This window comes from Balaenoptera borealis (assembly GCF_965194805.1).
Source record: "Balaenoptera borealis genome assembly, chromosome: 9".
NCBI classification, from domain to species: Eukaryota; Metazoa; Chordata; class Mammalia; order Artiodactyla; family Balaenopteridae; genus Balaenoptera; species Balaenoptera borealis.
In genome coordinates, this window is record NC_138873.1 from 109562287 (window position 1) to 109706465 (window position 144179).

Consider the following 144179-nt stretch of genomic DNA (forward strand, 5'->3'; position numbering starts at 1 on the left):
TGGTGTCACTGAGCACAGGCTGTGTGATGGGCAGCTGGGGGCGGGAGGAGGGAAGGTGGGCTGGGCCAGACCACCAGGTGCCTCCAAGGAGGTGGAGGGTTTGTTCTGTAGATGGTTTGGACTTGCTGGGGTCGTGTCCTACATCCAACTAAATACCACCTTCTGAGTAGAATCAACAGACCGACGCGTGAATCCAACCTGTTTTCTCCAATTCCAAGACCCTGTCTGATTTCTGGCTCTATTCTTGGGGGCTGTTGGCCAAATCCCAAATTTATAAGAATAAGAACATCTCCGTATCCAATTCTTACCTTTAAATGAATGATCTTTTCCCTTTCTTATGGGAAACAAGATTTGGCAAAAGGTGGTGGTATCAGGATCCTTGTGCAAACTTCCCCGAAGATGATCTATCGATCTATATCTATAATTTAATGAAATTAAATATATATTAAATTCATAGATAAATGAATATATAAATATATCCATTACACATGTACATAATGAAATATGAATTTTCATTAAATTTTCACTAAGGTTCTGTGAGAAAGCTTCCTGTGCAGAAGCTTTGCTTGCTTGTTTTGGCTGCTACAGAATGCAGAGGTGTTTCCATGTTGGTCCAGCCTCAAGTAATAGGATGAGTAACCCATCATCTCTGCCCTGAAGGATGAGATGAAGAGAGACAGAGCACCTGTCACTGGGCCTGGATGGGGGTGGGAAGCAAAGTCCTCTGGTCTTGCCTGTTCTGGAGGCAGGTGCCACATCCCCTCAGTGGACCCTGGGCCATTGAAGTCCCCCACGTTGGCAGAAAAACTCAAAAGCAGGCTGCTAGGGTCCACTCTTGCCCTGCGTAGAAAATAAACGGAGCTGCAGGACAATCCTTTATCTGGTTTCATAATGTCCCTTGGGGTTTGCAAATTTGTCTTATTATTTATGACACAGAATCACACTAGGCCTGTCTTAGAAAAGGGGACATCCCTAATTTGGGGAAGGTTGTATTTTATTTTATTTTATTTACATTTTTAATTGAAGTATAGTTGATTTACAATGTTGGGTTAGTTTCAGGTGTACAGCAAAGTGATTCAGTTATACACATATATATAATCTATTCTTTTTCAGATTCTTTTCCATTATAGGTTATCACAAAATACTGAGTAGAGTTCCCTGTGCTATACAGTAGGTCCTTGTTGCTTATCTATTTTATATACAGTAGTGTGTATACGTTGATCCCAAACTCCTGATTTATCCCTCTCCCCCTTTCCCTTTGGTAACTGTGAGTTTGTTTTTTAAGTCTGTGAGTCTGTTTCTGTTTCATAGATAAGTTCATTTTTTTTAGATTCCACATGTAAGTGATATCATGTGATATTTGTCTTTCTCTGTCTGACTTACTTCACTTAGTGTGACTATCTCTAGGTCCAAAACAGGCTCTCACTAAGCGTCCCAGGTGATTGTGCCGGCAGAGTCCCTGAGGATCTCCCGCCGTCTGTCTTTCTTCTGTTTATGTTGCATCCTTCTCTCCAATTTTGCTGTTAAGAAGGCGCATCTCCCACCTCTCTGTTGCAGCACTCCTGTACTTCCTGTTGCCTATGGGATAGAGTCAGACCTCGCTTGGTGTGGCACACCCCGCACCTCCAGCCTAATCCCCCATCTTCACCCAACAACATGTAAAGTGTCTAAAGAACCTAGTGGCCAGACGGGAATAAAGACACAGACCTACTAGAGAATGGTCTTGAGGGTACGGGGCGGGGGAAGGGTAAGCTGTGACAAAGTGAGAGAGTGGCATGGACATATATACACTACCAAACGTAAACTAGATAGCTAGTGGGAAGCAGCCGCATAGCACAGGGAGATCAGCTCCGTGCTTTGTGACCACCTAGAGGGGTGGGATGGGGAGGGTGGGAGGGAGGGAGACGCAAGAGGGAAGAGATATGGGGACATATGTATATGTATAACTGATTCACTTTGTTATAAAGCAGAAACTAACACACCACTGTAAAGCAATTATACTCCAATAAAGATGTTAAAAAATAAATAAATAAAAAAGTGTCTAGGAATGACCCCCAAATATGTGGGAGCTGTGTAATTTGTGTCTCTTTACAGATTCTTGACACAGTTAAGAACTGTTATGCCCAACAATCCACAAGGGAACCTGTGGATTGATTTCTGAAGGTCCTTGAATCTCCTGAAAGAGTAAGACATACCTCAGAGCATTTTTCAGAGGGATAAGTTCCACCCCTCCTGTAAGATTGTCAAGTGGCTCCTGACACCCCAAGAGGTTCAGAACCACCATAAAGCTGTTGAGAGCTTGGGCATTGGTTAATCAAATTTGATAGACCAGTATACAAAATAAGAATAGATGATAGTGTTTTAGTCAGATCATCAAGTACAGAACCTCGTTATCAGATGTAAAAACTGAGGCCCTGGGAGTGATAATGACTTGCTTGGGGTCACTTACGCACTAAGCAACACAATTTAGATTTAATCATGCCTTGTCTTCTCTGTTGTTTGCTGTTTCGCATGTTAATTTTACCTTTTTCAGCTAGAATAGAGTGGAAGCAGCTTGAAAGCAGGGACCTTGCTTTGAAATGATGATGACGATAAAGATAATTTTGGAGGGAACTGATTAAGTGACATAACTAAAGCAAATTGTTAGTGGGTATAAGACCAAGATACAGGAAATAGACAGTTACACAGTGCTGCTTCTAACCTATTGAGAGCACTCAGGCTACCTCTTAAAAATCCTGGATAACGAGAATTTACTGATTTCAATCAGTACATTTAATAGATCAGGCGATTTCCAAATAAATGTGAGATTTTTAAAGGAAGTACTCTTGAAATGATGGACTCGTGAATTTGCAGATCTGAGAACACTTGTTTTTCATGTTATCCAGTTTATTTACGGATGGATTAAAGAAAGAAATCACTATTTATCTGAGTTATCTTTTATCAGGCTACGTGAAGCAGAGGAACTTGCTTCAGGTTTTTGTTTAACCTTTACCAGATATCAATAGTTCAAATCTCCCCATTGTCTATTTTCCTGATTTATACAAGGTTTTAGGAATGGTTTTATTTTGTTAGAGAACTAAAGTGCCCTCTACTGTTTCTTTTCCGTCTTTACAGCCAAATATCTATTAAGACTTGATTTAATAGAAAAGTTGTTCTTAAAGAAATAAAAGCAAAAAATTAATTTCTGATAAAGCTAAATTGAAACTGTTATATTTACAAAAAAGGAAATTATCCTTGACTAAGCATTTTTGAAGTATTTACACCTTTTATAACTTGATTAGTAAATAAATTCCCAATTATTTGCCTTCATCATATTTTTGTCACTTGTATTTTATCTTAAAGATGCAAATTCTACTTTATAAAGAGCACTTTCAACTTTTGATATTGGCTTCAATTCATTTTATGCAGCCTAAATGTTTTTGCTAGGTTGACTAATGTCTCTTTAAAAAGATGAATCCAGTAGATATATTTCCAATTTAAATATTCAGAAGCATAAAATAATTAAGGGCTAATCATGATCATATTAATGTAATTAATTAAGCTTGCTACTGAGAAAAAAAATCTCCTTCTTGTTAAGATGTCACGTGATTAACATTCTGAATAACTTAAAAATAGAATGATCTTAGAAGTTTACATTTTTGCTTGTTGCAGACTTAAATCTTGACTAATAATTATGCATATCCCTTCACAAAAATTTTCAAGTTAAGTCATATTCCGTTCAACCACTATTACTAATAGCATCGTTAAAAAATAAATGTCTCCAAGTCTTAGTATTTCAGTTATCTACATGCTTAGAGGCTTAGGATCTGTAGAGAACATTCTTTTATAAGTTCATAAATCGAAACATTTAAGAATGTTTCTCTCTTTCTCACTGTCTTTTTCGTAGGACTATTCCATCACTGCCAAGGTTTTAAAAATTTTCTAGCTGTTGGTAGCTATTCAGTTCCTGCACAAAGACACAGATCCTGGCTGCCAGCATTTTGGCATCTGCTAACATTTTCATAGACCTCAGCTGAACTTTCAGTTTGTTCGTGGAACTTCAGAGGCTGACAAAGAACCAGCTTCTATTTGTCTTTTTCACCCTTCACTTTTAATCCTTTGCATAAGCCACTTGAAAGGACTGTATGAGGCAGTTCAGGGATAAAAAGGGAAAAGAAGAAAATCTATGTTTCCTTTGCAAAGAAGAAAATCTATGTTTCCTCCCTTTTCTTTTCATCCAGAGAAAAGCAAATTAAACAAACCTCAAAACTGAGGACAATAGGGTGCCTGGAACTGAGATTAGCATTGGATGAGCCTCACACTTAAAATACAGCCATTTGAGCTCCCTTGCGTGCCAGAATTAATCAGCAAAAGCAGCCGTGAGAACACATGCAGAAAAGGAAAAGTGGGGCAGAAGCAAGAGGGGCCCGCCCAGGAGTAGTGAGCTCACACTTAGCAAAACCACAGCCCCCGAGTTTGCCGTAAGACACAGGTCCTTCTGGGGCCAGTCAGTTAGACCCTCTGGCCTTTCCTGAAGCCCGGGAAGAATCACCAACTCTTCTCCAAGGAACGAGACATGGCCTGTCTGGGTGGTGACGGCTCTTACCTGCTTCCCCAAGTCAGGGCAACCGGATCCGAGCACAGATCACCTCCGGTAGGTGGAAGGCCGGTCTTGGGGACCGCAGTTTGGGTAAGAGGGCGTCCTGTGCCTCCCTGGGTCTCCCTCTGATGGGCTGCCCTGCGTCCTAGGACACGAAGTCTCGGCTGCGGACAGAGCTGTGTCACCAATCCAATCTACTGGTGGTAAGTGTGCTGGGCGGGTACCTGAGACATGATAAAGGGCTGCTTTATGATGATGCGATTAGTCTCTGATGTACCTTCCCCCAGGCTCTCACAGCTGTGTTGTCAGCCGGTGGGCCTGTGGGTACATCCTCAGTCAACAAGTTTTGAGCACTGCAAACCCTCTCAGCCAATGAGGTGTTTCTTTTTTCCCCTTAAAAAAAAAAAAAAATCCATACTCTACTGAATGCCTTCTGCAATCTAATGTGTTTAACTTGCTGTGGCCGATCTTTCCAACCCTTGTATTCTGGTGAGACTTTTAGACCCATCATGTCAGACAAATCGTGTGGGCATAGAGATGTGGGATCAGGGGCAAATAAGGGAAGCTTACCATGATGCCAATTAACATCCAAGTTTGATACAACCTTTAAAGAAATGTTTGCAGGAACACAGAATAAAAATCAGCGACAATTTGGGATTGGCGCAAGTTCTTTAAGGTCCTGAGGATTGTTATAAACTTCATGGCAGTCCAAGAAGGTGGACCGAAAATTCTATCAATGGTAGATGGAAGAAATCGTAGGATTTGGAGAACAGAGGAGCACAAGTGTGGGTGTCCCAGGCAGGCTCTCCCCTTAGGAGCCAGGCCTGGAGTCAGTGATTTCTCCTGGGAGCCTTAGCTCCTTTGAGTGGGGACCAAGGTCTGGGTGCTAGGTTTGTTACTCTGGTCTTTGCTCTTTGTCTCTTTTCATTAAAGAGAGATAAGAAATCTAAATCTAAATCAAAATCTATCTATCTATCATCTATCTGTACATATACCTGCATACCAGTATCCTCACATACATATGCATGTCAGTGCATGTAAATATACGTGTACATAGGTATATATGAAGTCTTGAGTTCATACCAATACCCCCAGTTCTAACCTGCTCCCAAAGGGTTCTCTTCTGCATCCCAGCATCCCATATTTGTATGTCCTTCTTTCCGTAGTGAAAACTCTAGCTTCAACATCAACGCACTTACTCCTTTGTTCAACGCTTCCAGAATTGCTTTGCACATGCCATTACTATAAACAACCTACTCAGAAGAATTTGGGATTTGTTTGACGTTCTCTCTCCCCCTCTACCCCAAGACTGAGGGTACACAGTGGAATGTTGTGTTTATAAATTATTAGATTCTCTGTTCCTCCTCTCTCTCCTCCCCGCATGGCACTCCATTGTGTGTAGGTACCATGGTTTATTCAATCGGCTTCCTACGCTTAGACAGTGACGAACAACATTCTCTGAGTAACTTTGTGTGGGCAGTACATGTTTTCATATTGTTGGGGATACGTATTCAGGATAAATTCATGGAGGGAATTCTGTGTTGAGGTTTGGCTACATATAGTTGAGTAGACAATCTCAAATTCTCCTCCCTAGAGGTTGGACCACTCTTCTTTTTTTTTTAAACTGAGGGAGATTATTTATTTTTTCCTTCCAGTTTTATTGAGATATAATTGACACACAGCACTGTATGAGATTAAGGTGCACTGCATAATGATCTGACTTACACGCATCATGAAATCATGAACACGCTAAATTTAGTGGGCACCCATCATCCCATACAGATACAACGTTAAATAAAAAGAAAAAATTTTCCCTTGTGAGGAGAACTCTTAGGAGTTAATCTCATAATCACTTTCATACGTAACACACAGCAGTGTTCATTATATGTATCATGTTGTACATGACATCCCTAGTACTTATTTATCTTATAACTGGAAGTTTGCACCTTTTCACCCCCTTCATCCAATTTTCCATCTCCCCATACCCCGCCTCCGGTGACCACAAACTTAATGTCGTTTCCTTAGAGTTTGTATGTTTGTTTGTTTTTGTTTGTTTCTGAAGTATAATTGACCTACAACCCTGTGTTAGTTTTTAATAAAACTAAACATTTCATCAACACAAAGGTGGCTTTCACTATATCATCATTAATAAGTCATACTAATCTTGGATTGTGGGAACTGCTTTTGCAAACAAGGGAGAGTAATAACCATTTTATTCCTGACTGTGAAAAATACTTCACCTATTTAATGTCTATAGGAGTTGAGTATAGAAGAAAATGATTTCAGTGTAATACCTCCTTGAAAAAGTTTATTTTATTGCCTTATTCCTAATATTTCCTCATTCCTCCAACTCTTCATCTCTCACCAATCCCTCACCCTACCCAGGGAAAGGAAAACCAGGCCACCACTGTGTTCTGCTTCATAGATGTGGAATTTGCAATTGAAAACAACCTTTTAGCTCAACACTCTTTGGATTAATAGAACCCTCAATTGTATATCTATGGCCCTAAAATAAACTCAAGACAATTGTAGTCCACTGCTTCTGCCTTGGGTTTGGATCTATACTGAAGAGCCCCAGAGAAGGCCAAAGACTAACCAACCTTGATTTCATCATGGTAATTCACATTAATTTACATTACAATAAGCTAAACTAAGGTCAATTTCACCTGCTTCACATCTATGATTCAGAAGATCATAACTGCTGACCTCAGTGGTCCATGAGGGTCCATTAGGTCTTAAAATTCTGGATCCTATAAATCTTATGTTCATCATCATAGTACAGTTTCTTTTGTTTCTGGCATAAATTAACATTAAAAATTATATTCCCAATAGGATTTCCTAAAAGGCAGCCATTCTTTCCATTAATTCTGGAAAAAGTTTTGTAATCTCAAGGCCAATCACATATAATTGTTGATTAATAGAATTTTATACTCCACTGACATAGTCCAAAGCTTTAAAAAATGTATCTCAAGAGACATATCATATCACTTCACTCAATTTCCTGTGGCTATGATAAGCCAACAGACCATCTCATGAAGGCTTAACTTTTCAGTCAGAAGAGATTACCCTCAATGATAGAGCACTTTCGTTTTAGAAACTTTCGTGATAATTTTTGCTGTTGAAACTTTTCAGCATTTTACCAGTCATTTTTATGTCCTCTTTTGTCAACTATCCTTTGATATATTTTCCTGTTTTTCTATTAAAATGTTTCACGTATTATGACTATTTATACCCTCACTGTCATGAGTTTTGTGGATGTTTCATCCAATTATTATTTTTCATATTTTTGGCACATTTTTATATGTAAGGTCTTAATTATCTTTATATTGGTCTTTTATCTTGTGGATTTTTAAAAATGACTTAATTCTTGGAAGGTTTCCTCTCACCTTCAGATCATATAAATATTCACCTATTTGGCTTTTAAAAAATATTCAACTCTCTAATCCAGCTAGAATTTATTTTGCTATACAATATGAGCTACCTTTTTTTTTTCTGTTAACCAATTGTTCTAGTACTATTTATTAGGTAATTTATTCTTTCTCTATTGCTTTATAATGATCTTTATCATACACACAATTTTGTATGCAGGCTTTCTTTTCTATTTCATTATTATATTTGTCTATTTTTGAGATAGTACTATTGCATTTTAATTATCATAGCTTTAAAAAAATTTCAATATCTGGGTAAGGCAAGTCTCCCACAGTATACTTCTTTCTAAATCTTCTCGACTATTCTTACCTATGCTTTATAATAGATTAACTTTAGTGTAATTTAATAAAATTTTTTGTCCCAAACTAACCACATTTGTTCATTTCATTTCATGTTCCTCAGCAGACTTTGTCATTTTCTTCATGCTGGTCTGCATATAATATTTGCATGTTTCTGTAGGTCAGACCTTTGGTTGGCTTGGCTTGTCCTCTGCCCTGGTTTCTCAAGGTTGACATCAAGATGACACCAAGTCTGCATTCTTTTTTGGAGGCTCTGTGCATGAAATGGCTTCCAAGACCATCCATTCTGTTTATAGGACTTAGTTGCAGGTGGTCGCAGGACTGAGCTCCTCACCTCCTTGCTGGCCGTAGGCTGGTGGTGGTTCTCTGCTGCTAAGATCTCTCTCTGTTCCTTCTCCAGTAACCCCCTTCTCCATCCTCAAGACAGCGATGGCAGCAAAGCCATTGTCATGCTTTGAATCTCTCAGCCCTCCCCTTCCATCTCAGCTCTCCTCTGCTCCCTCTTCCCCTGCATCTCTCTGACCCTGTTGTGTTTATTTTGCGTATGAAATTTAAGACCAGTGTATCTAGGTTTATAAAAAAGCCTGTTGGAATTGTTATTGGAATCAGATTATATTCTTAAATTAACTTAGGGAGACCCGACATCTTGATGATGCTGAGACACGCTAATAAAGAATAAGAAATGTCTTTCCATTTTTTTGTGTGTGTCTTACAGAAGTGTTTTAAAGTGTTTTACAGTTTTCTTCATATAAGTTCTGAGCATTTCTTATGAAGTTTGATCCTAAAATTTTATCTTTTTTGTTACCTTGTGAATGGTTTTGTTCATTAATTATATCTTCTAGCTGGTTATTATTTGTGTATATGAATGCTACTGATTTTTACATATTAATTTTATATCCTACTACCTTACTAATTCCTTTATTGTTTGAGTTCATTTTATCACTCATTCTACAGGATTTTCCATGCATACTATCATGTCATCTGCAAATAGAGATAGATTTCTTTTTATTCTAAAGAAAGTTTATTTTATTTAAAAAATTTTTTATTGAAATATAGTTTATTTACAATGTTCTGATAGTTTCAGGTATAAATTCAAAGTGATTCATATATCTATCTATCTATCTATCTATCTATCTATCTATCTATCTATATGTTCTTTTTTGGATTATTTTTCACTATAGGTTATTACAAGCTATTGAGTATAGTTCCTGTGCTATATAGTAGTTCCTTGTTGATTATCTGTTTTATATATAAGAGTGAGTATATTTTAATCCCAAACCCCTAATTTATCCCTCTCCCCCTTTCCCCTTTGGTAACCATAAGCTTTTTTTCTATGTCTGTGGGTCTGTTTCTGTTTTGTAAATAAATTCATTTGTATCATATTTTTAGATTTCACATATAAGTGATAGCATATGATATTCGTCTTTCTCTGTCTGGCTTACTTCACTTAGTATGATAGTCTCTAGGTCCATCCATGTTGCTGCAAATGGCATTTTTTCATTTTTTTATGGCTGAGTAGTATTCCGTTTTATAAATGTACCACATCTTCTTTATCCATTCATCTGTTGATGGATATTTAGGTTGCTTCCATGTTCTGGCTATTGTAAATAGTGCTGCAATGAACATTGGGGTGCAAGTATCTTTTTGAGTTATAGTTCTGTCTCTGTATATGCCCAGGAGTGGGATTGCTGGGTCATATGGTAGTTCTATTTTTAGTTTTTTAAGGAACCTCCATACTGTTCTCCATGATGGCTGCTCCAATTTACATTCCCACCAACAGTGTAGGAGGGTTCCCTTTTCTCCACACCCTCTGCAGCATCTACTGTTTGTAGATTTTTTTGATGATGGCCATTCTGACCAGTGTGAGGTGATACCTCATTATAGTTTTGATTTGCATTTCTCTAATAATTAGCAATGTTGAGCATCATTTCATTTGCTTGTTGGCCATCTGTATGTCTTCTCTGGAGAAATGTCTCTTTAGATCTTCTGCCCATTTTTTGATTGGGCTGTTTTTTTTTTGTTTGTTTGTTTTGTTTTTTTTGATATTGAGCTATATGAGCTTTTTGTATATTTTGGAAATTAATCCCTTATCGGTTGCATCATTCGCAAGTATTTTCTCCCATTCTGTAGTTTGTCTTTTCATTTTGTTTGTGGTTTCCTTTGCTATGCAGAAGCTTTTAAGTTTAATTAGGTCCCATTTGTTTATTTTTGTTTTTATTTCCATTTCTCTAGGAGGTGGGTCAAAAAGGATCTCGCTGTGATTTATGTCATAGAGTGTTCTGCCTATGTTTTCCTCTACGAGTTTTATAGTGTCTGTAAATCCATTTAGGATTTATGCCTAAATGCCTTACATTTAGGTCTGTAATCCATTTTGAGTTTATATTTGTGTATGGTGTTAGGGAGTGTTCTAAAATTTCATTCTTTTACATTTAGCTGTCCAGTTTTCCCAGCACCACTTATTGAAGAGGTTGTCTTTTCTCCATTGTATATTCTTGCCTCCTTTGTCAAAAATAAGGTGACCATATGTGCGTGGGTTTATCCCTGGGCTTTCTATCCTGTTCCATTGATCTATATTTCTGTTTTTGTGTCAGTACCATACTGTCTTGATTACTGTAGCTTTGTAGTATAGTCTGCAGTCAGGGAGCCTGATTCCTCCAGCTCTGTTCTTTCTCAAGATTGCTTTGGCTATTCGGGGTCTTTTGTGTTTCCATACAAATTTTAAACATTTTTTATTCTAGTTCTGAGAAAAATGCCATTTGTAATTTGATAGGGATTGCATTAAATCTGTAGATTGCCTTGGGTAGTACGGTCATTTTAACAATATTGATTCTTCCTATCTGAGAACATGGTATATCTTTTCATCTGTTTGTGTTGACTTCAGTTTATTTAATCAGTGTCTTATAGTTTTCAGAGTACAGTTCTTTTACCTCCTCAGGTAGGTTTATTCCTAGGTATTTTATTCTTTTTGTTGTGATGGCAAGTGGGATTGTTTCCCTAATTTCTCTTTCTGCTAGTTTGTTGTTAGTGAGATTTATTTCTTACTACTCCTGTTCCTCTGGTTGTCTAATTCCATTGACTATCACCACTAAAAATGCTGGATACCAGTGGAGATAGTGGGCTTCCTAAACTTGTTACTGACGTGAGTTGGAATGCCTCTAGTGTTTCTCCATTAAGTAAGGAAATATCCATTCATTACTATTTTCCTAGAAGTTTTTACTAGGAATGAGTATTGAATTTTGCCAAAGTCAATTTTCAACACCTCTAAAGAAATTCATACCATTTTCTTCATAGTTTTTAAAATATAAATATAAAAACTATACTAATTTGTTTCCTAATATTGACCACCTTTGCACTCCCAGTATAAACCTTATTTGGTTATGGTGTCTTAATACTTAATGTATTGTCTGAGTCAGTTCACTACTATTTTGTTTAAAATTTTTAATATAAATCTCCACAAATGATACTGGTCTATAATTTTTTTGTGCTATCTTTATCAGGTTTAGATATCGATGTTATACTTGCTTCACACAAAAAAAGTTGAAAGTTATTCTTGATTTCTTATCATCTGAGACAATTTATATAGCATTGGGATTGTCTGGTCTCTAAAGGTTTGGTAGAATTCTCTTGTGTGCTCAGCTGTGCCTGATGCTATCATATGGGGTCGCTGGAAATATTTTTCTATTTCTATAAAATTTGGTGTAAGTTTTCTATCTCTACTGGGGTCAGTTTTGGTACACTGTATTTGCCTAAGAAATTATCCATTTCCTCTAGGTTTTCATATTTATTTGCATAAGGATATGCAAAAGTAATTGTTAATGCCTTAAAAAATTTTTTTTGATCATAATTATTCCCAACTTGTAATTTCGTTTTTTTATTTTTTACATCTTCATTGGAGTATAATTGCTTTACAGTGTTGTGTTAGTTTCTGTTGTACAACAAAGTGAATCACCTATATGTATACAAATATCCCCGTATCCCCTCCCTCTTGCGTCTCCCTCCCACCCTCCTTATCTCACCCCTCTGGTCATCACAAAGCATTGAGCTGATCTCCCTGTGCTATGCAGCTGCTTCCCACTAGCTATCTATTTTACATTTGGTAGTGTATATATGTCCATGCTACTCTCTCACTTTGTCCCAGCTTCCCCTTCCCCCTCTCGTGTCCTCAAGCCCGTTCTCTATGTCTGTGTCTTTATTCCTGCCCTGCCACTAGGTTCATCATTAGCATGTTTTTAGATTCCATATATATGCGTTAGCATATGGTATTTGTTTTTCTCTTTCTGACTTCACTCTGTGTGACAGACTCTAGGTCCATCCACCTCACTACAAATAACTCAATTTCATTCCTTTTATGGCTGAGTAATATTCCATTGTATATATGTGCCACATCTTCTTTATCCATTCATCTGTTGATGGACATTTAGGTTGCTTCCACATCCTGGCTATTGTAAATAGTGCTGCAATGAATATTGTGGTACATGTATCTTTTTGAATTATGGTTTTCTCAAGGTATATGCCCAGTAGTGGGATTGCTGGGTCATATGGTAGTTCTATTTTTAGTTTTTTAAGGAATCTTCATACTGTTCTCCATAGTGGCTCTATCAATTTATATCCCCACCAACAGTGAAGGAGGAATCCCTTTTCTCAACACCCTCTCCAGCACTTATTGTTTGTAGATTTTTTAATGATGGCCATTCTAACTGGTGTGAGGTGATACCTCATTGTGGTTTTGATTGCATTTCTCTAATGATTAGTGATGTTGAACACTTTTTCATGTGTTTGTTGGCAATCTGTCTTCTTTGGATAAATGTCTATTTAGCTCTTCTGCCCATTTTTGGATTGGGTTGTTTGTTTTTTTGATATTGAGCTGCATGAGCTGCTTGTATATTTTGTAGATTAATCCTTTTTCAGTTGCTTCGTTTGCAAATATTTTCTCCCATTCTGAGGGTTGTCGTTTCGTCTTGTTTATGGTTTTCTTTGCTGTGCAAAAGCTTTTAAGTTTCATTAGGTCCTGTTTGTTTATTTTTGTTTTTATTTCCATTACTCTAGGAGATGGGTCAAAAAGGATCTTGCTGTGATTTATGTCATAGAGTGTTCTGCCTATGTTTTCTTCCAAGAGTTTTATAGTGTCTGGCCTTACATTTAGGTCTTTAATCCGTTTTGAGTTTATTTTTGCGTATGGTGTTAGGAAGCGTTCTAATTTCATTCTTTTACATGTAGCTGTCCAGTTTCCCCAGCATCACTTATTGAAGAGGCTGTCTCCAACCTGTAATTTCTTATTTTGTATACTTTGTGATTTCACCCAATTTTCTAGTGGTTTGTTTATTTTTGTTTATTTTTCCAAGGAACAAGGACTTTAATATGACCTACTGTTTTTGTGTTCTCTACTCATTAATTTCTTTTTTTACTTTATTATTTAAAATTTTCTCCTTTCAGTTTTATTGAGATATAATTGACATGCAGCATTGTATAAGTTTAAGATGTACAACATAATGATTTGACTTACATAATCATGAAATGATTCCCACAATAAGTTTAGTGAACATCCATCATCTCACATAGACAGAAAGAAAAAGAAAAAATATTTTCCTTGCGATGAGAACTCCTAGGATTTACTGTCTTAACAACTTTCACGTATAACATAGAGCAGTGTTAATTATATTAATCATGTTGTACATTACGTCCCTAGTGCTTATTTGTCTTATAACTGGAAGTTTGTACCTTTTGACCACCTTCATCCAACTCCCCCTCTGCCCATCCCCCACCCCTGGTAACCACACATCTGATCTCTTTTTCTATGAGTTTGTTTTGGTTTATTTGTTTGTTTTTGAAGTATAATTGACCTACAGCATTATGTTAGTTCCTGGTGCACAACACAGTGATCTGATATTTCTATGCACTACAAAATGATCACCACGATAAGTTTATTTACCATCTGTCACCATACAAAGATATTACATAATTATTGACTATATTCCCACACTGTCTGTTTCATCCCAGTGACTCATCTATTGTAACAGGAAGTTTGTTGCTCTTAATCTCCCTCACCTATTTCTCTTCTTCTCTCGCCCACCTCCCCACTGGCAAACACCTGTTTGTTCTCTGTATCTATGACTCTGTTTCTGTTTTGTTTATTTGTTTCTTTTGTTTTTTAGTTTCCAAATATGAGTGATATCATATAGTATTTGTCTTTATATGTTTGACTTATTCCACCTAGCATAATGGCCTCAAGGTTCATCCATGTTGTCATAAATGGCAAGCTTTCATTCTTTTTATGGCTGAGAAATATTCCATTATATATATGTTACATCTTCTTTATCCATTCATCTATCGATGGGCAATTAGGTTGTTTCCATATCTTGGCTATTGTTAAGTAATGCTACAATAAACATAAGGGTACATATACCTTTTTGAATTAGTGTTTTTGTTTTCTTCAGATAAACTCAGGAGTGGAATTGCTGGATTGTATGGTAGTTCTCTTTTTAATTTTTTGAGGATCCTCCATACTGTTTTCCATAGTAGCGGTACCAATTTACTGTCTCACCAACAATGCATGAGGGTTCCCTTTTCTCCACATCCTCATCAACACTTGTTATCTGTTCTTTTTTGGATAATAGCCATTCGAATAGTTGTGAGGTGATATCTCATTCTGGTTTTGATTTGCATTTCCCTGATGATTAGTGATGTTGAGCAGATTTCATGTACCTGTTGACCATCTGTATGTCTTCTTTGGAAAAATGTCTATTCAGGCCCTCTGCCCATTTTTTAATTGGGTTCTTTGTTGTTCTTCTATTGAGTTGTATGTGTTCTTTGTATATTTTTTGTATTAACCTTTTATCAGGTATATCATTTGCAAATATCTTCTCCCATTCAGTAGGTGGCCTTTTCGTTTGGGTGATAGTTTCTTTTCCTTTGAAAAAGCTTTTTAGTTTGATGTAGTCCCAGTTGTTTTTGCTTTCTTTCCCCTTGCCTGAGGAGACATATCCAAAAAAATTATGCTAAGACCCGTGTCAAATGATGTACTGCCTATGTTTTCTTCTAGGAGTTTTATGGATTAATATAAGTTGTTAATCCATTTTGAGTTTATTTTTTTATATGGTGTGAGAAAGTAGTCCAGTATGATTCTTTTGCCTTAGCTGTCCAGTTTTCCCAACACCATTTACTGAAGAGGCTGTCTTTTTCCCCATTGTGTAGTCTTGCATTCTTTGTCATAGATTAATTGCCCATATAAGTGTGGGTTCATTTCTGGGCTCTCTCTTCTGATCCATTGATATATGTGTCTTTTTTTGTGCAAGCACCATACTGTTTTCATTACTGCAGCTTTGTAGTATAGTTTGAAATCAGGGAGCACGATACCTCCAGCTTTGTTCTTTCTTAAGATAGGTTGGACTGTTTGTTTCCATACAAATCTTAGAATTATTTGTTCTTATTCTATGAAAACTGCCTTTGGTATTTTGATAGGGATTGCACTGAATCTGTAGATTGTCTTGGGTAATATGGCCATTTTAACAATGTTAATTCTCCCAGTCCATGAGCATAAAATATCTTTACATTTATTTGTGTCTTCTCTATCTTTCCTCAATGTCGTATGGTTTTCAGTGTACAGATCTTTTACTTTCTTGTTTAAATTAATTCCTAGGTATTTTATTCTTTTTGATGTGATTGTAAATGGTATTGTTTTCTGGAATAAGTTTTTTAAAATAAAACATTTTATTTTGAGATAATTGGAGATTCACATGAAGTCATAAGAAATAATACAGAGAGATCCCATGTACTCTTTCTGCAGTTTCTCCAAATGGTAGATCTTGCAAATCTATAAGCATAATAATAATAATGTTGATGCAATCAATGAATCTTATTCAACAAGATCTTTAATTTTCTCCTTTTCTTTCATTCTTTCTTTCCTTCCTCCACTTCATGCCTAAGGAATACAACCTCTTCTTCCTCTCTTTAATCCTCTCCTAGAAGTACTGCCTGTCTGAGGTGGCCACTTCAGGCCCTACACACTTTTAAGCCCCTTCCCTGTAGCCAGGGCTGTGAACTGCCAAATCCCAACCTGTGTTCACCATTTTTGTGTTTTACTTCCTCCTACTGGCTCCCTGGTCCTGACTGCCCGTACCCACAGGCTCACTGGAAGGGCTGCAGGTATTGGAAGCTTTGTTAGAATTTGTTTCTTTTTTTCTCTCATAAGTGACTTGAAGGTTGCAGTGTTCTCTATCTCCTAACAATGCTTAAATCATGGGTCCTGTCTAGTTTAATTGTACTTGTTGATCTTACGGTTACTTTGGGAACGTGATGGGGAGATTTGGAATCAAGCTGCTGCTATTGTTCTTCAACCTCATTTAATGTCTCTAACAGCTTTATAAGTTATTGTCAACCCTCAGTCCTTTGAATAGGAGGAAACTGAGGCCCAGAGAAGTTAAGTGATACCAAGAAGCTGGTAAGTGGTGTGCCAGGAATTGCTGATACACGTTTAATAAAATTTGGGGATTGAAGTGAGGAGAACATTTCCGTTCCTTGGATCACTGCTATGACACAGAGCCACAGTGGCTACTGACACTTCCGTTTGAATATCTCCAGTAATAAGGGACTCGTTGCCTCCAATGAGCCTGCTCCATCTTTGGATTCTCTAATGTGGCTAAAAGTTCTTTCCTATGCTATGTTGAACTCTGCTTCTGTATATCTTTGGCTCTGGTACAAGTTGTGTCAATTTCGTGCAAGTAAAGCTCAAGTGTAAACCCTGCTCCTTGTTCTAGTTCTTTATCGTTGGAAGTCAGAAACACATCCTAGTCTTGCATCTCCTTTACCAAGAAATGGCTGTGTTGTTATAGACACGTCCTAGTTTACTTACACCTCTGCAGAAAGGAACACCGTCTTGGAAAAATCTGGCCAACATAAGAGTACGACAATAATGTGCTGTCCTAGTCTGAACATTAGACCATATACCATGTAAATTGCATTGTGGGTTTTTTTTTTCTTTGGACTGTCATGTTGCTCTTTGGGCCACAGAAGCAACGGTTAGGAAAAGCCTAAGTCTTCTCCGCATGTGCTGGTGACAAGTCATATGCCCTGTGTAGTCCTTGCTCAGTTAGCTGTCTGATTCCAGAGGCTGAACTTCTATCCATTCAATTCAATTGTATCCAACCTGGTGCATCTTTTTGGCTTACTCAGATTTCACCTGGACTTTGATTCATCTACTGTAACACTCTTGCTCCCTTTAAAAAAATTAGTCACGACTCCAACAATGCCTTTATCTTAGTGAACATAAAAATGCAGTCAGTCAGGACTGAAAACAGTCCTGTGGCCACTCAAATTTTCCCTGTAAATTGGTGATTCTTAAAGCAATACTTTTTAAGATGTGTGACAAATTATGGGTAGAATACAACATGAAATTGAGAGCCATTAAATGGCTCTTCTTTAGCCATTTAATATTTTTTAATGTGTAGCCACCTGAAAATGTAGCCAAATATTTGAAAATGTTGTAAAACAAAATTTTTAGTTTTGATTTCCAATAAATGGGTCAAATAATCTCCACTTTCAATAGGCCAAGTCTTCATTCTTCCCCATCTTTCTACCCCCATCCTAGCCCATTTCTCAAAGAATAAAATTCATACACGTTCTTTTTAATAGATACCATTGTTTCATTGATTTTGAGTATCACCGGTATAGGTAATGCCACATGCTCTCATGAGCTCTTTCTCAGCATGTATGGACATTTTGATTTTACCTCAGTGGTGTTTTTTTCTCCTTCTCAGGCAGGATGATAGTCCCTCGGCCAGTTGGCTGCATATATGTTCCTAACAAGAGACTGTGACCTAATCACAGTTTATTCACTGAACTTGGGGGATTATCACATATGGTGGGAATAAAAAGATTGTTTCTAACCTAGATAGCAATGAATATGTTTTATAGGAATTTATCTTCTGTAAAATTCCCCCACATAATACACATCCATGTAAGCTTAATACAGTGAATGCCCATGTTGTTCTAAATGGAAGATCAAGTTTTTTTAACGAAAGTTAAAAAATCCCCACTCCCATAACTAAACAACCCAAAGGCTCACAATAAGTAAAGAGGTCTTAGATCAGACCCAGGCCTATTAGAAGAGCCAATACAGCATGTAAGTTTTACCTAAACTTTATTTGCTAGTTGCTATTACCAACAGAAAATGCTGATGCTGTTTGAGTCATCAAGGAAGTCTTCATCCTCTAAAATATATAAAACATTTAATATGTATGTAGGTTATAGAAGAATGATCAAAAATGGTATTCCCAGACAAATCTGCATACTAATCATCATTGTTGAATACGAATAATAATCTTGGTGTATTTGAGATCTGTCAGATTTCTAATGGTTTAAGTAACAGGAGAAATAACTTAAAAAGCTTTTTATGTTAAAAAAAATACTTTATAGAATGTCTTTGAAATGACAGAATTATAAGGATGAACAGGTTAGTGGTTGCCAGGAGTTATAAGGATGGCAGAGGGAGGGGAGGTGGGTGTGATCACAAAGAGAGAAATGTTTGTGATGATGGGATAGTCTGTGTATTAATAGCATTGGTGGTTACATGAATCTATGTACGTGTAATAAAATGGTAGAGAACTAAACACATGCATTGTACCAATGTCAGTTTTCTAGTTTTGATAGGGCACTATAATTTTTAAGATGTAACTATTAGGGGAAACTGGGTGAAAGGTTATAGGATCACCCCATACTATTTTCACAACTTCTTAAAAATCTACAATTATTTCAAAATAAGAAATGAACAAACAAACTATACATTCTATTCATTGTATAGATCATTCTGCAAGTTAGATATTTGCCAAGGTTAAACATATACACAATAATTTCTCTAACCATTTATGGAATGAGGCAGGATTATAAACAAATAAAATAGTTTAAAAGAGCTATTGAATGAAGGTTTAGGAATTTTGTGATTAAATAACTTTACAGGGTTAAAGTAACCAAACAGAATCAATTTTTGCAAATAAGAGAAAGAGAAAACCCCAAGCCTCTAAAAAGTCAACCCCGTTAATTTAGAGGGTGATGCTTCTTCTTTGTCTTTTCCACCTTACATGAACACCTGTTGCCCGTAGTCATTCAGGATCTCAAGTAATGCCTGGGTCCCTGGGGTCTTCCGTTCACTTGGGCTTCAGAGGAAGGAGCTCGAGAGGGAGGTTCAGAACCTCAGGCTGTTCTCGCTTGTTGGTTGTCATGGTGATCGGTGCTACTCAGCTGTGTAGTGTACTCCGCTGGTGGATTTGGAAGTCCCCAAACTCTGAATTTAAACATGAGAACCTGGATAAATTTGGGGATTGCATATAGAGAGAAAGCAATACATGCATGGGTGACGGTGTTACTTTACAGAGTCATAGTGCTCGAGTGACTATTAACATAAAGAAGGGTGAAGTCACGTACCAGCTCGCACCATTGAAACTACAAGTTCAAGTGAGAAACATGAGTAACACTCAGGACAGATGTGCATTCTTTAGCTAACATTGTTGCTGACAGTTTGTTGCCAGAACTTGAATCTCAGAATTAAGAAAGGCAGAAACATTTCTCAAGAGTCTGGCAGGTCACAGCATTAAGCTCCAGACCAAACACATGGGCCAGAGAATGCGAGAATTTTCTTCCACGTGCTCGTAATCTTGGACTAACCACAGACAACAGACTGCACTTTAAAATCACTTTCATTTCTATAATAAAACTAGAAGGCAAGCGACAGAACTAAGTTCAGGTTCCTACAGACCTACAATACCAAAGGAGAGCTCATGAATGAAAAAAATCATGAACTGCTGGGTCAGAGAGACCTGGATTCGAGACATAAATCTGGCATCCACAAGCTATGGGAGGGCTTCCCTGGTGGCGCAGTGGTTGAGAATCTGCCTGCCAATGCAGGGGACACGGGTTCGAACCCTGGTCTGGGAAGATCCCACATGCCGCGGAGCAACTAGGCCCGTGAGCCACAACTACTGAGCCTGCGAGTCTGGAGCCTGTGCTCCGCAACAAGAGAGGCCACGATAGTGAGAGGCCCGCGCACCGCGATGAAGAGTGGCCCCCACTTGCCGCAACTAGAGAAAGCCCTCGCACCGAAACGAAGACCCAACACAGCCATAAATAAATAAATAAATAAATAATTCCCATTTAAAAAAAAAACAAGCTATGGGAGTTGGGGCGAGTTATTTAAGCAAATTATTAAATTTAGGCCAGATTGTGTTATGGCTGGAAACAGTCTCTCCATCCTCAACCCAAATCTCAGGAGTTTACCGGAACAAAAATTCCCTTTGTCTGAGTGTCCGTACTGGTCAGCAGAGCGGTGCTGTCCGATAGTCGCTCAAGGATCTGGGGGGGACAAAGGCTGCACTTTGACGAGTGTTTCACCAACACAGGGGAGAGGAACGTGGTGAATTGTCTGAAGGCTCTCGATGCTTCCCTGGCACTTCCGTCCACGTTTCACGGACCGAAGCTGGTCCCAGAGCCACACCCCACCTTTGAGGACGTGGAGAAGTGCTACTTTCCTGTGCACAGAAGGGAAGGAGATCTGGACCACCTGTAAACACCCCAGTGACCACCGCATTTTCTTAACTCTTTCCATTTCAGCTTCCTCCCCTGGAAAAACTGGGACAATAATACTCGACTCAGAGGGTCTTGTGCTCGTGGCTGAATGGTTAGGGGTGATCTCTGGCACCACCCTGCCTGGACCCTGAATAGTCCCTGGCACATAGCAAGGACGCTGGGTATTTGCTGTTGGCCCCAAACGTGGCTTCTGGAACAGAGGCTCGTCAGTGAGGGTTGGTGGTCCTCAGGATGCTGATGATACCAGAACGGAGGCCATGCTTGCCGTTGTCCAGCACTGACGTCGTGAATGCTTGCGAAGAAAACGTCAGTCACATCTAACCAGATCCCACCTGGTAGCTGCAGTGGATTATGTGGAAAGTGGAGAGGTTCACGGAAGCACACGTTTAGCGGTAAGTGCAGCAGGAACGGTGCCCCCAGACGAGCAGCTTCCCGAAGGGGTGTCATCTCTGTGTCTGTCCCGCTGCCCAGTGGTATCGCTGCGCTGGCGTGTTCTGTAGACACGGGGGTTGGCGGGGGGCGGCGTTGTGTAGCACGAGGGCGCGGGAGGGCCCAGCATCACTGCCCTGACTGCGGGTAACCAGCACCGTCTAATCCGAGCTCCCAGGAGGAAAGCTGGGTCCCTCCAGCACCCTCACACGACCAGGCCAGCAATAGTAATAAAAAGTCAAAGGTGGTGGTAAAGACATATTGTTTTAGGAATGTTTTAGCCTAGGCGTTGAAAGCTTTTCAGTACATCTAGGAATTCACAGTTTTCCAGAGACTGAACCACACCTGAAGTCCTGGATATTGTCTGATCATCGAGGGATGGGCATCACCAAACTGCAGAAATGACTTTTAGCCTATGAAGCTTGGAGGTTAAAATAGGGTGTATTTTTCTCTATGGGTCAAAAAGGTAGCGCTTCAAGGCCATAATTGACTTTTTGGTGCCAAAGCAGGTGATGAACTCAACATTACAGAATGTTTGGCTGCCACTCCAAGATCACAGAGTATTTTTCTAGTTGGTCTGGAGGCAAATTTTCTTCTTTAATTATGATTATTTTTAGGATCATCCAAATCACATATTTATCTGTTTTAGCCCTGCAGGATCCCAGGGAGAACACTGCAGAGGTGTGTTAAACTGAAGACGCTAAGCTGTGTAGAGTTCAAATTTTCCTAAAAGTAAATCCTCTTTAACACTATGTCAGTTTATCTTCGGGAGAACTACAGTTATTTTGACCAAAATTATTGTGTGTGTGTGTGTGTGTGTGTGTGTGTGTGTGTGAGAGAGAGAGAGAGAGAGAGAGAGAGAGACTCTCCCAAGCCCCGTAAGAATGGCATTTCCCAGTTATTGTGACAACAAGAAATGCGGGCACACGTTTCCAAACCCCCTGGTGAGGCTGTCCTGCTCCCAGATGAGAAGCATTACACCGAGCTAGTTAGCACACGTGACTTGATATATGAAGGAGTCGAGATTTTTCTAGTTTGGGCTGAATATAAAAGCTCCCTCAAGCTGGTGTTTGAACTTGAAAACTTTTTTTTTTCCTTAAAAAATAAATTTTAAAAGACAGTTTTAACAACCACAAAACGTTCCTTCATTCAAAGAAAAGACAAAAATTCAATTACAATAACCGTTCTAAAGATGAAAATAAAAACGCCAAATTTACAGTCTATTTGTATTCTTGACCATGAGTGGTAGAGGGTTTCCATTTTTCTAGCTCAGTCCTGGGAACTACTTTGAGGTATCAGGGTCCAGCTAGCAGCACCTCCTTCCGTTCTTGTGTGGCGACAGATGCCTGTGGGACCCTGGGTGAGCCAATTAATATTTTGATGCCTTGACTGCTTCCCTGAAACACGCATAGTAGCTGAAGCCATGTGGCAACATGGCCATAGATGGAAGCCTTTCATCATCAGCTGTTTCACCCTGATCTTTCAGGACGTTGGAAAGTGGGGATTGAATTAGTCCAGTGAGCTTTTGAGAGGAGTGGCGTTCTGTGAAATAGAACAGAATCTCTAAGAAAAGAGGATGTTTGCTTAAAAGTCAACTTGCCACGTGAACTTCTGGATGGTGGAAGTTTGTGCCAGTTTCAGAGAATGTTCCTCAAGATGTGTGCTGTCTCTGTGTGTTGAAAGATGCTCTGAGAGAAAGAATTTCTCCTATGACTGCTTGACCAAGAGCTCTACCTGCCCAATTTAAGATCAGGTGATACAGCTTTAATTTTTAAATGTTTAACTCTTTAAAACTTTTCACTGAAGTATAACACACAATCGGAAAAATGAAAAAATAAATTTTGGCTTGGAGACTTTTCATGCTATCACACCTGTGTCACCAGTCCTTAGACAAGAATGGACAGGCCACGCCCATTCCCAGGCATTGGTCCCCATGCCCTAAGGTAACCACATCCTGACTGTTATCACCATAGATGTAGAGGTGCCTGTGCTTGAAATTGGTATAAATAGAAGCATATAGCATGCCCTCTTCTGTGTCCTGCTTATTTCATTCAATTTTATGCTTGTGAGATTTACTGATAATTTCAGGTGAAGTCGTAGATCATTCATTCTCACTGCTGAGTGGTATTCTGTTGTAAGTATGCACCACAATTTATAAATCCTACTGTTAATGGGCATTTTGGGTAGTTCCCAACTTGGGGCTGTTACGAATTGTGCTGCAGTGAACATTCTTACTCATATCTTTTGAGGGATGTTCTACACGTTTCTGTGGGACAGCCAAGAGCTGGGACGTAGGGCGTGGACGCATGAAGTTCAAGTGGATGCCCCAAACAGCTTTCTAAAGTGGGTGTCCAAACTAATGCAGCTATTTGCAGTTTTTCCACATCCTTGCCAACGTTAGATTTTTTTTTCTTTTTAGTTTTACTGAATCTAGTAAGTGTGCCTTGACATCGAGCTGCGATTTCAATTTGCATTTACTTGCTAACTGATGGGGCTAAGCAACTCTTTTTGCTAATGGGTCATTTGCATATCCTCTTTTTGTTCAAGTCAGCTCATTTTTCTACTGGGTTGTCTGTCATTAATTTGTAGGAAATTTTTAATATACTCTGGGTGCAAGTTGTTTGTTATATTTGCTGCAAATATCTTCTACCCTATACATTGTCTTTTCATTTTATTAATGAAGTCTTTGGATGGACAGAGATTCTTGATATTATTATTTTCCAAATTGTCACGTTTTCCCCTTCTGGTTAGTGTTGTCTTGGAACCTTTTAAAGGAAATTTTGCCCACTCCAAGGTCATAAAGATGTTCTATGTTTTTTCTGAGAAGCTTTATTGTTTTATCTTTCATATTTAGATCTACAGTCCATCTGGAATTGGCTTTTATGCATGGTGTGAGTGGGAGACCAAAAAGTCATTGTTTTCAATAAGAGTATTAAATTAACCCAGCACTGCTTATTGAAAAGAGCATCCCTTCTCCAATGCGCTCGGTGTCACCTTTATCACAAAGTTGTCTTTATTCCACTTGTATGTCTATTGTCTATCTGTTTGTTGCTACACAAATACCATACTATGACTTTATAATAGGTCTTGATTTGGTAGGGTAATTTATCCATCTCTTCTTCAAGATTGCCTTTGTCATTGAAATTATACATTTTAAAATTAGCTTATCAGTTTACACACACACACACACACCCACACACACTCTCTCTCTCTCTCTCCTGCTCTGATTTTGTTGGGGACTACATTGCATCTACTTCACCCACCTGGGGAGAATTAGCCACTTAACAATCCTGAATCCTGTTCTCCATGGCCACGGTATATCTCTCCATCTTATTCAAGTCTTTAATTTCGCTCAACAATATTTAATTTGCAGTGTAGAGGGCTTATAAAACTTCTGTCAGATATATCTTAGGGGTATTTGATAGTTTTTGTTGCTATTTAAAATTTCATTTTAGTTTGTTGCTGACATACAGAAATATCACTGATTTTTGGATATTATTCACATAGCTTTGCAATGACAGAGTTAACCAAAATAACACCCAAAAGCCACTGTCGTGGATTGATAACTTGCTCTCTGCACTTTTAAAATGAAGAGGTGAGGAGAACTATATTTAAATCCAGAGAAATCTAAGCCTGAGTTTTATAGAAATAGATCACCACTAGGCATAAACATTTATATTATAAAGACTTACTAATTTAAACAAATAGGGACAAGGAGACCATGCATTCATAAACAAATAATAGACATATTAGACTTTTATTTCTGTTGAGTTTTTATGACACAATTAAGCTTTCAAAGAATGATCAGTTAAAGCTTATTTTTTTTCAAATATAAATGGATGTTTACCTTTAAAAATAATTTTTAAAAAGGTATTTATAACATTTGCTTATCAAACAATAAACATACAAATGTAATATAAAGATAAATCATCCTTATCAGTACCTGGAGAACTGTAGACTTGCAAAGAGTGAAGTTCAAATTAATAAAATTTACTTGTACTATATACAACGATAATTTGAATATATATAAGATACTTAATAAATACACATACAAACATGCATATAAACACAGATACCTTTAGCCTTTTAGTTATATAACTGCTTGGCAATATCTTCTCAGTAAAGATATATACATATATAACATGACCTCTCAAGCATGTTTATTAATACTACTTATTCATGTCACAAAACAGACCAGGAACAATGAGAATATACATGGAAGAATAATGCAAAAGCGAACAATATTATGTAGATTTATATCTAGATGTTTTTCATAGACAGTGAAATAAATGTTCCAGGATATTTAAATTCATTTAGTTTTGAAAGACCGAAAAAGGCAATGAATGATACCATTGAATAAAATTAGATACTTTAGACACACAGAACAAACCTGACACATTATACATATTTATTTGTGGGTTCATGTGATAAGATTTTGTTTCTGTTCACTGATTTATCCTCAGTGTCTGGAGCTGGCACAGAGTAGGTGCTCAATAAACACTTCTTGGATGATGGAATGAGTATCAGCACGTATTTCAATAAGCTTTGGAACAGCTACATTCATGACTGAAAGTCAAAAATCAAGCGACATCCTGAATATTTACGCAGAATAACTAAAAAGCTATGGAAAAGCACATAGGTCATTCTCTTCCTGCTTTGAGCTGGTTTTGCACTTACTCATGTGATCTGCACCTCCTGGCAGAAAGCACAATTTCAAACCTTCACAATAACTATTTCTTTGAGAAGACTGGAGAACACTGTCTCAGAGGGCTTCCTGGGGCCTGGAGGCAAGGCCTGAAAAGGTTGATGACTCGCCCGGGCTGGAGCTGTGCTGCCAGCACTTCAGCTGTGCCGTCCACTGCTGCAAGGCCAGCTCATGCAGACACTTCCTTGAAATCACATGCTAAAGCAATCGTATTCATATACCATTGTTTTGGTTACACTTACATGAAACAATTGTTCCTATTGTCTTAGAGTCTGCACTCAGCAAGAAGGTGGAATTAAAAAGTCCTCTAATACCTTTAAAGCAGTAGAGTATCTTTTAGCTTAAACAACTGGCATTGTTGACACACCAAGACAATATATGCAAGTAACTGTGTCTAGATTTGTGTAATAGCAAAGCAGGCATTAAGTTAATTATTTTACCCTTTTAGGGGCTTGCTCTATTAGAATATACCTTCTTATTTAAATACGCTCCTTACAAAGAAAACTCATCTAATATTGATAAAAGAGGGACACAAAGTTGGGTTAAGTCAAACTCTAGACTAGCTGTTCAATCAATCTTTGATTTAAACTATTTACAGACAACAAGGAATATAAGAGTTATGGGTTTTCTGGTGAAGGCTGAACCTAGGAGTCGGTTCTGTAGATTTCTCTTAAAATTCTCTTTTGGCATCCCACCTGCCTCTCCCAAAATCCAGTCTTTGCTCAGAATGTGTAACTATATTCCGGCCTTAAGTAGCAGGCCCTATTTCATACTGTTCATCATTATCACTCTTTAAGCCAAACTGGGGCTCCGAACTGCATCTGATCCTTGACAAAATAGCAAGTCCCAGGACTCCAGAACTTCTGCTTCAATAAAAGCTAAACTCAGTGTAGAAATGCTGTTCTGGTTCAGTGTGCAGTCATGTAATGTTTTGTTGCTTTTTCCGACCAGGCGACAGCAACTGACATAATGTGGCCTCAGTCACCTAAGCAAGTTAGCAGAACCTTCACTTCTCGCGTTTATGGTAATCTTGTTTTTTTCTTTCCCCCAAATGATGTCAAAGATAAATCTTACAAATTATTTTATATTTGTTAGCATGATTCAGTCAATTTACTTCTTTCTTTTTAGGGGTGACCTCATAAATAAAGAGTGGGTAGGATCAATTACAAGACGCATATAAGGATACTCCCAGTCCGCTTCTCTCTAGTTGATCTCCAAGGCAGAGAGAGTAAACAGCCTTCTCCCAGCTTTCTCACTATCCACAGCTGAGAGTGTAGGGTGTTTACAGTATCTGTCCCTCAGTGCTCTCTGGGGCGGGGCTGGTGGGCAGCAATGCAAGCCTTGGGAAACCCAGCATCATTTCAACATACCAGAAAGAAGTGTCACGGGAAAGGACCAGAAAACATTCTTGGGACTAAATTATGGTTCTCTTAGGACTGGTGTCCTCTTCCTGCTCTGCACATCCTAGGATTCTCCTGAGGTGTGCAGCTTTGGCCTTTGTACACTCGTGGATTCTGTAAACATGGGATTTTCAATATGCTAGGATTTTCCAAAATGGTCTCACTCACCCCTTAAATGGCGAACGTTTCCTTTCTGGGTGTAGAATACAGCAGCTCACTCTCTGAGCCGTGCAACTTTGTTTCCACACACTCCCCCGTATAACTGAGAACAAGGGACTTGCAGACAGAAGACCACCTGTCAGTTTCATTACTGAAAGTTAGTTACTTTACACAGCCATAAGTTCAGTCAAATGAGCAAAAAGTAAATATGATTGGATGCAAGTTATATGCATAAAGATGGTGTATGGGAAATTGCTAACATAATGCTGAAACTTAAAAAATCTAATATTTGGAAGGAAGCAAATCTGTAATTAGAGGCATATACATGAATGGAGTTACTTGATACCTAAAGTTCTTTCCGAGGAAAGATTTATCCAAATGGTTCTTGGACTTCATTTGCTAGATTGATCTATGGTGCACAAAATGCTTGTGTGAAAGTCATCAATACTATACATTACAAAACAACCCTCCGTGATAGAAGAACACCACACTGTAAACCAAAGTGGCATCGGATATCAAACTCGTACTGGACACTTCATTCATTCATTCAACAAACACGTGTGAGTGCCTACCATAAATCAGCAATGTTTTAAATTCTGAGTGGTGAGAAATGAATGGGGTCATCCCTGCCCTCGAGAAAGACACAGCCTGGTCTTCAGGACAGACGCGTAAACTTCATTGTCGTTAAGTGTGACAGGTGCCGCGGTCGGTCAAAAGACACTTCCCAGTTGGCTGACACCTGGGCTGAGTCTTAAAGATGGAACAAATGTAGCCAAGTGGAGATGGTGCCAATGGGGGTTTGGACGGGGTGGGCAGGGAAGGAGATGGGGGGCTGCAAGTGTACCAGAAGAACAGCCACACAACGGGGACCTTCAAGAATCCAGCAGAGTGGGAGCCCAATGTGGATGAGGGTGAAGGGAGGTGAGGCGACGGGGTGGGGCAGAAGGGGGATGCCGCGGGACCCCACACGCCCTGCGAAGACGTTCGGGCATCATCTCCAAACTAGGGAGGCACGTGGCACGGCCACGCCTGCCCTTGGGAGGGGACTCCAGCGGCGAGGCGAAGGCAGAGATGCCTGCAACCGGGTGGAGGAGCGCTTGGGAGCCGAACTCAGGGTAGCAGCAGTGAGGACACGTAGGCAGCAGATCTGAGAGCTGAGAAAGAGCGAGAGAGCGGAGCTCCCGGAGGGGCTGGCCGAGCGGAGGCGGGAGTCGTGGGCGATTCCCGAGCCCGGCCCGGGGTGGGGGGGGGGACAAGGCTTCTCCTCCGGGAGAGGAGGAACACGAAGCAGGTGAAGCGAGGCGGTGAAGCAAAGGGCTGGGAAGCTTTCCAACCAGCGCCTTCGTGGATCTGGGCTGGGAGGTTAGCGAGCCACGTCCAAGGCCTGTTTAATTCCGTCCTGACCGAAGGGATGGAGGCATTTTGAAAGGTCTAACCCAGACAGGCTGTTCTTTATTCTGCTGGTTCTGCACTTTGCCAACAGACCCTCTAGCTGGCGAGGGTCCGTGCCCTCTGCAGCCTCCGGGTCACGGCCACCCCGAAGGGCTGCCCCGGCGCCCCCAGCCTGGGGAGCAACGTCCGCTCCCCTCCAAGCACCCGGGGACCCTACATACGCCTCTACCACAGAGCTTACACTTTATCGCAAGTACTGTAGTTGCTTACTTGTCTGTCTCTGGATTAAACACTATGTTTCATGTCACTTCATTAAAAAATTTCAAAACCATGTAGCCAGAGTTTGGCACGATGGGAGGTTCCCAGTAAATGTTTGGTGAATGAAGCAATGCGTGAATGTATAATGCCATGTGCCATCTGGCAATTCGTTAATACTTTGGGGATAATTATTTAGGTTTTAAGTATTTAAATAAGTATCTACCAGTTCCTGAAATTTTGTTTTGAAACTCCCAAATGGTCCCCCAGGGATTGGTTCCAGGACCGCCTCAATTACCAAAATCTACGGATGCTCAAGTCCCTTATAAAAATGGTGAAGTACAGGCTGCCCTCTGTCTCGGTGGGTTCCACATCTGGGGATTCGACCAACAGCGGTTTGAAATCCGCGCATGGGGAACCCGCGGATACCGAGGGCCGACTGTAATTCAAGGTTAGGCTGTTTTACTTTTCCAAAGAACTCATGGCTAAGAACAGAATTTACTGCATCACAAGCAATCTTTCCTTAAATGACAGTGAAATATTTTGGAAAGTTAACTATTCAGGAGGAATGCGTGATTTACTTATTTTTTTGTGATGGATTCCAAATGAAGGAAAATCAGGGTACAAAATAAGTGCAGAGCAGAAGTGCATGTAAACAGTTTATAAATGGACAAGTAAGAAAGGAAATGGCCCTAATAGTTGAGTCTGGCTATTGGATAATCACTTAGGAGTTTAAAATGTTCTAACTGGAAAGAACAACACCCCAACTAAATACAGTGATTAAAGTAATTTTAGTTACATAAAATGATGATTTTTTAGTTACATAAAATGATGATTTTAACCATTCAAAGACAAGTCCAAGACGTTCCTGTTATAACATGAAATCTACTTCTTTTGTTCAAGTAGGGTTTCTGATTTAATATGCATTTTAGTTACATAAAACCAATCTCTGATAACGTAGTAATTTGCTAAAAGTGACCAAAAGTAAATATTTATATGTTTATTAAAAATATATATAAGAATATATTTATTTCAAGTGTATATTAGATCTGATCATATTTGGCACATTTTGTATTAAAAATATTTTAATCTATTATCTGATTAAAAAAGTAAATTCTGCAATAGTACATCTTTTAGGATACACAGTAGCTTTCTCCAAGTCTCATTTTTAAGTTAAAATATAGCAGCTTTATAGTAGCCACGACTGACTGACTGGAGAAAAACCACCGGTACCACTTTGGAAGCTTCACGTGTCTCCTGTAGGCAGGCTTTTCTTGCCCCATCATGGGTGTTACTACTGTTTAGTCAGGCTCCAGATCTCCTGCCATTGCTGCATTGTAGAGCTGCTACAGATTCCCTGGTGAGCGTGCCAGCTTGCATCTTATTCTACAGGCATGTCTCCATAAACTGCTCGCCACCCACTGCCTTCTCTTTCCTGGGCCACACATTTGCCATGTAACCAGCCATTCACTCGCTTTCATTTTGCCCATTGTGTGAGATGAACATTTAACAGGCAACTGTCACACCCTTCCCCCTCAGTTGAAAACAAAATCCAAACCTCCCACGGTCTGACAAACATACTCTCAACAAATAACGAGCTATATGGAAATTTCCAGAGAAGGACTCTGCAAAAATCACAATGCAAATGTGACAATACGCGCTCCTTCATTTATAGGAGTAACTTGAAAGGTTCTTACCTTAGTTTGTATTTACCCCAGATCCTAAAGGAAAACTGTAAGCATAGAATGTCTCATTACAGGGTTACAATACATGGATAATCAACAACAATGTGACTTTGAAATAGATCTAAGTACAGAATATGTTCACAAAATTCATGGAGATTTATCCAACTCAGAAATTCCACATTTTCAAATCATTTGTTCTGAGAAGTCCACTGGATGTTTAATTAACATTCTTATGTTTATCCTGTGGAAAAAGCTCTCCTCCCTGACCCCAAAGCGCTGTACTTCGAATCTGGGTGATTCTGTCTCAAGTTCTCACTGTAGCTCGAATCACCTGTTTAAACCTAAAATCTAGTAAATTCTATAGTGTGAGGGAATAGCCAGAAGTTCATGTCATCTTTGCGTAGAATACTGTGACTAAACTCAGAGAGTTAGGAGCTTGGTCAGCGTGATGTAACCTACTCAGTCAGGCTTGCCTGACAAATTCTTTGGGCTCTTGACTCCTCTAATTTTTTTTTTTTCATTTACACTTACTATTTCATTTAAGTTATTGTGCCTGGAAGGGGAAAAAAGAGAATGTGGATGGATTAATATTTTTACTGCCTATCATTCTAATTAGTTTCTTTTTAATCATTCAAATTTCAAGGTTTTTTTAAATTAAAAAAATTATCAAATTTAAAAAAAACCTTTAAAAAAGTATACATGTAGATTTCAATGAGAGTGGTAAAAAAGCTGGATTCAAACAAAAAAAATTAAAGACAATTATGGGAGTCCTCTCTCCATATATTACGTGAGCAAGGGTACAAATGACAGATCATTCTGGCGATCTTAGCCTCAATAAACAATCATGGGTTCACTTAAATAACACAGAAATAAAAGTTTGTTCATTTTGGGTCCAGCCATGGTGGTGGGAGCATCACACTGACACCGCATTCGGGCAGTGTCGCCACACTGGGACATTCGTTAGGAGATTCGATGGTGCTCCAGCCAATATTCTAGTTAAATCTTGACTATTTACTAGAGACATCTGAAATAACTTCAGAAATAACTATCAGTGCTATAGAGGTTCAACTTATTATAATAATACTTAGTGGCACAAATTCATATTTTGATGAGGCTAGTCCCTTCACTTTGGCCAAATACTCTCTTTTATGTACCAAACACACAAGAAAGTAACTGCCTATCTCTATATTAAATATAAAGTGTGTGTATGTGTGTGTTTGTGTGTGTGTGCGTGTGTGTGTGATGGTTCTGGAAAGCTACACACCAAACTGAGAGCGGTAGTTATCTCTGGGGAAAGAAGGAGGGGACTTGGGCTGGGTAGCAAAGACTTCAACCTTATTGGAAATAATTTAATTTCTTTTTTTTTTCTTTTTTTTAAATTCCAATTCTGGTAATTTGAGTTTGACTCAAGTTTACCTCTTTTTTTTTTTTTTTTTTTTTAATAGCTACTTTATTTATTGATTTATTTATCTTTGGCTGTGTTGGGTCTTCGTTTCGTGCGAGGGCTTTCTCTATTTGCAGCAAGCGGGGGCCACTGTTCATTGCGGTGCGGGGGCCGCTCTTCATCGCAGTGCGCCGGCCTTTCACTATCGCGGCCCCTCCCGTTGCGGGGCACAGGCTCCAGACGCACAGGCTCAGTAGTTGTGGCTCACGGGCCCAGTTGCTCCGTGGCATGTGGGATCTTCCCAGACCAGGGCTCGAACCCGCGTCCCCTGCATTAGCAGGCAGATTCTCAACCACTGCACCACCAGGGAAGCCCAAGGAAATAATTTAATTTCTTAAAAAGAGAAGGTACTCATGCAATATATATGCTTTTTAAATTAAAATTAAAATTCTTTCTCAAAATTAGAACTAGTATTCAGTCAAAACTGAAGTTCTGGGGCTTCCCTGGTGGCGCAGTGGTTGAGAATCTGCCTGCCAATGAAGGGGACACGGGTTCGAGCCCTGGTCTGGGAGGATCCCACATGCCGCGGAGCAACTAGGCCCGTGAGCCACAATTGCTGAGCCTGCGCGTCTGGAGCCTGTGCTCCGCAACAAGAGAGGCCGCGATAATGAGAGGCCCGCGCACCGCGATGAAGAGTGGCCCCCACTTGCCGCAACTAGAGAAAGCCCTCGCACAGAAACGAAGACCCAACACAGCCGTAAATAAATAAATAAATAAATAAATAAATAAATAAATAAACCCAAAGTTTAAAAAAAAAAATCAAAAAACAAGCAACAAATCCTTACACCACCCCAGTCTAAGGGGCTGGTGAAAAGGTACATTTGAAAAAAAAAAAAAAAAACTGAAGTTCTGGCTTCTCCAGAGACTTAATCAAGCTGGTTAACTTTGTGACCTTGGGTATTCTCCAGAATCCCCTCTATAAAATGGTACAATAATATGGTATGTACTGCATGGGTATGCCAGGTGCATTCTCAATACGTACACATCCTCAGAAGCATTTCATAACATGTTGTTAGTCATACTATTCCCAGTTTTAGCATTAACAGTGTCTGTTCGTCCCACCGTAATGAGATCTCTTTCTCAAGCCCAAGGTAGAAACGTGAAGGCCGCTGGCTGCTCTTACCAGTAGGGCTTCTGGCCCAAGGACCCTGCCACGGAAAGGGATGTTGGTCAGGAAGGGAAGGGCCTCTTAAGGCACATCCTAGCTGATAAAATGATTACTTAATAAAAATTCTAGACAGATCAAATCAGAAAATGTTCTTAAAAAAAAAAAAAAACAAGCAAAAAAAACACAGTACCACCAGGTGTCACTCTAACCTAAAGTTCTGCTAGTCGTTTCTCTTCATTTGGAAAGAAAGGTATACATTACAAACCAACAAATACCATCTTACAAGGCTTTCCATGTCCGTAATTTATATTGTCATAGTTACTAAACTACAGTTACTGAACTCTAAATAAATGGATTACCGCAAGCTTCAATTTAAAAAAAATTATAAAGAGTGACAATAAACGCTACATGATTTAAAATGCAGTAAGTAGACCTTTGGAGGTCAAGGATTTAATATTTTCAGTTTTTCCTTTTGAGAGGCAATCTTGAAGTCATGACTGTGGTGATCTGTCATTTGACTGAGACAGATTTACTCAGGGAGCAACGAGTCCAGCTGACTACACAGCACTTTTCTTGTCCTCGGCTTGATATTGTTTACACATCTCAAAGCAGTAAAAAATAACGATTGGAAATTCTCATAACTAATAAAATTAAAATGATGAATTATAATATTTATTTTAGAGACATACTTTATTTTAACGACTACCCAGGGATTTAAACATCATTTTTATACTTTTCATCTCTTCTTAAAGATATATGACCACTTAAAACAAAACTAATTACACTGTATTTTGGGTTTTAAAGTACAGGCATTTTGTTTCATTGTACTTCACTGTATGGTGCTTTGCAGATACTGCTTTTTTTTTTTTTTTTTTTTTTTTACACAAATTGAAGGTTTGTGCACTCCTCTGTGGAGCAAGTCTATTGGTGCCATTTTTCAACAGCATTGGCTCACTTCTTGTCTCCCTGTCACATTTTGGGAATTCTCTCAATATTTCAAACTTTTTCATTATTATTATATTTGTTATGGTGATCTGTGATCAGTGATCTTTGATGTTACTATTGCAAAAAGATTACAACTCGCTGAGGGCTCAGATGATGGTTAGCAATTTTTAGCAATAAAATATTTTTAAATGAAGTTATGTACATTGTTTTTAGACATAATGCTATCACACACTTAATAGACTACAGTATAGTGTAAACGTAACTTTTATATGCACTGAGAAACCAAAATATTCATGTGACTTGCTTTATTGCGACATTTGCTTTATTGCAGTGGTCTGGAACCGAAGCTGCAATATCTTCGAGGTGTGCCTGTTTATAGATGTAATATGTATATTGCAGTAATAGCACCAAGGTTGGAGGGAAGGTAAATGGAGCTATAGAGTTGCAAGATATCTATATCTATACCTATATCTCTATATCTAATTTCCATATATATGTCTCCAAAGTTAATCAATAATAATTTTAAGTTGATTGTGATAAATTAAAGAAGCATATTGTAATCACTGTAGTAATCATTAGAAGAATGATGCAAAGGAATATAGCTATAAAAAGCCAACAGAATTAAAATATACTATACTATGAAATATTTAACACAAAGAAGGCAGAAAAGGAACATGAAATACATGAGACAAACAGAAAACAAACAGCAAAGGGCAGACCTAAATTCAACTACATCACTAATTACATTAAATGTAAATTGACTAAATACTCTAACCAAAGGGCAGATGTTTTGGGGCCAAGCTGTATAAAAAAGCTAGACTCAACCATATGCTACCTGCAACACTTTAAATATAAAAATACAGGGCTTCCCTAGTGGCACAGTGGCTGAGAATCTGCCTGCCAATGCAGGGGACGTGGGTTCGAGCCCTGATCTGGGAAGATCTCACATGCCGTGGAGCGGCTGGGCCCATGAGCCACAATTGCTGAGCCTGCGCGTCTGGAGCCTGTGCTCCGCAACAAGAGAGGCCGCGATAGTGAGAGGCCCACTCACCGTGATGAAGAGTGGCCCCCGCTTGCCGCAACTAGAGAAAGCCCTCGCACAGAAATGAACACCCAACACAGCCATGAACAGAGAAATAAAATAATAAATAATAAAAAAACAAATAAAAAAAATACAAATAGGTTGAAAGTAAAAGGTTGGAAAATGTATACAATATGCATAAGCAAGCTTCAGTGGTTATATTAGGGTCAGACAAAATAGAATTTAAGGCAAGAAGTATTACCAAAGTCAAAGACATTTCATAATGATAAAAGAGTCAATACAGCAGGGATTTGTAACAATTATAAACATATATGTATCCAATAATAGAACTCAAAATACTTGAAGCAAAAAACTGTCAGACTTCAAAGGAGAAAGAGACAATTACAAATATAGTTAAGTTGATGACAAATATTCTTTCAGTAACAGAATGAGTAGACAGAAAATCAGTAATGACAGAGTTGTACAACAGTCTGAACCAAATTGGTTTAATTCATATTTATAGAGCACTCCACCAAACAACAGCAGCACTCACATTCTTTGCAAGTACACACAGAACATCAATCAAAACAGACTATATGTTGAACCATAGAACAAGTCTCAATATAGTTAAAAGGACTGAATTTATATAGGACATGTTCTCTGATCACAAATAAACTAAATTAAAAATAGTAACCAAGATATCTACAAAATTCTCAAAAATTGTATTACATTAAACAACATATGTGTAAATAACCCTCAAGTCATAAAAGTAGTGATAAGGGAAATAAGGTATTTTGAACTGAATGAAAATGAAAATGCAACATCACAATTTGTGGGATGCAGTGAAGACATGCTTAGAGGGAAATTATAGCTTTAAATGCTCATATTAAAAAAGAAGAAAAGTCACTTCTCTTAAACGAGCTTCCAAATTTCATAACTCCAGTCCTCTTATATTCTGCTAGATGATGATGTTGAAGGAGTTACTGCCAGTTTTCAAATGTGTTATGGTCGGTATGTATTTCGTTTACTTTTGTGAATAATAGAGGGAGATAAGAGGCAAAGAAGTATGTACTAAGTGCCTACTGAGTAACAAATCGTGCACTTAAATGAAACACCTTTTTTTCTTTTTTTTTTCGTTCTGAGATTCAGTGAGGTTTTGCAGAGTCACAGAGCTAGTGAGGGATGGAGAAGTTCAGACTTGGGTCTGTGTGACTTCACAGCTCATGCTCCCACTCGACAGCAGGATGCCAGAGCTCCTGATAGCTGTTCAACCTGTGGTCCACCCTGGATCCTACATTTCCTCTTGAGTAAGCTTTACTCTGTTCGTTTGTCTTCCATTGTGACAGATTGTTTCTTATTAAGTGGAGTCTCCTACAGTTTATCCATTGTCAATTTATGAAGGATACAGCGACTGTCTCTGTCTTTGTCACTGTGTTGCCTTTTAGGTTATAAAGTCTTCATGGGCCGCACTCATATTTACTGCATTACACTCCTCCAGGTTTCACATGCACTGCACAATCACAACACGCTTTTGTCACTTGGATATGCTTTAGGAAACAGATCTGGTACAACATGTTTCCAGCTATAACACTGTCAGTTACTGTTAACACTGACTACTATAAATTCCCCAAATAGGTCAAACAAGAAAATGCATTTATTAAAATTAATTCCATTAAATTACCTGAATAAGCCACATGTTATAACGGTTCTGAGTTAACATGATTGATCAGACTTTAATAATGATAGCTAACATGTTTGAATGCTTTCCATGTTCCAAGCCCTGTGCTACATGTTAATTACCTTACTGCTGTAAATAAACCCAGATGGATGAGGAAATTGAGGCTTAAACTTGCTCAAAATCACACAGGAGTTCAGATTTATGCTCAGATTTACTTCTTTCAGCATCTATATAAACATGCACACCGTGAACAGAGAAAGTGTGAAAGAACAGAAGTACACTCTGGTTCTAAAAGCTTTATATGAATATCTTTTGATATTAGAAAAGTACCAGAGGCTCAGATGTATCTGGAGGCTTTATAGTCTCTTACAACTACATGGGGTGCTATATAACATTTCGAGTTAATTATCTGGGGATTATGCAATGTATTTATCATTCCTTGCCTATCAGTGTTGCAGTATGCAATAACGAAATTATTGATGAGCATATAACTCCCCAAAGAATAAATACAAATAATAAAATAGAGAGATCACTACTTTTTGCGATTAAAAAATTCAAGTAAATTAATTTTCTGAGTTAGCATTTTGCAACTACTAAATTACCAACATTCAAACATACACAGTATAGGCATGGCTGTAGCAAATCTGTTATACTCACATGTAGCTAAAAAGAAAGTGTTTTTGACTTGGTGCTATTACTCAAGGGAATTTATCATGAGAAAATAAAGTGATAGAACCAAAAACTGTATGAAAATATTAGTTGTCAAAATGAAAACAATTCAAACAATCAATTGGTACAATGTGATATCAACATAATATAGTCATGTAAGTAATTAAATATCTCAGTATAATATAACATTTTTTAAAAGCCACCTGATTTTCATCTGCATAAAAATGGGCAGGCACTACAAGGTAATAACTAAAGGCAAAACCTAAAATATTTGGGTGTGAATAGTAGGATTATGAATCCTTTTTTTTTTGAGGACTTTTTGGTTACTGTTTTCTCAATGCTTCAACAATTTTTAAGGAGACAGAGAAGGACACAAGAGCACCTTTGCCTCCCAATGGTGAAACTTGGGTAAATAATGTAACGCTCTTTTTAGGTACTTCAAATAAAAGATGTTTGTTCACCACACAATAATTGACTGTACTTTTAAAATAGTAGCCAAAATATAAGAACTTTTCTGGTGGCTGATTATATTCAGTAAAATCTGAAGAAGGGACTCCTTACATTTGAAGAAATCTTTTGAAAATTATTTCTTTTCAGCAGCACTGAGGGTGGTATCCTTGTGCAGCTTTTTGCTGCTATTGTATATTAACATGACAGAATGTTTTCTTTTGATAGAAAACAGAACCCAGTAGAGTTGAGCGAAAAGGAAAATGTGCTGAAATTTTTAAGGCTAATTAGTATTAAAATATTTGGGGGCTTTGTCACAGTTAGTACTTAATCTTTATGTGCTTCTAATTGTGTTTATACACAAAGATTAAATTTATCATAGCTATTTTTCCCATTATATTAAAATTGAAAGTACGTTTCAGATAAAAAAAATAAACTTAGGATAAAAAGTCTTACGATAAAAGAATATGTTATCTTGTTACCTTTGCAAAATCAAAACTTCCAGCCTCGTGCACTCTATTTCCTCCCCATCAAGAAAATCTTTGAACAAAGATGAAATCCCATTACCCGAAAATTCATCTGAGAACTGTACATTTCCTTTCTAACTCAGCTGAAGCCTGAGGAGTTTGCAAGGGAAGCAAGAATGCGTTCAAATGCCTCAACAGAAGTCTGACTTGGCTCCAAATCTATTTGCTTAACCACCAATGCCCGAGTGTCTCTGGGGAAGCAAGAGCCATCTGTGGGGATGAAAGGAGGCTAATTTATAAACTTGAAAGATGTGTTTCCCCACCATCTCTCCTCTCTCCAAAAGGGAGGAAAATAAAGCAACACCAGGTTAATCTTGAGGAATGAGCGGTCACTTTAGAATTAGGCAAAAGAAATGAAAAGGAAAATCGAATCGGCCATGTCTTTTTCCTCAACATTCCATGTTAAAACTTCATGAGGAAAAACTGGGGCCCTTGATTGATATGCAACCTTCAGATGAATTGTCATTGATATTCTGGCCTCATTCATTCTGATAAGCCGTTGCTTGTGATAAAGTTTAATGCATGGCCCTTTATGTTCATTATGCTTTCTCTATAAAGACATACCGATAAATATTTATAAAATTAATTTATCTCTATTTGGAGGCATTTTATAGAGTCACCTGAATAAACAGAGTCAGCAGATGTGGGTGTGGATCTTGGTTCCACTCACCACTTATGCGACCTTGGACAAGCTCTGAACTTCGATAGCCTAAGCTTTAAAACAAAGATGATGATCACAGAAGCTCCCTCATTAAGATAAACCTCAAGGTTCTGAATTGTCAAAAGAGGTACTTCATTCTAAAAACTGGAAGGGTTTACTATGTACCAGGCACTGTTCTAAACCATAGAGATGAATCAGTGAGTCCCTGATCTCACAGTGTGCACCAAGAGACAAATGAAACCTATTAAGAAATTAACCTGTAATTCGACGGGCGTGATAGATGCTTCAAGGGAATGCGTAGCAGCTTAAGTGCTCAGCTGGGCGGGATAACTATTTTAGGCGGAGGTAGGGGTCAGGTAAGGCCCTTCTTACTAAAGTGACATTTGACCAGGAAACTAAATGAAGCAAGGGAGTGAGTCACGTGTATCTCTGGCGCCACCTGTCCGCCTAATTGCATTTAGGCAAGTTTCCACATCTGCGTGTGATACACATTTGTAGAGGAAGCTGCTGTACAGAGAAACAGGGGTGTGAAAGAAGCCTGGGAAGTTACGAGACTCGCAGGAAAATATTTAAAGAAAGAGGGAAGAAAACCGCGATAGTGAGAAAAGGAAATCTTCCTTTCCCTTTGGCCAACTGGAAAGGTCTCGCGTGTAGCTTCTAGTGTGGATCACAAACACCCTGGCCTATAGGATCCCAGGTGGAAGGATAGCCGGGCACCTGGGTGGGCTCCTGTGAGGAGTGGACTGCAAAGGAGGAATGGATATTGTGTTTTCACAGCCTTTTATAGTGAGGCTACTAAACTTCAGACCCAGGGATAAGCTGCCCTGGAAAAGGGGAAAAGGAACCGAGTTAGGGTTACATAGGGGTCTTGGGCTGATTATCTCTTGTTTCTCCACCTACAGTCCTTTTGAGGTGAGTGCATGGGGTATGGTTAATTTAGAAGTCTGTGTAAGAGTCAGCCCAGGTGTAGTGCACACCTAAACAAAGGACGACTTTCAGAAAACGATGACACTGAGCCCTCGGGATCCACAGTGGGAGAGATGGGTATTGCATAAGTAATTCTCTGAAAACTCTCCGAAGAACATTAGACTTAGGCAATGTAGTAAAAAATTGATTCATTGTTCTGCTAGGGCTTGACCGCCCCCCTGCCCCACCCCACCCCATGGCAAAAGAATCAAAATTCTTATACGACAGTTTTAAGTTCAAAGACACTGGCTTCAGATGACAGGGCCATTTGTATAGCATGTTAACCAGTGTGTGTGAGTGCCATCGCTCGTATGCACTTGAATTACCAGCATGAAAAATCTATTAACCCCAGATGCTTTAGAAAACAAGTTGCTCCACATTTCAGCTTCTTAGGCTTTATGTGTTGCATGGTCCAAATTGTTCCCCAGTCCATCTAGATATTTTATGGTACAATATCAGTAACTTGAAAAGCTTCTGCTTCTGCACACGCCGGTGCCTGGCTCTGGTCTGTCGACCACTTACCACAGATGCTCCGCACTCCAGCTCCACCCTTCAGCCCCTCTGAGGGCAGCTGGGCAGTAATGGACATTTCTGGGGAGACAGGACGATGTCTGGCTTGTTCACAGCTGGATCCTAATCTCTTAGCACAGGGTTCGCTTCAGAGTAACTGCTTAATAAATATTTATTAAATGAATAAACGGACATCTGAAATCCTCTGTCTTAGACACAGTTATCTTTCATCCTCTCTGAGAAGGATCCGGGAGAGAAGGCAGGCAGGTATTTATATGAAACGGGTGTTGATTTTTATTTCCTCCCTTTTTGATAGGATTACTGGATGGGCAGACAGAGAAAACAAAACAAAACAAAAAATTGGAGGCTTGAGGTCACTTGACAGGCATAGTTCATTGCTATTTAGAACCACGGCCCAAAGTCATCCTGAACCTGCTGTAAATAAGGTCCATTACTCTCTGTAGAGACCAAGTCGTAGGAATACACCATAGAAATGGCCTTTTTTTGTTTAGTTTTAAATGGGATGTAATTCACTTATCTGGAAACTTCAGTTAGGAGGATCAGCTCACTCCTGAATGGGGTCAAATAAATCAGATACTACTGTATATAGTTAAGCGCTGAAGTATACAGGTCAATCCACGATGCTGGAGAAGAGACGGGAATATGCACGAGAAATCAGGGAAACGATGAATCCCACCCCAAACTCTCTACGAGCCAGGCCAGATCCGTGGGCTCTGAGGACTTTGAGGTCAAGGCCTAAGCAAAGACTCTGGAGTGCTCATAGGAGGAGAGGGAGAAACAGCTGCTTTTTGATAAGTCAAGCATATAATTTCTCAAAATACCCCAAAGTTGCACATATTCTTTACAGCGACAGTGCACCACACACCCAGTGGGGTCGCAGCACACAATATTCTCCCTCCTTGGTGCCTACGTGTAGACTTGTCATTTAAGGCTGGAAAAAGTCACACCACCAAGCGGGTCCCTGCCTCTCCAAGGAGCGTGTGGCCTCTGCTCTCAGCTGGACCCTCAGTGGCACACAGAGCGTCAGCTTTTTCTGTGCTCACGGCAGCTTTTCCAGACCACCCCCTCTTCCCTATTTTCATCCCTCGCAGGCGTGACTTACCCACCTCACTTCCTATTTCATGCGATACATTCTGCCCCCACGTGACTGCTCCCCAGCTCAAATCTGTTCTAATGGCCACCCGTCCTTCCTTCTCCACAGAGAGACGGCTCCCTTGTTCCAGGCTGGCTCCTTCATCCCTTCGCAGCATTGATGCCGTGGACTCCCTCTCCCGGAACCCTCTGCCCCTCACACCTCCAGCCGAGGTTCCCTCCTCCTCTCCCGCCCCTTTCCAGCATCTTCCTCTCGCCCACCTTTAACTGTCCCGTGCCTCGATTCTGTCCGTGGTCCTGCCCTCACACCTCCTCGGGCAGCCCGACCCACCAGCTGCTCTTCCTGAGCAAGCTGTGCTCTCCACACCTCCATCCTCTGTACAAGCTCTTTACCTTTCTGGTGTGTCTGCTCCACTGGTTCACTTGCCCAGGGTCCATTTGTCCTTCAATATGTTCAATTTTTTGGGAACTGTTTCCTGATTCTCACCCTAACCTAAATAGAACTTCTCTGTGCACACCTTCTCCTAAAACTCTCAACAGGCCTTTTACCATAGGTTCTCTCATGCAATCACTGCTTTCCAGGTTTCTATCTTCTTTTAAATAGCCAACTCCTTGAAATAAGAAGCTGCATTGTTCCCTGCCATACCTCTGTGTGAGAAGGGCTCAATAAACATCTATCGAGTGAATGGATAAACTTAATGTGTGCAAAATAGGATGCCAGTAATGAGGTCCTTGACTCAGGCTGCCATTGGTAGGGATGTGGACCAACGGACTTAATGTCCCTGCCAAGAGGAAGAGACTGTGATATTATGATGCTTCTGTACCAAGCAAATCTTCTTCAAATTGCTTTTTTCTTAAAGACCAGAAATTAACAGAGTCTAAATAGACCATACAATAAATTAAAAAGTACATCGGTGGTATTGTTTTGCCCTTCCTCTTCTCAGCAGACATAAACACTCCTGGGTAGCTATTGTTCTGTGTTATGGTGGCAAGGGTCACTGGCTGATGAAGACCTAAGCCATCCTTGTATCCTAGACCCGTACGCCTGGTAGGTCTTTCTTCCTCAGAAGATGGCCTCTAACTTTCTACTGTGACTGCTAACCCACCACTGGAGCTCGTCTGAATCCAGCAAGCTCCCTTGGAGACTTCACGTGGTTAGAAGCAAACAGGGAACGATGACAAGAAGATCTTTTCCTCTGCTTTGTGCAATTTTTATTTTTAGCATAAAGCTCTTTGTGTCTAAGGCTTTAAAAAACACCAGGTCTTGTGGCGAGTGTGTGAAAGAAAATCACTTCTCAGTTTCTGGCATATCGTTGGAGACATTCAAAGAGCTCTGGATGTTGTACGGAATCACAGTTTTAAACCTTCCTGAGAGACTGTTATTTCCTCACTAATTCCCCTTAAGCAAAATGTTTAAGATCAGTATGGAGGTAAGAGACTTCAGCTTTTTCTTCTGAGGATTACCTTTCATGGAAATGATAAAATGGAAAAATAATTATTCTACAAAGTCCAATAAAAGAGCCAAATCCTCCCAGCAAATCCAGAGATACCGTTACCCTTAAATACCCTCTACTTATCAGGGGGAGAGAAAGAACACGTCCTTAGATCCATTCAAATCTAAAACCATTCTTTACTACATTGAATTTTATAAAATCCCATTGTTAAATACTTCCTCTCGGACTCCTGCCAAATGGGAGGATGACTGCTGAAACAGACAAGGAATCTGTGACCTCCTCCATCTCCCCTGATGAACATTAGGGTTCCACTCTGGCACACGTACAGATCTATTTTCTACAAAGGATGCAGCTTTTCAGAGATGTGAAGGATCTGGAATGAGAACACTGGCCCTCATCAACCCACTTCCTCTATTGGAAGGGAGTGTCCCAAATAGCCCTCCAAAGGAAATGCTGGGATGAAGTCACCCATGTTTAGTCAAGTAACAGTAGCCCGATGGTGGGATCGTCTCAGAAGGGATCCAGGGCACAACAGTGGGACCCAGAGTTCACTGGGACTTTTCATAATGCAATTTTAGATAAATATTTGCACAGATGCACACACATATTTATTTGTTCTACTTCGACGGGGCTCATCCAAGTGCTGGTTTTAAAATATAAACAGTGGGAAACTGCTGTAGCAATGACTAGCAAAAGACAGCAATTATTTGCAAGAGCTGAAAAGGGTTCATCTAATAAAAAGTAGGAAGCTGTGTGGGAGAAAGAGGAGTGAAATTCTCTAGCAAGTGAGGCTGGTTGGAATTTAATAATTCACTTTGGCAATCATATTTGTTTAGTCAGCGGGCCAGCGTTCTTGCTGGGCTGCACAATGCCAGTGACGGTCTTCATGTAAAACACCCAGCATGTTAAGAGAGTGACTGTTTCTAGCCAAGCTGCATAAATACTCTCACGGCAGCTGTCCTCGATATATACCATTTATTGTGTATCTCTGAGCATATATGTGAATCCAGAAAGGACTCCTGTTAGTCAGAGATTAATTTGGCTGAGATGGCATCAGATTATTTGAAAGTGGGTTATGAAGCAGTATTTCAGAAGTGGCCTATGTGTCAGCAGATAGCTATGCTCCAGTTATAGACTATAAGATAGTCTCTCCAGACTATATTTTTAACATCTCCTTAGTAATATAAACAGAGACCAGGACATGGAAAGCTCTCTTTTTATTAAACACTGTTTTTACTCTTCAAGAATATTTTCCTCAGCACTGTTCATTGAGATTAACTTTCTTTTTCAAAGGTGAAGAGATGCAAAAGTGAAGAGGTTACAGAGTGTGTATATACTGCTGTAGTACTAGAAGCAGATGAATGTAACTGATGATCAGAATAGTATAATTAGATTAGTGCAACTCCTATTATGCAAACAGCTCAAATTTATGAATAACAACTGGCCACCAGTGGAAGGTCCATAAGGGAGGAGGAGATGTAAAGAAATGGAGAGTCCAAGAAAACGCAGCTAGCTGCCCATATGTCTGCGTTCATCTACCGGCACACATATCTTTGTTTCTTTCCTGTGCTTATTTGTGAGTTCTCTTATGTTTGACTCTTAAACGTCATTTAATTGGTTAGTACTTCACCAGGATGAACTCTGCATTCATTATCTGTGGTAACCCAGAAACCACGGACCTGGTTTTTCATGTGGCAGGTAGTCAGATACTGCCTAGAAGATTTTTTTTTTTTTTCCTACGACACATACATGATGGAAACGTTTGGAGAGAAATCTACATATTCTTTCGGTGGAGGAGGAGAGAGGATTAGGCCTTTGGGAAGAGGGCCATTCATGAAGGAGCACAGGTTTTCATAACTCCCGGGTCATGAGAGACTATGGCCCTCAGTCCCAAGCTGAGTTACTTCCTCTGCACCAAAGCGCCGGGCTGTGAGCAGTCCCACCCGCGCCGGGGCAGGTCCCCGCTGAGCAGGGCCCAGGAGCAGCGGCGGTCTGCACCTCAGAGCCAGAGGGATCCTGGCGGCCCCAGGACGAGGAGTGCCACCCTGGCGGCACCCGGGGAGCTGGTATTTTTGGGGAGTGCACAAGAGGCAAGGGATCACCGCGGGGAAACAGCTGAGGGACACTGGAAGTGAAGGTCTGAATTTAGAGCAATAGGAGATTGGGAGATTGAAAAATCTTCCAAGTTACACTGAACAGACCCGACCAGGGAGCTCCAGTACCGACAGGCGTGGAAGAGGCGAGGAACTAGGCGGACGCAGCTCCCTCAGCCTTGGCCGGCTGCGGACTTGGTCAAGGGCCGCCCCTGGAGGACTGAAAGTTAGTGTCCGGGTATAACTGGACGGATAATAATTTTTCTTTAATAAAAAACCCTTTTTAGAAAACGGTGACCAGTTCTCCTCCAGCATTCCTCGCAGTCCTTGCTGAAGAGGGCAGCTGTGGTACAGAAAAACAGCACCCTTCTCCAGCCCCCTTTGCCCCAACAGCCTCTCCTTCTGCAGGCCCGCCTGACCCAGACCTCAGAGCCTCCCGGACCAGGACCAAGATCAGCTCAGGCCGCTGTGCCGTCCAAGCATCCCGGGCCGGAGCACACACCGAGCCCCCCGAGACAATGGCAGCACGAGGGCCTCGTGGAACAGAATGTATAATTGCATTCAACAGCTGCGGAAGTTCATTAACCGCCGGCAGGAATGATTCTTCCCAACGACAAAAAGAAAAACAGCAGCCTATTTAGAGATGCAGCGGGAGCCGGCCCTTGTTTTCTAGCTTTCAAGGGAAACAAAACATTTCTGCATAATAACTTCATCCTATAATTCAGCACTATTTACAAGCGGAGCTTGCCATCAGCTTACAGAGATATCCTTGGTCCCCATTTCAGGACCTCCACCACGTCCCAGCGTGGCTTCTGACGGCGGGTCCCCGAGCCCCTGGGACCCGTGGAGGCCGGGGAGGCGGCGGCGGCCCGCGGCCCTGTACCCTCCTGACTCGGACCCTGTCCCCAGACACACAGCGCCTTACTCCTTGTCCTCAGTGTGAGGGAAGTATAGCTCAGGTGCCTTCCGCAATCCTTCCAGCTTCAACCAGCTGTTCTTTTTTAGGTGACGGTCAGCACTTTTTATTCTTCCTTTCGGTTCCCGCCGCTTCCTGAGTGACCTTGAGCAGGTCCCTGAGCCCTGCTGTGGCTCAGTTTCCTCACCTGTAAACTTACGACAGCGCCTACCTCATAGGGCTCCTGCCAGGGTTAAACTGAGTCAGTACAAAGCACATAGAACACGCCTGGCACAAAGCACACAATAAGCAAATGCCAGCCCGTATTTCATTGTTCCTGCAGCTACTCAGAGCATCACGCACCACTGTTAATGTATTTTACATGTATGTTGTCAACTCCACCTGAATATACATTGTTGGAGGGCACGTACTGGCATCTGGTGGGAGTAAGGTGCCTGCTGGAACCCTTTCTCTCCCTCCTCCCTATTCCGCAGCCCAGACACGCGGGCAGAGTGGGATGCCGCCGTGGCCCCGCCCAGACACGCGGGCAGAGTGGGCTGCCGCCGTGGCCCCGCCCAGACACGCGGGCAGAGTGGGCTGCCGCCGTGGCCCCGCCCAGACACGCGGGTAGAGTGGGATGCCGCTGTGGTCCCGCCCAAACACGCGGGCAGAGTGGGATGGCTGGCCCTGGGCTCAGCTGAAGGCGCACCAAGAAAGGGCCATAGTCTGCCCCATTGGACAAACTTTCTTCTGGATGTCCTTCCTCCCAAGAGTAAGGGGTAAGGGGTCCTCTGGGAGAGGTCCCTATATTTATTTCTCGTCCATGTTCTCAGATACTGTCTTCTTCAGGATCCCTCATATATCCCACATGGGGCCGTAGGCTGAAGGAGTGTGAAATAAATGACCCCTTAGTGCAGCCTGGCTCATTAACATTCTCTATTGGGGTTGGAGGGAATGCTCTACTTGGTGACATTATTCTGTTTGTTTTCCCTTTAATTAGCATGCACAGTTGAACAATGCGGTGGTTAGGGGCTCCATGCAGTCAAAAATCCACATCGAAGTTTGACTTCCCCCCAAACTTAACTGCTAATAGCCTTACCTATAACATAAACAATTAACACCCATTTTGTATGTTACATGTATTATATACTGTATTCTTACAATACAGTAAGCTTAGAGAAAAGAAAATGCTATTAAGAAAATCATAAAAGAAAATATATTTACAGTGCTGTACTGTATTTATCGATACTGTAAATTTACATTATCTGTTTCTAAGATGAATCATCTGTCAGTACCAACATCAATATTGTCTTTTATGATACAAAACACTGCAGATGTTATATGTATTACTAACACCAGACAGCAAAAATGAAAAGATAACGTGAAAAGTAAATTCATATTTATTTACAGGTATAAAGATTCATGCATTGATAACAAAGCAGCAGCAGTAAGATTGCTTCATGGTAGCTTAGCTTATACCCTAACGAATGGTTATTAAAAATTTTATGGCATACAGTATTACAGTCATATTCATGATACAGAATTGGAAACTTTTTTTTTTTGAAAAACTTACCAGTGATGATAGGCTGATACATAGTTCTTCCAATTCTGAGAGAGGCACACTGTATAGTAATGTAATTCTTTGAGAGCAGAATTATAAAGCAGTGAGAAAACTAACACGTTCTTAATTTTATATTAAATATCACTCACCTTATGCCTATGTAAGGATAGACTATCCACTTCAGTACAGGTCTTGCACACGATGTGCTACACGATCAATAGTGGTGATGATGACACAAAAATATCTATACAGTTCTTAGACTTTCACACGACGGCACGCACACCCATACCATAGGTAAGTTTATCAACTGTGTGGCATGATGATGATTTACTGCTCATTAAGTGGAGGTGGGTCATCATAGAGGTCTTCATCCGTGTTGTCTTCATGTTGAGTGGGACGAGGAGGAGGAGGGGGGAGAGAAGGGGCTGGTCCTGCTGTCTCGGTGGTGGCAGAGTGGGAGGAGGAGGAAGGGAAGGCAGGGCACGAGACGCAGGCACACTTGGAGAAACTTTGCATAAATACATCATCATTTCTGACTTTTTTGCTTTATATTTGTCTAAAAATGTTTCTGAACAGTACCAATCCTTCCTCCACTGTCTGCTTTTCTTTCAGTGCCCATATCATAGGAGGTCTACTTTGTAAAAGTCAAAGGCAGTCTTGAATGATCAGAACCCTTCTGCCAGATCACATGATGTCAGTTTGTTTTCTGGCGCCGCTTCTTCCTCATCCTCTGGCAGTGGTTGGAAGCACTCATCTCCATAGGATCACGTTCTGTTAATTCCGTGGACGTGGTGTCTAAGAGCTCTTGAATTCCTCCAAGGTCCATTATCTTGAAACCCTTCAACCTCCACCTTTTCGCCATATCCACAATCTCTTTTATGATTTCCTTGATTGGCTCTGTCGTAAATCCTGTGAAGTCATGCTCAACATCTGGACAGTTTTCTCCAGCAGGAATGTATTGTTTTGGGCTTGATGGCTTTCATGGCTTTTTCTATAATAAGGATGGCATCTTCAGTGGTGTGATCCTTCCAGACTTTCATGATGTTCTATCGGGAGTCTCTTGCATAGTGCTGACAATCCTTTCCATAGAGTACCATGTGCAATGAGCCTTAAAGTTCCTTATGACCCCTTGATCTAGAGACTGAATTAGAGATGTGTTTTGGGGGCAAGTAGACCACTTTGACACCTTCAGTGTTGAACTCATGGGGTTCTCTGTGGCCAGGGGCATTGCCCAATATCAAAAGAACTTTAAAAGGCAGTCCCTTACTGGCAAGGTACTTCCTGACTTCATGGACAAAGCATCGATGGAACCAATCCAGAAAAAGTGTTCTCGTCTAGGCCCTCTTGATGTCCAACCAAAAGGCTAGCAGCTGGTGTTTATCTTTGCCTTTTAAGGCTCCGGAGTTAGCAGCTTTACAGATGAGGGCAGTCCTGACCATAAACCTGACTGCATTTGCACAGGACAGTAGAGTTAGGCTATCCTGTCCTACCTTAAATCCTGGTGCTTGCTTCTCTTCCTTACTGATAAATGTCCTTTATGACACTTTTTTTTTCCAGAATAGGGCACTTTTGTCTGCATTAAAACCTGTCAGGCAGATGTCCTTTCTCCTCAATGACTTTCTTATGTGTCTGGGAGCTTGTCTGCTTCCTCTGGGAGCTTGTCTGCATCCTCTTGGTCGGCAGGAGCTGCTTCTCCTGTTCTCCTGACATTGTCAAAGCCAAACTTCTTTCTAAAGTTATCAGACCATCCTTTGCTGGCATTGAATTCTCCGGCTTTAGCTCCTTCACCTTCCTTTTGCTTTAAGTTGTCATATAATGACTTTGCATTTTTTGAATCTTATTAGAGTCTACAGATACGCCTTTCTTATAGCAATCATCTACCCACATAAGAGCTGCATTTTCAATACATGATAGAAAAGGTTTTCCCCCCAAAATGCAAGGTTTTCGCACCTGCTGGTATAGCTGCATTGACAGCTTCATGAATTTCCTTTTCTTTTCTTACACTGGTCCCTTCGCTGGATTCATTTATCTTAAATGGTGGCAACCACAGCTGCAGACCTCAATCTACGGTACATAGCAGGCAGTTCAACTGTTTCTCGTATGTCATGACTTTTCTCTGGGGATTGGGGGTACTTCCAGCATCACTAGTGGGTCCCACGGTGTTATTCAAGGTTTATGGTGTTGCACTAACATGATGGAAGATACACGAGAACCGCGAGAGATCACTTTTTATTTCGATACACAGTTTACTGAAGAGACAGGCTGCTCATGCGGAGATGATTAGTGTCACATGGCACTTTAAGCAGAGACTTCCCACATGTGAGCTCAGCGCATTAGCAACAGGAGGTGGCCACGAAATTAATTTTATGCCATTATGATTTAATACTGCCTCTGTACATTTGTTTACACTGTTTACATTTACATGCACGCAAATGGCTCCATGTACAGTCTGCAAGTGCCTGTGTGCATAAGTTTTGGTAAATTTTAACTTTTTATAATAAACTCATGTATATTTTATGGTAGTAAAGGATAAAATAGACAAGTATCTACATATATTTTACAAATTCATGACATATCTAACTTTTTCTTAATTTTTATTGATATTTCTAGGCTATGCTGTTCATCTGTTTTTTCAAATTTTTACAAATCTCCGAAAAATTTTCTAATATATTTGGAAAAAATCTACGTATAAGTGGACCTATGCAGTTCAAACGTGTGTTGTTCAAGGGCCACCTGTGTTTCCTACGAGACTTTGCAGGGAGGGGTGGCTGGTCTCAGGTGAGATTTGGGTAATCCTGCATCTGTGGTCCACATGACATCTTATATCCCACCCTTACTAGTAATCACAGGGAGCAAGTCTTTTTCAAGTTTGTATCCTTCAGTCCCTAACATTCACTATTCTTTACAGTAGTAGGCCTCCAATATTTATTGAAATGAGTTGTTATTCATCTTAAAAAAAAGGTTACCCACATTCTGCTAGGGTCACTATGACTGAGGTCTTATCATCTAATTAAACTAAATTTAAAATTCAGAGAACTTTTCATGATAACAAGTACTAATCCAATGTTTATCAGTAAAATTCAAACTTGTCACTATGATCTAATGGGCCTACATTGCCCACCCCTTTTTTACCTCTCCGACTCTGTCCTGCTTGCTCTGAACCAGAACACTTCCTAAGTTTTGCCTGATCCAACTCATTTGCCCTTGCTGTTCCCTCTGCCTGGAATTCTTTTCCACCCAGAATTTCACATGATGGGCTGCCTCTCAAGATTTCCATCTCAGGACAAAGAAGGAGCCCACAGCATGAAGAAAAGGGAAGAATAAGCCTTCCTCTGAAGAAATGACATTAAGCATGAGACCTAAAGTAGAGTGTGAGTGTGTATGTGTGTGCGTGGCCGTATGTATTTGGGGGTAGATGTGGGTAATGTGAGAGTACTCAGTCTATGCAGAGGGAAGGGCTAAGGCCTTTAAAGGCTTTGGGGTGCAAAGGAATAGAGCAAAGTTGTTTGAAGAATTAAAAGTCAGTGTGGCTGGAGGTTAGAAAGCTGGGGGACAGCAGAAGAGGGGGCATGAACCAAACCATGAAGCCTCCTTTAGAAGAGGCTCCAAAAGGGGGTGGTGCAGCACTTATGCACTGTAGCCCTTTAGTAATATCTTAATATCAGATATAGATCATTCTTCATGAGAAAACAATCCTTCTGCCCTCACTGTTATTCTCCTAGGCCTCCCTAACCTAAAAATAATCAGCAGTGCTAGGTGTAAGTCACCCCAGGGGCTTTTATGTTTCCTTCAGGAAGAGTGAGCTACCATGTCCAGATTCAGGGGATAGGACTGCTCACCAGCCCCTGGAGCTGGTTCTCCAACCCTAAGCATGACCCTAACCCTAACTTCTCCCAGCACTACTCCTGGTGCTATCCCAGGTGGGAAACTGAGTGAACTTTTAAAGTCAGCTTTAATTAGCTATTAGCACATCACACACATTCAATGAGAAGTAAACTTGTACCAACAATATCAATGGATTCCTTTCTATACCAAAAAAGAGATCAGTTATATTTCAGTAAATTACATTTTGACAAATCGAATTTATACTATTAAAACAACCTTAGATTTTTAGAATTTCTAATAACTCATGACGATTTATTTTTAGTTACTCAGAGATTTAGGAGCAAGTTACAAGAAATCAATCACATCAGCGCAGAAAACAGATAGCTAGTGGGAAGCAGCCACATAGCACAGGGAGATCAGCTCGGTGCTTTGTGACCACCTAGAGGGGTGGGATAGGGAGGGTGGGAGCGAGACGCAAGAGGGAGGGGATATGGGGATATATGTATACGTATAGCTGATTCACTTTGTTATAAAGCAGAAACTAAAACACCATTGTAAAGCAATTATACTCCAATAAAGATGTTAAAAAAAAAAAAAAGAGTAGAAAGATTAGAGGATTAGGTCAAGATACTGCTGAACTTTATTCTGAACAAACAGTGTGCAAAGTTCCTAATTTCTTATTCAATATCTGACTGTCACAACTTATTTTAAGTGAAATATTTACTTACTTACTGGGGTAAGAGAGTAGAATGAGGACTGGAATAAGACAACTATATATCTGATATGGCCAAGAAGACCCCTGAGAGTACATGAAAAAGAGTAACTTTCAAAATTAAATTTTCCAGATGGGCATTCCATAGTTGAAAGACTGTAGTTCCAAAGATCATTTTAATCTAACAAGATCATTAATCAGTAAGGAATTTAGCAAAATCACTTCCTTAATATGCACTTAGAAAGATCTGTTTTGCACAAGACATGAATACTCGAAGCTGAATTTCTGAACTTGCAACTTCTAGCAATTCTCTGGCTCATCTGGCAGCATGCTTACACTCAGTGCAAATCTTCATGTCAACAGGGCCATAATGTTTCTAGTCATCAACATCACACATGCTGCAAATCAATGTATTTCTACCGCGGGAATCTTGACTGCAAGTGCCACTCTTTCATGGCGTTGAGACATTTATTTACATACTTAACTGCAGGCATCTCTTTAGCTTTTACACACGTTTTCCTTCACTGGTATAAGCACTTGCTCTTTTCAAGAGTTTAACTCTTTAGCTTAAAAACACTGAATCCAAAATGCAGAAATGGTAGTTCAGTCCCTGCAAGGAAGCACACTGCCACTAACAAGCTTATGACGCATTATCACACGGTATAACGTTTAACGTTTTCCAACACACTTTCCAGTAAGGTATCGCATATCCTGAGAGCTCATGCTGTCACTTTTGAAATGGGAGCTGGGGAGAGATTCTGATTTTACTCAGAGTTGTTAGGGTACTTGAAGGAGTTCATTAAGTTCTCCAACCATGTAGGGCCCTGAATTGGGGACAGTAAGTTCACATTTAGTGTTTGTGCTGATGAATCCCCAATCTACTTTGTTTTAATTTACATTAAAAAGCCTCTACTCTCAAAGTACTGCATCATCAAGTTTATATAATAATTAGATACACCAGTTAGGAAAGGCAGACTGAGTACCCCTCGGCGACATTAACTTCTCCACCACATTCACGCTGAAGATCGAAAGTGCACATCAGTGAGAGGTGTTAGTTTGCGTAAAACTGAAGAAGTCTATTAAAGAATTTTTAATTCATTGACTATTATTTTTAATAATAAGCACATCCAGAGGATGAGATTTTTTTTTATTTTATTTCCTGGCTTCTTGCCATTAAGAGGAGTAAGAGCGAAAGGGAAAACCAATAATCAGAAAAACCCCAGTCTCTTGAATGATTTAACAGCTTAGTTTGTGCACACAGACAACCACAGTACACACTATCAAATTTACCTTCCTGATCTATTTAAGAGTCCTCATTCTGATAAAGGACCAGAAGAAGAAAGTCTTCTGCATCACTGAAGTGAGACTCTAAGACAGTTCACTAAGAACCATCTTTAAGATTTCAATAAGTCACTTCAAAAATTAAGAGAAATTGGCTTCCCTGGTGGCGCAGTGGTTGAGAATCTGCCTGCCAATGCAGGGGACACGGGTTCGAGCCCTGGTCTGGGAGGATCCCACATGCCGTGGAGCAGCTGGGCCCGTGGGCCACAACTGCTGAGCCTGCGCGTCTGGAGCCTGTGCTCCGCAACAAGAGAGGCCACGATAGTGAGAGGCCCGCGCACCGCGATGAAGAGTGGCCCCCGCTCGCCGCAACTAGAGAAAGCCCTCTCACAGAAACGAAGACCCAACACAGCCAAGACAAAAAAATTAAAAAAATAAAAAAATAAATAATTTAAAAACTGGCTAAAATATAGTTTAAAAAAAATTAAGAGAAATTATTCATTTTTGGTTACTCTTCTGATATAGAAAAACAACTGGTATGTTTGCATCATTATTTTTAAGCCACCTCAAACTGACACCACTCAAGAAAGATTTTTTTTTCCTCCAGTGGTAACTCAGCTACAACTTTAGTGAAAGAAAACAAGGCACTTCTGATGGCAATGTGTTTGGGCAGAACCGGGTTTCAGAGGCAGAGAGCCGATTCCCCACGCGGGACGGCCTTCTGAGGAGTCTTCCTTGTCACCAGAGTCCTCGCCCCTGGTTTTAGTCTTCAGCAGAGGAATGGTTCCGCACGTGTCGCATTTACAGATAGCAGCACTACAAAACGGAGTGCGGGTTCAAATCTGAGTTTTAAGGTCAGGAAAAGTAAGTGTCATTTAAATGAGTCACCACTGCCACTTTCAGAACCTCATACACTTCCATTAGAAATCTCCCTTTCAGGGATGTTCCAACTTTTATCCTGGCAAGTCATCATAAATAAACACTAAACATAAAATAGTTGTGGTGATTGCTCAGTGTGGTGTCTTTTTGTTTTGTTTTGTTTTGTTTTTCAGCATTACAAACTTCACAGCAACACAGGTTACATTTATCCAACACATATTGCAACAGTGTTTTAATCTCTGTAACTGACCTACTGTGGTCCAGTTCCAGAATTTTATTTTCTAGATCATATATGGTATTTTATTATGCTGTTATGAACACGGAATTAAAAAACATTATCTTACATGCACGATAACTTTGTCTATGTAGTTGTAGAAGTGTAATACTGTAAATTATTTTTAAATGTGTACGTTTGTTTTATTAATTTTTATTGGAGTATAGTAGCTTTACGATGTTGTGTTAGTTTCTGCTGTACAGCAAAGTGAATCAGCTATACGTATACATATATCCACTCTATTTTGGATTTCCTTCCCATTTAGGTCACCACAGAGCACTGAGTAGAGTTCCCTGTGCTATACAGTAGCTTCTCATTAGTTATCTATTTTACACATAGTAGTGTGTAATACTGTAAATTTTTAAAGTTGGATATTTTTGTGAAATTAAAACAAATTGTATCTAGATCTTACTCCAAATGTAAATAGCACACCTTTTATACTATCTTAACATAGTATTTTAGATTGTTACTATGGAAATCGGGGGCACATGACATAATGAATAATAGGCATTAATTTCAGAGTTACCCAGAAGGTTTTCTGGAGGTCTGTAGTTGGTTTAAGAGTATGCAAGAAGGTTGTAATTTTTACATATTAAAATATTCCAACAAGTAATTACTTAAATGAAGAAAATAACCAAATAGAAGTGGGAAATGGAAAATTTAGAGGGCAGTGAGGCAAGGGGGGTGAGGGTGGAATGTGAACTAACAGGGGAGGAGAGCCTAAAGGGAGTGAAGGTCAAAGAGCCAGGGAGGGTTCACCCCTCCTCCAGACCTGCGGTCAGCTCCCTGGGGAATAGTTCCCTGAAACAGGGCTGAGGTATTTGCCTGAAGTGTTTCAAGTTTACCTATTAAAGAACAGGCCACATTCTCAATTCCACACCCCAGGGCCCTGCAGACAGAAGCCCCGCCCTCCTGCCCCAGCTCAGCGGCATCTAATCTACTGACCTCTCGTGGCCAGTGTGACTGACGGGGGTTTTTTCTCTTAAAGGCTTCACGTATGTGGAAAATTTAAGGCATTTCTATATAGATCTCCCTCCATCCCAGTTAATCAGAATGTTCAACTGTAGTTTGGCCACATTTTAAGTAGTGGTACAGTCCCACTGTTTCAATAACAACTCTTATCAACAACATCAGCAGGCGCTGAACAGGGAACAGAAACTATAATTTCTACATTGACGACAATACTGTGTGTGTGGAAGATACTACATTTTAGAGGGCAAAGTATGCCACCTTCATCTCCTCTTAAAGTGTCTCCTTTCTACAATTTAAATGTCTCATATTAAACAAATCTGCCATAAGACAAATACAGACTTACAAAAAGGACAAGTTAGAAATCAGGTCCTTCACAGAGATCCACAACAGGAATCTTGTAAACATCTTAGGCTGCCTTCCTACATTTAGGATAGAATTTGATTCATGTATTATTTTTAAGAGGTATATGCTATTACATAAAGCAAAGTTAACAGTTCAATTGAATGGAGACAGCATCAACAAATGCCTAAAATACTATTCTCATCAGTTAAAACAAGAACAAATAGATGTCTGAAGTAAGAGTTAGTTCAGTTAATGTTAGTTTATTTTAGGCACTTGGTTAAATTGAAAATTACTTTATTGCTTAAAGGCTGAACCTATAAAATATAAAAGAGGTTTAATCCCAAAAATGTGAAAGTGAATTAACTCTTCACTCTGGCCTTTACTTTTTTTCTTTTCAAGTAATTTAGATTTATTGATAGAAATATTTGCAAATGGCTGTAAAAAAACACTTATTTTGAAATTACAGGTAAATATAAACAGCAGGACAAAGCAAGTCCCTTCTGAGAATGATTTGTGGAAATACTGCCCTAGTACACTTTTTTTTCTAAGAACAAAAATACTATAATACATTCCCTCACTTCTCTCGGGAATACTTTGACTTTTTCTTTCTTTTTTTTTTTTTTTTCTTTTGATATTGCAAAATCTCTACCCACACAGAGCACCTCTCCTCCTGCCCTGCTGAAAATGCAGAGATGGTTTAAAAGTTACTGAGGCAAGGGGGGGGCGGGTGGAATGTGAACTAACAGGGGAGGTGCTAGGGAATGTGAACTCCCTTCTCACGCAAGCTTTGGACCATGCATCCCAGGGAGAGCAAGGTGTCCAGCGGAGTCAAGGCGGCTTCTGCCCCTAAGGCGGCCAGGCGGCTCCAGACGCAAGAGGGCAGTCGGCGGCTGCAAACATCCGACTGAAAGCCCGTCTGCAGACTCACAGCTTCCAGTCGAGGATGTTTACAGCCGCTCACTGTCACAGGGACACTCCTGCTGGCTGTCCGGTTACCTGGAGGGTCCCTAAGACGGACAGGACACAATTCTGCACATCACTAAAGTATCACCCCAAACCAGAAACATTCTAGGGAATGTCTCCAGTTCAAAGCCCAAAGCTTCATGCATGTCTGTTATTCAGCTACCAGATTCCTATAAAATCCTGTGATAATCCAGGACAACATATGCCGATGGCGTTCATCCGTCACTGTTAGAGACAAGGAACACACAGGCGATAGCAAGCTTACTTGACATGCGTGATGTAATTAAAATCCTTCTTTGAGTGAAGTGACCAAACATACAAGTTAAATTATGCTAACAAGATAAAGTGCACCTTTAACATTAAATACTACATTTACGTGACCTTAGACTCTCAATGAAAATATAAAAGGTTTATTTCAAACACTATAACTTCTGACCAAAAAAAAAAAAAAAGACTTACACACTGCTTTCATATATCACTTTTGCTCTGAAATCTGCTCCCAGAGACAACTTGTACAGTCAGCTGGTTTTTGAAAGAGTAAGCATCAGGAGAGAAATAGAAGGAATAGCAAGGTCTGTAACAGGCATATATCAGTTTGTGGGTCAAAGTTTCCCACTGGAAAAACACAGAACCTATCACTTGCCGACAGGGTGACGTACATTAACTCCAGATCTGAATGTTTTGAATTCCACTCCCATTCTCTTATGAAAATAAATGAGGAAAACTGAAGGGTAAGCTCTATCAGTCACTGCTTTCCTGAAGTAATTCAAAACCCTTCCGCGCCTAGTGAAACATTAAGTTGATACAAAGAAGTGGGTGTGCCTTTCCCCGAGATTTGTTTTTAGATGATGTTACCAGAAGGTTCTTAAGTTGCAGAAGTCTTAGTTTGTGATACCAAACCCCAAACAAAAACAAAATCCACACAAACAGTGTCATGTTTACTGAAACGAACAAATGTGACGAGCTCCATAAACGACTTTTTCAAAGCAAAGGGTAACTCTATCCCATTAAGGTTAAGAAAGTTAATCTTTGAGGCAGCAGGTGAAAACAAGCTGAATTATGTTGTGGCCTTTTGCTTTATTAACTAAGGACTTTGAACTATTAAAACTTCCTAGGGAACCACATTTTCTCAATGGGTCAAGTCACATAGGGGAACAAAGCAAACTTTATCAGTGCTGTGCGATTCTACATTCCAGAAATTCTTAGTACTTGGCATTCATATACCACTGCTGACTAGGGCTTGAGTCGGTTCAGCAAACGCAGCTACAGCTTCCAACCTTGTGAACTTCTCACCAAGACACCCCCTTCTTATGAGCTGGTCACAAATAGACAGGCAGGATACTCTTTAATTAAAACAGATGAATACCAAGCCTTACACCCTGTGAAGACATTGTAGAGCAGTAACTGTTTACAAAAAGAATATTTTTACTCCCATAAATTTTTCTCCAAGTGACAGATCCCCTACTTGCCTTGGAATCTTACCACTTTTCAGTAATGGCTTTAAATTAAAAACGACCAGCACAAACTAGGCAAGCCACCTCACATAACAATTCAGTGAACGATGAAAGGGATAGTAAACCCTCACACGGCTGTGAAAATCCAGCCTTTGCTCAGAGCTCTATGAATAAACGTTAAAAAAATCCTCCAAATAAAGCACGAAAGATCACAAGATCTTAGTTACAAGGAGTTGTAAATGGAAGGGCATTTAACAGGCACTGACAGAGCACTTCACTGCCTGTATATACAGGCTTCCTTTTTAGCAAGGTACCAGCTCGAGGAAATCTATGTGAAAGGTAAAGCAGATTTAGCCCAACAAAGTGCTGAACAATTTTGCCAGTTTAAGTGAGACTCAAAGTTATTTAGTTTAAACTATTTCCTTGTTTTCTGGTTATTAAGCAGCATCGGTTCCACTTGGAACAGCAGTTCTTAAAATGAGAGGGTGGTAACAGGCTTATCAGGACAGATTCTTCTAACCCCACGTACCCGGCCTGCTTCTTGCCCCAAACACTCTGCAGTTCTTATTCAGGTGGGGAGGTCGCTGAGTGCATTTGGCAAAAGCTATAAAATGATTCTGCTGTACCTTCCTGGCAGAGAACCACTGATCTAGAAGGATGGAACTAAGTAAATTTACTCAAGACTAAAATATCTTGCCATTACCTGAGAAATGTGACCGATAAATCCACCAAAAAATCATGAATTAATAACAAATATGGTGGAGTAAGATTCAATTGTGTCCAGTCCGACAGGCCCTCATTTGTCTTCTATAACCTGGAAATACTCACAGAAAACTACTTAATTCAAAACCATTGGAATCAGGAAGACAAAGCTCCTAAAAGTTTCCCCACCCAAACGTGCAGCTCTGGATGTCTATACCTTGGTTACATTTTATAATCTCTTCACATTAGTTTTAACTACTTGAAGCATTAATTTCTTCTGATGGTGGACAGTACAGCACTGGCCCCGGATAAACTTTACAATTTTTTCTTAGCTACCCTATACCATTCAGTCTTGAATCCTCTTATTGACTCTACAATCATGATTTTTTTTAAGCTATGCATAACTAAGAACAGCTTAAAATATTACAGCCACTCAAGCTCCCTCACCTCCTAAACCCAGTTCTCTGGATTTTGAATCAGAGTATTTATTTATTTATTTATTTAACATCTTTATTGGCGTATAATTGCTTTACAATGGTGTGTTACTTTCTGCTTTATAACAAAGTGAGTCAGCTCTACATATGCATATATCCCGAAGAGTATTTAAATTAAATGGCCCAGCCTCGATGGTGAGATTTCAGGCACTTATCAGCAGGTGGCAGATGTTACCATTGCTTTATTTGTTGATTGACTGATTGATATTAGGACTCTCCTTTGGCCATGGAAATGCACAGGTGCAATGTGGGTGGCCTGCTCCACTGTAGAATGATGCTTCTCCCCCTGGCTTCCCCTTTCTCCCCAGGTCCATCCACCTCCACCACTCTGGTCCCTGAGCGTTTGCCGTGGTACTCCCGGAAAAGGGAGCGTTTCATGTCAGCACAGAACCCAGCATCCAGGCTCTGCACTGAATCCTTTCACCCACCATCTCTCTGGGGGCCAAGGGCCCAGGCAACAGCATCAACGGTACTGGCATCGGCCCCATCCCTTCCTTCAGAAAACCCATCTAAAGACGAGAAACGCAAGTGCTCTCCGCTTCCTTCTGTAGAAAGCATACATAGAACTAATCTGAAATGGAAGTAAAATAAATGTACCAACAAAATTCTGCCCTTTAAAATTCATCTTCATCTTCTATTTATACTTTATATTTAGTAGTCCACACTGTTTCTAGGCTAATTCAAAGGCTTCTAATGCTCATTATATTTCTTGCTAATAACAGCAATGATGAATTTTCCCTTGCTATTTTCTTTTTGTAATTAATAGGAACACAGACCTGCCAGCTCCTTGCCTCTTGAAAGTGGCTGAAGGCTGTAGGAATTGACTGGGAACAACTTCCCATGGATTGTACCCACATGGAAAGTTAAGAAACTCAAATTCTAGGAAGAAAACCATTGCCTGGAATAGTAGAGAGCTTACAGAGTTATAAAGAGTAAAGTCTCTTCTACTCCAGAAATTAATATAAATATTTTTTGTTCAGTTAACATTCTCTAAGAATTAAGCTAGATAAACCATGTGTTCTCAAGTTTATAGCCGTATTTTATTTTATTTTTTTTGGCTGCATGGCTTGCAGGATCTTAGTTCCCTGACTGGGGATCGAATCCGGACCCTCAGCAGTGAAAGCGTGGAGTCCTAACCACTGGACCACCAGGGAATTCCCATACCCTTAACTTTAACACAACCTTTCTGTTGTATTCCGAGCAATGTCTACGCACAACCTCGTTTTGACCCTGCCCTGGTACGATGAAGCATTTACTGTCATCATCATTACACAGGCAGGGACACCAGGCTTGGAGAGCTGGAATCATATCTATCACTCACTCTCCCATTCTGATGTTTTGCTTATTGTAAGCTCTTCTGAATCATTTGTGGAGTCGGGGAGGGTGTGGGTTTGAATAAATATGAGCTAGTTAATTATTATTCAATAAAAATTGTTTTCATTGTAAATTGGGCATAAAAATTAGTAAATGAAGAAAACTAAGAGTAGAAAGAAATATCTAGATCCTTTGGGAGAAAACAATTCGTTTAGTCACTAATTTGTTCATCATATATTTATACATTTGCCAGACTCTCTTTTATTTATTCATTTTTTTATGAATCCATGTTTAGTTTAATATCAATACAGGTGGAGATACACACACATATTATTAGATCGATAGATAGATAATGTGTACACTCATGGGTCGATATATACACATATATATATATTTTTTCTGTCAGTTAAGAGGGCCTAGAATCTATGGCCCCAGTAATAATGAGCGCATCTATTTTCCAGATCTCTTTTTCTTTTAAAAATTAAAAAAAATTTTTTTTAATTTTTATTTTTTATTGAAGTATAGTTGATTTACAACGTTGTTTTTTTTTTCAAAAGGTATTTCTTTCTTTCTTTTTAATTTTTATTGGAGTATAGTTGACTTAAAATGTTGTGTTGCCAAACTCTCCTTTAAAATGATAGTGATTTCCAGTCCAGGCCAAGGTTCCCCAGACAGGGGCTCTCCAGGCTTATGAGAGAGTTTTGGGTTGTTCTTCCCCCGCACCCCGCGGGCCCCCATCTGCCTGAGCCCCTCCTCTCCTACTTGGGCTGCGTCCTCACTAGGGAGGGGGATTCCCGAGAGCCAGGGTATCCCAGCCTCCAGGCTCCCACTCCTCCCGTCCCTGGTCACTGTCAGCAGTTCCCAGGCTGCAGCCCTCAGGCCGCCTGCTGGCCCAGCTCCCCGCCCTTCAGGGGCTCCTGCTCCTTAGACACCCCACAAAGAGCAACTCTCACCTGGGAACACGGTCCCACTCCTGCTGAAACAGAAGATCTATTTCTAAAGGGTCATTAGGGGAATTTAAGATGAATTTCACCGTAATAACCACATGGCAGAATTCAGAATTCCAACCAGTCCTTGTTTTTTTTAAAAAATCAAACCTATTAGATTACGTAATCTTTAAAACGTATTTACAAAGCTATGCAATGATATAGAACATTAGCTATCCCGGCAAGTTAAGGAAAAGCCAAGAAAGAACTATACGTATGATATAAATGTTATCATGTTAAAAATTCAGAATACACACATACGATTTTGTTCCTTCTGCTTTTCTGTATTTTACAAGTTTTCTTTAATGTGAATACTTTTAATACAAATATTTAGAAAATATGGATCCATTTCAGCCAGAGGAATTAGTATCTCTTGCATCTCAAGAGTAATGTAGGCAGTACCAGACACTTTTCAAAAACGGTGTTCTGTCTAGATAAATCTTTGAAGGGAGAGAAGACTGCGTACACTTCTTCCCTGAAGGCTGTGATTCTCTGTCAGTCACTGCTGAGGCTACTGGAGCGGCCCGTGGGTGCCTTCCACATGGTAGGTGATCAATATATTCTGGCCAAATGTTTGAAATGTTGATTAGGAGATTCTCAAAACACACCTTATTCATAATTATCCAGGATCTTTCTTTTGAAAAGTTTATGAGCTCCCAGCTCTTTAAAATGTGTCTTTTCCACCTTTAAAAGTGATGAAATAGACAAAAGTTAATGACTGATCCTAGTTTAGCGCCGGAGCTATAAAATGAAGATGGGACTCCCCATCCTGTGGTCTAGGGGACCTGTCTTGAGACCAGCTGATGCTTTTGCCGAGGTGGGAAGACGGGGAGGCCTGGGCCCTTTTGGTGGATGACCGCCCTGGACAGGCCTCTGCCCATCACGCAGCCCATTTTCTCTGTGGATGGAGACTAACGGTAGTTTAGCTCTCCACCTTGCAGAGCTCTTCTGAGAAGTGACTGAGAGCTGTATGAGACAGTACCATCCACGTGTTAGTTGTTTTCCCTCTTCTTGCCTTCTGATTGTGAACATGTTAGGGCAGATTCATCAGAACAGTGGTTACTAACGGAGGTAAACCTCTAATGTCACCTGGGCCTTTAAACTAGTTGCGTGATGGCATTTGACCTCACTGGATATCCATTTTCTCAACTGTAATGAGAGGGTAAGTCAGACCCTAAAACTCTTCTAGCTCTAACACCCTATGACTCTAATTCCTTCATTGCTTATATTTATGAGGTAGGGGTGGGGACTGGAGTTGGAGAGGCTCAGAAGGATGTTTTAAAAACTGAACATACGCAAATCATGGAAGCCGACTTCCCTTAACTAGTGTGAGTTTTCTTAGTACAAAGGAGCACCAATAACCCTGACTTCATCCACCATCACTTCCCACAGCCACACACTCTAAAATAGCAGACTGCAAAATGGTTGAGAGTACACTGACAGACACGGTAGTTAGCAGCTGACTTGGGAAGCTTTCTACAGAAGGTCTTAATTGTCTCCAATACTATCTGGCCTGGGAACTGGGCTATAAGTCACAAAAGAAAAGAGCCTCATATACACCTTATACCTGTGGCACACGGTGACAAAAAATGTCTATTCAGGGTCCAGCCTCCTCACCATTCCATATGGAGAACGGGCAGCTTCACCTGACATAGCTCACTGCATCTCAAAATCAAAGACACTTTCATCAGGGTTTTACTGCAAGTTAATGTTTGACTTACACTGTTCTGGGCTAACAGCGGCTTAGCTGCTCATGGAAGGATTTTCTAGATCTTCAACAAAATATCTGTAAACTCATAAGATAAGAACCACACTTGAATTCAAAGAAGAAGAGTTATTAAAAAGCTCATGCTATAATTTCATCCTATTACATTCACCTAATTAATACGTACTCACAGCAGGTTTGTGCTAAATTTGAACCACAAGGGATAGCAGATGATGGAAACACAGTGTGACTGGCCCTAATTCCATTTGTGGACGTAAGTATTAAGTATGGAGGTGCAGATGCTTAGGTCAACCAAACAGCCACAGAAGCAGCAGTGACTAACCACCAGCTACTGTTTTGCTCCTCTTGCTTCCGGGAGGAGAGAAAGTCTGAGAAAGCGTGCGACGGTTTCCATTACCTTCCGGAGACTCAGGTTCCTAATTCTAAGAAAACCTGGTGTGGCCGTAATCTAGGACATACAAATGCAGAACATTTGATGAACCGTGGAGAAAAATAAAAATTTCCATGATTATAGGAAAGATGGACAAGTGGGGGAAAAATGGATAAATGAAAAAAGAACAAACGAGAGAGAAAAGCTCCCTTCCCCCCTTTCTACTTCCTAAGGGTAATTCATTAGTGATTCTTGAAATGTTTGTTATTTCAAGAATTTATGCTACTGCCATGCAATGATCAAAAAAAAAAAAAAAATTAGTTTGTCTTACTGAGAGGGACTTAATTAAACCTGTTAAGACCAGGACCCTCTATCCAGGAAATGAATAACTATTTAAAAATAATTTCTTCAAATCAATACTTTTACTATTTAGATTAGCTCAACATTTTTTATTTAAACCAGGTGTTTTTCATAAATGCTACTGAATAGTGTACCTTTCTACAAGGAGCAGGACACAGAGAGACTTCAGGGGACGTATCAGAAACGAAGCATCACAATGTTTAAGGGTAAAATTAACCATATACTTTGGATTTTCTGGAAGCGTCACAATTACAATGATTCTGTCCCAATACAATCAGAAATCCACAGGAAATACCTTCAGATCTATGATCTGACCAAGTAAAGTCATTAGAGATGATCTAAACAGCATCCAAAAAAATCCTAGATTCCCAAAAGAATTAACCTCGGTTTTACATACTATGGAACAAAAGAGCCACACTTTGACTTTACCTAAACTATTAAGAGGATTTATATACAAGAAGAGTACTTTACAGCCACTTTAAAAAAAATAACTGATGAGTCTGATTTAGTCTTTGAAAACGTGAATTTTTTAAAAACCTAACACATTGGTTGCATTCCAGAGCCTGAAAGTCCTAACTTTTCTTACTTTTTCTTTCTAAAGCACTTCTTAAAATTGCCTCTGGTATTTTAAAAATATGCTCGGAACTCTTAGGGCTCCAGCAGTTTTTTAACTAATAAAATAAACACAGCAATTGAGTACCTGCAGTTCTGCGAACAGTATTGTTTGTATTCTAAGCCCCATCCACAGAGGCTACAGAAAAAAACATCCAGTATAAACAAATATTACTTAGATCCCAGTGGCATCTCAAAGCAGCACACCCAAGTCTCAAAATGCAAAAAGGAGAAATTTTCCACTCCCACTGTGATTAACTCCCTGGCAAAACTCAGGTCAGGCAAAAGGGAGTGAAACTGCCTCTGTTTTGGTGAAGGTGGGGAGGGGATGTGGGTATGAAGCAAAGCAGTGATTCTTTTTCTTCGTTTCTTCACCCTCTTTTTTCCCCTCAATGCATCTGTTCTTTTCCCTGTCCCTCTCCTGTCTCTGCATTCCCCACTTTTAGCTGTTCTCTCCTCTTCTTCCATCCCCAGTTCCTACAGAGAAGACAGCTTTGTCCTTCAGTTTCCTTGCTCACCACCAGTCTCTGAACTTCAGACGACCACCCCCGCACACATCACTGAATAACGTTTTCAAAGTACTACACACAGTAGGGCAAAGAGCGAGAACGAAGTGGGCCGGCGTTAAGACTGGGGAGAAATGTCTCCACCAGTATCTGTAACACCCAAACTTCCAGCTGAGAAAGCGGCTGAGGCGTCTGGGGGAAAAGAAGCTGGAGGCCCGGAAATGCTAGGAGGAGTGGGGCACAGAGGCGCTGCAGCGTGAGAGCACATCCCCGGGAGGCAGCCCGGCCTCCCCCAGGCTGAGGGCGGCCTGAGGCCCGGGGCGAGGACTGTTCAGACAGGACCACCACTTCCCCGGCCTGCGGGGGCTCCTCTCTCTGCCTGGCCTTTGTCTCCACAGCCCAACGCAGACATGGACGTGGAGGAAGGAAGCCGGTCTCCTCGGTGCGGTTGGGCCCAGCTGAGCGCCCGATCCTCTCCACGTACACTCATCTTCCCCCAGCCCTGCCACATCTCTCCGCTGATTCTTAGCACTGCTGTCAAGTTATCCACTCCGCCTACGCTTACGCGTCACCCTCAACTCAAGGCCTGGCCCTACGATACAACTCTGCGCCTTAGCTTTCTCAATGGTAAAAGGCTAAAGACTAACTGCACATAATGACTGCAGGGTCAAGAGGACCACGCAAACGCATCCTTGTGAAGTGTTGAGAAGAGTGTCTGGCACATGAAAGTATGACATAAGAACTGGTTAAATAAAATGAAAATAAAATAAATTATCTGTGAACACATGTATCTGGATTCAAAGGACAGAAAGCTCTTCACGATGACAAAACAGACTTCAAAGAGAAAAGAAGAGCAAATATATTGATTTTTGTCACTGTGGGTCACCAGGCCAGGAGGATTACCAAGAGGGATGGCCCAAGGAGCCAGGCTTTATCTTCATGTTCTGTGTTAAACCACTGCCAGCCTGGTCCTGAGACACTCCTATAGCGAGGAAGGAACTAAATCTGTTGAAACCACACATGCCAAAATGGAAGTGTGAGAGTTCACACTTAGTCTGGGATATCCTGTATCTGACCACTCAGCACTGCAGTCATTTGCACTCTTTATGTATTATTTAGATAATATTATTTAAGAGGCTTCATTGTATATTCTTAAAAATGATAGGAAAAAAAAATGATAGAGTTGGAAGTTAAATGCTTCCGGGAAAAGGACTTTTTTCTTTTGGAGGTGGGGCTATGATGATATGAAAAGGACAGCTGTAGGTTGTAAAACTAAGGACAGAAAAGGACAGAGAAAAAAAAAGATAGGGCAATATGGAAGGAAGGGGAGACAGTGATGAGAAATAAGGTCAGCTTCATGGAACAGGACTATCTCCCGTGCTTGTAATGTGTGACTGAATAAATGTTATAATGACTCCAAAGCTTATTATAAACAGGGAACAAAATGCATTCCAAATATGGAGCTCCATATTTGAAAAGTATAAAATTACCTCATGAACATAAAAGCTCTGGTTTTAATTTGATCTCCCCTATTTAAAAATTGCTTTTAAGACAGAAATATTTGAAAAAAATGTCTGCAGTCTCAAAGGTAAGTTACCCCAAATTGGCAATTCCATGATTTAATTTTTCTATCAACACTTAGCAAAAAGTGTAGCTACCTTTCCATGATCATTAGAAATATTAATTTAGAAACCTGTAAGACAGCTAACAATATTAAAAATTTCCATAGACTGATTTCATAAATTTAATACTCAAATGTTTAAACATTTCAGCTGACGTTCTCTTGGTGATAGTAATAAAACATTAAGCTTTAGCAAAGAAATATATTTGACTTTTTTTAAACAAATACATCATTTATAATAAAACAAAATACTACTCAGAGCAATTCAAGGAATATAATTAGAGTTTGCTATAAAAATAAATCCTTTGAATCCTTGTTTAATAAAAAGTATTAGCACTGATAGTTTTAATCTACAGAAACGGACTTGAAAGATTTTCGAAGTTTATTATGTTAAAAATATGTAGTGTAGCAGTGTTAAGCATCTCTAAATTTTAGCATTATACCTCGAAGAGTTCTAACTTCTGCTAGAAGGAAAAGTATGCCTCGACTAAGCAAGAAATTTCCATTACTCCTATCTTAAGAAGTCACACCCCATACAACTAATGACAGGAAAACATTTCAATTCAAACCTCTGACACTCTCAAGCCTGAAGCAAAATTTTAAAAAAATACAAAAATAAAACACAACTCACATTTTCAGGGAAGAAAGGAAACTCTTGCTAAATAAGTGGCAATTATGCTGAAGAATTTATATGCTAAGCACGACTGAATGTAAAAACACCAGAGCAGTCAACCATAGCTTTAGCACTTTGAGTATGATTAACAGAATGAACTTTCAAAGGTCAATTAAATGTCAACACACTTTAAAAAGATACTCTTCTTAAGTCTGGTCAGTGTATAACAGTACCTCACAACTTAGGGGTACCCTTCTTAATTTAAGGGTAATGTGCATGTGATATATGCACATACGTGCAGATTTACACGTCACCAGCCAGATTACTACAGAAAGTCATCCAGCATCTATCCTAGAGTTTGACTATGTTAATGCTTTTCAAGTTACGAAACGATTAAAAAGTAAACCGAACTCTGTTTGTTATACAGCATTATCCAATGAAGATGAAACGCAAAGCAAATCATAAATGTTAAGACTAAGGCATATCCAACAGTTTATCCTATTTATTCCATCAGAGGAAGTCATTCACGAGCTCACCCTTTATCGTCCCTAATATACCATCCTGCGAATTCTTCGCCCACTAACCTTCCCTGAGTGCTTGTGGTTAAAAAGCTTACCCCAAAAGCTACCTGGCATTCAAAAATTGCCCACTTCAGCATCTGTGGGACACAACAAGGCCTGAAGGCATCCAGCGCCCATTCCTGACATTTTCATCCAGGAACTCAGTAAGAGCCCCCATCCCACGCCCGTAAGGAAGGCCAAGTTGTCACAGGACCTCAGAAGGAGCAGGGATCGTCAACGTCATCTGGCCCAAACCTCTCCACATTAACAGCTCAGGACACGTGCAGCCACAAAGCTCCCAGGGCTCCTCACCAGGTGGCAAGTTCAGTCTTACTTTTAGTCCAGGGTTTCTCGTTTGCATCAGATCTATCATAGACTTGTTCTCCATTAGGACTTTGAGACCAGGTTACAACTGACCAAATAGCTGTGGCTACCATCGGAATTCAGAGGAGGATGGAAGTTTTAAGATGTTCATGATCTGGGAAGACTTCCAGGGGAGCTGGAAATTGAAGATGAGTAGGATGCGGAGGGTTGGAGAGGAGGCATCACTAAGGAGGGAAGCAGGGTGAGCTAAGGCACCCTGGTGACTGAGGCCACTATGTGGAGTAGGATGGAGACCCTTGTTTTAGGAACAGGCAGAGGAGGGACAGACAAAAGTGATGAAAGGCTTTCGACTTTAGAAACCTGACACGAAGACAGCAAAGGCTAACCTAGCAACAGGTTTGCCAGAGGGAATGGAGGTGGGGAGAGAGAAAGATCTGAAGTGCCTCTTAGGGGTCTAGTAACATTCATAATATTTTACAGGGCTGTTGTTAGGAACTAGTGAGCTGATGTGAGAAAAAGCACTTAGAAAAGTCGAAAAGCTCTAGAAAGTAAAGATGTTTTGAAAAGTCAGGGGACAAGAGCCTCTCTAATCACGGCCCCATGGCTTGACAGCACGCGCTTCTCTGCAAAGGCAAACTTGGAGCTGTGCTCTGGATCTTCTCCTATGGGATCAGAGATAGAAATCTCTTCCTTCAATAATTCCAAAAGCTGGATCCCAAGGGGAGAGACGGCCTCCACCCTGACGTCCCTGTAGGCTGAGGATCCCTGATACTAAAATCCGAGGCCAGGGTTACAATTTTGAGGCAGACCGCCGCGTGATCCATGTTTTCCCTCACTGAGTCAAAGCAGCATATAAAGTGCCCAGTTAAGTGGTACAAAAAAGGGGCAGGAGAAGAGACAGCACCGGAATAGCCAGGCTGTGAGCGGGCATCAGGGCCCGCACGCCACCCTCCCGGGTCCCACCCTGGGCCCCACTCTGGCTACTCAGCAGGTGACCTTCCGTGTCCACTTCTCTGTGCCGACTTCCTCTCGTCTACAGCGACGCCCCAGGGCTAAAAAAAGGAATTCTGAAAAGTTACCATAATAAATTAAAAGGTGCGCATGCGGCGTAGATACTGAGTGACAGTTATTACTGTCACTAATTTGCACCTTACATAATTTATAATCTTACCTAATTCCCCAAACAACTCCCAGGAGGCAAGTACCATTATCCTCATTTTTCAAGTAAGGAAACCGAAGCTCACGGGGTCACCTAGGTCGTAAACGGCAAAGCCAGGATTTGAATCGGGTGTGCCGGACTCCGCCTAGGCTTTGAACCTTCCTCCTAAACTCTTCCCCTTTTCCTTCAATAAACGTGAAAACCCTGGCTTCCGTGCCAGGGATTTTAGGGATACAGAAGTTACAGGAGCCAAGATACAGGCTTGCAGACGTAAGTTTTGACAACAGAGGGCAAAGGGCCTGGGCTCAGGCACACCCGTGCCTGCCGGCTGTCAGCCTCTGGACTAAAGTCTCCCCAGTGAGTGCGGCATTGTGTCCAGGGGACCTCTTTCCACTCGGCATTCTTGCGCTGATCTCTCCCAGGCCTCCCGTCCCTTGGGGTCCTTTCCCAATTATCAGCTTGAAACCTTATCTGGACAGTTGAAGAAGAGGCAGCTGGGACTGGGACCCCCGCAGATCTCACACAGGCTGGAGGAGGGGGGGGGTCCCATAGCGGGAGGGGTCTCTAGGGTCTTGCGTCCCAAGGCACCCTTAAGTCTGCTTGCAGTGGGTTTGCTCGCAGGAGCAGTTCCTGGGGGGTCTGTGGCCCCGGGGCCCCACTGAGAGATGAAGCCAACATGCCTAGGGCGGGAGGGGAAGCGATCAGAGCAGGCAGCATGCCGGGAGGCTGGTTCAATGTTCCTAGGGAAAAGCAACAGTGGCCACTAAACACCGGCAAGAAAACTAACACTGATCCTCAAAATTTAGTGTGATCAACTCTCTCTGGGAGGTTCCAGTTGAGAATACAGATTCCAGGCTCTGCTCACAGACATTCTGGCTCTTCAAGGGTTGAAAGGTGCCTGGGAGTCTGAAGTTTTGCAAGAACTACAGAAGGTCCTGATACGGGGGTCTAAGGATCTCAATCTCTGATACACAGCCCTGACCCCTTACAGGGCTGCCCAACCAACAAACCTGCTCTCAGGAGGACACACGTTTTACAAAGACAGCTTGTTCGCATAGCAATGCGAGGTTCTGGGTGGAGTGGTCACTTTTAAATAAGGCCACTAGGCTTTCCGGAAGTTTCCACACTCACAAATGTTGGGGACTTATTTTCCTGCTGTCACCAAATAAACTATCACAAAGGCCCTTTAGGAAAAACAGAGTATCTCACACACGATTCAGTCCCCAAAGGACCTCTCCACACACACGCATGCGTGCGCGCGCGTGCACACACACACACACACACACACACACACACGGCACCTGTCTGGAGTGAAGACCCTCTCAGCAAGATGCTATTGCCAGTGCATACTTTCTATTTGGTGTAAGACTGGAGATGACTTTCTCACTGCAGATTTAGGTGATTTCAAAAGGTACACTTTTCTTCATGCAACTGAACTGCCCTGAAAGGTTTACTTCATGCTATTTAAAAAATGAGTTTAAAAAGCAGACAGCACTCAAGTGAAATATTAAGGACACGATTAGGGCATTTAGACATTCAGTCACAAGGCAAACAGCTACTGATTATTTAAGAAACATACTTTTTCACAGGTTTGTGTTCTTCAAAGACAGCTACGTCATAAAATGTATTATGTTACATCAATATTGCTATCTTTCTCCTAGAAACCCTATCGATGTTCTTTGTCTCTTTCCAAATCTGTATCCTTGTTTTAAGCTCTACACTTTCGGGCTACATACTGGAATTAAGCTCAGTCTTTCTGCCAGATCTTCTTTCTTTCCCCTAAAGCACGATAATACTTTTCTTTAAGGATGGGCAAGAAGAATTTTTAATTATTTTTATCTGAGTGCCTGGCATTTTATTCAGCAAATATTTGTTGAGTATCGGCATTTATGCATTCACATTTAAAAAAAATGGACTTTCGTTATTACAAACTCCATGAGCAGAAAAAATGCCCAGCGGAGCACCTGGCCTCTAGAAGGCACTGCTTGAATGGTAAGAAAACTGGGGGAATTTATCACTGAGAGAACAAAATAATTTCTCCTGTATTCAGTACTGATAAGTCTACATTTCATAGTGGAAAGAATTCTGGTTAGGGAAAATGTTTGATTTCACTTTGTATGGAAAAAACGCAGGTTATCAAGATAACCGAAAGTTCACACTGCACTGTATTGCAACACAACCGGTCAAGACGTTATTTCAATACCATTGCCAGACCAAACCTTTAACATTAATCATTTATCAAAATTATACATGCCACTAACACATCCCAACAAAGAAGATTATGTAAGTGAGCCGTTTTGGCGTCAGTGATACTGAACACAGCAGCTATTTTCAATCCTTCATTAAAATTAGATCAAGATGTACTTGCATTGTGTGTTACTGTTCCTGTAAGGGAGATTTACATTAGTTTAAGATTTACTTTGGTTGTAAGTGACAATTTCTTTTCCTTCTCTGTCAGAAACTAGAATTCCCTCCCCCTGGGACCCCACAAGGAAGTTTTCAGCACAAAGAAGAAGCAATACAGGAAAACAACAAAAAGCAGCTGTCCTGTTTACTCTCTCCCATGTATAACCGAAGCCCTGGTTTCCCCCTAAACTGAGTCCGGAGGGCATGAAGGGGCTGCTGGGGCACCTGCCACTTCATCTTGAGCCTGGCTCTGTACCCAGCCTGGCCCTACAACTTCTAGTGGTGCCGCCAAGCTGGCCAGTCGTAAGGCGCTTTAAATAGAAGTGATGGGTAATGGATTTTTCACTGAGAGCGACCTTCACATATGGATGTCTGAAAACATGCGGCTGACAAGTTCCGTCTCGGGGGGCTGAAGGGTGGCTCCGGGCGCACCTCAAGGTCCCCGCCCGGCGCTTCGTGATCTGGCCCCGCGCGCTGAGGCCCAGGCAGAACCGCGAACCGAGCCCGGTTCGGAATCGGGAGGGCGCGGCAGCTGCAGCCCCTGCAGGGGATGCGGGTGCGAAGTCGCTCGTCCCGGGTCGGGCCTGCCCTTCCCGGGCGGGGGCGCCACCTTCCACTCCGCCTGGGCCCCGGACCCCCGCCCCGCGTTCCCCCGGGCGCGGCCCCCGCCCCCCACCCCTTCCTCGCCCCCTCCCGGCCCCCGCGGCCCGAAGCCAACTCACCGCGGTCCCGCCGACGACGCGCCCCGGAGTCCCCGCGGGTCGGGCCGCCCCGCGGACGCGCCGCAAACTTTTCCCGGCCCCGCGGCCGCGGACGACGAGCTCCCGGGGGGGCGCGGGGCCGCGGGGCCGTCGGGTCGGGACCGGTTGGCGGGCGGGCGCGGCCGGGAGGCGCAGTCGTCCCGCACCGGCCGCCCGCGCGCTCTTTGTGTCCCGCGCAGCCCGCCGCCCCCTGACAGCTGACGGGCCGCGGCGCCGGGTGCGCGGCCCCGCCGAGGAGGACGAGGAGCGCTGACAGACGCCGTCCCGGAGCGGCCGCCCCAGGGGAGCCGGCACTGCCCGGGAGCGGCCGCCCCCCCGCCGGCACGGCCCCCCTCAGGCCCCGCGGCGCCCGGCCCTCCGCCGCCTGCGACGCCCGCGCCTCCCGCGCCGCCCGCGCCGGCCGCAGCCCGGGTCGGGCGCCCGCTCCGCTCGGCTCCGCCGCCGGCGCGCTCCGTCAGGACCCGGGCCCGCCCCGCCCCTGCCCCGCCCCTGCCCCGCCCCCCAGCCCACTCCCTCCAATGAGCGCGTCTTGCAGTGGGCGGTTCCGCCCAATCGGGTGCCGGGAAGCGCGGCCCGTCCCCGGAGGGGAGCCAATAGAAGGCGACTCCGGCAACACACCCGCCCTGATCCCCGGGAGCCTAGCGCTCCGAGCGCAGCTGGGGAACCGGACCGCGTCCGGAGAGAGTGGGTCCGGCCGGGCGGAGCAGCCGAGCGCGGATCTGTTGGGGGACTACAGGACTGTACTGTAATATAAGGTGTAGACGAAAGTGGGGACGCTAGACGCCCCTCCTTGTAGGTCATCTGACTCCCCACCCCGAACTTGCACTCATTTTCTGGCGAAAAGTTTACGCAGGAGAGAAAGCTGCACAAACACGCTGCAGCCGGTGACTGTCCAAGTTCAGGCCTTTCCTTCCCTTTAGGGCTTTGCTCTAAGGGGCCCTCCGGGCAGCGCTCGAGGTGCTGCATCGCAGTCCTGAGCTCTTGTTTGTGTCCATAATAAAATCGCCAGGACGCCAGGGATCTGCAGCGGGGCGTCAGTTTCCATTCTGCTCCAAAACGCAGGCGCTCATGGCACTGCCAGCTCTTTTTCCTTTCTAAAAGAAAATTGCAATGAAAAATAATATAGGAGTTTTGTATGCAAGTCGTCTTCACTGTGAGCTTTATTTCTGTAAGAAAGTCACACACTATCTTCAATGGAGGTTAAATGATATGGCTGAGTAGAATATTATATGTGTGTGTATATATATATATATATATATATATATATATATATATAATATTCACACAGAGAAAGAGGAGAGACCTGAGTAAACCACGGGTTACAAAAGACTGGAGCTGGTAATCATAAAACCTTGCAAATAATAGGCACTGTATTGTTGTTTATTTGCTATGAATAAGATTGCCCATTTGTTGTTGGTCATATAATGTTTGTAAACTTTATTGAGCTCTTTACTGAAAGTGTACTACACATGATAAAAACAGTGCTGGTAACACATATTTGCAAATGTTAAAATCTAATCACATTTATTTGTACTTCAAATAGCTGTCATGTTCAGTTGATTTCTTCTGGCAATAAACTTTGCATCTAAACATTTTTGTACAGATGTGACCTGTTCCTTCTGCATAAATTATTTTGGTGACCAGATTTCTTTTTTTAATGATGATCTGTGAGATGAACTAAAAGAAGAAAGAGATAGGTGGCGAGAGAGAGAGAGAGAGAGATCAAACCAGTAAAGAATGGCTTATGTTACCATCTTGCTTTTATGATTGCATCTTACCACACCTTATTAGCTTCGAGGGATAGCATAGACCCAAGACTAAGATTTGTCAGATGATTCAGCTTCTGGATTGACCCTGAGCAAATCTCTTAATGACTAACTCTGTTATGAAAGGTCAATATTCTGGACTCTGCCTGCCTCATGGAGGGGCTGCGAGATCCAACCAAGGTAGCATTTTGTCAACAGTGTGTTTTCTGTAAGATGTTGTACCAAGTGCATGACAGCCTTAAATGTGCTAGTCTCCTTCTCTGCTTTTCTACAAGCAAGTGTCAAGGTACTTGCCCAATAGCAGCCTATTAATATTTCCTCTGACCGCACATTTTTTTAATCCGAAATATTTTTTGATCCCAACAGGTTTTTTTTTTAAGTTTTTATTTTATATTGGGGTGTAGTTGATTAACAATGTTGTGATAGTTTCAGGTGTACAACAAAGTGATTCAGTTAGTTATACATACACATATATCTATTCTTTGAAACCCATCAGTTTTCCTTCAAACTGGATGTGAATGAAATTCCTGCCTCTTGATTGTAGAGCAAAGTAGTACTTCCAGGGTTTTTCCTCCCTCCCTCCCTCCCTTCCTTTCTTTCTTTCTTTCTTTCTTTCTTCTCTCTTTTTTCATGGAGAAGGTGTTAGGAGAAAATTTTAATGTATCCTATGACTGTCAGTGTGCATAATTTTATTCAATACATGGAAGTTGTTAATGGCTGGGTCAAATTTATACCCATATAATCAAATAACTTTTCAGGCATTTATTAGGGATTCACTTAAGGCATTTTTGCTAAATTTTCAAAGAGGAAATCAAATGCCTATTTTTAGAGATAGTTCCATGTGTCATAATGTAATTTGTTTACTTTGTTCCAAAATATGCAGTCTAGTACAGAAGTTTAATTATTACTTCAAACAAATGTACATATGGTAACACTACAATGTGAAATTTGCTAAATTTAATTGAACCAGCAGTTGTTATTTTCAACTAATTAACTGCACAGATTTAATTTTCTGACTGAAAATCATGGAAGAATTGATGAATATGAATCCAATAGGCTTGACATAGTAAGTGTAACTCAAAACCAGTATTTGGTAATAGCAATCTATTACAGGGAATGAGTATTTTATCAATTCTCTACATAATATTCATGACTCTACCATGGTAATATTTCATTCACTAATGTTTAGAAGATTTTCCTCAGTCAGTTGTCCAATATAGAACAGGAGAGCTGTCACTGATTTAGACAGCTATCAGTTTTAACACATATTTAAATGTTTACTAGAGAAGCTGTGACTTTGGGGGGTCATTTAACATTTGTAAAGATAATTTTTTTAATACACAGACATTAGGTCTTTTATAAGTTGCATCGCATGATCAGTGGTAATATGACCAATGACAATATTATCTTCTCTGGATTTTCACATTTAAGATACTGTCATCTTAATATTGTTCAATCAATGAGTATAACAAATAACCAGATTCCCGTCTTCTGGATTCTGGTCATTGATTTGCCTCTGGATTTCTGTGTGTCTTGGACAAATCAGATTCCCACGTGACTTCTCTTCAATTCACTGAATCCAATTCAGTGGTTTGAAAATGTTGTTATTAGGAATGGTGAAATAACATCTATAGAGAGAGAATGGAAAAATAATTTGCTCGTTTTCCTTTCTATTTTGGACACGGATGGGGGGACCACCATCCTTTTGTGAACCACAACATCAGATGCTTTTAACTCCCTTTTTACAAAACTTACATTTTTCTTATTTCTTGAACCTGACCCTGGTGCGTTTCCTTGTTGTGGGATACACTTACGGCAAGAATCTTTTATAAACATATGGAGGAACAGAGAGAAAATTCCAGAAAACACTGGTGATGGGCACACTAGACTTCCCTCCCCGTTTTATCTTGGGCCGCAGTCCCTAAGGAAATTTTTTTAGAGTTTAGTATTAAGAGAGATTGTTTTTCCTCTGAATTAAATCTTTTTAACTTCTCCTTCTTATTTGAGCCATCAGGATGCTCTGAACTAAATTTACAGCTCAATTTAGGAAAGTATTATGGCCTACTTCATTGTGGTTTTTCTTTCATAAACATAATATTTACCCTGTCTTGGTTTATTATTTTTCACCCTATACATTAATAGCTTATATTTGTATGTATGTGTTTTATTTAAGCTATGTAAAATACTTTCTGAAATGAGGTGAAGTATAAATGCATTATAACATGTTTCGAACCACACATAAACCCTGAGTCTCATGAGCTGACCTCACTTAAGCAGAATGTGTGGTGAGGAAAACAAGAAGGAGATTCTGTGGTCCCTTCACAGAGGAAGCAGAGTCTGATTCACCAGGTATCACATCTCAAAACCTTTTTCAGAGAGGCAGAAAAATACAGCGGGACAAGACGGGAAAAATTTATTACACTTAGTTTTAAAACTTAAAGTTATAGGAAGCACACATTTATGGATGTTTTCTGCAAAATCAGGGGTTTAATTAAAAAATAGAATATTTGACTTAAATATAAACTGAAACGCATATTATAAATTATGCTCAAATCATGGTCACTTCCCGTGTTACCCATCAGTAGCCTTTATGCTTAAGACAATAACCCTTAGAATACGTTTCAAATGCAATAAACCTTTCCACTAGGATTAGTATACACCTATTTCCTTCAATTTTTGTAGTTTCTTTTAGAAAATAAACAAGGCATCCCCTTGTTTTCCAATAATATTCTATGATGGTTTTATTTTCAAAAGGTTTTCCTAGTAAGATATTGTCTTAGAACCATTGCAGAACTTCATCTTATCACTTTGTTTTGTTTCATGAGCTATATTTTATTTAACTCTAACTTGCAGGTTAAAGGACACACATCCTTTTGAAATCGACTGATTTACACAAAGTCAATGGTAGCACCCTCTTTCCTGGCCAGCAGTTCGACACGTAGGAGGCGCTCAATGAAGAAAACTCAACTCAGCCTGACTTAAATATAAAAACACTTCTATTAGCTCTCATAATTAACAGTGTACTTTACAAACGTGACAAAATAAACGTACAGATCGCTGACAGGAGGTGGAAGATGAGAGAAGGGAAGAAAAGTGGGGAGATGGGTAGATGCTTTAACAGCCTTATTTTCCCCAGATGGGTATCAAGAAACTGACTAAAATTTACTGGACGAGAAACAGCAGTGTCAGTAGATATTTCTAAGTTACAAGAAACAAAATTTAAAATAAGAATGGAATTATCCAAGAGGTATTGAGGAAAGGACGAGAGTAAAGGAACTAAAATCTCATTTTACACAACCAAGGGTCAAGCACATAGAAAGACATAAAAGACAAATAACACATATATTATTTCATTCTTCAAATTTCATATTTTTTTCAAATAAGGTTATTATTCCATTTACCAAAAGCAGACATGCTTGAAAGACTTTTTCTTTTGGGCGGTGTTGCCATTGGGTGTCGCCGTTGGGTGTGAGGTGGAATATTGTCTTATTTGATATATATTTTTTTAAGTGTGAGTAGTGTTTCTTTTTTTAAAAAATAATTTTTATTGGAGTATAGTTGATTTACGATATTGTGTTAGTTCCAGGTGTACAACAAAATGAATCAGTTATACATATACATATGTCCACTCTTTTTTAGATTCTTTTCCTATATAGGTCATTACAGAGTATTGAGTAGAGTTCCCTGTGCTATACAGCAGGTTCTTATTAGTTATCTATTTTATATATAGTTGTGTGTATATGTTTATCCCAAACTCCTAATTTATCCCTCCCTTTCCGTTTTGGTACCCATAAGTTTGTTTTCTACATCTGTGACTCTATTTCTGTTTAGTAAATAAGTTCATTTGTACCATTTTTTTAAATGAAAATTTTCAATGTTACAGAAAAGGCTTAGCATGAAATTTATTAAAAAATAAATGGAGGGAATCAATATATGTTGGGAAACCACAGTTGTAAAGTATTTAGGGTAGGATAAATACCGGGTTTAGGACCCCAGGGTGCTTAAATACAAGCACTAATCAGGAATGTATTAATATATGGTAGTTTTAAGAAAGCAAATATAATGGATACATCATGAAAACATACTATGTTTTCTTCACAAGCGATTCATAATGTAGCAGATTATCTTTTTTTGTGCTTGAGAATAACTGTGCCTCCGGAGCCCACAGACTGGGTATGGGAGGGAGTTTGTTAAATGCCTGTTTGTTTTTTGATGAAGTAATTGCATCGTTTGAAACCATTTGACTCAGCACACAGGAAGACTCAATAGAAAATGTGTTCAATTGTGAGCTCCGTAGCTTGAGAAATGAATGAAAATTATGCAGAAGATTCCGTGGAAAGTTACAGAAGGAATTAGAAATCTGGAACATAGAATAATTGAGGAATTGACGTTTCTGAGTTTGGGGGGGGGGTTCCAGAGTTTTCAGATATAATTCATTAGTAATTTTCTGTGCCAGTGAAGGAGAATATCAGAGCCATTGTGAGATGCTCCAGGGGGGTCTCTTAGAATCGGTTCATCTTGGATAAGAGGAAATCAGTCTGCTGGACTGGCAGTCTGCATTGTAAATATTCAAAGGCAAGAAAAAAACTCATTACCGGAAACCATAGAGGAAGAAAATGTGTGTGTGTGTGTGAGGGACTAAGCTGAATAAATGCTTGGATCACCAAATATTTCTATCATCTGCCAGTTGATAAGGAGCAGGATAAATCTAAAAAGCAAGTTCAGAAGACATTAAAGAATCATGATGGGAGTAAAAATTACTGTCACAGTGTAATGCTTTTTAATTCTACTATGTAAACTTTTATTTTATAATGTGCTGTGCCATTTGGAGAGAATATTTGTGGAAACTACCTGAACTCCAACCAAAGCATTGTCTTGTCGGTGGCATCTTCCCAAAATTGTCTGAAAATAAATACAAAGTTGTCTGAAAGTAAGTGTCGCATTTTCATTTTTTTTTTTTTCCATTTGGAAAGAACCTTCCCATATGTACTGTCATTAAATCCTCATAACTTTCCCTCCAGATGAGGAGAAGACAGCTTGGTGTAGTACTTGGGTTCAAAGACATTTTTGAGCTCTGCTATTTCCATGGGTCTCAACGAGGCCACTAATTCCTCTGGACCTATACAGAGGATAATAATAACAATAGATGCTGTATCTCTCTCCCTGTATTGTTTTGAGAGTGGAAGAGGCCAGTTTGTTTGAACATGCTATGCAGACCATTATGTGGGTCACCAATGTTCTTTTTTTTTTTAATCCAAAAGAATTTTAATGTGAGGGACCATGAAAGAGCGAATCCTTAAGGGTCCAATACCATCAGGGTCGCTAATGTTCTTCTTGGCATCTCCCACTTTATGGAGAATGGAGAGGAGAGACAGATAAGGTTGGGTCCATGGCCCCAGTGCCCAGGCCTCCTGATTAATCACAAGTACTCACAAGACCTGGAGGGTCACAGAAAGACAGGGTCGTGGGTAAAGAGCCCTGTGTAGAAAACAGAGGGATTTTCCTTGCTCCTGGGAGAAAAGAAAGGGTGCAGAGAACCAGGGAGATGGTGTGAACTGGGAACTACAAAAGATGAAAGAGTTCCTGAAGATTTCAAGACTGGGGGACCCAGGTCCCTTCTGTCCTCCAGGGACAGGATTTCTAAGGTTAAAGGGCAAATGTTCAGTGACATCTTCTAAACACATAAACAGCTTTGTTATTGTTGTTGTAACTTGTTTGTTTTGTTTCAATGGATCCCCTTAGAGCGAAGGAAAATAAGAGGTGACCATGAAAATGTAAGACCCTCTTTTTCTTCCCTCAGAATTTTCAGAAAAATTGGCAGGGCTTTGGACATCTGTATCTAGATGACACATAGAATAGAATGAAAAAAAAGAAGACAAGCTCTAATCGTATTTGAGGGCCCACTTCCGACTTAGCACTGCTAAAGCCTATGGGGTAGAGAAACAGAAAGGAAAATTGTAGCATGTGGAGATTATTGCTGAAAGTAGGTAATCCATCGCTGTGTGCTTTGAAAGCTGAGTATATTTATCATTGTAAATTTTGCCCTTAACATCAAGTAAACATCGTGTTTAATTTACAGAGGGGGATATAAATTGCAATCTGTTAAGGATACAGTATAGGATATATTTATATGAGTAAAATACAATCTAGAATGATCAACACTTACGTGATCCTGTTATGTAGGATTATAGTGATATACATACCTTTCTGTATTTTCTGAAAATTTTCCAATAAACATGTTTCAATTAAAATCCTAAAAATCTCTTTAAAAGGTATGTCACTGGTACAGAAACTCTCACCTCTCCACTGCTACATTAGTTATAAAGTTTATGAATAAAAAAGTATAGATTATATGAATTCTATTAAATTATCATCTTCTTATTGAAAAATCTCTTTATTTGGACTTTTGAAACAACAGTTTGAATATTCATTATTTAGATGACTTTTATGACCAAGTCAAAACAAGGAAATAATATAAAGAGAAGTGAAACGAATTTTCAGTGCGATAGTTACCTCTAAAATCTAAATTTCAGTTTTTTGGTCAGCTGCTTTGCTTTGAAGGATATGGAAAATCTTACTTGCTTATTCACTTTAGGTAGAATATTTAAGGATAACAAAATACAGAGTAGCAAGTAGTCCCAACATTTGAAAGACAGAAATTTTCACTTTTTGAAGATTTTGTAGTATACAAAGAAGATAGGTAATACAGCTCTCTGTGGGTGATATAATTTAGAGCAGAATTCTCAACCAGGGAAGACTTTGCCCCCCAAGGGACTTTGGCAATGTCTGCAGACATTTATGGTGGTTACAACTCGGGGAGGTGTTACTGCCATCTACTGGTTAAAGGCCCGGGATGCTGCTATACTTGCTACAGTGTACCTACGGGACACCCCCCTCGCCCCCCATAAAAGATCTGCCCCAAATGTCACCAGTGCACAGGCTGAGAAATCCTGCTTTGGACTCCTTTTTTATTTACATAGGAACAAAATGGCACCATCAACTTAAAAACTTTAAAAAAGAAAACAATCCTTGTTTATATGTTTTCTTTCAAGCAATGGAAAATAGAAGTGATATTTTCCTTCCCCAAAAGTCAAAAGTAGAAATATTTCCAGTTCACTTTTGTGTTATAATATAATATTTAAAAATTAAGGATCCTAAGGTAGCTTTCTACAGGGTTTGAGACAGCAGAATTGAAATGATCTAGCTCAGGGAAAACAAATGTGTTCCAGCAAGTTAGTTGAGAAAGATTTTTTTTTTTCTTTTTTTTAAACATTCCTCAAAAGAATATTTTAGGTAGTAATTCAAAACAGTTGGGAATGGGAATCCAATGATATGTCAAGAACATACATTAATAATGATTGCTCTTCTCCCAAGAAATAAATGAAAACACAAAGTGCACTTCTGACGATGTTTTATGTGCCCTTCAGAACCATGAGTTATTAGGAAGGCAGTTCTGGGACCAGATCCATGGATGCAGGCAGAAGCCTTCCTCCCCGCCATCCCAACGCGAGATTTGTGTTCTCCTAGGAAGATTCTTGGGTTAAAACAACAACAACAATAACAGGAAATGTGGCCACACTTTGTATTGTGTTAACCCCACAACCCTGAAACATTTTTTTTAGGGCATTTAAAAATATGCTTTTAGCTGGTTAGAGCATGAAGTCCAGTGAAGGTCACTGTGTGTTTTTTTTATTTTTCTCCCTAGAGAGGGCATTAACTTGGTTCCCTGTAAATAAGAATGAAGAGTGTTAGCTAAAATATACCCATTTGTTCTTTACTACTTACACCTTTCCTCAAAGAACAGGGTATGTTTTCACACAGGGTGAAGTGATATTTCATGATTATATTTTGGTTTAGTTTTTAATTAAATGTTTATGCTTCAAGAGCCACAAAATTGTCTTTGGCAGGTTAGATGAAGACATGTTGAAGATCAAGTTACTTCATGCTTCAGAGGCTCTCTTTCTAGTATGGGATAGAATTGATTCTAGGAGGTTAATTAGAAAGGCATAAATCCTGTTCTGTAAATATGTGTTATACGTTTTAATTGGTGTAGGGATCAGGAGGGAAAGAGGATTACAGGATTACTTTGTAAACGTACTTCTTTATTTTACAATATTGTTTGTTAACAATAATTTCTTCCTGCTCATAAAAATAATACCTGATCACTATTTCAAATTTGGAAGATTCAGGAAAGTGTAAAAAGAAAAGATATCCCAGAAGCCACCGCTTCTAACACAGGACAACTTCCTTCTGGTTCTTCCGTGAAACGGAGGTCACTGTGCCCAAGGCTGCCTCTGCTTCCAACATAGACTGACCAGTTACGCACCTCACCAAACTTCTTCCAAGCAAGGTTATGGTGTCTCTATCGTATATTTTATTTTTTTAATTAATTTATTTTTTAAAATAAATTTAATTAATTTTTGGCTGCGTTGGGCCTTTGTTGCTGCACGCAGGCTTTCTCTAGTTGCAGCAAGCGGGGGCTACTCTTTGTTGCGGTGCGTGGGTTTCTCAGTGTGGTGGTTTCTCTTGTTGTGGAGCACGGGCTCTAGGCGCATGGGCTTCAGTAGTTGTGGCTCGTGAGCTCTAGAGTGCAGGCTCAGTAGATGTGGCTCACAGGCTTCAGTAGTTGTGGCTTATGAGCTCTAGAGTGCAGGCTCAGTAGTTGTGGCTCGCGGGCTTCAGTAGCTGTGGCATGCGGGCTCTAGAGTGCAGGCTCAGTAGTTGTGGCGCACGGGCTTAGTTGCTCCGCGGCATGTGGGATCTTCCCGGACCAGGACTCGAACCTGTGCCCCCTGCATTGGCAGGAGGATTCTTAACCACTGCATCACCAGGGAAGCCCTCTATTGTGTATTTTAAATGGCCACACCTAACGCAATTCTGTAAGTGGTTCTACTTTTTTCTCCTCCGTGACACAAACAGGTGAGTTCTGATGTGACCAGAACTGTGAAAGGCTCTGGTTTATGCCAATTTCCCAGGCGTTTGGCATTGCTCTGTCTTTAATTTCCACTCATACAGTGTATTGTGATACCAGCAAGAGTAACATTGCAGAGATAATGACTGGACTCTAATTCATCAGCTACCGTTTAAACTTTGGTACTTCTAATACTAGTAGTAACAAATTGTGACACCCTTCACAACTGATGTTGGATATTTTATGACATCTCACATGATTAACACTAAATTCAACTAAAGACAAGTTAATTCAGCAATGAAGGTCCTCAAAAGTTCCCTAATTATCTCTGTAACACAAATGGCTAAAAGTAGAGCTATTAAATCTAAGGACATTATTTCTTGATTTAGATCATCAAAACTACTTTCCAGAAAATTTGCTCCAATGTCTATTCTCACATTCAACAATACTGGACTTTACAATTATCCTTCACTTATTTGATAACTAAAAAATAGCCTTTAAAACAAAAGTATCTGAAATTGAGTAATCATTTCACTCATGTTTAATTTTTCTTTTTTTCCTTCCCTTTTCTTCCTTCCCTCTTTTTCTTCCCCTCTCCCGCTCTTCCTCCTGTTTTTTCCTTCCTGGAGTAGATACTTTACAGTCTTTGCCAAGTTTTTAAAGTTTTTAAGGTTAACATGAGCTCTTCCTATATTAACTATATTAAACTTCTGGATATACATTTGTGTCAAGTATTTTTCCCAGTTGTGTGCTTTTAAAATTATGTTTATTTTTTTCATGATGATGGAGGTTTCATTTCAGTTTTTGATGTTCTTTCTTATTGTAGGGAAATTTCTAATTTTATTCTCCATAATCAAGTGTATACTACTTTTTACATGATTTTTTTCAGTGCTTTAACTAGTTAGAAAACACTTTCCCATCCTGAGATCTGGTAAGTGCCCACATTTTCTTTTAGATTTGTGTGTGTGTGTGTCTTCAGTTTTTAACATTAAAATATTTAATCAGTCTACAGTTTATTTTGTTTTATGGTTCAAAGTGAGAACCTAACTTTATTTTATTTCAGTTTGTTAAATCATTGTCACACTCAATAAACCATCTTTAATATCTTCACGAACTTGTGATGTCACCCTTATCTCACACAGGGTTTTTTAATTCTTGTCATTATTTTATTTTTTAATATACTGGAGTTGGCTGGTTATCTGTCTATTGATATTTAATTCCATTGTTATACTTATTTTCACATCCCACTACAATCTAGTGGGACAAACTTTCTCCATTAAACTTTTTTTTTAGTTTCTCCCTCTTATTTCTGATAAACTTTGGAACTACTTTGAAAAGATACTCTTTCTGACTGGTACTCCAAGAATATTTATTGGAATTTTGATGGATTACATTAAACCTATTTTCTCCCCATTCAGTCACAAGGTGTGCTCTTCTATTATGAAAGTCTTTTTATCCTTTTCACACCCTCTTGTAATTTTCACTGTACAGGTCCTATACAATTCTTTTTTTAAGATTATTTTTTGTAATTGTGTGTTATGATACTTGGTTATTATTGTGAACAAGGTATTTTTCTTTATATTTTGATTGTATAATATTAACATGAGAAATATGATTGATTTTGTATATTTATTTTGCATTTAATCACTTTACTGAAGTATGTTATTAGATCCAATACTTTTTTCAGCTGATGCCCTTAGATTACTTAGGTAATCATATTACCTGTAAATAAATGTATCTGTTCCCCAATTTTTTAAAATTGACAAATACGCCTTATGTTTATGCTTTTTGTTTGTTTTGGCTATCATTTCTAGAACAGTTGGAAAGATGGTGGTAATAATAGATATTCTTGACTTGTTTATGATTCTACCTGTGTGTTGTTATAAAATATGGTGTTGGCTGTATGTTAAAGATAATTATTCTTTATTATGTCCATGAATTATCACTTTATTCTGACCTTATTAAGCAAGTTTCAAAACCCAAGAGAGTTCATTAAATTTTAACAAATTATTTTCCAGATCTATTGCGATGTTTATTTTGCAACGTATTGATGTGATCTATTCATTCGGAATTATATTCATGCATTCCTAGGACAATCCTCAAATATTCAGGGTTTTAAAATATAATCTGAATTAAGTATGCTAATCTTTTATCAAACTTTTGCATCTATACTAAGCATTTTTAGGTTTTGCTATAAAGGTCATCCTGGCTTTGTAAAATGAGTTAGAACATTTTTCCTACTTTTTAAAAAATATGGACAAGAAGAGTATACATCGCAGGAGTAATTTATTTCTAATGTTGAAAAGTAACCATTGATAAAACTCTTGACTCTGCAGCTGCCTTGAAGGTAGTTGCTGAACACGTTTTCAATTTCAATTCTTTAATAGATAGTGGTCTTTTTAGGTTCAGCTCACAACCATTTTCCTTCATTACCTTTGAATTCTCATCATTAAGATTTTCAGCTTTTCTAAGCTAATTCATGTATGCTAATACTTTTAAAATCATGTTTTAAAATTATCCTTGGATCTGTTATAAGTTCTTTAAATATATATTCTTCCTTCTGATTTTATTTATTTGTACATTCTTTTATTCTTGATTAGATTTGTTAGCACATTCAGATTGTTGTTCGTTCTTGTTCTTTAGGAGTTCAATACTGAAGTTTATATGACAGATTTACTGTTTTACTATTTTCTCATGCATTAATTTATACATTTGTTTAATTTCTTACACCATTTTGTTTTAATTTCTTGAATTGAAGTTACATTCAAGTTTATTAATTTTTTTTTGTTTTAGTTAGAACATAAAGTACTTCAGGCCACATATTTGCCTTTGGACACTTTCTATAATGTTTGAAAAAGCATAGTTATATTTTCACTATTTTAAACAGTTTGTAAATTTACCTTTAATTTTTCTTTCCTAAACAGCACTTTAGGGAGGCATTTGAAACTTGCAAAGTGTTTGAGGTTTTGATTGTTTACATTTTAAAAAATATATTGTTTTATTGCATTATGGTTGGAGAATGTAGCCTCCATAATTTCTGATTTGGGTGGCTATGGAACATTTTCTTTGTGGCAGTATTTGTTGTATATTTATTAAAGTTATATTAGTCTTGAAAATAATATACATGTATATTTATATTTTTCTCTTCTTAGGATTCTCTAAAAAACAACTTAACTTTACACCTCAAAAAACTAGAAAAAGAAGAACAAGCAAAACCCAAAGTCAGGAGAAGGAAGGAAATAACAAATATTAGAGCAGAAATAAATGACATGTGACTAAAAAGACACTAGAAAATATCAGTGAAACTAAAGCTGGTTCTTTGAAAGATAAACAAAATTGACAAATCTTTATCTAGACTCACCAAGAAAATAAGAGAGAAAACTGAAATTAATACAATCAAAAATCAAAGAGGAGGTATTACAACTGATACCACAGAAACACAAAGGATCAAAAGAGACTAATATGAACAATTATATTAACAAATTGGACAATCTACTTATGTTTCTAGGATAAATTTCTAGAATCATACAACCTACCAAGACTGAATCATGATGAAATAGAAAATATGAACAGAGCAGTTACTACTAAGGAGATTGAATCAGTTATCAAACACCTCCCAACAAACAAAAATCCAGGACCAGATGGCTTTACTGGTGAATTCTATCAACATGCCAAGAAGAATTAATACCAGTCCTTCTCAAATTCTTCCAAAAAATAGAAAAGGAGAGATCTCTTCCAAACTCATCTTACAAGGCCAGCATTACCCTGATACCAATACCAGACGTGGAAGACACAAGAAAAGAAAGTTGCAGGCCAATATACCTGATGAACATAGATGCAAAATCCTCAACAAAATATTAATAAATGGAATTCAACAATACCTTAACAATATCGTACACTGTGATAAACACCATGATCAAGTGGGATTTATCCCAGGGATGCAAGGATGGTTCAACATCTGAAAATCAGTCAGTGTGATACAACAATTAACAAAATGAAGGATAAAAATAATATGATCATCTCAATAGATGCAGAAAAACATTTGACAAAAGCCAACATCCATTTATGATAAAAACTCTCAACAAAGCGTATACAAAAGGAATGTACTTCTACATAATAAAGACCATATTTGAGAAACCCACAGCTAACATTATATTCAACGGTGAAAAAGTGAAAGATTTTCCACTAAAATCAGGAACAAGAGAAGGATGTCCACTCTTGCCACTTTTATTCACCATATTATTGTAAGTCTTAGCCAGAGCAATTAGGCACAAAAAAGAAATAAAAGACATCCAAATTAGAAAGGAGGAAGTAAAACTGTCACTATATGCAGATGACATGATATTATATACAGAAAACCTTAAAGACTACATTAAAAAACTGTTAGAACTAGTATGAATTTAGCAAAGTTGCAGGATACAAAATCAATATGCAAAAATCTCTTGCATTATTACACATGAATAATGAACTATCACAAAGAGAAATTAAGTAAACAGTCCCATTTAGAATTTCATCAAAAAGAAGAAAATAGGAATAAATTTAACTAAGGAGGTGAAAGACATGTACATTGAAAACTACAAGACATTAATGAAAGAAATTGAAGAAGACATAAAGAAATGGAAAGATTTTTTTTGTGCTCATGGATAAGAAGAATTAATATTTTTAAAATGTCTATACTATCCAAGCAATCTACAGATTCAGTGAAATCCCTGTCAAAATACCAATGGCATTTTTTACAGAAATAGAACAAGCAATTCTAATATTTGTATGGAATCATAAAAGACCCCAAATAGCCAAACCAATCTTGAGGAAGAAGAAAAAGCTGGAGGCATTATGTGCCCTGATTTCAAATTATATTACAAAGCTACAGTAATTAAATCAGTATGGTACTGGCATAAAACAGACACATAGATCAATGGCACTGAACAAATAACCCAGAAATAAACCCATATATATAGTTGATTAATTTACTACAAAGCAGTCAGGAATATAAAATGGGGAAAGGAGAGTCTTTCTCTCTCTCTCCCTCTCTTTTTTTTTAGCAAGAAATAAACCTGATTGTTAAAAAATGGACAGAAGATCTGAGTATACAGTTTTCTGAGGAAGACATGCAGATGGCCACAGGTGCATGAAAGGATGCTCAACATCACTAATCATCAGGGAAATGCACATAGAAAGCACTATGAGATATCAGCACACACCTGTTACAATGGCTATTATCAAAAAGCCTAGAAATAAAAATGTAGGTGAGGATGTTGAGGAAAAAGAACCCTCCTACACTGTTGTTGGGAACGTAAATTGGTGTAGCCACTATGGAAAACTGTACGGAGTTTCCTCAAAAAATGAAAAATAGAACTACCGTGTGATCCAAATGATCCAGCAATTCCACTTCTGGGTATTTATCTGAAGGAAATGAAAACATTAACTTGAAAAGATATATGCACCCCCATGTACATGGCAGCATTATTTACAATAGCCAAGATATGGAAACAACCTAAGTGTCCATCAGTAGATAAATGAATAAAGAAATTGTAGGATAAAGTCTGCCCTCAATTCCATTAGTTTGACATCTTGGATTCAACAAATTTCAGTCCGTGGTTGGTTGGGTCTGAGGGGCATCCAACGATATGGAGGGCCAACTGTATTCATTGTACTGTGCCACTTTACATGCGACTTGAGCATCCAGGGGATTTTGGTGTGGGGTGTCCTGGAACCAGTCCCCTGGGAATACTGAAGGACAAATATATATACATTGTACAATGAAATATTATTCAGTCATAAAAAAAGAATGAAATCTTGCCTTTTGCTACAGCATGATGGAACTCGAGGGCATTATGCTAAGTGAAATATGTCAGACAGAGAACGACAAATACCAGTTGATTTATCCTACATGTGGATGTGGAATCTAAAAAATATATATGTTAAAATAAAACCAGGCTCATAGATACAAAGAACAGATTGGTGGTTGCCAGAGGTGAGGAGTGGGAGGTGGGAGAAATGGGTGAACTATTTTTGTTTCCGTTTTCACTTTAAATAAGTAGATTTTTTTTTTTAAAGGAGATTATCCTGAGTGGACCTGACCTAATCAGCTGAGTCTTTTAAAAGAGGGTCTAGAGATCAGAGATGAATGAAGTTGAGATTGATAGCAACAGCACACTTTTCTGCTGTCCTGAAAAAAGTAAGCTGCCATGAGTTCTACAGTTGCAAGATAATGAATTCTGCCAACAAAGACCTGAGCTGGGGAGAGGACCCTGAGCCCCCAGTGAGACCCCAACCCCAGTAATAACATCTTGGATGTAGCCTTGTGAGACCCTGAGCAGAGGACCCAGATAAGATGGGCCTGGAATCCTGACCCACAAAAGCAGTGAGATAATAAATCTGAGATAGTAAAAGGGTTCTGTTTATACATACACACATACGTATACATATACATATATATACATGGCATATTTATTTATTTATCAAGGGCTAAGACAGATGTGTTGAAGTCTCCCATAAATAAGGACATGGTTTCCTTTCCACATTTCAAATACTTGCTCTCTCTGTAGAGGTATTATCTCATTCCACTTATAAAATTGAATGATTATTGTTTTCTTGAGATACGTATCTCTATTAATATGTGATGACCCTTTGGTCACCATTAATATCATTTGCCTTTTCTGAAATTATTGTCTCCTGTTTTCTTTGTGAAAGCCTGATGTATACTTGCACATTCTTTTAACTTGTCTGTGCCAGTTTGTGTCAGAGTTTCTCTCATAAGTATCATGTGATTCATGGTTTTGAAACTAGATCTGAATTGTTTTTGCCTTCTATTACAGAGTTCTCAGTTACTCCAATTATTATGGTAACTGATATATTTATTCATTTCTTTTTTCTTGATTGGTGACTTTTCTCATGTTTTCTTAGTAATATCACTATGTCATAAGCTTTTACACTCTCTAGTATTTGTTTTGTATAAAGATTACCTTTGGATTTTTCAAAATTGTACTTTTACTCATATTTTTAATTATCAGGATAATAAAAGACAAGTTAGATTTTGACTACCTTCATACACAATGAGGAATTTTGCTCATTTTCCCTCTCAGCTTTGACCTTTCCTCACTTTTGTACTTCCCTTACAATAATGTATAATTATAGACCTAGATAATTACACTAAATACTTGATATGTTTGCCTTCTGTTCTGTAACAATATTAGCAACAGTTCTTGAGATTACCTTTCTGTTGAACAGGTCTGATGGATGCCCTAACTTCCTTTGTTTGAGGTCTTTGTTAGGATTTATCTCTTGGTTGATAGGAGTACAACTTTGACCTTTTCACATGGATATTTCATTTTCTGAGCTCTTGCAAACCTGAGACTATCTGTTTCCTTCCTACCTGAAGGTCAAATTCTCTGGGAACACAATTTTTGAAACTTTTACTCTCACGATTTTTCCCTTAAGAGATGTTGTTGCATTGATTTCCATAATTTTGTTTGTGGAAAATAAAGTCTTATAAATAGCATGTGGTTCAATTTTATTAGAAGTCATTAATTCTTTTCCTTCCTGAATGCTTAAAATAAACTTTCTTAATCATTGAATTCGGAGTTTTTTTTTTTCCAGAACATAATTCAGTGTGGTTCTATTTCTTGTTTGTCATGAATTTTTGCCTTGAATATGGTGAACACTTTTGATCTTAATACTCAGATCATTTAGTGCAGTTATTCATTGATTTTTTTTCCCCCCCTCTGGAATATTTTTATGATCACATCTATTCCAGTAGTTTTCTTTTTTTTGAGATTACCTATAACTCTTGGGTTGTGTTTTGGTTCTCTGTCATCCATGACTATAGTCTTATTTCTTAGAATTTTCATCTTTTCTTCATTTTCCTCCGTGTTCTGAGAAAACAACTCAAGTTTGTCCTTAAGATCTCTGATTTGATTTTCCATAGTGCAAATTCTGGGGCTTATTGCTTTTGTTGTGGATTTAATTCAAATATTAAATATTTAAAATGTTTAAAAATTATTTATTTATTCTTTATTTTCCTGATGGACATTAGGGTTTTTGTCAGATTTTCCTATGATAAATTACCACACGATAAGCATCCCTACTTATAACCCCTCACACACCTGTGTAAGAATGTTTCCAGGGTTAGGTGCCCACCCAGGAGTGGAATTTCTGAGTTACAACTGCATTTTTAGTTTTCTTGTATGTCTTTTCGTTATCACTCATGTCTCATAATCTTATCTGACTTTCTTTTCTTTCATTCTCTTCATAACTTTCTCTCCTATTTCATACAGGAAATATTTTCTCACATCCTTTAGAGGATAACAAACATCATTCTAAAGTAGTTTAAATAATTTCAAGGGGTCTGTTTTTAATATAGGAGTTAAGAATTACATTCCTTTCCCCCTTTCCTTTAATTGTACCATTTTCAATTTATTGTAGGTTTTGAAGTTTTTGTCTCTACCCTCACTTAAATAAATAGCCTATTTTTTCTATGCAAATGGTATGTCAGTAGACCTTAGCACCACTATTTTTCTACTGTTAGACAAGCTAATATACCACCTTTTAGCCCCATTATTACTGTTATGTTCTACCTGACAATTCCATTGGTTTATGATGGAGTCTTTTTTTCCCTGAATCTCCATTCCTGACTTTCTGCTCATCTGGAACGTTGTTGTCTGTGAACAACTAAAACACCGAGCGCACCCTGCTCTCAGGGCTCTTCTCTCTGCCCAGTCGTTTGGCGTTCCTGGAAATCCCTCCCAGATTCTGGCACAGGTTTGCCCAAGAGTCTTAACTTCCTTGCATTGTATTTTCAACTGTTTCTTTAATTTTAAACAAATTTGGGTGAGAAGCTGTGAAAAGCTTCCTTATGTCCTCCTAGCCAGGTTCCCCTTTAAAACAGAGCCCTTTGTATATTTCAGATAGATTCTTCCAAGCTGGAAAGACTTGCTATATCTTGAGTTTCAGAGGGTGCTTTGGAGTTTTGTACCTATACGACTCAATTAAGCAATCAGTGACGAAAATGAATAATTCAAAGAATTGTTCATCACACACATGCTAGTATTTTTTGTTGTTCTTGTTGGTATTTGTGGTTTTTTTTTTTTTTTTGGTAGCTTGGTGCTTCCTGCTGACCTACTTCCTCATAAAATAACAATTAGTTGGTCCTGAATATCTTACTGAAACTAACAGAGTGCCATCTGTCGATATGGGTGATACTCTCTAGTATCTGTCCTTGATTGCTTTGTGGAATTCAAAGCACTTCACAGTTTTATTTTGTTTTTCACCTGGTTAAATGTCTCAGAGTCACTGTAAGGAAAACGTAACATCTTACAGATGACCCCCTTGAAGCAAAAAGCAAGGGAATTGTGCTGTAGTTGAACAGAAAGGCACTCCCCAAATCAATAGTGCAATCCAAGTCACATGATTTCTGGGTAGGTGGTTTTTCCCATTTCTCAGCATCTGTGTGAACTTCCCATCTTTAATGGGTGTTTATAACTGTAAAGTTCATCCCTAACCATTGTTGCTCCCTCTGGGAAGGTTCTCTCTGCAAAGTACATCTTTGCAAGCACACTTTGAGGAGTGGTGAGGAGGAGAGGGTTACTTGTTCAGCCAGATGACACACCCTCGAAATTACTCTTTTAGGAATAATCAATAATATTGATTAAACATTTTCATCCAGTAAGTTAGCAGGTATTTTAATGATCTTATCTTTGATTAGTTGTTTTCATTCAGAGAACCCTGGCTTGTCCAGATAATTAGAAAGAAGGCCTTATAGAGACCTACCATTTCAGAGGAAAATGTATGCAAAAACCTCTGAGTTTCTATTACATTTCTAAAAGTTTTAGTATTTCTTTTAGTGATTTATGGTTTGGAGAGATACATGCATCTTTAGGAGTTTGTGGTAATAGATAGCTAGGCTTCATTAACAAAGGGGTAGCTATACTTTCTTATTGAGGAATAGAAAGAGACATAGGAAAACACAGAATCTTAATACTTATAATAGAAACAACTCACATTTTGTGTGCTTACTATATGTCAAGTTCTTTTCTACACATATTGTAACTCATTTAATCTTCAGTACTCCACATGAGGTAGTTCACATCATCATCTTCATTTTACAGATGAGAAAAATGACAGTAAGAAAACTTCCCGAGACCTTAGAGCAGGTGTGTTGTGTAGCCCAAAGTCACACCCAAAGGAGTCTCAGACAGGTGCTTACACTTGTCTCTACCATGCCATCCTCCCTGCAGAGAGAGCCAAGAGATTTTCAACCCTGTTTTATAAACCAAGCTGATGCACTTAGGCAACTAATCCTTGGTGGATGAAACAGCGCTCAGTTCATATGGGAAGAATTAACAAACCATTTCCCAAAAGGACACATTCAAGAAAAAATAAGAGTGCTAAAGGGGACATGCTTATGGAGGTTAATTCAAAAGAAGTGTCTCTTTGAGATCTCTTTCCCCATTCCTTTGCTTGATTCACTCCACTGGGACGGGCCCAGCCCCCAGCTTAACCTTTGCTTCCTTGGCTTACTTAGTAGCTTCAAAAGTGGGAAACATTGTGAAAAGGAGCACAAGTGTCAGAGCGGCAAGCTGGCTGAGGGACATTCCAGTTGCTTTGTGCGTCCGTTTGTGCTGTTTTCATTTCAGTTGTTCTTTGGCACGCACAAGTCAAAGACTCAGCTGGCTGTTGGCTTCTCGAGGGATAACAGCTCTGCAATATTCCAAATGTCCAAACAGAGCTCACCAGATCTGCTCTGTGTGGGCTTTGAGCAAGCTGTAGTGAGTGGAAAAATTCTAGGGTCATGGGTTGTTGAGAAATAAAGTCACAAGAATAGGAAAGAACAATCCTCTTTATTCTGTGGCTTTGGGTCTCCAGTAGGCTAAAGGGCTGAGAAACAAGGCCCAAAACATAGCCCTGTTGTAGCTTAAGCGTGGGCAGGACTGCTCTGTGGCTCCGAGGGGCTTAGAGAATAAAGTCAAGGCACGTCACTCGGCATCCGAGGTGTTGCCTGCTCTGGCCACAGCCTCCCGTCCAGTCCCATCCCTCACACACATTAGGCTGCTATTCAGGGGCTACCCAACTGGTCAGCCATGCCTTTGTCTGCACCTGAAATGCACCCTAATTGACCAGTGTTTATGCCTTCATAGGTGTTAAACCTTTTTAATATCACCCCTTTTTCACATATGTTTCATATACCATACTTTTCAAAATGAAATCCTATTTCTTCTCTTAGACTCTATGCTTCTTAAGATTATTGACTCTGTCTTATTCCATTTTATATTTACCATAATGCCTAGCACTTTCTGGGCCCATAGTAAGTGCTAAGTAAATTTGTGATATGAATAAGAGAGTGATAAATACTGGGAGAATATACATTTATGCTTCTTATTTTGCCGTGAGATGGGAAAACAGCTGTGAGTAGGCTGTCCTAAGAAGGAAGAACATGTAGACCTCCCAATTCTGCTGGCACAGAATCTCCCAACGCCTATGAGAATGCAGGGAGAAATTGTGAAACCATTGGGTGGGGAGCAGAGAGAACCTCCTTAGAAGCTCAGTTTCTGTGGAAAGGAAAAAAGTTAGGCGAATACACAGGAGCCAAGGAAAGAAAAATAAAAAGTTCCTATGACTAGGGAATATCCCAGAGTTTCACTCAAGGTGGATTCCCTGGACTCTGTCTAACCCCCATTGTCTCCCCAGGTGCCAAGAAATGAAGACAACTAATAATTATTCAATATGTATTTATGTTTATTAGATATATTTTAAAAAGTCAATCTCAGACTTCAGTGCCAGGCTGCCTGGATTCAAATTCTGGTTTTCCAGAATCTTGTGCTATCTTAATTCCTCAGAAGTTAAATTGGAATAATAATAGTAGCAACCTCAAAAGATGGTCAAGAGCATCATAAGATAAATAAATACTTATAAAGTAGTGAGAGCATGGGCTAGTGTGTAGCAAATAACAAGTAAGCATTTAGTAAATTGAAAATGTAAACATATTGTTTCCCAAGAAACATTGCTTTATGCGGTAGCTCACTGTGGTTTTACAGCACTAGAATGTTCATAGTAGCACTTATCATAGTAGCTCCAAAATGAAAAGCACTCAAATGGTCTTAACATTAGCGTGGAAAAAGAAATTGTGGTACATTCACATAACATCATGCCATTTGGCAATGAAAGCAAAAGACCTACCCCTACTTGCAGTGGTATGGATGAACCTCACAAATGTTATATTAAGTGAAAAAAGTCAGACACACAAAAGAATACACACCGTATGACTGCATTTATATAAAGTGTAAAAACTGGCAAAACTAATCTGGGTTGTTAGAAGTCAGGATAACTGTTACCCTCTTCTACAGAAGGCTTCTGGGGTGCTGGCAATGTTCTGAATCTTTGTCTGGGCTCTACTTACCCAGCTGTGTTCATTGTGTGAAAATCCATCAAGTAGTACATTTAGGATACATGTGCTTTTTGTATGAGTATTGCACTTAAATAAAAAGTTCCAAAAATGATGTGATAGTCAAATAAAAGTAGAACCTATTGTAATAATAGGTTAGTAAATGATCAGTGATTAATATATCAACTAGGAAAGCAGTTAGAACGATAATCTGTGAAATTTTTGGAGTAGGCAGATGGAGACCTGTTGGTGGTGAGAACCAACCAAAGAAAGATTTGCAAGGATTTTGGCTGCTGAATTATAACAAAACCTATAGTTGACCCAATAGGTGAGTTTTCTTTCACTCCTTTGTGGCCATCTCAAATTTGTATCACTTTTATTTCCTTCAAATATTTTAATTTTACTTAACACGAGTTCAAGTGATTTAATGGCATGGAAGAAGGAGTCATCCCATCACAATTTCCTTCTAGGTCATCCCGTTATCCCCGCGAAGCACCGTCACACACCCCCGTCCAAGGGTTCACAGTTAAATCTCCCTGCTCTCCTGAAACTATCTCCCCTGACTTGTTCTAGCTCTTAAAAGCAAGCGATCCCTGTGTCCAACCCATAGTCATTCTATATTCTTATAATAACTATTGCCTTCAACGGGAAAAGAAATACAGCTAAGGAGTTAGTATTTATGATCACAAAGGAACTAGATAACTTTTGTGTGACAGCCTTGTTTATCTTACAAGGCGCAAGTTAATCAGTAATCTCTTTCCTTTCTAAAAATACCATTGATATCAGTGCAAATAACACAGATACCTAGAAAATACTGAATGAGTTGGTGAATTATACTGGTCATTGCACAACTTATTAATGTGTCTATGAAGGAGGAACTTCAGGGATTCCCGAGGGTTGTGTGATTAAATACAGGAGTGTCAAGGAGAGTGTGCAGGTTTGCATGAAGTTTGATTTCTGGGAGGAATTGGTAATTCTGAAGAGGCTTAAATGGAAGAAGACAGTTGGGTGATGAACAGCTATGGAGATGGAAGATCCTGGAGTGTGAGCTACTTGTTTCTCTAGGGGGCAAATAGAAGAGTAATTACAATCTAGTTGCCTCTTCGTAATTATTTCTTGATTGAATAAATCGATAAATAATTGAATGAACAGAAGAAATGGGGTCGTCTAAAGCAAAGGCTTTCAATCTATTGATGAAGATCTTACAGTCTAATCTATTGTGTGTGGATTTTAGATTAAGCCTTCTGAAATTAAATCTAAGAACCTTTTATTTTCTGGATTCTAGATTTTCAATCAAGAACATGCTCAATATTTCACAAGACTCAGAAGATCCCTGTGAAGTGCAGTAGTATGTTCTAGTTGATAGATGTGGCTATATCTAGGTAGAAATTCATATAAACAGCCTTTAAACCAGTTTAAAAGATTCGGTAAATTTTAATTGTGATGAGCACAAACTTTAAGTGTAACAAGAACAAAATAGTTAATTATATTTTAAGGAATTTTCTTTCATGTGGTTAATAGCTAATTGTAGACATATTTCAGTACCTTCAGAAAATAGCATTTCCCAAAAGATTTAAAAGGCTAGTAAGAATACTAAGGAACTGGTAGTCCATTATCAGTTTGCCCCACCAGTAGAGAAGACAATTTTTTATTGTGTTATGTTATTATTATACTTTATGCATTTAAGCAATCCTTTCTTTTAACTAATGTCTGGTAGGTATTATAATTTCTATTTTACAGGTAAGAAAACTGAGATTCACTAAGTAACTTGTCTAGGTCACAATACGTACTTGGAGGAAGTAGGATTCAACCTAGGATCATCTGATTCCAAAATCTGCTTGATTTCTACTGTGAATCCTGTCTGTAGAGACAGCCAGATGAACGAACACACACACACACACACACACACACACACACACAAACACAAATAGCAAATTTCTCCCCTTCTATCCTAATCCAAAATCTTGTCATGGCATCAAAAGCATACAGGTGCTATAATAATTATATAGGCAATCAAAAATGCAACAAAAGCGTATTCTGAATTGGACAGAACATGGTTTATTCTTCTAATCACGTAACTGAATGTAGTCACTCCATTGACTCGGGTTGTAATTGAAGCGCAGTGGAAGGTGAGAAATTTTATGGTTAATGATTCTTTTCATTTACCTCTTTCCTTGTAAATGTCACTGGGTGCTGTGACTCTCTTCACTCTGAGGGATTCCCTTGTCTCCATGTCCCCGTTTCTCTGACACCGTGTTTCTTCCTATGGTGACAGTGGGAGGTGCTGGAACTGCCCCCTTTTGCACCGGTGTGTCTGCAGAATTTAATAGAACAACTTAATTCAGCTTTCTTTAAATGCTGCCTCTCCATTTCAAACTGCTACCAAGTATGTCACTACTAAATCGAAATTTCTAGGGAGAGAAATAAACCATCTGCTGCTTTTCCCTTCAGCATATTTCAACCATATGGTACTAGGGATGGGAGGGTAACAGGGCTAGTAATTTAGACTTCCCAAGCTCCCAACACCACCATTCTCCAGCGGATTAAAAAAGTCCTTACTACTGGCCTGGAAAAATTGTCTATGCCGAATAATTAAGGAGCAGGGTTAGGAAAGAAAATGTAACTAGAAGGTACATTTTGGATGATGTGGGCCTGGGCTGAGACTGTAGCTCACAGAACACACACTGAACTCCCGTGAGGATTCTGTTTGACTTGATTCTGTGTGGAACAGGACTCCTGCACTGTCACTGATGCACTGACACCATAAAAGCTAAGCCCTGGCATTTCATCTGATTTACATTTGCTGCGTATTTCAGAAGTGACAGGAGTTACTCCGGGTAACGCTATATAAACGTTTTCAACAGTGGAAGCATGACAACAAGTATCTTTGACATAAAAGTAATTAGAATTTTAAGTTTTTTAAATGTTTATTAGAGCTTAGAAATTAGAAAATTAGTCATGCAGAGATGCAATGTCCACTGGTCAAATACAGCTATTCATTTAAATAAAAAAAGATCATTAAGTGTCATTTAAGAAATTCTCCCCTTCTTCAAGCTCACAGTTGTTTTTTTTTTTTTACATTTTTTCTTCTTAAAGTTTTAATTTTCACTTTTAGGTATTTACTGAACTTGAAATTTATTTTTGTGTATAGTAGGGGTAGATACCTGATGTTTCCCACATAAGGAAAACCAACCGTCCCTGTACCATTTGTTGGATAATTCGTGGTTTCTGACTAATTTGTAAGGATACTTGTATTACACAATACTTTTTTGATGTATGTCTGGGTCTGTTTCCGATCTTTGTATTCTGTATGCTTTGTCAATTTGCCTATCCTTGGCCTAATACATCACTGTTTTAATTACAATAATATAGGAAGTTCTATCTCATAGAACAAGTCCCTCTTTAATGCTCATTCTCAGAATTGTCTAGACTATTCCTGGCCTTTTAATTTTCCAAGTAAATTTTAGGATAAGTATGTCAAATTCCTTAAAAATGTGTTAGAGTTTTTATTGTAATCACATTGAATTTATAGATGAATTTGGGGGAAATTGAAACTTCATATTTTTGAGTCTCCCCATCCATATTTTGTTGGGTAGAACCCTAACATCTACAGGTTTTGAAGCTATTTTGAATGGAATCTTGTTTGCTTTTATATTTTCTAAGTGGTTATTGTTAGAGTATTGAACTGCTATTGATTTGTGCACTGATAACACAACCAGTGAACTTTTTTGACTTGTCAATATTTTAAATAATTTGTATATTTTATGGATTTTCCATGCAATTGGGTCATCTCTAAATAAAGATAGTCACGTCTTTTTAATACTTGTATCTTTTACTTTTTACTTATCTTAGTGCGGTAGCTAGAATTTCCAATAAAATGTTAAATAAAATGGTAATGATAGTCATCTTTATCTTATTTTTTTTTTTTATAGCTACTCTATTTATTTATTTATTTATTTATTTATTTTTAGCTGTGTTGGGTCTTCGTTTCGTGCGAGGGCTTTCTCTAGTTGCGGCAAGCGGGGGCCACTCTTCATCGTGGTGCGCGGGCCTCTCACTATCGCGGCCCCTCCCGTTGTGGGGCACAGGCTCCAGACGCGCAGGCTCAGCAGTTGTGGCTCACGGGCCCAGTTGCTCTGCGGCATGTGGGATCTTCCCAGACCAGGGCTCGAACCCGTGTCCCTGCATTAGCAGGCAGATTCTCAACCACTGCGCCACCAGGGAAGCCCTTTATCTTATTTTTGATTTAAAATAATGCGTTTAAGTCTTTACAATTAAAGGTAATGCTTGCTTTAGGTTTTTCACAGATATTCTTCATTGACTAAGGAAATAACCTTCTTTTACAAGTTTACTAAAAACTTTAAATTATAAGCATAATATTAAACAATTTATTATATTTTCAGCACCTACTTTGATGATTGTACCATTTTTCTCCTTCACTTGTTACTATGGTGTATAAATAATAGATTTTCTGATGTTGAACCATCTTGACACCTGAGATAAATTTTTCTTGTTCATGATATATTAATTTTTAATAGCTTACTTGTACTTGCTTGCATTTCATTTTGTGTTTTAGCATCTATGTTTATATGTGAGATTGGTTGCACTTTTCTTGTATATTCCTTGGTGGTGGTGACTGTTGCTTCGTTGTTATTGTTCCTGTGGTTTTCTGTAACAGTTTATATAAAACAATAATTTTTTTCCTTGGAGTCAAGTTTACCTTGAAAGCCAGCTGGGCCTTGGATCATTTGTGGAATCTAACAAATAATCTAACTATTAATAATCCAATTTCTGTAAGGTTCATTGCTTTATTGTGGTTTTCCATTTCATCTTGAGTTTTACTGATTTATATTTTTCTAAATATTGTCCATTTCATCAAAATTATAAATTTTTTTTATTGCCAAAAAATTGTCCTAGTACGTCCTATGACTTTTTAGAATATTTCAAGTATCTGTGGTTGGTCCTCTTTTAATTTAACATTGTTTGGCATATCATCTCTCTTTCTTTGTTTCTTGAATAGTCTTTCTGGAGGTTCAACCTGGTTTTCTTAATCCACTCCATTGTTTCTTAGCTTTGCATTTATTAGTTGTCCCCTTATTTTTATTATTTCCTTCCTTCTACTTTCTTTAGTAAAAAAAAATAAAGTAAACCATTCTTTTTTAGTTTTTTTGAGCTGAATACTTGGTGCATATTTTAAAATTCATTTTCATTTTGCTTTGTTTTTAAGACATGCACTTAAGTTTACAAACTTGCTGTAAATGTACTTTAGATTTACCACACACATTTTTATACGTAGCATGTAGAAAAATCACTCTAAATATTTTGTAATTTCCATCGTTGTTTCCTCTTTGGTTCAAAGATTAGTTAGCAGTTTTTAGTTTCCACACACACATATAAATGTTTTACTATATTTTTATTGATAGTTTCTAACTTAGTTTAATTATGATCTGAAAACATGTCGTATATAATATAATTTCTTTATGGTTTATTGAAACTTATTTTGTGGACAATATTCTTTGTGTACAAAATTTTTTTTTCTATTTTCTGGGCATATATATATACCTAATACATGTATAAAATATATTATATTATATATTTTAACATGTATAAACATTTTTATACATGTTAAATCAATATTGTTAATATTGTTGTTCAGATCATTTATATATTTACTATTTTTTTGTCTGCTTGATCTTTCAGTTTCTAATAGAAGTGTGTTAAATTCTACCATGACTGTGCTTTTTTGAGTTTCTCTTTGTTATCCCTCTTAATCATCCCATTGTCTTTGATGATTCTTCTCTATCAGTTAGGGCAAGGTCAGAGAATCAGACCGTCTGTGCGGAATGTTGAAGGAGGGATTCAGTACAGGAGTTTGACCGAATGTGACCGTGGACTCTGATTAAACTGTCTGTGTCTCCTCTGGTGCTGGGCCTGAGGGCAGCAGGGCAAGAGCCAGGAAGGAAATGGCCATGAAGTGGGCAGAGCAAGAATAAATAGGAACATGGTGGGCACAAGCTGGAACCTGTGTCTGTATCTCACTGCCTGCAAGCCTTGACCTTGTTGTGATGCAGCTGACCTGCAGAAGAAGCTGGTGCCCTTTGCCCCAGCTGTCCAACTGTGGACATTGATGCAGAAGTCAGAGAAGCTCTGAGCCCAGGAGCTGTCCCAGGCGCTGTAGCAGCTGAGCTGAGCACAAAGGTGACTATTACAACTTCTGCCTTCCCAATTTCATGCGAATTTCTATTGACACCACCCCTCATCTGGAAACAAACGTGGAAAGGAATTCTGAGAAGCCGAGCTCCAGTTTAGCTGGGCTGACACAGTGTTAAGCCACCATGGGTTCCTTTTGGAACTATTGAGACAGGAGGGAAGAGGGTAGAGCACAACCTTTAAAAGAATGACACAGCTGTTGAGGATACAACATAAACTGGTTAGAACCAACTAGGTCCAAGACAGCAGAAGATTTGACTTCCAGTGGACCTTGAGCCTCATTATACACTCATTGTAATACATTAGCCACATGACACACCCACCAGCACCATGACAGTTCTGAAGCTGCCCATAATAGGCCAAAAAGTGGGCAGTGGCCCAGTTTCCCGGCAATCCCCACCTCTTCCCCAAAATAGTTGGGATAATCCTCCCACTCATTAGCCTATGAAATTACCCCGCACAGCCTGGGCCTCGTCTCACTTTCTGAGACGAACCATATTCTATCTATGGAATGTGTATCTCTCTAAATAAACCTGCTTTCACTTTGCTCATGGCTCACTCTTGAATTCCTTCCTGCGTGAAACTAAAGACCCTCACTTGGTGGCCCATCCCAGGGACTCACCTGAGACCTGGGACATGACCATCCTCTCTCGCCCCATTTTTTTTCCTGCAACACCATTATTCAATTTCTTTCTTTAGTCCTTTAAATGTTTTTAGCCTTTAACTATTTTGTCTAATATCAGTATTCTTATGCTGCTTTCCTTTGTTGAGGTTTTGTTTGATAGAAATTTCCCTTCCCTTTATATGTAACTTTCTGGTTTTGGTAGCCATGGAAACGTGTGGCTCAGGTCTCCTGATCAGGAAGCATAATTGACCAGGTGCCCCAGCAGCTGCTCCTCTGGATCCACCACCATGTTCATGATGAGCCAGGTTTTCCACTGGCCACTCAAGCAGAAGACTGAGCAGATCAGTGGAACTAATGCAGGTATACTTCTCTGACATGTAGAGCTCTTAAACCAGGTGACTGACTCAGGGACTCTCAATTAGTGTCACAAATTCCTAGAACTGCACTGCAATCCAGACTCTCCTGCTGGGTCCTTCCTGCCTCCTGTCCTGCACAGGGTTCAGACCTGCATCACAGTCAGAAGGCTCCCCACATTCTGCACCTTTCCCTTTTGTCTGCACAGGTGTTCATGCAATAAATTTCCTACACATTGAATCCTGTCTTCGTGTCTGCTTCTTAGAAAATTTGAGCTAATGCACAGTGTTTGGGTGTGTTTTTAAAGCCTGTTATTAAGAAGCATATAATTTTAATTTCTGTCCAAGTCTTTCTCTTAATAGATGAGTTTAATCTACTTAGATTTTATTGTGATCTATTGGGTTGGCCAAAAGGTTCGTTAGGTTTTTTTTCCCATAAGATGGCTCCAGTAGCACTTAGTTGTCTTTAACTTCATTCGAAACAATTTTGTTAGATTGTATGCGACAGCTGTCATATCAGCGTGCATTTAATAGAAGACTTACCTGGCTTCCCTGGTGGCTCAGTGGTTAAGAATCCACCTGCCAATGCAGGGGACATGAGTTTGAGCTCTGGTCTGGGAAGATCCCACATGCCACGGAGCAACTAAGCCCGTGTGCCACAACTACTGAGCCTGCCGCTCTGGAGCCCACGAGCCACAACTACTGAGTCCGTGTGCCACAACTACTGAAGCCCTCACACCTAGAGCCTTTGCTCCGCAACAAGAGAAGCCACCGCAATAAGAAGCCCACGCACCGCAACGAAGAGTAGCCCCCGCTCACCGCAAATAGAGAAAGCCTGTGAGTAGCAACGAAGACCCAACGCAGCCAAAAATAAAATAAATAAATAAACTTAAAAAAAAGACATCAAAATTGGTGAATTTTTGTGTACCCATTTTAATATTGAAGATGGAAGATTAAAAGCAACATTTTCGGCATATTATGCTTTATTATTTCAAGAAAGGTAAAAACGCAACTGAAATACAAAAAACAATTTGTGCAGTGTATGGAGAAGGTGCTGTGACTGATCCAAAGTGTCAAAAGTGGTTTGCTAATTCTGTGTTGGAGATTTCTCACTGGAGGATGCTCCACGGTCTGGTAGACCAGTTGAAGTTGATAGCGATCAAATTGAGACATTAATTGAGAACAATCAATGTTATACCAGGTAGGAGATAGCTGACATACTCAAAATATCCAAATCAAGCATTGAAAATCATTTGCACCAGCTTCGTTATGTTCATCACTTTGATGTTTGGGTTTCACATAAGTTAAGTGAAAAAAAACCTTCTTGACTATATTTCTGCATGAGATTCTCTACTTAAACATAATGAAAACGTTCCGTTTTTAAAACAAATTGTGACGGGCGATGAAAAGTGGATACTGTACAATAATGTGGAATGGAAGAGATCATGGGGCAAGTGAAATGAACCACCACAAACCACACCAAATGCTGGTCTTCAAACAAGGAAGGTGGTGTTGTGTATATGGTGGGATGGGAAGGGAGTCCTCTATTATGAGCTCATTCCGGAAAACCAAACGATTAATTCCCACAAGTACTGCTCCCAATTAGCCAAAGTGAAAGCAGCACTCGACGAAAAGCATTCAGAATTAGTCAACAGAAAACGTATAATCTTCCATCAGGATAACACAAGACTGCATGTTTGTTTGATGACCAGGCAAAAACTGTTACAGCTTGGCTGGGAACAGTCTGATTCATCTGCCTTATTCACCAGACATTGCACCTTCAGGTTTCCATTTATTTCGGTCTTTACAGAATTCTCTTAATGGAAAAAATTTTCAATTCTCTGGAAGACTGTAAAAGGCACCTGGAACAGTTGTTTGTTCAAAAAGATAAAAAGTTTTGGGAAGATGGAATTATGAAGTTGCCTGAAAAATGGAAGAAGGTAGTGGAACAAAAGGGTGAATACATTGTTCAATAAAGTTCTTGGTGAAAATGAAAAATGTGTCTTTTATTTTTAGTTAAAAACTGAAGACACTTTTTGGCCAACCCAATGTAATGTATTTAGTCTTACTATTGCATTGTTTTCTGTTCACCACCTTTTTTCTTTACCTTGAACTTTCCCCTTTCATGATTTCAATTGGACTGCTAAAGCCTATCACTCAGAAAATTCTTGGGATACTGGAATAACAAAACCCAAACTTTTGTTGCTTCAAATCGAGGTTATTTTTTACTCATTCTACAAGATCATTCTGGGCTGGCTCATTCACTCAAAGAAACTCAAACTGATGCAGGCTCCATCTGGACACGTGCTTCTGTAGGAGAGGCAGAGAAAAGAGAATATGCCCAACACCACATCTCTTCAGGCTGTCACCTAAAAGTGACACTGGCCACTTCCACCCCCATCTCACTGACCAAAAGAAGTTGGTCACTGTTGAATTCAAATGGGCAGGGAAACGCAATGCTATTGTGTGTCTACATAGAACAGGATGTTTGTACCTGGTCATACTGACTCTATTCCTTTTGTTCCCCTCTGCTGGGATGGAAGCTATAAAATGTATTATTATTTTAATGGTTTTCCTTAAATATGTTTTAAACATAACCAGTTAATTATACTTTTTTTCCTAATAAACTCTAAAATGCATGTAATGTTTTTATCTTCCACCCAAGTTCAACAGAAACCTTAATGGTCTTTAGAACTATATCTTTTTTTTTTTTTGCTTTGTTTTTTAAAAACAATTTGTCAATTCTTTTTTTGACCATAGTTCTATATTAATGATCATATCTTTTATTTCAAGATTTCTCATTATTTTTCTTTTTTATATCTACCAGTTCCTATCACAGTTCTGCCTATTTTTGTTTCATAATTTTATGTTTCTTTAAATCAGGAGCCTGTAACCATGGTTCAGTCCCTATCTGGCTCACTGACGTTTCTATAAATGCAGTCTTATTGGAACACAGCCTCACCCATTCATTTATGTATTATGTACGGCTGCTTTCTTGCTATAACAACAGAGTTGAGTTGTTACGGAAGAGACAGAATGGCCAGCAAAGCCAAAAAATATTTACTACCTGTCACTTTACCTGGAAAATGTGTAGACCCCTGCTTTAAATGAATAATAGGACCTCATCATTTTTTCCTTTGGGTCATCTTAAACATACTTTTAAAAAGTCTTTGTCAGGGCTTCCCTGGTGGCACAGTGGTTAAGAATCTGCCTGCCAATGCAGGGGACGCGGGTTCGAGCCCTGGTCCGGGAAGATCCCACATGTCACGGAACAACTAAGCCCGTGTGCCACAACTACTGAGCCTGCGCTCTAGAGCCCGCGAGCCACAACTATTGAGGCTGCCAGCCACAACTACTGAAGCCCTTGAGCCTAGAGCCTGTGCTCCGCAACAAGAGAAGCCCCTGCAATGAGAAGTCCACACACCACAAGGAAAAGTTGCCCTGCTCACCGCAACCAGAGAAAGCCCGCACGCAGCAATGAAGACCCAATGCAGCCAAAACTAACTAACTAACTAAATAAATAAAAATAGAAAGACTGGAAAGAATACAGCCACAATTATATTAAAAAAAAGTTTGTCAGACTGTTTTACAAAATTAATTTCATCTGGAGGGCTTTCTTAGAATTGAATTTCTTCATATATTTTCAAACTGTGGATTACAGGCTCATTTTGAGTGGAAACGTTTTTGTTTGATGTGTTGTTCTTACTTTTTTTCCCTCTCTCACTGTTTACCCTCCCTTCCGGCTGTTTTGTAGTTACCAACGTTGGGTCCCAGCTCTGCTGTACAGAAACCAGTCTTACAGTGCAGTCTAGGCTGATGATTCTTTCCCTCCTGGTGACTGTGGAGGTGCTTGTGCATCCAGACATCAAAAGACAAGATGAGTTCTTCTAATCCCAATGCCCTTCCCATCTTTAGGCTCCCTAGACTCGTGGTGTTAATGCTTAGCCATAGATGAAGATTAGGAGTATGTTCTGAGCCTCTATTTTATCAGAGAAGGCAGAATCATCATAGCCACTACCTGCATTTAATGCCTGGTCCAGATCCCTGTTATTGATATCATTCAGGAGCAAACTCTTACTGAACACTGCCTGCTTCTAAACTAGGAAACCACCAGGCCTGTAGCTTTGCCTTGCTCATTGATTTGTATTTCTGCTATTTATGAACCACAGAATTGTTTATCATATCATATTTTTAAACCTGGGTATTATTTTTCTTTAAAATTTCTTAAATCATATTATTGGCATGTGTTTGGAGCAGAATAGTGTATCAGAGCGTAAAGTTATGGCACTATCTTGGCCAAAAATTTCCATTATATATTGTATGCAGTGATATAATGGTATCAGTTTATTTGTAATTAAAGTCATAAGCATTGAATTAAAATGCATTTACCTGAGTGATTGTGATGGAGTCATTATAAGACATAATTCAAGTTAATTTTCTCATGGGATACATCACATTTTGAAAACTCTAAGTTTTAAATGAAATTATTAAAAAGTAAATCAAATCTTTAATTCAGAAGGAAATAACATTTCATAGAACACAATAAAAATTGATTTCAACAGAGAATCTTAATTCTGCCTTTGAAAATGGCAAAAGAAAAATACAATCTGTTACTTAGTAGAGCTATAAGTTTTTCATCAAGGCAGAGATGCAAAGACTATTATATGGACAATTATATGGCAGCTCATGAACTATGCTGCCTTTAATATCCATTAACAGTTTTTCATTTCATCCAAAAATCTTTAAATTTAGAGCCCTAATGGTTAATGTTTAGTTTATTGCTTATTGGCTGAGGGAACAAAAGAACTGATAATCCATTTTTTAAAAGATTGGATTGATTTTCTTATGTAATCTTTTTTGTTCTCTTCTTGATTTCCAGACGAACCTTGAGAGTCATATGTTGAAGGTGGAAGGAGGCTGAGCCCCTGGGTCACTGAGGCTAGAAACGTCCACAATGGGTTGTTGGATGAGTGAGAAATAAACTGCATTACACCACTAAGTGTTGGTGGTTAATCTGTGACTGTAGCTAGTGTTACCTAAACTAACACAATGCTGGAGGGTAAGCTGCCATCTCACACCCATTGTCCCAGTAATGATCTTTTTAAAATGTGTTTTTAGCTTGAAGACATGATTTTCTGCAGCTCTAATTCATGTATGTTAGAGGAAAGCAGGAAAAATTTGCCTTCTGTTCATGAAAGCTATTCCCACATAACTCACTCATGAGTTTTTACAACTGAAAACAAGCTATATTTAGGTAACAAAATTCTATTTTTATTTTCCATTAAAGCAAAATAAAGACGGTTTATTTATTAAATGGTATCTCAGTGATCTCTTTCTATTGAATGGCTGCTTATTTAATTATTTAAACTTAAACTTATTTTCAAAAACTGAAATGGGGGATTTGAATAGAGTGTATAAAAATTTGAAAGTTATCATTTGGATGGGTATGCTGCGTGGTGTACTAAATCCTAGATAACCAAGGACAGGGCTTGCCTAGTAAAGCTCGGGAAAGACTAATTTAGAACCAATAAAATAAAAGAGTTTCAATACTTATGGAAACCATTTGCACTACACTTACTTGAAATTGTTTATCTATTTCTTCAACAGGTATTTACTGAGTCATTGAAATGTATAAACACTGGACCCTGTAAGCAATGAGAAAGAAATAGGAGTCACTGTCTTACAGCCTGTGTCCTCCAGGTTCTTAATTTTAGAGGCAAGATGTACTCAAATACATCATGTGAAATAGTGTATGATAAATACCAAGAGCTGTAGAGCAGTAAGTGATGCAGGGACTAAGTCCAGAGAAGGGATACAGAGCCTCCAGCTGCAGCAATTACAGGAGGTTTAGCAGTGAAGGCAAGACTTGACATGCAACTTGATAAAAGGAAAGATTTGGTGTATTTGAGACAAGTTGAACATCCAGAGCCAAAACCAACAAAACAAGGCAAGTTGATTTATGACAAGAGGGTCTCCAGACCCTCCCACAATTGTAATAGTGAGGTTGAAGCATTCTTATCTAATTTTAGAATGACATGATTCTGGGACTGCATGACAAATTCATTATCCATAAAAAATAGAGATTTAGAGTTCCTAGTACACATTGAGCCTGAAATAGAAATCTTTTGCCTTCATTATAATGAAGATAATAACAAATCTAGATTTGGTATTGGAAAAGTTAAAGTCAGGTTCTGACATCATAGGATAAGCTGAGATAGTTGATATCTCTGAACCTCAGTTTCTTATATAAACTGGGGATAAATATTTCTATCCTTTCTACATGAATGGCAGGTGTGAAAATCAAATGAGAAACATATGAGAAAGTGTTTTGTAAACTATCAAGTGTTATGAAGATGTAAAGGGTAGAGGATGGATTAAAGGGTAATTGGTGGCTTAAAGATAATCTTGGATTTCTTTGGCACTTTTCCCATTAAAAGGTGAAACTTTTGCCCTGTCCCTTGACTCTGGGTGGATTTGTTGACTTTTTGAGCAATAGAACACAGCGCGAGTGATGCTGTGACTGTTTCCAGGACCAGATTTTAGGAGATGGGAGACTTCCATGTTCTGTATTATGGGAATTTTTGCTCTTGGAATTGAGCTACCAGGCTGTGAGGGAGCCCAAGCAGCCACACGGAGAGGCTCAGAGTAGAGGAATGGAGGCCCCCAAACAACTGCCTCAACTAAGTCTCCAGCCAACAGCTGTCACCAGCTTAACAGTTGTGAGCTTGAACCACCTTGGACATACATTATTTAGCACTAAATAAGCTACTCCAGCTGACATTGTGTGGAGCAAATATAAGCTGTCCCTGTCTCACAAGGACATGAAAAATTGCAAATCCGTGAGTAAAGTAAATGATGGTTGCAGTTTTAAACTACTAAACTACGGGGTGGTTTGTCACTCAGCAATAAATGATTGGAACAGGATGTTTAGCAAATGAATTACTATACTATTTCAGAGGATGCTATAACTCATCATACATGTTTTATTTGCTTCAACTATAATTTTCATGATACATTTTGAGATATCTTTGCAAGAAATATGTTCCAGAGCAAAGAAAAGAGTCTTTACCTAAGTCTGGCTTCATTGAATCAGCTCCACCATTTGACTCAGGGCCAGTGGATCCAATGATACTCGAAATGTTTATGGCAGATCAGGATGGGATATGGAGTGTGTGTAAAGAGCTCACAGAAAAATCAGAACAGCAAGGCTGGAGAAAAGTCACACCCTCTTCCTCAGTGTACTCTTCTTCTTTTGAAAAAACAACTCTTGGTTTGCTACTGAGACTTTGCAGACACTGAACACCTGAACAGAGACCAAGAGATGACCACGTGACCTGAGCTGTGTAACCTATTTTTCACTGGGGTATTGTCTGATATATCTAGACTGAAGAACCTCTTATAGCATTTTAAAAAAAGATTCATTATTTATTTATTTATTTAATTTATATTTGGCTGTGTAGGGTCTTAGTTGCAGCACGCGGGATCTTGGTTGCGGCATGAGGGATCATTCGTTGTGGCGTGTGGGCTTCTCTCTAGTTGTGACATGCAGGTTTTCTCTCTCTAGTTGTGACGTGCAGGCTCCAGGGCATGTGGGCTCTGCAGTTTGCGGCACGCAGGCTCTCTGGTTGAGGCGCACGAGCTCAGTAGTGGCATGCAGGCTTAGTTGCCCCACGGCATGTGAGATCTTAGCTTCCTGACCAGGGATCGAACTCCAGTCCCCTGCATTGTAAGGTGGATTCTTTACCACTGGACCACCAGGGAAGGCCCTCTTATAGCATTTTTAAAATGCACTTCTGCTAGAGCCAAATTCTCTCAAGTTTCAAACTATTTCACCTTATTTTTTGAAGGCTATTCTCATAAGGTATAGAATTCTAAACAGGCAATTTTCTTTTTTCTTCAGCATTTTAAAGAGTTATGCCATTGTCATATGGCTCTTATTTCTGATGAGAAGTCTACTTCAATTATTATTGTTTTTTTCACCTGAATGTATTGTGTGTGTTATCTGCTTTTAAGATATTTTCTTTATCTTTGGTGTTCAGATGTTTGACTTTGTATTTATCCTGTTTGAGATTCATTACATTTTTAATCTTGGATTTGTGAGTTGATATCTTTCATCAGTTTTGGACACTTCTTGGCCATCTCTTCAAACATTTCTTTGGCTCCATTTTCTTCCTAATATACTTCTTGGAATCCATACATGTACGTTTGATGCTTTGGGATGCTTTTCTCAGTTATTTAAACATTTTTTTTCTCCTTTCATTTTAGTTTGGATAGTTCCAATTCATATGACTCTGAATTTACTGATCGTTTCTTCTGCTTTTCTAGGTTCCTGTAAAGTAAGTTGAATGAATTCAATATTTATGATATTGTATTTATAAATCCTAGAATTTCTTTCTTTTTTAAAAATTTGGTAAGAGCTGCTAGTACTAGACTGAAATGAAATATCCCATCTCTCTCCACATGTTGGCCACCTTTTCCATTAGTTTTAAAAAGATATTTATATTGAAATTCTTGTTTGCTAATTCCAACATTTTGGACACATTTGGGTTTACTTCTACTGACTATGTATTGTGTTGATGGATCAAATTGCCCTGCTTGTTTGCATACCACACGATTTTTCATTTCATGTCAGAAATTGTGGGTAAAAGCACTGTCAATATTATTGACTCAAGAAAAAGGAATTCCTCTGCTGCAGGGGATGAAGTAGAAGAATTCCAGTCTACATTGAGCTGGGTCTGAAGTTTGTTGTGGCTTTTGTTAGAGCTGTCAGTTCACCAGAGGTTTCAAATGTTTTATGAGAGGGATCGGGACTAGTTGATCTAAGCACCAATGTGATCCTTTATGTTTTACAGCCCAATGACTCTCTTTCCATGCCACCCATTTTGGGGGCTTCCTGTGGTATTCTCCTGGCTCTGCATCCCACTTCTGACTTTCTGAGCCTCACAAAATCAATTTTGACTTTGCTGATTTGCCCTTAGCTTTTGCCTGCTACTGCATTGCACTGGGATAAAGGCCCTGAGTGACATGAGGGATGATATTTCTTAGCTCTGCTGTCATGTCCCCAGCTTTCAGGCACTATGTACTTATTCACCTTCCAGGAAACCTCTCTCTCCCTTCTTCCCTGTCCCCAGGCTTTGGAGCACTGCCCTGTGTGGCTGTAAGGCCTCAGGGCCAGGATCTTCCTCTGGCCCTCTGCTCTGCCTCCAGCTGACCATGCATGTGTTCAAGGAAGGCCCTGTGGGGTAAGGCTGATGATCATGGATGAACACACTCTCACAGGACCTCCTTGGGGTTCCCACCCATCATGACAGCCTTGTGTGGCTAGTACAGGTTTATTAAAAATTTGGCTAGTTCCTCTTTACCTCTGTCTATGGTGTATCTGCTCCTCCTCTTCTGTGCCCATGGGTTGGGCTTCTTCTCTCCTAGGAAGTATTCTTCCCTTTCTGCAATGTAATTCATTTATGTATCTTTTTATCTTCAGTTCTCTAAAGGAAAAAAAAAACAAAACCATAATTTTATAATTTGTCTGCCTTGTTCTCTTTGTTAGAGTGGGAACAGTGGTTTATACATCCTAACCAGAAGCACCTCTACCCTTATGATAAATTCCCTTTCTGCTTTGAATAGTCAAAGTTATTTCTGCTGTTTGCAAACAAGGGCCAGAATTGATATTATTCATCAAATATTAAAAAACAGAAATATGTAACAATCATAATCACATACATTGAATTATGAGATTATTGAATTTCAGGTAATATTTAAATAATATTTATAGGAAATCACTATAACCAAATACATATGTGTATGACTAATGTTTCAAGATCTTAAATCTTTTGATTCAACTAAATTCCATTTCTTTTGATTCTGTCTTGAAGCAAGATTTTTAAAAAAAGTATAACTTATAGTTAGCCTTCTTCATAAATATAGGAACATAATCTTTTTATATAGCCTCAGACTTTCACTTACTATATGTAATATACATGCAATATGCAATATTTTATATACATACATATTTTGATACCATTAGTAATTTTTTTCTTCTTCTTTTCTGGGACCTCTACAATTTCTTATAAATCTATGATCATAGGAAGACCAAAACAAGATATTGTGTTTAAGAGAGTGAGAAAGACAGAGTGCAGTATATTTACTAGTTTTATTATCTTTTATAAAGCTTCTCCTCTTTCCTCCGCACATCACCATATATTCCACAGACAAAAAGTCGTTAAATTATCATGTGTTGAACTTGGAAACAGATGCTTAATCCTCTATCTCCTATCCTTGCATCTTATTTTATGCTCCTTATCCAGTGGACACATGATTGGAAACAAATGTTTCTAGGTTGTCAAATACGTGTATGAATTTTCCAGCTTGAATCTTTCTGAATGATCACCGTGTATTCATCCAATGATAGTTCTATGCAGATATGTTTTATTTTTTAAATCATTGAAATAGTTTAAAATATGATTCCAGAAATGTTTGGTCTCTTCTGCTATTGTTGTTGTGTTGTTGTTGTTGAACTTTTTACCCATTTCCAAAACCCAGTTGCCTTTTGTTTATCGATATCTCTTCTTAAGCTCCTAATTGTTATACTCTTTAGTATATTCATCAACCTCCATCTTTCCAAACTCCCATCTTCACTACCCGAGACCCATTTTCCATTTGATAGGCATGGCCCTCTCACTAGTCGAGGGAATTGGCTCACCACTTGTTCAGTAGAGAGAGACTTGTTACTGATTCAAGCAGACAGGGCAGCTGGTCAATGAAGGATATGGACCATAGAACGAGGAAGCCATTTGGTAGATTGTATTAAAGTTACATTGATAATATTATATATATATAACATTGACATATTAATGTCAGCATTTGCTACCTTTCTTTTATGGGGCGATCCTATAGGACATCCATGTGGGAAGATTATGCTTCCCTGATATCAGGTTTTACCATGTGACTTGCTTTGACCAGTGAAATATGAATATCAGTGTCACATGCCAGTTCTGGGCAGACGTGTTGAGAGTCCTGGCATGGTTCTGCCGTTAATCCCCTTCCCTTTTCTCTAAGAGTAGCAATGTCCCAGGTAAGAACTGATCCTCAGGCTGCATCCCAGAGAAAAGAAAACACATGGAACGAGCTATATGTAACATGAACAAGAAACTAAACCATTTATGTTGTAAACCACCGAAATCTAGAAATGGTTTTTTACTGTGGCATAATCTAGTAAAAGTTTACTTTTACCCACAGGGAATTTTGGAGGTTTAGAATATTATGGTGTGTTGATGGCTTGGTTCCTAAAGCAACTATAGAAGTACACTTCTTCTGGAAGTATGTAAAATATTTATGTATGTTCATTCATGAAAAATATTTCTTATGAGATTAGCGATGGCAATTTCTTTAGGCATTTTCCCGGATTCCCCAGTGTCATCCAGATGCTCTTTCTCTTTTTACCTTTGGTGTCCAACACAAACATGTAAATATTGGTTTGCTTATGTGTCTCATCAACTAGACTCCTTGGGAGAAGGGGCTTTGTCGTGTTTGACTTAAGCAGGGCATCTAGCATACAACCCAGGCCAGGAAGGCACTCAGAGATGTTTACTGATATGTAGGTACCAATCCACAGTCTCAAAGAGCCAAGGTGGCCAATCACTTTGGCTCTTTGAAACCTGACCTGATCTGAGCTCATTTGGCAACAAAACCTGATCTGAACTGACACAAAAGTACTTCTAGTCATTAATTACCCACATATAATAAACATTTATAATTTTGGCTGAAGATGTACTAAACATTTTATTCTAGGGGGCTGCTCTCAGCCCCGCAGGTGATGTTACATGATACACAGTAGATTATTATATTACTTCTCTAAAATCCCCCAAATCCTGATTTATAAGACACATCCTGGCTCCAAGAATTTAAGATAAGTGATTGTGGATCTGTGTCAGCAAATGAACACTTTCTGGACTGTTATCAGCTCTTTTTCCTCTGTAGTTACGTCATATGCCATATATACTTCCATCCTTTATCAAATAAATGCCTTCTTGGATTCTTCATAGCCATCTTGAGTTAATTTCTACCTTTCAACTATGTAGCACCTGACTGCATGAAAAGAGTGTGCATACAATTTCAGCATGCAAAGTTTTATAATAATGTGACTTTACTCATGTGCAGATATAAATGTTGATGGCTCTTGCTTATAAGGGCTGACACACTAGCATTAAAGAAACACACATAAATAGTAAGATACTTTTAATCTATAGGGTAATTTCACTGTGTGAATGTGGTTAATTGGAGGTTCAGGAGAAAGATTCACTTTGAACAAACATTTGTTTTTAGTGTCGCTATTCATGTAAGAAATAATACCCATCCTGGATTAGGAATTCATCACCACTATAGTGTTACACGATGGGTGGAAGATCACACACACACACACACACACACACACATGTGCATGCACAAGAACCACATTGTTTGTCAGATGGTACCAATGAGGCTGGCATCTCAGTTGTGACAATGTGATTCCAAATTTCTTCTAACTTATAAGCAGCACTGATAAGTTAGTGCTGGTCATACTTAGATCTATAGAGCTACTATATTTTCTCCATGTATGAAATCTTATTTAATCATAGGTAAAATTGTAATAAAATAGATCCAAGAGTTTCAGTGCTGCAGTCTAAGCCATTCACTGCTTTATATTCTGATTGTGCTGCTGCTGTAAAATGAACAAAGAGTAACATGGAATTTGATAAAGACAAGAAAACTTTTATTAAACTTTTACAACAGTGAAATAAATTATTCATGCAATTGCATGAATAATGGTATCCATGCTGATTAAATCAGCCAAGAGGAGGCAAAATATTCACGTGCATGGCATGAGTTCCATTTTCAAACAGTTCTGAAATGAAAATGTAATATAAAACAACACAGTAGTTGGTCTCCTAAAATGGAAAGGAAAAAAAAAATGTGGAGTACAGTATTAATTCAGAAGAGGAGGGAAAAGTTTAAAGCACTTGCACTTCTGAAATCCACTAGCCAGAAGGAATTTTCAAAGACAGAAAAAATAATCCACCACTTCAAAGGCATTTAATGAAAGAGAGAAATAGCAAAGATGGCACAGTGCAAGGGGGACAGATCTAGGGCTTAGCGAAGGAAGAGAACGGCTATTTATGCAACGACCCGCTGCCTGGCTTATTCTATCCGGGGCTTGAATAAATAGGATTCTCTCCAAATTGGCCTGTTGGGCCCATACCAGCCTTTTGGGATGGTCCAGAAAGGAGCTGCTGTGGGTGATCAATAAGGTGCTTTCCACATCTCTGCCACCTGCCTGAAGATTTGTGACTATCATTGGTCCTTTCATCAAAATGCTCACAAAAAAGAACGTGTCAGAGTTCAGAGTTCTTCACTTTCCACATCGCTGAGCACATGAGCTGGAGGAGAAAATCCCTGCCACCCACAGAATTCCAAAGAGCTGAGAGCGCTCACCCAGTACACACTGGAAAGTGGGGGGCGGAGAGGAAACAGCTCCGACTTGAGCCCAGCAAAGAGGGGTGGGGAGGCAAAAGGGCACGTGGGGGAAGGAGGCTGTCCAAGTGGGGAAATTCCTCATTCCACCTTCAGAAGACCCCCGCCCCCGGGGCAGGATGCTTCCCGTGATGAGGCCGGACCTGTGATCCCCGGATCGGCGCCGTGGAATCAGGGCCAACGCGTAGGGCCGCCTGGAGGCCGCCGGCGTGTGCAGGACCCGCAGCGGACGTCCAGCCAGCCCGGCCCCTCGGGGGTGCGGTCCTCTGTCCCCCCTTGGACTGCGTTGGTGGCACCTGCTGGCTCAACCCTCACCCTGACTTAATGTGCGACGCTGAGAGCGCCCTGAGCAATTCTCTCCCCCCCTCCCCGGGGACTGTCTATTCCGCTCTGTTCCCCTTCCCTCTCCTCCCGTGTCCTCCCCCCCCCCCACCCCACCCCCGCCTTTGTCGTTCACCTGCTCTTTGGACTAGACGTGCGGCTTCTCTCAGTATCCGCGGGCCTGTGGGGCCACAAATGGTCCAGGAGACCCTTGATTCGGTCTAGGAGTAAAGACAGAGAGTTATGGGGCCCACCCTGAAACGCTCTGCCCCTCAGGAGAGACACTGTACCTATTTCAGTCTTACCTGAAACTTTCTTTGAGAAGAGCTATCTGCTTGTAACCCCACTACTAGCCCGGTTTCTCCCGTTGGCCAGGGCACCTCCTTTCTTTGGACAAACAACCAGCTGGTCCCCAGCCTGCCTCACAAAGGCAACCCAGGGCTCTTCTCCAATGTGAATGGGCATCCTTCTGAGGGTCCCCATTTCGCATAAAGCTATTCTGGCTTCTGCTGGTCAGTTCCCGTAGGGGGCAGCTGCTCCAGAGCCGCAGCCCACTGGCCGTCTGTGTTCTTTCCCAGGCTACTGCCACCAGCCATCTCTTTCCTGAACCCAAAGCTACAGTGTTTGGCGGAATCAATGAAGCCCCGGAGGGTACAGGACAGCATTTGTAATACAGGGTGGGCAACCTTTTAAAGGATCGCTGTCAGAGTCTCTGTAGGTCTTTCAAAGGACCCCATGGTCCCCCCTCCTTGGCCTTGAAGCTGACATGTGTGCTGCCCTGGGCTACCCTTCCTTAGGCCTCTCCTCCAGAACATGAAGTCCCAACTCCCCACCCCGGGCCTGTATGAGGAAGCAAAAAACATTATCAAATATCGAATATCATAATAACCTTAGCAGTGTCATGCTAGCTTCCAAAAAGGCATCCAATACTTAAAAAAAAAAAAAAATAGAATGTAGTATGCATAAATCCTGTTCTGTGGTATGGCCGTTTGGATATTTCACCAGTCAGGGCTTTCCCAAGAACCATGGTTACATACGGTGGTTGCAGGCGTGTCACTAAAAAAGGATCAGCAAACTGGTTTCTCGTACACAAAGCAAGAGTTTGCGCCAAAGGCAAATATCAGCTGGAAACTTAGAGCCACTGAAAGTGGGTTTTTCCTTGATGATGCCGCTGGAGAAAAAATGAGACAACCTCTAGTAAGTAAATACGTTGTAACGTAATGCTGAAAAAGAGAATTATTTAAAGACTAGAGATCCCATTTCTCTTTATTATAGACCAAGCTCCACTGCCCTTAGTGGCTTTGCTGTGTAATGATGCTGCCTCTGAAAAAGAAGAATGACCTTCCTCAAATCATAAAGCTGAAATGGGCTCCATTCTCACACGGTATAGCGTCGCACCTCGTGAGTCTGACAGTATTGGACCACCAACAATATTTCTTGAATCCTTCATGTGCGAGGCATTGGGCTCGGTATTCAGGATAAAAAGATGATGAAGTTGTGGTCTCTGCCCTTAAACTGCTTCTGGTCTAACAGGAGAAACAGATTTACACATACAGAGTGCCTTATACAGAACGATAATAATGAAGATAGGGTCCAATGAGTGCATGGTGGGTTCTGGGAGGGATGAGAAAAGGAAGAAAGTTCTCAGGATCGAGTTATGCTTAAGCTGAGTCTTGATGATAAGTGCTGTTTAACCTCGTTAAAACCAAACCAGCAACTTCAGGGCTCAGAATGACACATTCCTGCAGCCGCGGAACTGATTCCTCCAATTTTCTCTTGTCATCACGAACTCTGTATTGTATTATATGTACCAACCACTCTCTGTAAATGCTCATGGTGAAAACACCAAAACCATGGCCAAGGAGGGGGAACAGGAAGATGGGGAAATTGTGTCAGTGATAGATATATATTTATTCAGGAAAGGCATGAGTGGACAAAATTATGAGTCCTGGCTGTCAAACTGCACTATTGCATAGTCAAGTTACTGATCTCAGAATTTATAACATGTGCTGTTTTTATATGTGAGCTCGTTCATAGAAAGAAAAATGTTAAGAGTCCATCCCAGTATAAATTTATAACTGCTATATAGTTTGAAATATATTTCCATCACATAAATAAAATATATGAAGGAGAAAATCTAGTTGAGATATGTTTAATGCATTAAAGTTCGAACATTCCTTGTCCTGTAGGAGAGGGCCGCGGGAAATTCTACAGTTTGCACAAGAAGGGAAAGACTATATCCCTCACTGCATGTAAGTGTATTAGTTTCTCCTTTTCCTCCACTTTCTGTGGCAAGAAGGCCCAGATATGCTAGGGAATGCGATGAGGGGAGAAATAGGTATTGCCTCAAAAACTCAACTTTACATAAGCTGAATTTCCTGAGTGTCCGTTTCTCTGCAGTGAGCATATATTTTAGGGGAGAAGGCACCTACATCTAATTGTGATCATGGTAGAAAATTGTGGAAAGCAGTAAAGGAACACTTTGCCTCCTTTGCGATGAACTGATAACAATCTATTGAGTAGCCTTTATATTCTCAGTACTTCTTCTGAAGGATGAAAGAGAAAAACTAGTCAAATGATGGTCCTAACCCCTTCAATGGGTTCCCAACCCTTTCAGTAAAAAATCAAAGGCTAGAAAGTCCTGCCCAGTTCTAGCTCCGACCTCTGTGTCTCAGTGGGACCCCATCTCCTTCCACTCCTCCCCAGCTCACTCCTCAAGTCATCCATCCTGGACACTTGAACCTGAGGACATCCTTCTGCTACACGTCTCTGGTACCTGCTGGTCTCTCTGTCTCCGGGCTCTCTCACCAGACATCCTCCTGGCTCACAGGTTCTTTTCTCAGATGTCCTCTTTGCTGTGAGACGTCCCATCACCACATGTAAAATTTCTGAGCAGTGCCCTTACCCCCATCCCTCTGCCCTTCCTCTCTCCAGCCCCTGCTTACAGTTTCTTCATTGTCCTTTTCACTCTGTCATACCAAGTATTTTACATTTGCTTATTGACTCTTCCTGGAATGTAAGACAAGGATCTTTATCTTCCACTGCTGCACATCCAGAGCCTGGAACCACACCTGGCACATAGTAGGAGCTCCAGAAACTGCTTATTCAGTGGATAGATGTAGTTGTTACTCTTGAGAAGCACGATGCCAGGCCTGAGATGAAGGCTCCCTGTTACGTGGGTAAAAGTGGGACAACCTCGAATGGGCTAACATGGGTCTCCCTCCCCACTCACACCAGCAGAGAAGGTCCCCTAGTCGATCAACCCTCCTGGTCAAACAGACCAGAGGCAGATCTTGCTGGCCGCTGGGTAGTGGGATTCAGTTCCTTTCTAGCCTGTGGATTTAGTTAAACAAACCAATCACACCCTCCTGTGGGAAGCAGGGGGCACCTCATCCTCTTGATACTACAAAGCCTGCTTCCCACCGCCCTGGATGTTTACTCCGTTCCTGAGTGCAGCCCTGTGTGGCCCTGGATGGCACGGTGTACCCCTCCCCTGGCCGTGAGCATATGTGACTAAGAAATTGCTGTTGAGCCATCTGCCCAGTGTTGGGGTTGTGTGTTTGGCCGTCCCCCAGGGTTACGAGGGCAGGAATTCCTCCTTCCTCAACAGAGTGAATAGGAGGCAATTAAAACAAGGAGCTGCAGCAAGGTAAGACATATACAAGAATCAATAATATAACTGAGTGTCTAAGAAAGCGGTCAATTAGGTGACATTAGGTAAAAGTCCTGTGGGAGTTCGGAAATATTTGTAGACATCAATAATTTTAAGTTAGTAAACAAAGTCTTGCAGTAAAGACTTTGGAATAAAAAAGAGTAGTCAGTGTCCTGTTTAGTGCACACTCTTCTGGGTTACCTCTGCCTTTCATTGTCTTTGAGCTATTATACAGCTCTGTACTTGCAGAAACTGATAATAATGCAAAAGACTCTTGTCCATAGAAATAAAAATAATCGTGTCTGGTAAAATGAAATTGACTATTGCCCTGTGGATAGACCCACTTTGCATCTATTTGCAATTTCACTTCAAAATGCCCTTAAGTATCTATATTTATATCTACGTCATCTATATCTCTGTCTCTCCATATACCCAAATAAGTTTCTAAGAATTCTCCTTTGAACTAGCTGTAACATTTTACTGTTTTCCTCATTAACTGATGACTTAAATAAAATCTGTGACATGCATTCATTTGACATTTGTATGAGAGGCATGATTTTATCCTTTTTTTAAAAAGAGTGTCCTTCAGCGATGTCTTTTCTACTGAAACGTGAGCAATGGCCTGCACTATCCTATGCTTATTCTTGTCATAGCCACTTTACATTTTGAACAGTGTGGTGAATTATGATGAAATCAGGCTCGTGAGGAGATGACTATTTCTACCTGAAAGCAAACATCTGGAGGAAACATGAAAATCTCCAGCAGCCAAGATTCAGAGACTTGGCTCTGAGTACGCAAAACATCTGGATTTCTCTGAACTGATTAATTTCCATCCGCCTCTTCTATTTCAGCTACATCCAGACACAGCCTCTGTGCTGACCCCTTACCTTTTCCTAGCACTGCACAAACACTGTCATGTATTGTACAGAGAGGATTTTTCCCTACCTGTCTCCACCCCTCCATATAGTATACCTGATAATAGACTCTATTTTTACTTAATTATTACTTAAACTATTGCTTGTAGCCACCATAAGGACAAAGGAAAATAAAGACTTGTTTATATTTAGTGTCCCTGAGAAGTCACTTTATTCTAGTCTTTAGCTAGGCAATTATAGGAAGATCATTTCATTTATTTTCATAGAATTTTGTGGGGTCTCTTTCCATGAGAGCTGTTTTTGCTAAATATCCCACAAAACAATACACAGACGAACTAAAAAAAATGTATCTGTTCATTTGTATCCAACATCACACTCACGCAAAGAGAAAAATAAGGGGGGAAAAACATTGAAGAGTCATGACAGGCTTTAAGAAGTACCTAGATACATCACACAAACTCAAGGTCACGACTAGGGAGGAAGGGGATGGAGCCAAAATTATACCTGGACCTGAAAGTACAACATAGCCTTCACGTCAGGACCTGGAATTGTGATTCAAAGGAGTCAAAGCCAAACTGTGAAATCAACCACTTTCCTTTCTATTTTTTATTACAGAATTATCACTTGGCAAGTCTTCCAACAAGTGTCACCAAATCCCAAAGAGTGCAGGGCAGTGGGTTGTCCCAGTTTATATTCAGTTTTGTCAATTTGACCTTCACAGGTCTGTAATTACTGTAATCACAGCCTGCTGAACCTGCTAACAATCAAAGCATCCTGATTGGACCAGTTCAACGATAGCCTTTGTAGTCGGGGTAAAACCATGCCGGAAAGGCTGGCTGTGTCACTTGCAGCCTTTTCAGAAGACACTGAATGATAGGGAACATGTATCAAGCAGTTCACTGCCTAAAAAACTGGCTGTGCAGAGAGTGACCCAACTCTGTCTCTGAGAGAACCAACCGCCCCTCCCTGTGGCCGTGATTCTTCCCACGGTGCCTGGCCACGTGGATAGAGTATCATCTACTTTTCAGACCTTCACTTTGAACACCCAGCAGTGCCTATGACATTCTCAAAGGCCGAAAAGAATTAGTAAACTCGGTCAATGTGAGATAGCTCCAAACGCCTTGCTGGTATTAGGGACTTTTTCCCCCTGAATAATAGGGAAAACTGTACTGAATTACGAGCACATAAACCTCACATTCGTGCTGCCTTTTTGGTTGTTTCCTTCTACTAATTGCCGCAGATTTACCGTGAATTATCTATGACATCTTTCTCCACACCCTGGACCAAAATGGGAATTAATAAGATTCTGACTAAGATTTAGAATACTCTTTGGTCATGAAACAGAGTTTGTGGTTCATGTTTTTGTGGTTGTTTTGGACTTCCTAATTGGTTCAATAATACTTATTATAAGTACAATTGTAGAAGGTCAAGGCTGAAAGGAAATTAGAAAATATCTAGCCTATATCTTTCCCTTTTTCTTTTTTGCCCTTTTAACAAGTTAAACAATGTATAAGATCAGATAGAAGCAGAGCTTCTCCAAGCCCAGACACCCAGAAGCCCACCTGCTAAGTGTCTCTTTTATCAACTGCCCCCAGCAGAGCAAAACTCCAAGGCTCCATGGAACGCAGTTCGAACACTTGTGGGTTAATCCAGGGTTCCAAAGCCTAGAGAGATAAAGGGGTTTAGTCAAGGTCACTCCTCACTCCTGGAGTCACCTTGCTCCAACCAGCTGAGTCAACCGCAGATAAACATGAAGCGTATTTCGGCAAGCAATTCCTTACCATGGTGTTAATTTTTCCCCACTCTCTTCACCTGGATATTCTGCTCCAAAAGGCAACCAAGTACTTTCCTAGTGACTCCGGGTCCAGTGGCAGAGAGACTAGTGAAATCGGTGGCGCGAGCCACTGCCGCCCCTCGAGCAAGCCTTGGTCAGGAAATGAAAAGGATGCTCATAGGATTGATGGCCCTAAAAAGTGAGACCCGGTTCTCATGGAGGGTACCCGGTGCACACACACTGTGGGACACACGTCCAGGTGGAGAAATCAGCTCCCCAAAGCCCGACCTCTCTCACCACCAGAGTGCAGTGTGTGCTGGGCCCATGAGAACATCGCAAACTTGCACTGTCCACTGTCTCTGTCGGAGGGTGTGGAAAATTACCGTGCTTGCTTGGGCAGCTTACGTTGTGTTTGGTAAACAATCTCACAAGCACGGTGGAGTGAATTCTCTGGAGAGCCTTACACTGTTTTTAGGATTCATCCCTAATTTACTATCAAGGAAGATAACCGTTGGGGCCCAGTGGAACATGAAGGTTCTAGGCCGAATCACTTCTGAGTCCAGGGGAGCCATTAAACCAGGAGCAGCTCGGCATAAACCGAAGGAAAAATGTCAGAATGCAGAGGTTACGTAGAGAACAGAAGCGAAACTCATATTTATTGACCAGCTGTTACGCAACACTCACTTTGCTGGGTCCTCTTGAGGCGGGAGACAGATGGGCCCCTGGGGCAAACGATTTGAGTTCATTCCCTGTGGACCGATACTCCGAGATGGGAATAACAAGACAATGGAGAGGGGAGGCTGGGCCCTGCCCAGATAGAAGATAAGAGACCACATATTCCTCATTCTCGAAGTCAGGAGACTTCCCCAACTACACCTGCGCAGAAAGGCTCCTTGGAGGTCAAAAGGGAGTGATGCTAAGCTACCCATAGTCCTCTTTGGTAGAATCCATCTTGGCTAAGAGACGCGCGCACACACATGGGAGGATCCTGAGTTATACCAAATACGGACTCAGAACCAGACAAAGCAAGATGATTGGCCAAAGGAAACCCGGAAGAAACGCCCCATATAAGTGATTCAAACTGCCACGAGGTCACGACTCTCTCTCTGATCCTGCCTGTGTGTCTATCCGCATGTACTGTACTTCTTTTTCTTGTTTCACTACTTTCCGTCTTTGTGGGAATTCTTTTTCTGCAAAGCCGTAGGGCCAGGGCATGTCACTGGCCGCGGGTCTAGTGACTACGATTCGGTGCTCTCACTGCCGCGATCCGACCTCAATCGCTGGCCGGGAACGGAGACCCTGCTTCAAGCCGCTGCACGCCGAGGCCACCCGAGGTCACTCTCGTTATGCACTTTGTGAGTAAAATAACCAACATGAGAGTCACGCTCAGCCCCAGAGCACACGAGGGTCACAGAGGAAAGGGCGCCCGGCTCGCGGGTCCTGGGCCTGTCTGGCGACACTCGCTGCAAAGTCACTTCACAGAATGACGGTGGCAGGAAGCTGAGTAATGTTAGGAATTTTGAGATTCACGACTCAGGGGCTAGAAAGAGAAATCAAGAGTTCCTAGGACAGCGTTGTTTATGTTCCTCAAGAATGCTGCGATTTAATTAAAGGCAAAAGAGCATGATACCCTCAGGTCCCAGCTCGCTGGTACATTGTTAAATAAGTTACCACCATTTAACCTCTGAGGACTGAGCAGAAAACGCAGTTTGTAAGCCAAATGAAGCACTTTTTTTAGGATGAGTGATAAAGATAAATAGGTCGTTGGAATGAGTGAAAATCTCAGTGCTTCTAAAATATCGTTCAAGGAGTTGCCAAAAAATTAAATTATGTTACTTATTCTGAGCAAATAATAGACTTTAATTATCAAACCAACCTTTCTATAACTATCTAATATCCAAGGTATCCAAAGGGAGCAAATAGTTATGACTATTGTAGGTAATGTAATGTTCTACTTCTAACGTTCTAAAGTCCGTATATTAATCACTAAAAAGGGCCACTGTTTATCTACACTGTCTCAGAGTAGGGAGGAAGTGGCCTTCAGGAATGAGGAAAACTGATGTACAAAGTGAGGCAAGAAAATTTAAATACAAAGCAATTTCACTAATAAAATGCTCAAGCCGTCTAGGGTAATTTGGGTACTTGGTGAATCACTGCTTAGCAATTCATGAACACTGTGGGGGCCTGGAATTCAATTCCATTGTCCTCGAGCTGAATTGCTTTGAAAAAAGGTCACATGAGAAGGAGAGGAAGTTTTGACTTTCACATGCCAGTTATTGCTAAGGAAACCACTTCCTCGGTATTCACAGATTCAGCATGTCTGCAGTTTTGGCTTCCATACAAATTACATTTTGGTGCAGCATTAAGAAACAAACAAGGGTGGAGAGTATTTTAAAAACTCAACTCAACTATGACATGTTCACAGAACAAAAAGAGGAGACTTTTCAGACGCCCTTTGTTTTCCGAAGCGCTCTATGTATGCCTGGGTAGAGCCTCCAGGAGCAAAAAGGATGTCTGAGATTTGAGGAGAGGGCCTGTGATGGCCAGTAAACAAATGAGTAGCGAGTACAGCTTTGCTGTGTTTTCTGATTGGCAATGGCTCTGAACTATCTCCTGCTTGTAGTTGTGGACAAAGAAACAGGAGATGAATTACCATGTTCTAGGACTGAGTGTTCCTTTCCAATTCAAATTGCAATAAGAAATAAAAATGCTTAGTCTTCCAGTGTTAGATTATATAACTTTTCTCCTCTGTTTTTCTGGTTTCATTTTGCTTTGTTTTGCTTTCATTTTTGTCTTTTAAGGAGAAAAAAGAGTAAAATGAAGGGATATTTTAGAATGGGGCTGTCATGGGCCTTATTGCAAATACAGCTGAACTCAGAAGTGGCTATTTTTGCTCTAGTGGGCCTTAACTATTTGGTGGTTGCTTTGCTTTTATTTATATTTCTATTTTTAACCCAAATAGAAAGATCTTGTATAAACTACCTCTTTGTTCATCGTAGACGTCCAACTATTTTTAATTCTCTCTGCTGCTGAGAATAATGATTGGGACCCAGAAGATCATAAATCTTAGATGTCTGGGGTCCATCTGTTTGAATATCCTGAGTCTCTCTTCTAGTACCAGGATTTATGGTTTATCTTCTGCCTTTTAGTTCTCAACCTTACTCATGAATCATAGGTTCAGAACTCAACTGCACTGTTATTAAAAGTAATCTGCAAACAGCTACTCTGTAGTGAACTTATAGGAGAAGGGAGCTCCTTTGGTATTACATGACAGCAACTAGGAAAGAGGTCACTCTTAGTCATAATAAAGTGTAGTGTGAGCTGAGCATTGAGAATTTTAATACCAACAAATAATAGAGTTAATATCAAGTGGGTACCTTAAAAATTTTAAATGTGTTGCTTTTGAAATCACAAATTTAACTCTTTTTAGCACCTAAGAAAGCTAAATATTTTTGGATTGACAGACAAAAATACAGGAAGATGCTTATTTCGTTACTTATTGATAATCATCTATGCACACTCTCCAGAAATTGCTTTAAAGCTCTCTAATTCTGGGTTGACACTCCAAAAAAAATTGCAAACATTCTTTGGTTTCAAAAAAGACTGGGATGGTGATGTTGATGATAAAAATAACAATAATACTAGAAATAGCTAACGTATATTGAGAATTTAATAAGTACCAGTCAGTGGGGTAAGCATTCTACTTAAATTATCTCATTTAAATCCTCACAACAGCCCTGTGAGCTTGGTGCTATTATTACCCTTGATCTTCACATGAAAAACTAAGACTCAGAGAGGTTAAGGAAATGCTCAGATTCACTCATTTAGCAAGCAGCAGGGCTAAGATGTGAAAACTGGTAGTGTCTCCCCAGAGTCTGAGCTCTTATTACTAGAGTAGGTGTTTATAGAGAGAAAGCTTTGACATGGATTGATTTGAGATGCCAAAAGATTAAAGTCAGGAAAAGACCCCACCGCTTCCGGTCCAGCAAGTGTCTATGTAGACCTCATGTCTGGCTCTTTTGAACTTGAAGTCCAGATACCACAGTCCTCTGGGTAGGAAGAGGGTCCTCTCCAGCATCAATCATCCAGGAAAGAGGAGGCCTGGTGCAAGAAAAGGAGGGAAGGTTTGAGCAACGGACTCACGAGAGTAGCATCTTGCTATGACACTCCGGGTAGTGGACCCCGCCCCCCCATCCCTGCCTCCAGGGGACAGACTGGGAATTTACAAAGGATCCCTGTCCTGTTGTGGGTAACAAGCTGCAGAACATGAGTTAGGTCTTGTTCAACTGGAAAAGCAAGTTTCATGCTCTGCCCTCCATCCATTTCCCTGAGTGAAGTCACCTTGGAACGTTCGCTCTGTCCAAGAGACGCTCCAGAGCTACTAAGGAAAGGGCCCTGCAGCTGTTGTGTTGAAATAACTTTCCAGGTCCGGGGGTGCCACGGCAGCAAACTGAAACTTAGGTCGTTTTCCTGTAAATGCTCTGCTGGACCAGAAATGCAGGGTATCCAAGCAGCCGATCCCAAATCCAGGCCTTGTCGCCGCAAGCAAAGTGGAGTCCATGGCCCCGGCCAGTCATTTTCTCTTCCTCGTTCTTTATCTTACGAAAGCTTCCTGGCTTCAGCCTTGTGCAGCACTTCTCCAAAAGGTGGCTATAGCTTCACCAAGTGTTCAAGTTCGTGTGTATCACCCAAATTGTCTTCTTTAATCATTTTTTACTAGTTTGGATCTAACCTTAAAGGGAAATAGGAATTTCCCCTAGCTTCTCACCCTTTGGGCCAAAGGGTAAGATTTCACCAAGGGTACAGGGTGAACCTATCGGGAAGACTAAAGCTTTGAGGTCAAATCACCTCACACCATAAAGAGATCCTTCTTTCATGCTAAAGTGAGAAAATCTATCTTTCTGTCTCCTCTCCCTCTTTCTTCCTTTCTTTCTTTCTTCCTTCCTTTCTCCCTTCCTTTTTCTTCCTTCTTTCCTTCCTTCCTCCCTCCTTCCCTCCCTCCCTCCCTCTCTCTCTTTCTTTCTTTCCTTCTCTTTCCCTTCCTTCTTTCACTCCTTCCTTTCTTTCCTGTTTTTAAGAAGGAGGCACTGTCTCTCAGCATCTCACAAATATTTCCCCCACTACTTCTGCCACCCCCAGGCCCTCACCATCCTGGGTTAAGGCAGTAACTGCCACAATTAAATACAGATGTTAACAAAGCACCTCAACTGACATCCAGCCCAGCTTGGTGAAATGACACCAACCTCCATCCAGTTGCTGAAGCCAAATCTTAGAGTTACTCTTGATTCTCTCATTTCTTCATTCGATTGAGCACTCAGAGGTGCCAAAATCCACATGAAAACATCTCGCGTCCGCCCTCTTCTCTGCATCACCGTGACCTCTTGTAACAGGGAAGAGCCAAATCTGACTACATGTTGGATCTGTTTCTTTTACTTTAACCTTTGCTTCCCGTTGCTTTTGTTCACTAAAAGGATACTGTCTATATACAATGGCCTGCCTCGGGGAACCCTGCCCCTCTGCCTGAATGTTAAACCAAAGTGCCTTAGTTCAGGGAAGCATCCTGACCCTGTCCACCTGTGGATGGCGGCAAGAAAGAAGAAATTAACACATCCCCTCCCAGAGGTTGGCCATTCCAGGGGATATTTGCAAAACTTATGGCCTTTTTACTTTACTTCCTCATCTCCTCCCCATTTCTGTTCTATAAAAGAAACTGGCGGGCTTCCCTGGTGGCGCAGTGGTTAGGAATCCGCCTGCCAATGCAGGGGACACGGGTTCGAGCCCTGGTCTGGGAAGATCCCACATGCCGCGGAGCGGCTGGGCCCGTGAGCCACAACTACTGAGCCTGCGCGTCTGGAGCCTGTGCTCCGCAACAAGAGAGGCCGCGACAGTGAGAGGCCCGCGCACCGCGATGAAGAGTGGCCCCCGCTTGCCGCAACTAGAGAAAGCCCTCGCACAGAAACGAAGACTCAACACAGCCAAAAATAAATAAATAAATAAATAAATAAATAAATAATAAATAAATTTATTAAAAAAAAAAAAAAAGAAACTGGCATCCAGACCGCGATAAGATGGTTTTTCAGAGACACTTGTCTGCCATCTTCTCGGTCTGCCGGCTTTCCGAGTAAAGTCGTATTCCTCGCCCCGACACCTCGTCTCCGATTCACTGGCCTGTCGTGCGGCGAGCAGAGCGAGCTTGGACTCGGTAACACATCTCACCTGTCCAGCTGCTCCCATACCGTCTCCTCTCAACTCCTTCCCCACACATCAATTAAGGGGAGCTTTTTGCAATTTAATAAGAGGACATAACTTCTGCTTAAAATCCTCTGGTGCCTTCCCATTGTGTTCAGAATAAACCCCAGACTCCGATCATGACTTACAAAGCCACGTGTGATCTGGACTTGCCCATCCCTTGAAAGTCTCCTCCCATTACTGTACCTCCAACCGCCCTGCCCAGCCCTGGCTGCGGCCTTCGGATGGTTCCTGGGATACACCCAGCTCCTCCTGCTGCAGAACCTCTGCACACGTGGCTCTCCTTCCTGGAATTCCCTTTTTCCTTGTCTTCAAGTGGCCGGCTCCCTGTCATTCTTACTTTACTTTCAGTATCACCTCTTCAGAGAAGATTTCTCCAACCTCCTGGCTAAAGCGGCTGAGTTTTGGTGGGAGGTTGCCTCCTGCTAGAAGGTGGGCTTCAGGAAGGCAGGGCCTTCTCTGTCCCATCCAGTCTACTGTGCTATACCTGAGGCCAAGAACTGTGCTGATGGTCTTAGGAGGATCTCCCTGGATCTGGCGAAAGGAGAAGCAAGCGCTTGTTATTAGCCATTGTTATTCAGTTCAGCTCTGATTACAGCCACCCCCTAAGCTGAAGTTTGGGGGTGGAGGATGGAGAGAATGGAATCCACTTCCTTCTGGTTCTCAATTAATGTGGCCCTAAAGAATGACATTCGCTCGATGGGAATGTTGATGTTAAGGATTCTGATGTGATTGTTTCCACCTTAGCACTCACTATGACACAGTCTAAACTGTAGCTGTTAAGTCACTGTCTACACCGATCAGCCAGGATTGCCAGAGTTAGGGTGGGGTTAAAACACACAACCTCACATGTCTCAGTGATTTGACATGATTGAAACTGATTTCTTGCTTGTGACACACGTTCATTTCTGCTTGTTGTATGGCCTCAGGGGCCGAATCAGATGGAGGACTCGGCGTTTGGAACTTGCCAGTGGCTGGGCTGGGCCAGAGGGAAAGGAAGGGCAGGAGTGGGATGAATTGTCTCCACGGGAAGGGACACGTGTCACCTGGCTCCCATTTGATTGCTGAGAGCGAGTCATGTCACCGGCTAGAGAAATGCAAAGAGATGCAGAACAGCACTGATGTCGGCCCCGGCCGTCAGGAAGGAGAGAAGAGGAGATACAAGGTAGTCCCTGACCCATAGAAACTACTAGAACCTGAGGGCAGAAGCGATGCCCTGGGTGGTGGGCAGCAGGGCTTGCTCGATGAGCCCAAATTCTCCAAGGAGGAAGCGAGGAGCAGCTTTCTACTTCCGACCAATAGAAGAATGGGAGCCCAAGGTCATTTTATGTCTCAGGCACTCGCTTCTTCATTCAAGGCTGTTCTTTCTTTGCTGTCCGTACGTCTCTCTTACAGATTTAGTCAGTTTCTGTGTTGGTTATTCTCTGTTTGCCCCAACAAATATGCTCCCTTCCCTGCCTTGTTTTATGCCCAGGAGTTGCCCTCTAGGGATGCATCACCCAAACTCTCTGACCCTCTGGTCCTTTGTCGATTTGCTGAGTGGGAAGCACAGTGTCTTAGTCTGTTCAGGCTGCTGTAACAAAACAGCACAGAACGGGTAGCTTCTAAGCACAGAAATATATGGCTCACAGGTCTGGAGGTGGGAAGTCTGAGATCAGGGAGCCAGGGGGCCGGGGGATACCTCTCAGGTCCCCGGCTTCTCCTTGTGTCCTTACACGGCAGAAGGGGCCAGGGCACTGTGTGCAGCCTCTTTTATAAGGCACTAATCTCATAACTTAAGCACTTCCCAAAGACACCATCGCCTTTGGGGGTTAGGATTTCAATATACGAATTTTGGGGAGAGGGCATAAACCTGGAGACCATAGCACACAGGTAGGAAGTTGGAGGGCAGGATTTGAGAGAGGTTGGGGTAATTGCTCCACCCTGAAGCTCCCTCCCCTAACCTTGCTGGCATCCTGGCATGCAGGGGCTCCTAGCTCTGTGGTCCCCGGTTCTGTCTTGAACCCTTTCCTCGCGGCTTCAGACCCCACCAGGATCCTGCCAGCGGCACCCTCCCTCGTTCCTTTGGGCCCTGGTTGGTGGAAGTTTCCTGTTGCTGCTGGTCTCTGAGAACCTGGTCGTCCCTAACTGACACCTTCACTCTGACACGTCACTGTCAACCACCTCCTTATTCCGTTCCCTCCCGTTAAAGACTTTGTGTCTGTTGTCTGCTTCTTGCCATACTGACAAATACAACATCTTACTTATTGGATTCCAAACAGCTGTACGTATCTCCACCCATCGTTCTTTTCTTGACATATTTCTTAGATGTGCCTTATTTCTCTGCTTTCTTATCACCACGGCTCTCCCTTTCTCTTCACTGTGTTGACTGAAAAAAAAAAAAATGCACATGAGAGCTGTGAGTTAAGTTTTATTTGGGGCAAAATGAGGGCTATAACCTGGGAGACATTATTTCAGCTAGCTCTGAGAAACTGTTCCAAAGAGGTAGGGGGGAAGGTCAGTATATATGTGACTTTGGTGAAGGGAGAGTACATACAATCGAGCACATATTTTTTGCAGAAGTTTTCTACTAGTCACGAGGAGCAGACGTCACCATGAAGGATTTTAGTGCTTTTCTAGATAAAAGGAGATGCAAGCATTGGGCTCATAAAATCTTCTCCGGAAAATATCTAACTATCTGAAGGCCTGTTGTGTCAGTTTTCCCAGAGCACAGAGGGCCCTCATTCCTGATCCCCACCCTGAACTCCTTTCAGGGGGTGTTGAAGGTCCACGGCTGCAGTGGCTCATGATTTCATCCTTGTAGAGGTAGATGGCAAGTGCCAATTTGTAGGTGACCTCTCTTAGAACTTTGGGCTCTGTGATAATAGCTGGTGCAATCGAAAACATTTAACAGTTTTTGTCGAAACAACTTACTTCATTCAGCAGAGTGCTGGCCACTTGCTTTGGATTAATTTGCTGAGGCTGCACTAAAAATGCATCTCGGACTGGGGGGCTTGAAGAACAGAGCTTTATTTCCTCTCAGTCTGGAGGCTGGAAGTCCCAGATCAAGGTGCTGGGAGGTGTGCTTCTCTTGCGGCCTCTCTCCTTGGCTCACAGAGGCCGCCTTCTCTTCCCACCCGGCCTCTTCCCTCGGGGCCCTCGGCCTCTGCGTCTCCCTCTTATAAGGACACCAGTTTTACTGGATTAGGGCCCCAACCTAATGGCCTCATTTTAGCCTAATCACCATTTGAAAGCTCCATCTCAAACTAGGGCTGTGTTCTGAGGTTCTGGGGGTTGGGACTTTAACATATAAATTTGGGGGGAATGCAATCCAGTGCACTCGATACACTCCTATCACAAAGCAGGATCCCAATCGCCTTTTGTGCATCAAAGCCTTTAGTTTCACCTTTCATCTGCTGGAGAGAGGAAGTTGCCTCTTCGGAAAAAGTTGCCTCAATTACCAAGTTGCCTCTTGGTAGTTACCCCAACCTCTCTCAAATCCTGCCCTCCAACTTCCTACCTGTGTGCTATGGTCTAAGCCTAACCCTTAGGCTTCCCAGATTTCTGAACCCTGCCTATTTCTCTTTTATGGGTGTTTGCAAACTGTTTGACTGTTTTTGAAGATATCTCCTTCTACGATGCCTTGTGAAATACAGCCAGTTGGTAATCAATACATGCCACTAACACTGCTTTCTAATCTTTTTCTCTAGAGCTACGTTTTCTCCTGATATGTTATCACAGGCAACAGTTTTACCAAATGTTTTGGTAAAACACCCCTATTACATGGATGACCATTGTTCTGGTCTCCAGTGGTAGTTGGCTCACCGTCCCCTGTCCAGCCCTTGGCCACCGCCGTATATTTTAGGCTTATTGGCTATGGCAGCACTCCACGTCAGGGTATCAATGTCAGTCTTATTCAGGACAGACCAGTTTTGCCACAAAACATTCTTATTCATTTCTTGCTTACACTGCACATGCAGCTGGTTGACAACGGGCCCCTGGTGGTCGTTCAGGGACCCTGACTGATGGAGCGGCCACCGTCTTGCCACGTCAGGGGGATAAGAGATCCGTTGCCCCTTAAAGCCTGTCCTCATATATGACACATGTCACTTTTTTATACTTCATTGACCAAAGTGAGTCACATGGGTGCTTTTTTAAACTTTATTTTTTATTGATATAGTTAATTTACAATGTTGTGTTAATTTCTGCCGTACAGTAAAGTGATTCAGTTAAACATATATATACATTCTTTTTCATATTTTTTTCCATTATGCTTTATCACAGGATATTGAATATAGTTTCTATAGTGCTATACGGTAGGACCTTGTTTTTTATCCATTCTATATGTACTAGTTTGCATCCGCTAACCCCAAACTCCCACTCCATCCCTCCATGGGTGTTTTTTTAACTTCAAGGGGACAGGAAACTACTGTCCTATCTCGTGCTTGGAAAGAGAACCAGAAATTCTTGGTGAACAGCACTCATGATTACTATTCAGCAGCCATTATCAAGAGCTGGTATTTAGTTCTGGAAATTAAGAAACTAATTGGGAAAAAACAAAAATTGAGATCATCTGTGGCATAAATCATGGGTCCATGATGTTATTTTTGTTTTCTGAACATCGTGACACTATTTCTCCCAACAGACACACACACACACACACACACACACACACACACACACCCCTTTCTTTAATGCCACAGAATTATGTATTCAGCTCTATGAATGGCAGCTGGCTGTCGTGTGTCATTTGGTAATTTCCATACCTTCTCTTTCTTACTGCAAAAGAAGCCTGCAGAGGCTGTGTAAAAAGAGTCAGGTATAGCCCTCTTCTGCTCTTTTGTGCTTGTGACACATGTGATATGTATCTCCTTCCCTTACCAATGCATTTTAGAATGAAGTCATATTTAAATTTGTCATTTCTATAAAGCAAGAAAGGTATCTGCTGCCATGCACTGCCAAGCAGACTGGCAGATGTCACTAACAAATGGTAAAAAATTCTTCTCTGGTTCATTATTTCCATAAAAACAAACTCTCTTTCAGTTATCATTTCTGAAATAGAATATAAACCTAATTCTAAATCACAAAAAAAAGATCCAGTGGCTGTCAAACCCCAGCGCAATGTGTCTCTAGAAGTTAGTGAATAAGTGAAGTGAATCGTAATTCCTCACATCCAGAAGAGGATTCACAATCCAGGGTACCCATTAAAGTGGTTTCTAGCCTAAAATAGACAGGAATCACTAACAGTGCGTTAACAGTGGAACCAGGTAGGAAGCATTCAGTGGAAAAATGTGCCTACAATTAGATGGTTTTGATTTGGTACAGCCTCTTCTCAGATCCTTCTCTGGGAATAAATTATTTTGTTTGAAATCTTTCCCTCATGATTCCATCCTTTTTTCTGACGCCAGCTGAGTTTTCTAACATACAAATCTGGTGGTGTCATCAGATGAGTCGGCTCCGGAACAGGGTTACCATCAAGAAAGATGGTATGCCCCCTCCCCTCCACCCCCCCTCACCAGCCTGCGGTCATGACCTCTCCAAGCCCGTCACCCCAGGGATGCCACCGTCCCAGCGCCCTCCTGGCTGCTGCTTGGCAATCAAAGCTCCACTTGAAGTTCCCTCGGCTGCCAAGTCCCCTTTGTTTGCTCTCCATCCAGGACCCCCGACTCCTCACCTCCTGGCCTTTGCCAACCTCGCTCTTCTGCATTCTCTGATTGGTTATTTCCTGACTGCCTTTTTTTTCTGTTATGAAATTGCTCTGAGCTCTGGTCTGGGCAAGCCCTGACTGACACTTGCTTCCTGGCTGCTGACTCATTAGTCTGCTCTGTTGTTTGGCTTGGGGGACCCTCAGGATTCCTGACGACATGGCCCCCTGACTCACTGGGACTCCTGGCACCAGCCTGTCCTTGGTCCTGGAACCACCAGACGCCCCTGGTCCCCTCCCCATCTTATCAGGGCTCTTTTCCTTATATACTGTTTTACTGCACAATCCTGGGTAAGTCATGTAATCTTTCTGTTTCCTGGTTTTCCCATTTTACAAATATGAGTCTAGGTAAGCTGCAAGCTGCCCACACAGGGCTTGTGAGGAGGAAGTAAAATAAACACATGAAAACACTTTAAGTGCAAAGTGCAAAACTGATGTAAGGTCTGATTTTTATTGCAATGCGGTTTTCTCTGAAGCATCCTTCCTGGGTGTCATTTTCTTCATCCAGAGCTTTGAGATTTGAAAAGTATTGACTGCTAGTTTGATAGACTAGTGGGTAAGAAGGAAAATAATAACTTGCTAGTGACCATATACCGTATGCCAAGTCCTGGGCTGGGTGCTTTCTATTCTTATCTAATCTAATCTTTACATCTACTCTGCAGGGTAGGTATTATGATCGTCATTTTACAGCTGAGGAAACAAAGGCTCAGAGACACAAAGTCACTTGTCCAGGGATGCAAAGTTTGTAAGTCATAGAACAAGAGAGTGTGTTCACTTCTGTTTTATTTCAGAGCTGTGACGCTCAGCACATGTCCTCCTGAGATGCACCACTGGGCTTTGCCTTTTCTCTGGTCCCACCCGGCCAATTGGATTCACGCTTTGTTTTCCCTGCCCCGTGTCAGTCATGATGTAGGGCAGCCCTCCATACTGATGGTCATGCCCTGGTGTAAGCTCTTCCCCTTGAGCCTGGGCTGGACTTAGAGACTTGCTTCTGATGAATAGACTACAACAGAGGTGATGTGATATCACTTCTGAAATTAGTTTACAAAAGACCGTGGCTTCTGTGTTGCTGAGTTTTCCTACTCCCTCTTGTTCAGCTTGATGAAACCAGCTACCTTATTGTGAGCTGCTCTATGGGAAGGCCCTGGGGAGGGGACTGAGAGCAGCCTCTAACCAGTAGTTGCCAAGGACCAGAATCCTGCCAACAACCCGTGAAGAGCTTGGAGTCAGGTCTCAGCCCAATTGAACTGCAGATTCACTGACATCGTGAGAGGCCCTGGGCTGGAGAACTCAGCTAAGCCATGCCTGGATTCCTGAACCACAAGATGGTGACATAGTAAGTGCTGTTGCAGTTTTTCTTTTAAGCCACTACTTTTGGCGGTCATTTGTTTCATGGCAGTAGATGACCAATACACATGCTGAATACTGAGAAGCATTATTGATGGAGTCTACTGTCCTTATGGCTGGTGAATGAGGAAACAAACTGACATGCTCCATTTTCTCACCCAACAAGCAACACTTAATAAGAGCTGAGATTGGAACTCATGTCACTCAAAGCCCAAGGCATCACATCACCCTCTAGGCCAAGCTGCTGGGGGACACATGCCTTTTTACAGGGGCCTTTGGTTGAGGATGAAGGTGACAAGGCTGTTGTTTTGGTGCCATTGTACCAATGAAAGCAGATAAGAATTTTATGTCTGAGGTTAGATTGGTAGGGAAGAGTTTGGGGACCACAGATCATAGAGGGCTTCCTAAATGTTTCCAGGTAAGTTAATCCTACTCCACTTGAATATAGAGCCACTTTGACCTCAGGCAGGGGTCAACATTTTCTGCAAAGAGTCAGAGAGTAGGTATTTTAGGCATTGCAGGGCACATATGGTCTGTTGCATACTCCTTTACTAAAAAAAAAAACAAAAAACAAACATTAAATACGTAAAAGCATTCTTAGCTCAGAGGTCTTATAAAAACAGGGTATGAGTCACATTTATCCCAGGCTGTAGTTTGTCACCCCCGACTGAAGTTAAGGTGGCCCTCAATGACTATGGCTTAATCTGAGTATGATTCTCCGTGGGGTTCCAAGAGGGAATTAAGCCCTAATGTCCTAAAGCATCCATTATATGTAATGACTCAACTTCTCTCCTGTGGATTTAGAATGGTATTTGTTATGTACATACTTGGGAGAATTGAATAAATACTCACTCAAAAGACGTTTGTGTTCTGAGGTTCTGATGACAAGCCCTGGCTAGTGGCACACGTAATCACACACTTATTCATTCAACAATCATTAAGTAGGCACTCAGTGCTCAGTGTTGGGTTATGTGGTGTGACAGCAGAGGTAAGTGACTCTGGGCTTTCCCTCAAAGACATCATGCTGAGTGGACGACAGGAAATTTTGAAAATAATTTCTGAAGTCATGCTCAGGCAGAAACAATGTGATGACTCTAATAAGTATTCCTTTTTCACTAATCTGATATTTTTGCTATAGATTGAGGGCGTTTCTTTTTCTCCACAGGGCTGTGATTTGTGCTACGCAGACCTATTGACATTTGTCTGAGAAATAAAAAGACCCCCTGGAAATATCTGTCCACGGGTAGACCTGGGTGAGAATCAATCCTTGCCCACCACTGACTATGTGACTTCGGGCAATTACTTGACCTTTTTGAGATACCTTTTCACCATAAGATGGAGAAAATAATAATACCCACTTCAGTGAGCTGTGGTGTAAATTTAAATGAAAAAAAACACATGCAAAGCCCTGAGGGGTGATGTTAAACACGTAGCAAGAGCTCAACAGAAGTACCTATTACTGCTGTTTTCAGGCTACGACCCATGATTTCAGGGGCATCAGATACATGCTCTTAATTTTTTTAAGTCAGATCCATGTATATATGTATATGAGATGTGCCCATAGAAAGGAAACATCTGCAGTTTTGTGTAATTGCTTTGGCCTCCTCAGAGAACTGGGTCAAGCTATGGAGGGTCAAACATACCTAATTAGAGAATCTACAAATCCTGGATATGCGCCATTTTTAGAAGGATGGTTTGATTTCTTCTCAGTACAATAAACTGGCTGTGCAGGAGGATGGGGAAAGGGGAGAGGGGAAGCATCACTTCAGCAAATTCCTGATTTTAACTTATTTTTTTCCATTCCTTTTGAGAGTTTCTTCATGCAGAAAAATCTCTCTCACTCTTCTGGATTCTGAAGTAAGAATAACAGAACCGAGCTTTAGTGAGCTCTTGCTTTGCACCAGGCTCTGATCAGTTAATCCTCACTCAGCCCTATGAGAGATGGAATATTTTATCATTCACAATTTACATAACACACAACTTGCACAGATTGCCCACCTAACTTGACCTAGGTCATACAGCTGGGACATTTGTGGTCTGGTTTAAATCCAGGTAGGTTTACTTCAGAGCCCTGCTCTTAATTCCACTGTCCTACTACATGGCTACACAGTAGAAAGAATTTGAGTCACATATGCATTTAAAATGTTCTGGTAGTCACATTTCAAAAAAAAAAGGAAACAAGTGCAATTAATTTTTAAAATTTATTGAAGTATAGTTGATTTGCAATGCTGCGTTAATTTCTTTTTTTAATTAATTAATTAATTTATTTTTGACTGTGTTGGATCTTCATCGCTGCACACAGGCTTTCTCTAGTTGGCGGCGAGCGGGGGCTACTCTTCGTTGCTGTGCATGGGCTTCTCATTGCGGTGGCTTCTCCTGTTGCGGAGCATGGGCTCTAGGCTTGTGGGCTTCAGTAGTTGTGGCGTGTGGGCCCAGTAGTTGTGGCTCATGGGCTCTAGAGCGCAGGTTCAGTAGTTGTGGTGCACGGGCTTAGTTGCTCTGTGGCATGTGAGATCTTCCCGGACCAGGGCTTGAACTGGTGTCCCCTGCATTGGCAGGCGGATTCTTAACCACTGCGCCACCAGGGAAGTCCCGCTGTGTTAATTTCTGCTGTACAGCAAAGTGATTCAGTATATATACCTTCTTTTTCATATTCTTTTCCATTATGGCTTATCACAGGATATGGAATATAGCTCCCTGTGCTCTATAGTAGGACCTTATTGTTTATCCATTCTCTATGTTTGCATCTGCTAATCCCAAACTCCCAATCCTTCCCTCCCCCAAAGGTGCAGTTAATGTTAACCATATATTTAAGTTAACCGATCATCTTTAAGATGTTACCATTCAATATGTAATCACAGAAAATAGTCTTCTTTTCATACTTCAGGAGTTATCACTTCTGCACGGCTCCATTAGGACCTTTCACGTGGTTGGGAGCCATGCGTGGCTGGTGCCCTCCGTAGTGGAGAGCATAACCCTGTGCCTGCTCAGCCAGAGTTACTGGACTTTCTATTTACATCTCTATGTTTACATAATCTTTATTCCTTTTGTTTTGGTATCTTCAAAACTATTAAAAAGATCCTGAGTACTAAAACTGAAAGTAAGTTTTGAAAAAAAGGAAGAAAAAGAAAGCAGTGGTAATAGGGTCATTGTTTGGGGATTTCTAACAATGCCTAAGGAAGCTGTGTTCTTTGGTGACTTCTGTCAGATTGCTCAAATATTTTGAGTTCAACTGCTTGCCCATTTAAGAACATAAGGTTCATTTATCATGTTTCCCCCTTGGCCAAGCAGAAATCTAAAAATAAGCTCTTAAGTTGTTAGGTTTGACCGAACTCTTTATATAAATATCCGTTTGCAGTTGTTGTTTTAGCAAAAGAAAAAGCCAGTCTCCTAAGTGTTTTGGTTCTAAAAACTTTAGGAAACTGATTTCGCCCCTAAACACTTCCTTCCTCTAAACCACATACAGACTGAAAAAAAAAGGAAGTGAAAATTAGATTTTATTTTATTTTTCCTGCAAGAGGACAGAAAAGACAATCCCTTCCCCCATACGACATTCTTTTGCCATTACCCTTCCCACCACCGAATTCCAAATGATGATTAGAGGATGAAAAATTGGCCCCTTAATATAAAGCTTAACTCTGTAAACTCTGTGGAGTCTTGGTTTCAGGTGTCACATCTCATCTGATGAGTTTGGAAGGGCCTGCAGGAAATCATTGCGTCACATAAACCCCTTTTTGTGTCTCTGGCAATGTTTCCCCAACACTGGACACAGAGAAGACAACAGTAGACAGTAAGTGCTTGTTGAATTAAAATTTTTTAATTTATTTGAGGAAAGTCAAGAAAAATTTCTCTGGACTATTATAAGAGAAAAGTGGTTTGCTATTTCCAAATATACTAATGGAAACACTTAGAAGATGTATTTTGATTAGAAAGAAATGACCTGGGGGCAAGGAGTGACATGAAGATGTGGGTGAAAATCCTGGAAATTAAAAGGGTGACTGCCTTCTAGAGGTTCCTCCTTGACTCTGTCTTTACAGGAAATTTTAATATGAATAAAATATAAAAACTAAAAAAAAAAGATAAAAAATATGTAGAAGAATATCTGTAAAATTTTGGTCAAGGGGAAGATTTTAAGGTAGTAGGTAGGAAACTTAGAAAACACAGTTATATTTAACCTGTCTCTCTATAGAAATACAAATATATATATACACACACACATATATGTGCATGTATGTATGTATTTAATACATATCTTATGCAAAACAGTGAACTGGGAAAAATATATGTAATTAGAATACTATCAGAAGACATAACAAGTTGCTCTTCCTAATATACGAATGACTGCTAAAAGAAAAAGCAAGTTATAAATGAAAAAAAAAAAAACAAAGAAAATAAACTATAAAGATTTTCTTCCTCACTAGTGAATCAGAAGTGCCAACTACACAAAAATCAGATGAAAATTTTATCTCATCACATAAGCCAAACAAACAAACAAGTAACATCATCCAACTATAGTGAAGTATGCTGGCTACCCACCTGCTGGGGGTGTGAACTGATTGAATAAATATAATAGACTTCAAGCGATTTCTGGTGAATAATACTTACTAATAACATTAATGCTAGCTGTCTGGACTTAAAACATTTTAGCAAAGTATCTTTCAGAACTGTGTGTAGGGTAGAGTGAAATCGTATTCACTATTAATGTTATATGTCCTTACAGAGAAAGACAAATATCACGTGATATCACTTATATGTGGAATCCACACACACACAAAAATGATACAAGTGAACTTATATAAAAATAGAAACAGACCCGCAGATATAGCAAACAAACTTATGGTTACCAAAGGGGAAGGGGGGAGGGATAAATTAAGAGGTTGGGATTAACACATACACACTACTACATATATAAAATAGATAAATAACAAGGACTTACTGTATAGCACAGGGAACTATACTCAATATTTTGTAATAGCCTATAAGGGATAAGAATCTGAAAAAGAATATATACATATGTATGTGTGTGTACATATATATGTGAACATATATAACTGAATCGCTGTGCTGTACACCTGAAACTAACTTGACATTGTAAATCAACTCTACTTCAATAAAATGAAGAAGAAAAGAAAAGCAAAATAAAGTTATATGCCCTTATGTGTTTTAGAAAATGATAATTGCTATTAACCAGCTGGGTAATTTGCCTTACGCAGTAGCCTTCACTTTGCCTAGACGACCACTCACTCTGGCAGAAGGCACAGGGCTGGCTTTGGGCCGAGGCTGCCCACGGCCTCATCCCTTCCCTGCTGCAGTGGCCGGGGAGTCTGGTGCTGCTGATGGTACAGGCGGGGGAAGCTTCCCGATGGCATCAGACTGGATGTGAATGAAAAGGAAGCCTTTACTGGGTTACACTACTGAGATTTGCGGGTCAGTATCTGGTCCTTGTGGTCTAGCCCAAGCCAACTAAAACAACAATACAGATAGTGTTCTTTAGGGAGTATAGAACATATATAGTCTCTCTATATAATACAGAGAGAATGTATATATACATTCTCTCTATATTATAAAATATATATATATTTAAAACATATATATATGTTTTACATACATATATATGTTTTATACATACATATACATATTTATGTTATATATGTTTTACATATATAACATATTTACATTTATGTTTTATACATACATATACATATTTATAAAACATATTTACATTTATGTTTTATACATACATATACATATTTATGTTATATATGTTTTACATACATATATATGTATATATAAAATATATATATTCAAAGGCAGTTAAATATAACTGCGTTTCTTTCTAAGTCTCCTACCTATCGTAAGGTCTCTCCCTTGACCAAAACTGTACAAAGAGTCTTCTGCATATTCTTTTGTTTTTGTTTTTATATTTAACTCTTACATTTTGCTCATATTAAAAGTTCCTTTAAAGCGTTCAGACACATCTTACACAAACTAGCATCCTCGATTGGATGAACTATTTTGGATCATTTGGAAGTACTCTGGAGATCTCGTATCACTCTCAGGTTGTTACGTAAATAGATCAGCGCTCACCTGTAATTACACTTGTTAACCGAGCGCCAGGCCACGGTCCTGATTGAGATGCTGCGCCCACTTCAAGTCTAGTTCTCGTGGCGGCGGCGGCAGCTGCGGCTTCCGAGGCTGCTGCGATGCTGAGATGAACGCCTCTCCCGCCTTCGAGTCGTTCTCGCTCTTCGAGGGCGAGAAGAAGATCAAGGCACCCGATGCCTGTTTGTTCACCACCAACAAGGAAGACCACGCGCTAGGAAACATCGTCAGGTCGCAGCTGCTGAAGGCCCCCCAGGTGCTGTTTGCTGGCTACAAAGTCCCCCATGCCTTGCAGCACAAGACCCTCATCCGTGTGCTGACCACACTGGATGCCAGCCTTCACCCATGCCGTCGCAGACCTCCTCCGTGAGCTCGCCCTGCTGGAAGAGCGCGCCCGGCTGGCCATCAAAGACAAGCAAAAAGGAATTGAGTAGGGGGCTGCACCTGGCCCTTCTCCAGGGACCAGATGAACAGGAGCCCTTCTTCCAGCCGTGGGCCTCCTTGTAGAAACTCCAACGAGCCCCTCACCTCCGACACGGATGTGTCCTGTACATAGAGTCTGTTTCACCTTCCTAATAAAGTGTGGCAGGAAAAGACCCAGCTGCGGGCGGAGGCAGAGGTGACTTCACAGCAATGGGCTGTCAGTTCAGCGGAGGTAAAGGACCTGTTCCGAAGCCACTCGGGGGCCTCACTTCAAAGCGGCCTGGCCCGGAGACCCAGACTTCTGTCTGAGAGCGTGGACGGAACAAACTCATCTGGACAAAAACTGGGAACCTGCGGCTGCCAGTCAGCATCTCAAGCAGAGGGAAACCGAAAGCCCATGTGCTTCTAGGAGCCTCTGCTCTAGAAGCCTCAGCTGCCGGGCCTGCTTGCCTCAGCCTAGGGACACCTGATGGGGCCCCCAGACAGCTCTCCCAGGCTTCTCTTACATAGTGGAGTTTAATAAAAATAGTCACCGAGGGGCTGCCCTGGTGGCGCAGTGGTTGAGAATCTGCCTGCCAATGCAGGGGACACGGGTTCGAGCCCTGGTCTGGGAAGATCCCACATGCCACGGAGCAACTAGGCCCGTGAGCCACAACTACTGAGCCTGTGCGTCTGGAGCCTGTGCTCTGCAACAAGAGAGACCGCGATAGTGAGAGGCCCGCGCACCGCGATGAAGAGTGGCCCCCGCTTGCCGCAACTGGAGAAAGCCCTCGCACAGAAACGAAGACCC

General features: G+C 40.4%; 1 protein-coding gene, 1 long non-coding RNA gene and 1 pseudogene across 3 annotated transcripts in view; 1 reads left to right on the top strand and 2 right to left on the bottom strand.

The window, feature by feature from the left end:
• Positions 1-17921: 17921 nt before the first annotated feature.
• LOC309634721 lies at positions 17922-60195 on the bottom strand. The gene is made up of 2 exons (XR_014248367.1): positions 57705-60195; positions 17922-19582 (listed from the first exon to the last, which is right to left on the bottom strand). It is a non-coding gene; the product is annotated as an uncharacterized lncRNA (long non-coding RNA).
• Positions 60196-60203: 8 nt separating this feature from the next.
• LOC309635181 (uncharacterized protein) lies at positions 60204-117767 on the bottom strand (the record flags this gene model as incomplete). The annotated part of the gene is made up of 4 exons (XM_082406061.1): positions 60204-62879; positions 73175-73836; positions 73958-74307; positions 117635-117767. The coding sequence occupies 4 exons, from the start codon at positions 117765-117767 to the stop codon at positions 62576-62578; spliced, it is 1449 nt and encodes a 482-aa protein (XP_082262187.1). The 3' UTR covers positions 60204-62575.
• A 25293-nt stretch (positions 117768-143060) lies between these two features.
• Positions 143061-144179, top strand: part of LOC309634707 (DNA-directed RNA polymerase II subunit RPB11 pseudogene) — a 3669-nt pseudogene continuing 2550 nt past the window's right edge. Inside the window, exon 1 of the transcript in view lies at positions 143061-144179. This exon is cut by the window's right edge and continues 2550 nt beyond it. The product of the transcript in view is annotated as a DNA-directed RNA polymerase II subunit RPB11 pseudogene (transcript).